At 41.8% G+C, this 144,179-nt stretch overlaps 1 protein-coding gene and 1 long non-coding RNA gene across 5 annotated transcripts; one reads left to right on the top strand and one right to left on the bottom strand.

Moving 5' to 3' along the window:
* Nucleotides 1-69,672: 69,672 nt before the first annotated feature.
* On the top strand, nucleotides 69,673-133,747 carry LOC129853989 (heparin cofactor 2-like). Of its 3 annotated transcripts, none has more exons than XM_055920575.1 (8): nucleotides 69,673-69,715; nucleotides 128,848-128,890; nucleotides 129,345-129,632; nucleotides 129,804-130,447; nucleotides 130,718-130,866; nucleotides 131,049-131,173; nucleotides 132,712-132,856; nucleotides 133,032-133,747. In XM_055920575.1, exons 1-8 carry the CDS (start codon nucleotides 69,688-69,690, stop codon nucleotides 133,221-133,223), a joined length of 1,614 nt encoding a protein of 537 aa, XP_055776550.1. In that variant the 5' UTR covers nucleotides 69,673-69,687; the 3' UTR covers nucleotides 133,224-133,747. The 3 variants fall into 3 exon arrangements, with proteins under 3 accessions (XP_055776550.1, XP_055776551.1, XP_055776549.1); XM_055920576.1 differs by lacking the exon at nucleotides 69,673-69,715 and adding an exon at nucleotides 128,234-128,251; XM_055920574.1 differs by lacking the exon at nucleotides 69,673-69,715 and adding an exon at nucleotides 128,258-128,382.
* On the bottom strand, nucleotides 120,380-126,393 carry LOC129853990 (uncharacterized). 2 transcript variants are annotated; one of them, XR_008759213.1, is made up of 5 exons: nucleotides 126,117-126,393; nucleotides 124,719-124,789; nucleotides 123,555-123,691; nucleotides 122,591-122,777; nucleotides 120,380-122,217 (listed from the first exon to the last, which is right to left on the bottom strand). It is a non-coding gene; the product is annotated as an uncharacterized LOC129853990 (long non-coding RNA). The 2 variants fall into 2 exon arrangements; XR_008759212.1 differs by having other exon boundaries at nucleotides 122,591-122,773.
* Nucleotides 133,748-144,179: the final 10,432 nt, after the last annotated feature.

The following is a 144,179-nucleotide window of genomic DNA, read 5'->3' as shown; positions in this document are numbered from 1 at the left end:
CAAAAATGAGACACAAAACATAGCCATCAACCACAGTCTGTGAAGTTGTAGACTTTTTTGGGGGTGAACAGATTCATTTTTATGTCAAAATGACGACGACGTTCTATGGCATTTTTGTATCTTCTCTCTCAGCTAAAACAAACAACATGTTTTGGGTGTCAAGAGGAGTTACTCACTGTTTGGCTGGACATAGGGGTTTAAACGATTAACTTTAACCCCCTGTGTACCGCTGTCGATGTCTGTCGGGCATCGTGGCTCATCTGTGGGCCATATATTGTATCTCTTCACAAACATCCTCTGCCTGGGTGTTGCCAAGCCACTGCCATTTAGAAAACCTATTCCTCCTCATCAACCTCACCCCTTTCTTTCTCCAAACGATAGAGTCGTCTCTATGATGTACATTTTTTTGTCTTAAACCACTCGCCGCTAATCATTTCTCTTGGACTTTTTTATTTGTTTGTGTCTCTGACAATTCTATAGCCTCTCGGAAGGTCCAGGCGCGCTCATATCGGTTCACATTAATTGCAGTTTACTCTTTCTCTTACCTCATCATTGTAGTGTTTCTGTGTGTTTCAAAAATATAGTATCATTATGCAGTGTTACAAAGCTTTAAGAAACGTTATACAAAGTTCTGGGAATTCAAACCATGATGTTTTCCCTACTCAAAGCTTGTCCGAGTTACCTCTCTTTGTATTACTGTAGTTACACCCATGCGATGGTCTAGTTTCACCTTTTTTCTCCCTGTTGTTGTTGTCCCCTGTCTATTCACCAGGTCTGGTCTGTGCTGTGTCTACGGAGTAGCTCCAATTTACCTAATCAAACTAAACCAAAGCTAGTTTTGAAATGGCGTCTGGCACACCACAGTGTGTTCTAAAGCCAAGGAATATCTTTAACCGCTAAGCTTTACTACCACTCGCTATACCCACAATGTAGCTCACCCTACACCAACCGCCCTTTGACCCCACCCTTAGCTTCCATGACTCTGCGGCTAACGAAGCTAGTGATCGTGATTTCTCCCCACATATCTGTGACTTCAGTGTGTTCCACATATTCGACATCAGTATTTACCTCCAGGGACAAAAAAAATGATTACCTCAACTCTGTGTTTACTTGCCATTTTACATCTCAGCATTTCTGCAGATGCAAATGTATTTTTTACTCGTTTTTTTTTTTTTTTACCGTCCAGTTGTAACCAAAATATCACTTATTTTTTAAATAGTGTTTGTTAGTCTTGTCAAATGACTCCATGTTGATGGAAAGACATTATTAGCTGCTAAACTAGTACTTGAAAACTTGATTAAAGAAGTTGTCCGTGAAGCAGGTATATCAAGCTTCTCTCGGATCCATGAACAGCCGCCGTTCAATAATGTATCAGGATCCAGGGGCTCAGAGGTTCTGGAATGGACATGTAGGGTCTTTGACTATGAATAATTGAGGGCTAACATTCCCTCCCCCCTTACACACACACATACACACACTCTTCTACACTTGTTTACACACACACACACACACACGGCCTAATGCCATGACCTCCTCTTGCTAGCGGCAGCACCCAGGCTGAGCCCTTCTCTCCACTCCTCTGAGAGCTCGTATTCAGGTCAGAGCTGTCGCTACGGCGATGGGGCTCGCTAACTCAGTGTCATAAAAGTGTAATACAGCTGACCTCAGCACTCACAACCTTGCAGTCTTAATATACAGTGGTGAGAAAAATAAACTGTTATTTTATGATCTTTTCATTAAAAGCTTGATCGAAAAGCCAACCCTGTTGTTGTCGTCTGTCTTTAATTGTTGTTGTCTGTGGGCTTGTCTATTTAAAAGTGTGTGTGTGTGTGTGTGTCTGTGTGTTTTTGTGCGCGTATATACACGCACATGTCTGTGAAGTATGTACTTATGTATGGACTAAACAAGTGATGGAAATGTCCTATAAGGTATATGTAAATCTTTCTGTCTACCTTGAAAATGATCGTTGCCTCAGGGTTTGAGGTTTGTGTGCAGTCGAAGAACCTGTGTGTATGTGTGTGTTCACTAGGAGCCATTTCTGAAAGCCCCATGATTGCTTTTGTCTATCTGACATGGAGAGAATGTTGAAATGGCCTACATCTATGACAGTTAAGAATAAGTGGCACATAAAGACTTAGTTTGCAATGGAAGCTCCTGCAGTATGTATACCTGGCCTATCTCCGTACACACACACACACACACACACATTATACTTCCCAGGCAGGGTGTGGCTGTCATAGCTGAGGGCTATTGGCTGGTCTATCAGATAAAGCCAGTGGTAGGTTGATGGAAAAGGTGTGGCACATGCCCTTGACTGCCTGCATGGTGAAAAAAAAAAGTGTATATATGTGTACACGTATGTATCTCAGGCCATTCACTGAAGTCAAATACTCTCTTCTCTTCTACTCTTTCTTCTATTCTTTCTTTCTGTCCCTTCCTGACTTTCATGCCTTCCTTTCTGGCTTTGGCTCTCACATCTTCTGTTTCACTCTCTATCCCACTTTCACTCTCTATCCCACTTCTTCCACCCCCTTGTTCTCCTACCTTAATTTTTTCAGCTCTTTCTTTTTTCATCTCTCCTTCATCCTCTTTCTTTTTGCTCTTCCCTCTTTTAATAAAAGAGGAGAAGAGGGAGCTGGCACTTTTATGACTGTTGTATATGTGCCATTTGTAATGTGGTGCCCCTGGAGGTGTCATATGCTAAATAACCCTGAATGGGGTCAGGGAGGAACAATGACTCTGTCGATACCCCTGCACTGTCCTCCCAGCCTCCAGCCCTCTATCTTGCCCCCACCTAGCACCAGCTCCAAGCTAACACAATGTGTGTGAAGTGGAATGGGTGTGGGGAGGGGGTGGTCGTGCACTCAAGGCTTATACACAAATTATCCTCTGCATGGCAAGTGTGCGCATGTTTGGATACCAGGCTTTTCATTTTGAGTCATGTTCCCAATTTTCAAGACGATTTCCTAAAACCGCGAAAAGTACCAAACTCTAAATGTTTTTCATTGAGTTTGGCTGAAGTGCAGGTCTAGGATCAGATTGCCCTACCTCCAATTCCAAACATGACCAATAGAGGCATCTAAAAATAACTAACTCAGTATCAGTGTTTGGGGGCAACAGGGGCAACCTAATCTTCAACGTGTCTCACCAGTGTTCCCATTAGGAGGAAGCTGTGGGAATTAGTGGAATTTCCATGCCCTGCCCAGGTGGGTCAGGGCTTGCCTGTGCTCGTCTGGGAAGGCCTATAGAGGAGCTGCCAGACTGGGGAATGTGAGAGAGATGGCTGCCCTGGGTGGGTAAGGAGATGGATGGCTGTCCAACACTACACTTATGCTGCGTTTCGACTATAACACCAGTGCTACACTAGTGTATACACCCTTGTGTTATACTAGGGTAATTGTGTTTCCATAGCTAAGGCTAATAGTGAGGACCTGTGAAGAGCAGAATCAACAACCTTTGCATAATCAAAACAGTTGCTTTGAGAAAAAGTGTTAACGTTCACTGTTATGTAAACTTCACTTTTTGGTAGCTGTTCAAAAGACAACTTCCCAAGTCAAATAAGCTCTCATTGGTCCTGCATACAGTTACACATGTTTTGTTGTTGATGCTGTTGTGGCTATTGTAATCGGCACTAAAACTTATTTTCTCCAGTGGATTTTATATGTTTAGCCCCCCTTGCAATTATGTTAGGCCCACCCTCAGGTTTGACTCCAAATCCAATATGGCATCCAATATGTCTGCCACATTACCATTAAATGGTGGTTTATTCACCTGTATATGTACATGTGTTAAATTATATTTTTTCAGATTTTTGGAATCCAATATGCCCACCATATACACTCAAACACCTTTGTATAGCCCATATAAAAACTCAGCAGACTGCTTGAGGATCAATGAGGCAACTGTGAGGCTCAAAAGAAAGGTAAGAGAATCCAATCCTGGGCTCTGACACCCTCTCCCTAGCTCTACAACTTGCCTCTCCAGGGTTGAGCTCTTAAGTAACCTCCTTATCATTTAGAAGTGAGCTTTGACTCATTGCAAGTACAATATGTCTACCTGAATCCAACATGACCTTCATTTGTGATGAACATTCTTATCCTGTTCGGGTTGAGCTGGCACATTGCTTCTTCCAGACAATAATGTCCACTATCCTGGCTGTCTGCCCTGAAGTTGCTGTATATGTTGACTTGATGACAGTTATGGTGTATGAGTAGGATGCAACCACACATGACAAGTGCATAAGGCGAGGTGTTCACTACAATGAACCAACACAACTTAACACTCATTGACAATAAATGCCCTCAACTTAGTGGGCCTTCACATATCAAAGGAATTGTACCTCTCCAATGTCAATGCCATCCTGAATCTCCCAGAACTTTCCTTGATAAGCCCACTAAGCCGTCAGTCCTCCCCTCAGGCAGTTACTAGAGACAGAGATACCATGGAACTGGACTGCCACATGTCAGGAGGCCAATTAACAGCCAAAATGCAGTCTGGAAGTTGCTGTTGTGCATTGTCCTCATATATATGACTCTCTGAGGTCATTAAAGATCCCATGGCACTTATCGTAAGAGTAGGGGTGTTAACCCCGGTGTCCTGGCTAAATTCCCAATCTGGCCCTCAAACCATCATGGTCACCTAATAATCCCCAGTTTACAATTGGCTCATTCATCCCCCTCCTCTCCCCTGTAACTATTCCCCAGGTCGTTGCTGCAAATGAGAACGTGTTCTCAGTCAACTTACCTGGTAAAATAACGGTAAAATAAAATACCTATTGACTGGCCAGCATATGTGACACCTAAAAAGGACTTGCATGTGAAGAATGAGCGTTCATGCTGGGGTGACTCATGCATTGGTCTAGGCAGTAATCCCAGCATCCATATATGGACATATGCCATTTATGGCAAACAAGAGGCACCTTAGGATGGTAGAACTTGCTGTATGCAATTATTTATGGTGGTTGGGGATTGATTGTAAGATAATGGACTTTGCAAGTGGTCTTTGATAGTGGTCTCTGCAACCCTTTTACTGTCCATCAAAGCCTAGGGATCATCTTCAAATGTATATGTGTGATGAGCTGTGCTATGTCCCTCACAACCAACACTTCTTAATCATAGTCTATGACCTAGCTACACTCTAAATAACCTCTACTGTAACCTGAGATCATTATCCACATCTCTTGCTGGGCGTGCCCCAGTCTGCAATCAATGCCAACCACCCACAGTTAATATTGGCCAAATTATCATCATACCTGATTTACAAAGGAAAATAAAGAAATATGTGGTGCGTGACCTGCATTACTTTTTGCCACATTCAACATTAAAAAAACTCTGCCCACAGGCCAATGAGGTATTGTAAAGATCTAAAGACAGGTCTGTTTGTGACAGCCCTTTCACAGACTCCTTCACGACCAGACAAACAACCATTCCACTACTGGAGCAACCCAAGCATAATTCAGGCTGCGATAACATTCCAGTTAGTCAATAGGTGTCTTTTGTATACAACCTGCATCTGCGGACTTCCTGAAGTAAAAGATCCCAGAAATGTTCCATATGCACAAAATGCATATTTCTAAATTTTTGGGGGCAAAAATTTGTTTACATCCCTGTTAGTGAGCATTTCTCCTTTGCCAAGATAATCCATCCACCTGACAGGTGTGAAATATCGATACGCTGATTAAACAACATGATCATTACACAGGTGTACCTTGTGCTGGGGTCAACAAAAGGCCACTCTAAAATTAGCTGTGTTGTCACACAACACAAAGCCACAGATGTCTGAAGTTTTGAGGGAGTGTGCAGTTGGCATGTTGACTGCAGGAATGACCAACAGAGTTGTTGCCAGATAATTGCATGTTAATTTCTCTACCATAAGCCACCTCCAACGTTGTTTTAGAGAATTTGGCAGTACATCCAACGGGCCTCACAACTGCAGACCACGTGTAGCCACGCCAGCCCAGTCCACATCCGGCTTCTTCACCTACGGGATCGTCTCAGGAGCAGGAAAGTGGCGTGCTGAGAAGTATTTCCGTCTGTAATAAAGCCCTTTGTGGGGAAAATCGCATTCTGATTGGCTGCACCCCTGGCCAGTCATGTGAAATCGATAGATTTAAAAAATATATATATTTAACCAGGTAGGCCAGTTGAGAACCATTTCTCATTTACAACTGCGACCTGGCCAAGATAAAGCAAAGCAGTGCGACACAAACAACACAGAGTTACACATGGGATAGACAAATGTACAGTAAATTACACATTGGAAAAGTCTATATACAGATTAGGGAGGTAAGGCAATAAATAGGCCATAGTGGCGAAATAATTACAAATTAGCAATTAAACACTGGAGTGATAGATGTGCAGAAGATGAATGTGCAAGTAAAGATATTGGGGTGCCAAGGAGCAAATAATAAATAACAATATGGGGAGGAGGTAGTTGGGTGGGCTATTTACAGATGGGTTGTGTACAGATGCATTGATCGGTAAGATGCTCTGACAGCCGATGCTTAAGGTTAATGAGGGAGATATAAGACTCCAGCTTCAGAAATTTTTAAATTCGTTCCAGTCACTGGCAGCAGAGAACTGGAAAGAAAGGCGGCCAAACGAGGAGTTGGCTTTGGGGATCACCAGTGAAATATACCTGCTGGAGCGGGTGCTATGGGTGGGTGCTGCTATGGTGACCAGTGAGCTGAGATTAGGCAGGGCTTTACCTAGCAAAACTTATAGATGATCTGGAGCCAGTGGGTTTGGCAACGAATATGAAGCAAGGGCCAGCCAACGAGAGCATACAGGTCGCAGTGGTGGGTAGTATATGGGACTTTGGTGACAAAACGGATGGCACTGTGATAGACTACATCCAATTTGCTGAGTAGAGTGTTGGAGGCTATTTTGTAAATGACATCGACGAAGTCAAGGATCCGTAGGATAGTCGTAAAACTGAGGGTATGTTTGGCAGCATGAGTGAAGGATGCTTTGTTGCGAAATAGGAAGCTGATTCTAGATTTAATTTTGGATTGGAGATGCTCAGTCTGAAAGTAAGGGTTTACAGTCTAACCAGACACCTAGGTATTTGTAGTTGTCCACATATTCTAAGTCAGAACCATCCAGAGTAGTGATGCTAGACGAGCGGGCGGGTGCGGGCAGTGATCGGTTGAAGAGCATTCATTTAGTTTTGCTTGCATTTAAGAGCGGTTGGAGGCCACAGAAGGAATGTTGTATGGCATTGAAGCTCGTCTGGAGGTTTGTTAACACAGTGTCCTTAGAAGGTCCAGAATTATACAGAATTGTATCGTCTAGTTAGAGGTGGATCAGAGAATCACCAGCAGCAAGAGCGACATCATTGGTGTATACAGAGAAAAGAGTCGGCCCGAGAAATGAACCCTGTGGCACCCCCATAGAGACTGCCTGAGGTCCGGACAACAGGCCCTCCGATTTGACACACTGAACTCTCTGAGAAGTAGTTGGTGAACCAGGCGAGGTAGTCATATGAGAAACCAAGGCTGTTGAGTCTGCCGATAAGAATGCGGTGATTGACAGAGTCAAAGCCTTGGCCAGGTCGATGAAGAAGGCTGCACAGTATTGTCTTTTATCGATGGTGGTTATGATATCATTTAGGACCGTGAGCGTGGCTGAGGTGCACCCATGACCAGCTCAGAAACCAGATTGCATAGCGGAGAAGGTACGGTGGGATTCGTAATGGTCGGTGATCTGTTTGTTAACTTGGCTTTCGAAGACTTTAGAAAGGCAGGGAAGGATAGATATAGGTCTGTAACAGTTTGGGTCTAGAGTGTCTCCCCCTTTGAAAAGGGGGATGACCGCGGCAGCTTTCCAATATTTAGGGATGTCAGACGATACGAACGAGAGGTTGAACAGGCTAGTAATAGGGGTTGCAACAATTGCGGCGGATAATTTTAGAAAGAGAGGGTCCAGATTGTCTAGCCCAGCTGATTTGTAGGGGTCCAGATTTTGCAGCTCTTTCAGAACATCAGCTATCTGGATTTGGGTGAAGGAGAAATGGGGGAGGCTTGGGCGAGTTGCTGTGGGGTTGCAGAGCTGTTGACCGAGGTAGGGGTAGCCAGGTGGAAAGCATGGCCAGCCATAGAAAAATGCTTATTGAAATTGTCGATTGTCGTAGATTAATCGGTGGTGACAGTGTTTCCTAGCCTCAGTGCAGTGGGCATCTGGGAGAAGGTGCTCTTATTCTCCATAGACTTTACAGTATCCCAGAACCTTTTGGAGTGCTACAGGATGCACATTTCTGTTTGAAAGAGCTAGCCTTTGCTTTCCTAAATGCCTGTGTATATTGGTTCCTAACTTCCTGAAAAGTTGCATATCGCGGGGGCTATTCGATGCTAATGCAGTACGCCACAGGATGTTTTTGTGCAGGTCAAGGGCAGTCAAGTCTGGTGTGAATCAAGGGCTATATCTGTTCTAGTTCTAAATTTTTTGAATGGGGCATGCTTATTTAAGATGGTGAGAAAAGCACTTTTAAAGAATAACCAGGCATCCTCTACTGACGGAATGAGGCCAATATCTTTCCAGGATACCAGGTCGATTAGAAAGGCCTAATCGCTGAGCGTTTGACAGTGATGAGGGGTGGTCGTTTGACCGTGGACCCCTTACGGCCGCAGGCAATGAAGCAGTGATCGCTGAGATCCTGGTTGAAGACAGCAGAGGTGTATTTAAAGGGCAGTTTGATCAGGATGATATCTATGAGGGTGCCCGTGTTTACGGAATTAGGGTTGTACCTGGTATGTTCCATGATAATTTGTGTGAGATTGAGAGCATCTAGCTTACAATGTAGGTTGGCCGGGGTGTTAATAAGCATATCCTAGTTTAGGTCACCTAACAGTCCAAACTCTGGAGATAAATGGGGGGAAATTCATTCACATATGGTGTCCAGGGCACAGCTGGAGGCTGAGGGGGGTCTATAACAAGCGACCCACTTTGAGAGACTTATTTCTGGAAAGGTGGATTTTTAAAAGTACTGTTTGGGCACATGACAGAACTCTGCAGGCTATCTCTGCAGTAGATTGCAACTCCACCCCTTTGGCAGTTCTATCTTGGCAGAAAATGTTGTAGTTGGGGATGGAAATGTACGAATTTTTGGTGGCCTTCCTAAGTCTGGATTCAGACACGGCTAGGACATCAGGGTTGGCGGAGTGTGCTAAAGCAGTGAATAAAACACACTTAGGGAGGAGGCTTCTGATGTTAACATGCATGAAACCAAGGCTTTTACGGTTACAGAAGTCAACAAATGAGAGCGCCTGGGGAATAGAAGTTTAATTGGGGGCTACAGGCCCTGGGTTAACCTCTACATCACCAGAGGAACAGAGGAGGAGTAGGATAAGGGTACGGCTAAAGGCTATAAAAACTGGTTGTCTAGTGCGTTGGGGACAGAGAATAAAAGGAGCATATTTCTGGGCGTGGTAGAATAGATTCAAGGCCTAATGTACAGACAAGGGTATGGTAGGATGTGAGTGCAGTGGAGGTAAACCTAGGCGTTGAGTGACGATGTGAGAGGTTTTGTCTCTGGAGGCCCCAGTTAAGCCAGGTGAGTTCGCCGCATGTGTGTGGGGTGGGACAAAAGAGCTATCTAAGGCATTTTGAGTGGGACTGAGGGCTCTACAGTGAAGTAAAAAAATAAGAACTAGTCAAGACAGCAGTACGTAGACAAGGCATATTGGCATTAGAGAGGGGCATAAAGCAATCACAGGTGTTGATCAGGTGAGCTAAGACAACAACTGGTAAATTGAGATGAATGGGCAGAGCGGGTCAGTTAGATACATACAGGACCTGAGTTCGAGTCTGGGGCCGACAGGTGAACAAAATGAGGTACCGTGTCATTGAAACTGTCCAGGGGTCATCAGCTGTGTAGCCGAGTGATCATAGGGTCAAAAAAGCAGTAATAGGTGAGTCATGGTGCCGTTCGGTAGTTACTGCTACGCTAGACGAGCAGGGGACAGAGCGTTCAGAAAAGCTAGCTGGCCGGGGCTAGTAGATGGTTCTTTGGTGACTTTGTAACAGAATAGCTTGTTGAGACCACATCGGGCGATCACGTCGGCAGTCCAGTTGTGATGGATCAGCGAGGCTCTGTGTCGACAATGAAGGGTCCAGGCCAATTGTCAAAGGAGGCATTGTAGCCCTAGAATTAGCTGGTATATGGGCCTAGCTCGAGGACAGCTCAAGGTTAGCTGGTGCTTGCTTCGGGACAGAGGCGTTAGCTAACAGCTAGCTGCGATGATCCGGTGTAATGATCCAGAGAGGCAGGAATCCGGTGATATGGTGGAGAGAAGCAGTCCGATATGCTCTGGGTTGATATCGCGCTGTGCAGACTGGCAGTTGTTGTCCGAGCCAAGACTGGCTGATGACCGGGAAAAGGCGAAGACCGCTAGCCGTGGCTAAAAAAGACTAGTAGCTAGTTAGCTGGCTAACTACTGATGGAAGTTCCAGTTTTAACCTGTTGGGGATGGGGGCGCTGTTTAGACTATTTATGCTAATGTGGCTAATTTTTTAAACGGCTTCCCACAAAATCCTTGATCGTACAATATGCATATTATTATTATTATTGGATAGAAAACAGTCTATTGTTTCTATAGGAGTTGAAATTTTGTCTCTAAGTGAAACAGAGCCCATTCTACAGCAATTTCCCTGACATGGAGTCAGATTTGAGAAATGTTGGCCACTTTTCTGAAGTCAGTTAAAAGGGCACTGTCGTTGCTATGACTATACGGACACTTCTTACGTCTTCCCCTGGATGCCTTTACGTGATGACGATTCCAACGGGGTCGATTGCTCGTTCACAGGCCCTACAAATGAAAAAAACCTTTAGCTAGCAAGTCTTTTCTTGCTGCGTAACGCGCGTGGAAGACACCGACCCTCTCCTGTTCCAAGCGTTAGTTTAGCCTGTTATATTTCTCCGGTCATCTTTTCACTCGTTATAGGAGTTACAAACATCATGAAGTAGTTAATTTAAAGCGTTTTATAGCAATTTATATCCGTTTAGTGCGATTTTGGGACATTTATTTTTGCAACGATGTGAAAAGTTGGGCACGCTTTTCAGTTCATCCCGAACGCAGTTGACATTTCCACATGGCAAGAGGACAGCTTTCCACCAAAAGACGATTTCTCCCAAGAAAGGATCCTTTGCCCAAGATACTGATGGAAGAACAGCTCAAGGTAGGACATTTTTATTATGATAAATCGTGTTTCTGTCGAAACATTTTAGTGGCTTAGGACGCCATGTTTTTTGACGTAGCTTCGCTTGGCGCAAACTGTATTGAAAAGTAAGGATAAATTAAAAAATGTAATAACGCAATTGTATTAAGAATTAAATTGTCTATCAATCCCTGTCCACCCTATATTTTTTAGTCACGTTTATGAGTATTTATGTATAAGAGTAGATCACTGTCTAAGTGGCGCAAGGACAAATTCTGACCAGCTGAGTTACATTTCACATTGTCTAACCATGATTTTGGTGGCTAAATATAAACATTTTCGATCAAACTGTATATGCATGTTGTAATGTGATGTTACAGGAGTGTCATCGGAAGAATTCTGAGAAGGTTAGTGAAAAAATTAATATCTTTTGGCGATGTTGACTTTTATCGCTCACTTTGGCTAGAATCAATGCTGGGCTGCTAATTGCTATGTGCTAAGCTAATATAACGATTTATTGTGTTTTCGCTGTAAGACACTTAGAAAATCTGAAATATTGTCTGTATTCACAGGATCTGTGTCTTTCGATTCGTGTATGCTGTGTATTTTTACGAAATGTTTGATGATTAGTAGTTAGGTAAACACGTTGCTCATTGTAATTATTCTAGTCCATTTGTGATGGTGGGTGCAATTGTAAACTATGAAGTCTACCTGAAATATGCACTTTTTTCTAACAAAACCTATCCCATACCATAAATATGTTATCAGACTGTCATCTAATGAGTTTTTTTGTTGGTTAGGGGCTATAAATATCTTAGTTTAGCCGAATTGGTGATGGCTACTGGTGTTGGTGGACAAATAAAAGATGGTGGATTATGCTAATGTGTTTTTAGGTAATAGATGTACATCTTTACATATTGTGTCTTCCCTGTAAAACATTTTAAAAATCGGAAATGTTGACTGGATTCACAAGATCTGTGTCTTTCATTAGCTGTATTGGACTTTAATGTGTGAAAGTTAAATATTTTAAAAATATATTTTTTTTGAATTTCGCGGCACTGGTTTTTCAGTGGGGGGGGGGGGGGGGTGCCGCTAGCGCCACGCTGATCCTAGACAGGTTAAGGCATAAAAATAGCAGATCCGTACCACATTGGGTGAGGCGAGTTGTAGGAAAGTATATTTAGTTCATAGAAAGAAAGTGAGATAAAGATATATACAAAAAAGACCGTCTATTTATACGGGATAAGACACAGGATAAGACAAAGACAAATACATAGGTCCTACTGCAACCCCAGCTTGGATAATGGGCCTAATGAAATTATTTCAATTGACTGATTTCCTTCTACAGTATGAACTGTAACTCAGTAAAATCTTTAAAATTGTTGCATGTTGCGTTTATATTTTTTTGTTCAGTACATGTATCCACTCTTTTCATTGGACTATGCTATTTGTGCATTTAAGACATGGGTCATTCGTTTTATTGATCTCAGTATGTCAATGTCGGAGCATCCTGACATTTTGGGAATTTGTGTGGTATTAAAAAATATTATTGTAATGTCTCCATGTAACGAACGTCGTTGGGAGAAGGAGAAGAGGACCAAGGTACAGCGTGGTAAGTATTCATAAATACCTTTAATAAATATGAACACTCGAACGAAAACAACAAAATGACAAACAAACAGTTCTGAAAGGTGCAACAAACACTAACCAGAAAATAACTACTCACAAATTCAGGTGGGAACAGGCTACCTAAGTATGGTTCTCAATCAGAGACAACGATAGACAGCTGCCTCTGATTGAGAACCACACACGGCCAAACACAAAGAAATAGACAACATAGCACACCAGACATAGAATGCCCACCCAAACTCACGCCCTGACCAACCAAAATAGAGACATAAAAAGGATTTCTAAGGTCAGGGCGTGACAGTACCCCCCCCCCCCCCCCCAACGGGGGCAAAACCTTAACCTATCGGGGAGGGTCTGGGTGGGCATTTCACCGCGGTAGCGGCTCTGGTGCGGGACTAGGACCCCGCTCCAACTTAGTCTTGGCCCACTTAGGTGGCGCCTCTGGAGCGGGGACCCTTACCGCCGACCCCGGACAGGAGGGCGACTCTGGCTGCTTCGGACAGGAGGGAGACTCTGACTGCTCCGGACAGGAGGGAGACTCTGACTGCTCCGGACAGGAGGGAGACTCTGACTGCTCCGGACAGGAGGGAGACTCTTACTGCTCCGGACAGGAGGGAGACTCTGACTGCTCCGGACAGGAGGGAGACTCTGACTGCTCCGGACAGGAGGGAGGCTCTGACTGCTCCGGACAGGAGGGAGGCTCTGACTGCTCCGGACAGGAGGGAGGCTCTGACTGCTCCGGACAGGAGGGAGACTCTGACTGCTCCGGACAGGAGGGAGACTCTGACTGCTCCGGACAGGAGGGAGACTCTGACTGCTCCGGACAGGAGGGAGACTCTGACTGCTCCGGACAGGAGGGAGACTCTGACTGCTCCGGACAGGAGGGAGACTCTGGCTGCTCCGGACAGGAGGGAGACTCTGGCTGCTCCAGACAGGAGGGAGACTCTGGCTGCTCCGGACTGAAGCCCGTCGCTGGAGGCTTCGGACTAGAGGGCGTCGCTGGAGGCTCCGGACTAGAGGGCGTCGCTGGAGGCTCCGGACTAGAGGGCGTCGCTGGAGGCTCCGGACTAGAGGGCGTCGCTTGAGGCTCCGGATTAGAGGGCGTCGCTGGAGGCTCCGGACTAGAGGGCATCCCTGGAGGCTCCGGACTAGAGGGCGTCGCTGGAGGCTACAGACTAGAGGGGATCACTGGAGGCTCCGGACAAGAGGGCAACGCTGGAGGCTCCGGACTAGAGGGCGTCGCTTGAGGCTCTGGATTAGAGGGCGTCGCTGGAGGCTCCGGACTAGAGGGCGTCCCTGGAGGCTCCGGACTAGAGGGCGTTGCTGGAGGCTCCGGACTAGAGGGCATCGCTGGAGGCTCCGGACTAGAGGGCGACGCTGGAGGCCCCGGACTAGAGGGCATTGCTGGAGGCTCCGGACTAGAGGGCGACACTGGAGGCTCCGGACTAGAGGGCGTTGCTGGAGGCTCCGGACTGACGTCCCTCGTTGGAGGCCTCGTGCCATAACTCCTCGCTGGAGGTTTCGTGCCATGGATACTCACTGGAGGCTTCGTGCCATGGATCCTTACTGGAGGCTTCGTGCTATGGATCATCACTGGAGGCTTCTTGCCATGGATCATCACTGGAGGCTTCGTGCCATGGATCATGACTGGAGGCTTCTTGCCATGGATCATCACTGGAGGTTTCTTGCCATGGATCATCACTGGTTGCTTCATGCCATGGATCCTCACTGGAGGCTTCGTGCCATGGATCCTCACTGGAGGCTTCGTGCCATGGATCATCACAGGAGGCTTTGTGCCATGGATCATCACTGGAGGCTTCTTGCCATGGATCATCACTGGAGGTTTCTTGCCATGGATCATCACTGGAGGCTTTGTGCCATGGATCACCACAGGAAGCTTTGTGCCATGGGAGAAGGCACAGGACTCAACAGGCTGGGTAGACATGCAGGAGGGTTAGGGCTTAGCACAGGCACAGAACTCACCAGGCTGGGGAGACATGCAGGAGGCCTTGTCCTTGGCCGAGGCACCGGATGCACTGGACCGTGGAGGCGTACTGGCGGTCTCGAGCGCAAAGCTAGCACAACTCCTCCTGGCTGGATCCCCCCTGTAGCCCGGTAAGTGCGGGGAGTTGGAACAGGCCGCACTGGGCTGTGCTGGCGAACCGGGGACACCGTGCATAGGACTGGTGCAGTATACCCCGAGCCGAGGAGACGCGCTGGAGACCAGATCCGCTGAGCCGGCATCATCCCTCCTGGCTCGATGCCCACTCTAGACCGGCCGATTCGAGGAGCTGCGATGTAGTGCACCGGGCTATGCGCATAACACGGTGCCTGCCCAGTCACTCTCTCGCCACGGTAAGCACGGGGAGTTGGCTCAGGTCTCCTACCTGAGTCCGCCAATCTCCCCGTGTGCCCCCGTCCCCCAAAAAAATTCTGGCGATGCCTCACGTGCCCGTTACCTCACGCCAATTCCTCGTAGTGTTGCCTCTCCGCTCTAGCTGCCTCCAGCTCCTCTTTTGGACGGCGATACTCCCCCGGCTGTGCCCAGGGTCCCTTGCCGTCCAAAAAGGAGGCCGAAGAAATTTGGCTTGGCCCCTAAGACCCTCACAAATCTTTACAGATGCAGAGCATCCTGTGGGGCGATATCACCTTCTTGGCATTCTCTTAACCAGCTTCATGGGGTAGCCACCTAGAATGCATTAAAAGTTAATTTCCTTCTTAATGTGTTTGAGCCAATCAGTTGTGTTGTGACAAGGTAGGGGTGGTATACAGAAGATAGCCCTATTTGGTACAAGACCAAGTCCATATTATGGCAAGAACAGCTCAAATAAGAAAAGAGAAATTACATTCCATCATTACTTTAAGACATGAAAGTCATGTCAAGAACTTTGATCGTTTTTTCAAGTGCAGTCGCAAAAACCACCAAATGCTATGATGAAACCGCAACAGGAAAGGAAGACCCAGAGTTACCTCTACTACTGTTCATTAGAGTTAGCAGTCTTAGAAATTGCAGCCTAAATATATTCTTCACAGAGTTCAAGTAACAGACACAGTCTCCTCAACTGTTCAGAGGAGACTGCATTAATAAGGCCTTCATGGTCAAATTGCTGCAAAGAAACTACTACTACAGGACACCAATAAGGCAAAGACACTTGCTTTGGCCAAGAAACACAAGCAATGGATATTAGACCGGTGAAAATCTGTCCTTTGGTCTGATGAGTACAAATTTGAGATGTCTTTGTGAGATGCAGAGTAGGTGAATGGATAATCTCCGCATGTGTTGTTCCCAGGAGGATGATTTGTGATGGTGTGCTTTGCTGGTGACACTGTCTGTGATTTATTTAGAATTCAAGGCACACTTAACCAGCATGGCTACCACAGCATTCTGCAGCGATACGCCATCCCATCTTGTGCCAAGAATGTGCAAAGCTGTCATCAAAGCAAAGGGTGGCTACTTTGAAAAATCTCAAATATAAAATATATTTTGATTTGTTAAGCACTTTTTTGGTTACTACATGATTCCTTAGGTGTTATTTTATAGTTTTGATGTCTTCACTATTATTCTACAATGTAGAAAATAGTAAAAATAAAGAAACACTCTTGAATGAGTAGGTGTGTCCAAACTTTTGACTGGTACTATATATACGTATGTAGGGTATTGGAACTGTAGGCTTTGTATAGAAGTGTCTGATAACATTTAAATCCCTTACATTTTCCCAAGTACAGTACTAAATTCGTTGGGGCATGGACTCTACAAGGTGCCGAAAGTGTTCCACAGGATGCTGGCCAATGTTGACTCAAGTTGGCTGGATGTCCTTTGAGTGGTGAACCCTTCTTGATACACACAGGAAACTATTGAGCGTGAAACAGCAGGGTTGACACAAACCGGTGCGCCTGGCACCTACTACCATACGCTGTTCAAAGGCACTTAAATCTTATGTCTTGCCCATTCACCCACTGAATGGCACACATACACAATCCATGTCTCAATTGTCTCAAGGCTTAAAAATCCTTCTTTAACCTGTCTCCTCCCATTCATCTTCACTGATTGAAGTGGATTTAACAAGTGGCATCAATAAGGGATCATGGCTTTCACCTGGATTAATCTAAGTCATGCAAAGAGCATATAATGTTTTGCACACTCAGTGTATAGAGATCGCAAGGTTTTATCTGTCCCATTATGGTGTCTGTGACCACACGGACAGCGCCATTGAGGACATTTCCATTTTGAAGTAGATCTTCTTCTACGAGTTGGTAAACAAACTGAAAGGGTGCATACTGCCACCTGTAGTATGTTGTTTGAACAGGTAAAAAGCCAAGTTTGTTTACTGCCACTTGCAGTTATGGAATGTTTGCTCACGAGTAGGCTATCATTCATTGGCTGATCCCTCCTGATGACCTGGATGGAATTATGTGATCATTCCTTAACCCATAGGAAGTCCCACTCGGATGACTACTAAGGTCCTCAATGGCGCTGCCCATGCTAAAACGGGCTTTCGAGCACTAGAGTCCTCTATACATCTCTATGGTCAACACAGGCTGAGTGGTCAGTAAGATGGTTCACTATTGGTTAACAGACTGAGCTGTCAGTAAGATGGTTCACTATTGGTCAACACAGGCTGAGTCAGTTTGAGCCAGTTGCCTTTATAACTGAAGGAAAACTGCTCGACAGCACCAATCATTCGCAAGTAGATGTTTGATATTCTGCTCTTGTGTATAGAGTACATCTTTTATGTTGTACTCTTCATCAATTCTTGATTGCGGTGTTTAATTAATGCATAAGACCTGAAGCAGCTATCTCTGTGATGGTGTGAGTCGGATCCCACCCCTGGTAGGGCAGACTGAAGTAGAAATGTAGACCCAGCTGTAGCTCATCTCTCCTCTCTTCATCCCTCCTTCCCCCCATCCCTCAGCTCTCCTGCATGGAGCTCTTGGGGCCATTCCTTCTGACACATGCTCTGCTCTATCTATGCAATCATCCCTCTACAACAGTGCTTCCCGACTCAACAGTATGTATTTTTGTTGTGGCCCCGAACAAGCACACATGATTCTATTTGACACGTCGAATCAGGTGTTTTTATCCAGGGCTACAACAAAAATGTGTGCTGTTGGGGGTACTCAAGGACCGCAGTTGGGAAACACAGCTCTACATCCATCCAACTATCTCTCTCGCCACTCTCTTGGTGCTCCTAGAGGGAGAGTGGAGCATGCCCCAGGGAGGCACTTTCCTGGGCACAAAGATGATGCACTGCATGTGGTGTGTTTCTCTCTAGCTGGATGATATTTAATTGATTGTGTGTGTGTGTCTGTTGTGGCATTGCACAGTGTTAATTATGTAGCAGTTGAGTCTCCTCATACAGGCCTGATCTTGTGAGATTATTATATAAAAGTTGAGTCCCTCATCAATAAAACAGAGGCATTGGTGGGCGGTCACAAAAATTCACTGGGTTCTCAGTCCGGAGCTGAGGGCGGATGATGGCTCAAGGTCTTTCTTCAGGCACACACATACACGTCTTGGCCAAGATCACTTTCTCTCTCCACACCCCAAACAAGGTCGAAACATACTCCCGCTACACAACACATATTTAAAAACACTTATTTTACAAAGCACAAAGTTAAATACACTTATTTTACACACACAAGCACACACATTAATTACCAACATGCCTCTCCTGGCTTTACACAACACACAAATAAGGCCTTGTGTTACACATAGAAGTTAGATGAAATGTGACACTTTACACAACACTTTCGACGGGGTATATGTTTACTGAACCCCCAAAGCACCCCCTCTAAGAAACAACCAGGTGCAGCTTACCCCCCCCCCGGTAGCCCCTTTCATTCAATGCAAAATAAAATACAGTACCTATGTCTCTCTCTCTCTCTCCCTCTCTCCTCTTTCTTCTTTTGTCATACACTTGTTTTCTGTTGTTGCCTGAGGACTCTGGCTGAATTGAACCCAGAGTCTGCTGACTCACGGCGCCTGACGGTGAAAGGGAGAGAAAGAGAGGAGGGAGAGAAAAGGCTCAGCAGGTGGTGGGCACCGCCACGAATCTTCAGCCTGCAGACTCCTTTCAGTGGGCACAAAACCGCTAGGCTGCCACAGAGAGGCCCTGCTTTCCATCAGAATATTACCCCTTCGTTTCCCCCTTCTTTAAACGCTAAACGGAGAGAACAGGCTTGGGCTGGAATAATGGGATCTTTTCTCTCTCTCTGCCGCCGGGGGTGAAAACGGCAACAATGGAGGCAAAATGATTCAAAGCGAGCTTTTTCACCTGCTCTCCTTCTTCTCCCCAGCTATCTGTGTCTTTCAGAGGATGCTAATGCCAGCTAATTTACCAAAAGGTACTGTATGACATGCACGCTCTCTCTCTCACTCTCCCTCTTTATCTCTCTCTCTCTCACGCACACACTAAATGAAATTGCACAGAAGACCTTCTGCTGTTAGTGAAAGACAGTGGAGGCTATAGTTCGTCATCCATCTCAGTAATTGTTGTGGTTATCATCATTAACCTATTTGGATGCTGGATACAGAAGTGTTTCAGCTGGTTGACTGTCCCAAATAGCACCCTATTCTCTATATAGTGCACTACTTTTGACCAGGACCTAATGCACTATATAGGCGATAGGGTGCCATTTGGGACACAGTGTTTCTTTCACTCAATTGAAAAGGCACCTTACTGTTTGCTTCAGGTCTCCAGGGCTCACTTGAGAAAGAGATGTTAATACCAATGTGACTTACCTGGGTAAATAAAGGATAAATACAAATAAAAAAAACTAGATGGTAATTGTCCATGAAATTGTGCGACTTGCTTTAATTCTTTAAAAGTGTTTTTGTGGCAGTGGAAGAAGATTAAAATGTTTCACTTGAAGGGCAACTCCACCACTTTTCAACCTCATATTCATTATCTCCAGCACCAAATCAGTGTCTACTTGTGGTTAGAGCATTGGGCCAGTAACCGGAAGTATGCTGGATCGAATCCCCGAGCTGACACGGTAAAAATATGTCGTTCTGCCCCTGAGCAAGGCAAGTAACTTCTTTCAGCTAGGGGGCAGAATATTTATGTTTGGAAAAATAACGTTCCCAAGGTAAACTGATTATTTCTCAGGTCCAGATGCTAGAATATGCATATAATTGACAGATTAGGATGGAAAACACACTTAAGTTTCCAAAACTGTCAAAATATTGTCTGTGAGTGTATTGCCTGCCACTCCTCCATTTAAAGGGGTATCAACCAGATTCCTTTTCCAATGGCTTCCTCAGGCTGTGACCAGGCTTTAGACATAGTTTCAAGCTTTTATTTTGAAAAATGAGCGAGATTTTTCAAAACGCGTCAGGTGTCCTTTGCTTAGTTCCTGCGCACAAGAGATGTAGCTCGACATTTTCTTTCTCTGTAGTATTGAATAGGTTACCGTCCGGTTGAAATATTATTGATTATGTATGTTAAAAACAACCTGACGATTGATTATAAAAAACGTTTGACATGTTTCTACGAACATTACAGATACTTTTTGGAATTTTCGTCTGCCTTTCAGGACCGGAACGAGCCTGTGGTTCTCTTAACATAACGCGCAAACCAAATGGCGGTTTTTGGTTATAAAACTAATCTTTATCGAACAAAAATAACATTTATTGTGTAACTGGGAGTGTCGTGAGTGCAAACATCTGAAGATTATCAAAGGTAAGCAATTAATTTTATTGCTTTTCTAACTTTCATGATCAAGCTAATTTGCGGCTAGCTATTCTTACTGTTTTGTCTAGTGATTGATAAACTCACAAACGCTTGGATTGCTTTCGCTGTTAAGCATATTTTCTAAATCTGACACGATAGGTGGATTAACAACAAGCTAAACTGTGTTTTGCTATATTGCACTTGTGATTTCATGAATATAAATATTTGTAGCAATTAGCAACAGCAGTAACAACCCAGCTACCGCCCAATGCCATTTCAAATAGGTCAGAAATGTCAGTGTCAGTTGGGTACCTCCAAAACACAAAACATCCAATCAATCCCAGTAGTTTACATCAGGAAACGGAGACTGTAACCCCAATTGGTGATTCAACCCCAGAACAATACAAGGACACATTTTTGAAGACAGTAGCAAGTAATGAAGGGTATGTATAACATTGACATAAATAATCGATAATATTTAAACCGGACTGTAAACTATTCAATACTTGAGAGAAAGAAAATGTCTAGCTAACAGTGTCGCGCGCATGAACTAATGGAAGGACATTCAGCTATCCACTGACGCGATTTGATAAATCTCGCTAATTTTTCAGAATAAAAGCTTGAAACTGTGTCTAAAGACTGTTCACACCCCAAATAAGCCATAGGAAAAGGAATCTGGTTGATATCCCTTTAAATGGACGAAAGGCAGGCAATGGAACAGTGATTTTTCAAAATAAGAGGCACTTCCGGGTTGGATTTCCTCAGGTTTTCGCCTGCAAAATCCGTTCTGTTATACGCACAGACAATATTTTGACAGTTTTGGAAACTTTAGCGTGTTTTCTATACTACTCTGTCAATTATATGCATATTCTAGCATCTGGACCTGAGAAATAGGCAGCTTACAACATAATTATGTTTGGAAAAATAAGCTAGGGGGCAGAATTTTTATATTTGGAAAAACAACGTACACATACACATATACATATACATATATATATATATATATATATATATATATATATATATATATACATATATATATATATATATATATATATATATATATATATATATATATATATATATATACATATACATATACATATACATATACATATATATATATACATATACATATACATATATATATATATATATATACATATATATATATATATATATATACACACACACTTATATATGCACACACACACATATATACACACACACACACACACACTTGAAGTCAGAAGTTAACATACACCTTAGCCAAATACATTTAAACTCAGTTTTTCACAATTCCTGACATTTAATCACTGTTTTGGGGCAGTGGCTTCTTCCTTGCTGAGCGACCTTTCAGGTTATGTCAACAAAGGACTTGTTTTACTGTGGATATAGATACTTTTGTACCTGTTTCCTCCAGCATCTTCACAAGATTATTTGCCTGTCCTTTTCTGGGATTGATTTAAAATTTCCTCACCAAAGTACGTTCATCTCTAGGAGACAGAACGCGTCTCCTTCCTGAGCGGCATGATGGCTGCGTGGTCCCATGGTTTTTATACTTGCGTACTATTGTTTGTACAGATGAACGTAATACCTTCAGGCGTTTGGAACTTGCTCCCAAGGATGAACAAGACTTGTGGAGGTCTATAATCTTGGCTGATTTCTTTAGATTTTTCCATGTCAAGCAAAGAGGCACGGAGTTTGAAGGTAGGCATTGAAATACATCCACAGGTACACCTCCAATTGACTCAAATGATGGAAATTAGGCTATCAGAGGCTTCTAAAGCCAAGACATGGAATTTTCCAAGATGTTTAAAGGCACAATCAACTTAGTGTATGTAAACTTCTGACCCACTGTATTTGTGAATACAGTGAATTATAAGTGACATAATCTGTCTGTAAATAACTGTTGGAAAAATGTCTTGTGTCATGCACAAAGTAGATGCCCTAACTGTCACGGCCATTTAAAGGAGTGGACCAAGGCGCAGCATTTTGAGCGTACATACTTTTTGTTTATTTAACAATGTCGCCAACAAAACGATAAACAACCAACCGACACGTGACGCCAACGTGGTGCTCACAGGCAACTAAACATGGACAACTACCCACAAAACCAACATGGAAAATGGCAACCTAAATAGGCTCCCCAATCAGAGACAATGATAAACAGCTGTCTCTGATTGGGAACCCATTCAGGCCACCATAAACCTACATACCCCTGGATAATACAAAATCCCCATAGATAACCAAAAAACCCTAGACAAGACAAAAACCCTAGACAATACAAAAACTAAACAAACCACCCTTGTCACACCCTGACCTAACCAAATAATAAAGAAAGCAAATATAACTAAAGTCAGGGCGTGACACTAACCAACTTGCCAAAACTTGTAGTTTGTTAACAAGAAATTTGTGGAGTGGTTGAAAAACAAATTTTAAAGACTAAGTGTATGTAAACTTCCAACTTCAACTGTAGGTCCTACAATCACAGTTCGCCACTGTGTAGAATAGTAAATAAAGCCTTGCTCACCAGAATAATGTAATATATCGATAAAATGATCAATGCATCATCAACAATCTAGTTGACATCAGTAAAGATCTCTTTCATTTCTGCGTCTCTCACAGAGAGTTGACGTTTAGGTACCAGGGAGATTTTCCATGCAGTTTCACCAGTTTTAAGGAAATTAAAAGCTGTGAAAAAGGTCCAACATGTTTCTGATAGTACTTTAGTTAGTCTTTGATGCATATTTTATGTGGCTGAAAATGAAATACTGTCAGCTTTCATGTCCCTGAAAGAAATTGCACATTTAGGCTACAATACAGTCCCTAAACATGCGCCCGCATTCTCTCAAGATGCTGAAAGAAATCATATTTTTCCACTCCTGTTCCAGAGACAAAAATAACATTTGGTCTATCATTTTACAGCAAGGAACACTTAGTTATGCAGTAGTTAATGTTATAATGGGCTACATGTGAGACCTACCAGTCAGTGTGCAGACTTCAGTTACTATTCCAACTATTAGGCTACTCCCCTTCAAAAAAATTCCAGCATCCATACCGTGCCATTTAATACATTTAAAGAGACATCACTTACAGAACACTGACAAGTGTTATGAATGACATTCAGTGATTGTCAGTCATTAGGCCTCACAAGTCTTGCATCCTGAATTGATGCGTACACTGCTGTCCACCTACTTTTCTGTTTTCAACACTCACCTCCGTGTTATCATTGAACCCCACCCCATTTTGGAGAGTATTCAACAAGTTTTCAAGTCTATTCACACATTTTTATGCGACTGACATGCATTAATGATAAATAGTTTAATGTTCTACAGTTTTCTTGCAATCTATGTTTTAATTCATGTAATACTGGTAAAGCGTACCCTCACTAATTATTTTGCAGTACTCTGTATTGGACCTTTCACTCCTGTGTATGTCTTGTGATTTCAGAAAATACAAGTAAAGGTATTATTCAAGTGTGTAACAACATTTGTTAGCTAGCCAGTAGCAGCTAAAAATATAACCAGATCTTGATTGACAGCGTTCGTGTGATCTCCGCAGGAAGAGGGGGAGCATGCACACAGAGAGTATGGAGCTGGAACAGTGCCAATATGGGGTGAATGAGAAATCACTGCACATGTGTCTGGAACAGCTTAAATAAGTGTTTGTTTGTTCATGTAAGGGAAGTGTTTTGTACAAGTTTATTTCATTTATGAGAATGTCCATATTTGTGAAATAGAGATTATTGACCGCCAGCAGAACGAGGACTATTGATGATAGACAGCATATCTGATGTCCCGTGTATGTCTTGTGATTTCAGACAAAAAAGTCAGCGTTCTAAACTTCTATATGCTTGATGGTTGTTGTCGTTTTTCAAGTGTGCATCACACACACACCGCCTAATTTCCTGGGGTAAATCCAGGGATAATTTATAAATGTTGGCACAGCTAACCTAGGCAGCCCCACTGCAATGATATACTGTCTTACTGAGTGCCACGGCTAGTGTTACCATGGTGATCATTTGCCATCCCCCCTGCCCCCATCTCACCAATTGAATCTAGTAATCTTGGCTGGAGAGCGAAGAGTGGGAGTAAATTATTTATAAATGGCTGATGGAATTACTACTGATCATCATTCACAAACATAAATGCATGATGTGGTCAAATGTGACATTGTACATGCATTAATTTGCTGTTTAAACACACAGGCATATTTCAAGTGCTGGGGTTCTCTCTTTCATCGAAGAACATGGAATGCCAACACCACAAGCCCATTGGAATTCCATTTAGAATCTTAGCAAGCCAATCAAATGTTATTGGTCACATACATGTGTTCATCAGATTTTATTGCAGGTGTAGCGAAATGCTTGTAGTGTATGTATCAAAATGTGTACAGTAGATTTCATTCTAAATCATATTCTTGTGTAATGTCATTGTTGCGGAATTTGCAACCAACCATGGAGGATATTTATATTTTTTATCTACTGTATGTACATTTACATTTAAGTCATTTAGCAGACGCTCTTATCCAGAGCGACTTACAAATTGGAAAGTTCATACATTTTCATTTTCATTTTGGTCCCCCCATGGGGAATGAACCCACAACCCTGGCGTTGCAAGCGCCATGCTCTACCAACTGAGCCACACGGGACCGTACAGTGTGGTTCTCCTCTATTCCCTCCCCGTCCTCTGCTGGCCCTCTGACATGCAGGTTTGGAAACATGGATGCTCCTCACAACACAGGGGTGAGCCCCCCCGGCCGCTATCATAACCGCTACCAACTGGGAGACCAGGGGAACTGAGTGAAACCTGACACACCTCCAGCCTCCATAATAAGCCCTCTCTCTTTACCTCCTTCATTCTCTCTCTCTCTCTCTCTCTCTCTCTCTCTCTCTCTCTCTCTCTCTCTCTCTCTCTCTCTCTCTCTCTCTCTCTCTCTCTCTCTCTCTCTCTCTCTCTCTCTCTCTCTCTCTCTCTCTCTCTCTCTCTCTCTCTCTCTCTCTCTCTCTCTCTCTCTCTCTCTCATCTCTTATCTCTTATTCTCTCTCTCTCATCTCTTATTCTCTCTGCCTTGCTCTCTCTTCGCCTCTTTCTCTCTACCTCTCTCGTGCTCTCACTCTCTGCCTCTCCCGTAACCCTCGCTCTCTCTTCTCTCTCTCGCTACCCCTCTGTCTTTCCTTTCTCTCCCCCCTCTCTCTCCTTCTTTCTCCCTTTCTCTTTCCTCCCAACTCTCATTCCCACTTTCTATCCCTTTCCTCTCTATCTGTCCCTGTCCATTAGTGTGACGTGTTAGTGGTAATCGCGATGACTGGAGGAGACCGAGGGAGCGGCATGGCTATAATGGGAAACAGCATGGTGCATATGCTGCATGAACACACTAGAACCGCAGCCAGAGCTACCCTGCGGATGTGAGTGTGTGTATGTGTGTGGTGGTGTTGGCTGAGAGCAAAAGATTACAGTTAAAACCTCCTATTTGACAAATTAGGAAAATTAAGGGGGAAAAAACTAAATAAACAAAAAATTATACTCTGTCAGAGATCCAAAACAGAGACTGATCCTGCCCAAATACAGGCTCTGTGACCACCAATTGGCTATAGAAAAAGGGAGACATAAAAAGACATTGCTACACAAGGAGGAGTATGTGTGTGGTCACTGCACGACAGAGATGCACTTCCTCCTCCTTTGCAAAACTATTCTTCAGCAAGAGTCTTTCTTCGAAGAAATTGCTATATTTCTTAAACATTTTTAATTATTAAACCCAGAGGTGAAGGAGAAACAATATGTATTTGTATACTGTATTTGCCTGTAATAGCCTGAGGGTCATTGACTAACTAATGAAATATCAATAAGCAGGAACACTTGCTATTATTATTATTATTATGATTATTATTATTATTGCCGTGATTAATATTTGAAATGGTTGTCATAAGGGTAGTAGGGGTAATAGTAACGGAAGTAGTTTAAGGGTAGTAGTGGTTGGGGTAAAACAAATACCTTATTTACATAAGTATTCAGACCTTTTGCTATGAGACTCGAAATTGAGCTCAGGTGCATCCTGTTTCCATTGATCAACCTTGAGATGTTTCAACAACTTGATTGGAGTCCACCTGTGGGAGATTCAATTGATTGGACATGATTTGGAAAAGGCGCACACCTGTTTATATAAGTTCTCACAGTTGACAGTGCATGTCAGAGCAAAAACCAAGCCATGAGGTTGAAGGAATTGTCCGTAGAGCTCCAAGACAGGATTGTGTCGAGGCACAGATCTGGGGAAGGGTACCAAAAAATGTCTGCAGCATTGAAGGTCCCCAAGAACACAGTGGCCTCCATCATTCTTAAATGGAAGAAGTTTGGAAGCACAATCACTCCTCCTAGAGTGGCCGCCCGGGCCAAACTGAGCAATCAGGGGAGAAGGGCCTTGGTCAGGGAGGAGGCCAAGAACCCGATGATCACTAACAGAGCTCTAGAGTTCTGCTGTGGAGATGGGAGAACCTTCCAGAAGGACAACCATCTCTGCAGGACTCCACCAATCAGGCCTTTTAAGGTAGAATGGCCAGACAGAAGCCACTTCTCGGTAAAAGGCACATGACAAACGCTTGAAGTTTGCCAAAAAGCACCTAAAGACTCTCAGACCATGAGAAACAAGATCCTCTGGTCTGATGAAGACCTGCAGGCTTTTTGGAGTGTGGTGTCAAAACAGCAGAGCATCTCTTTATTTTGGACAAATATTTTTTTTCCCAACAGTTTGCGAAGCACTGGCAACACGCTGAGATGTCTGCTGTTAGCACCAGTAAAGGCAGCTTTTCCACTCTTGGGTAGCGGAATTACCTACCCTCCAGGCCTGAGGACAAACGCATTCCTCAAGACTCCGATTAAAAATATGGCAGATACGATTGGCCTTATATTCACCTACCATCCTCAGTAGCTTTCCATCTAAGTTGTCAATGCCAGGTTTGTCATTATTGATCGATAACAATAATTTTCCCACCTCTCCCATACTAACTTTACAAACTTCTAATTTACAATGCTTTTCTTTCTTCTTTTTTCTTTTTTTGTATTTTTTTATCCATGAAAATGATGACTCACTGTTCATTGTTGGCATTTCCTGCCTATGTTTGCCAATGAAGTAATCATTAAAATAATTGACAACATCAAATGGTTTTATGATGAATAAGCCATCTGATTCGATGAACGATGGAGTTGAATTTGTTTTTCTGGCCATAGTTTAATTTAAAGTGTTCCCCCCCAAAAACAATGCCATCATTCTTTATGCCATTTATCTTGGCTTCATAATACAGTTTATTCTTCTTCTTGTTGAGTTTAGTCACATCATTTCTCAATTTGCAGTAAGTCAGCCAGACTTATTAGCCACTCCTTTTGCTCCATCACTTTCAACCGTACAGATTTTCCTTAGATTTTCCTTAGTAGTTCTAACGGTCAGTTTCTTAAACGGTGCACGTGAATCAATAATTGGAAAAAGCCATTTTATAAATTCATCAAGTGCAGCGTCAGAATCTCCTTTTTAATCACATCAGAGTCACAGCAAAATCTTTTGTATGATCTCTTACACTATTTTAGGCCTAGCTTTTGGAACTTTGGCTTTCCTGGATATAGCCACAATATTGTGATCACTGCATCCAATGGATATGGATACAGCTTTAGAACAAAGTTCTACAGTATTAGGAAAAATGTGATCGATACATCAATACATCTCTTGTGATGTATGTGTGCTCTTGTGACTGTTGTATTTGTAAACACCCTGGTAGGTTGATTAATAATAAAAAAAAGCTTACTCTTTAGTGGACAGCTTGATGATAACCAGTCAATATTCAGGTCCCCAAGAAAGTAGACCTCTCTGTTTACATCACATAGACTATAAAGCATTTCACTGAATTTATTTAGATTCTGACTACTAGCACTTGGTGGCATTTAGAAACAACCCAAAATTATAGGCTTTTAATCTGGAAGGTGAACCTGCAACCACAGCACTTCAATAACACTTGACATGAGATCTTCTCTATGCATTACAGGGATATGGCTCTAAATATATAACGCCTTCCCCATAAACTTCCCTGTCTCTTCTATAAATGCTATTGCATTGCTACTGCTGTATCATCAAAGGAATTACAGTAGCTTAGTGAGTCTCAGAGATGGCTAACATATGAGTGTTATCTGATATTAGCAAGTTATTGATTTCATGAATGTTATTTCTAAGGCTACATATATTAATATGGTCTATTTTCAACCCTTTCCTGGGTAGCTTCTCAGAGATAGACATAACATGGAAAAGAACAAACAAAGCAAGAAATATATTACAATAATTCAGCAGTCCATTAATCAGTTGGTGTGTGTGTGTGTGTGTGTGTGTGTGTGTGTGTGTGTGTGTGTGTGTGTGTGTGTGTGTGTGTGTGTGTGTGTGTGTGTGTGTGTGTGTGTGTGTGTGCTGTGGGGTTGACGCTACGAACCCATAGGCTTGGATCTCTCATCCCTTCCGGGCTTTTGGGAGGGAGGGTGGACAATGAGCCTGTCATAGCGGATGTAAGCAATGTCCCCACGCGCTCTGGCAGCTTTCAGTCATGAATAACCATGACGAACCCTCCAGATGAAACTTTCATTAGAACCTGTCACCAATGTTTGATTAATATTAATGGTACCTTCCCCCTTTCTCCATCCATCCCTCCTCTGGTTCCCTCGCTCCCAACTATCTCTCCCCCGCTCTCTCGATCCTCGCTCCCCCGTCTTCATAACCCTCCCCCTTTCTCTCACTTTCATATCTCTAACCCCTTTCTTTATCTATAATTTCCCCCAATACCACACTATTCTTCTCTCTCTTCCCCAGTGTGCATCCTTCCCATCTGTCCTCCATAGGCCCTGGTTCCTTCAGCTTGAACATTCATTGATTTATCCTAGTCTCTCTCCACCCTCTTCTTTCTACATCTCTCTCTCTCTCCTCTGTCCTCTCGCTCTCTTTCTCGCTCTGTCCTCTCTCTCTCTCCCTCTCTCTTCTCCCTCTCTCTTTTTCTCGCTCTATCCTCTCTCTCTTTCTCTCTCTGTCCTCTCTCTCTCTCTTTCTCCCTCTGTCCTCTCTCTTTCTCTCTCTCATCATCTCTCTCTCTCTCTCTCTCTCTCTCTCTCTCTCTCGTCCTCTCTCTCTCTCGTCCTCTCGTCCTCTCTCTCTCTCTCTCTCCTCCTCTCATTCTCTCTCTCTCTCTCTTTCTCTCTCTGTCCTCTCTCTTTCTCTCTCTCCCTCTGTCCTCTCTCTTTCTCTCTCTCTCGTCATCTCTCTCTCTCTCTCTCTTGTCATCTCTCTCTCTCTCTCGTCCTCTCTCTCTCTCGTCCTCTCATTCTCGTCCTCTCATTCTCTCTCTCTCTCTCTCGTTCTCCCTCTGTCCTCTCTCTTTCTCTCTCTCTCGTCATCTCTCTCTCTCGTCATCTCTCTCGTCCTCTCTCTCTCTCGTCCTCTCTCTCTCGTCCTCTCATTCTCTCTCTCTCTCTTTCTCCCTCTGTCCTCTCCCTCTGTCCTTCATAACCCTCCCCCTTTCTCTCACTTTCATATCTCTAACCCCTTTCTTTATCTATAATTTCCCCCAATACCACACTATTCTTCTCTCTCTTCCCCAGTGTGCATCCTTCCCATCTGTCCTCCATAGGCCCTGGTTCCTTCAGCTTGAACCTTCATTGATTTATCCTAGTCTCTCTCCACCCTCTTCTTTCACCATCTCTCTCTCTCTCCTCTGTCCTCTCGCTCTCTTTCTCGCTCTGTCCTCTCTCTCTCCCTCTCTCTTCTCCCTCTCTCTTTTTCTCCATCTGTCCTCTCTCTCTTTCTCTCTCTGTCCTCTCTCTCTCTCTCTCTCTCTTTCTCCCTCTGTCCTCTCTATTTCTCTCTCTCATCATCTCTCTCTCTCTCTCTCTCTCTCTCTCTCTCTCGTCCTCTCTCTCTCTCTCTCTCTCTCTCGTCCTCTCTCTCTCTCTCTCGTCCTCTCTCTCACTCTCGTCCTCTCTCTCTCTCGCTCTTTCTCCCTCTGTCCTCTCTCTCGCTCTTTCTCCCTCTGTCCTCTCTCTTTCTCTCTCTCTCTCTGTCCTCTCTCTTTCTCTCTTTCTCTCTCTCTCGTCATCTCTCTCTCTCTCTCTCTCTCTTGTCATCTCTCTCGTCCTCTCTTTCTCTCGTCCTCTCATTCTCTCTCTCTTTCTCTCTTTCTCTCTCTCTCTCTCCCTCTGTCCTCTCTCTCTCTCTCTCTCTCTCTCTCTCTCTCTCTCTCTCGTCCTCTCTCTCTCTCGTCATCTCTCTCTCTCTCTCTCTCTCTCGTCTTCTCTTTCTTGTCATCGCTCTCTCGCTCTCGTCCTCTCTCTCTCGTCATCTCTCTCTCTATCGTCCTCTCTCTCTCTCTCGTCATCTCTCTCTCGTCATCTCTCTCTCCCTCTCTCTCTCTCGCTCTCGTCCTCTCTATCGTCCTCTCTCTCTCTCTCGTCATCTCTCTCTCTCGCTCGTCATCTCTCTCTCGTCCTCTCTCTCTCTCTCTCTCGTCCTCTCTCTTTCTCTCTCTTCCTTTCTCTCTTTCTCCCTCTTTCTCCCTCTGTCCTTTCCCTCTCACTTTCTCCCTCTCTCTTTTTCCCTCTGTCCTCTCTCTTTTCCACCCCCCCCCTCTATATGGAGATGACCACCCTCCTCCTGTCTTTGCTCTGTGAGCCATGGTCTCTGTAGCCTAGCGGCCCACAACCATTAATCTTTGTCAGCCGGCATTACCACTGGTGCGCACACATGCACCAGTATGCACACACGCGCACACACACGTGCACATACACAGACACACTCACAGTGGTCCCCTGGTCTGGCCTGTCATGGTGGTGGGGAGGCCATGACAGCAGGCCCCCTCCAAATCTGACCAATGAATATAGATTACGTCCCTACCACCAGCACAGCACCATCGGGACCGTGAGACCACTACTGGCCCTCAGGGACCACAGGCCTTTGACTGAAAGTGGCCCCTGTATGTGTGCATGTGTGGGTATAGATAGAGGATCTTAATTTGATCACCCTGTTGAAGGAGAACTTTCCTATTATCTATTATCATTCTGAATTTATTTAAAAAACAGACTTTACTTGCTGTTTGAAGTGAAGAAAAAATACTTTGAGAAGCTCCACAGCTCATTAGTGGTTCTAGCTGTTCTTTTGTTCTTTGTCTAGTGATTGATAAACTCACAAACGCTTGGATTGCTTTCACTGTGAAGCATATTTTCAAAATCTGACACGATAGGTGGATTAACAACAAGCTAAGCTGTGTTTTGGTATATTTCACTTGTGATTTCATGATTATAAATATTTGTAGTATTATTTTTGAATTTGATACTTTTTGGAATTTTCGTCTGCCTTTCAGGACCGGAGCGAGCCTGTGGTTTTCTGAACATAACGCGCAAACCAAATGGCGGTTTTTGGTTATAAAACTAATCTTTATCGAACAAAAATAACATTTATTGTGTAACTGGGAGTCTCGTGAGTGCAAACATCCGAAGATTATCAAAGGTAAGCGATTCATTTTATTGCTTTTCTGACTTTCGTGACCAAGCTAATTTAAGAATCTTGAATTATTTTCTATTGGATTAACAGGTTGTTAAAACAACTAAATTGAGAATATATCAATATGTCGTGTTTTGGTGATTAAATCTATGTTCTTATGGTATTTCAAATCAAACTTGGATCAATGGTTATGTGGTGAAAGATGTCTCCAAACAAAATCAATGCACATTAAAATATTTTGAATATAAGACTTGCTGCTTTGCAAGTGTTGCAAGTTTAGAGTTTTGTACTACGTTTTGAAAATGCACCATGCACGTACCTGTGAAAATAGCAGAAAAGTGATTGTGTGCGTGTGTGTGTGTTGCGTGGCTGCATTGGGCCTTTAACTTCTTTGCGCACGGATCCCTTTTACAGGATCATTTTCCTAAACAACCGCTGAATTGCAGGGCGCAAAATATTACTAAAAATATTTATAATCATGGAATCACAAGTGAAATATACCAAAACACAGCTTAGCTTGTTGTTAATCCACCTATCGTGTCAGATTTGAAAATATGCTTTACAGCGAAAGCAATCCAAGCTTTTGTGAGTGTATCAATCACTGCTAGAACAGCTAATCCCAAATTAGTATGGTCATGAAAGTCAGAAAAGCAATACAATTTATCACTTACCTTTGATAATCTTCAGATATTTGCACTCACGAGACTCCCAGTTACACAATAAATGTTATTTTTGTTGGATAAATATTACTTTTATAACAACAAAAAAGCACCATTTGGGTTGCACGTTATGTTCAGAAAACTACAGCCTTGTTCCGGTGCTGAAAGGCAGAAGAAAATTCCCAGAAGTATCAGATTCAAAAATATTACTAAAAATATTTATAATCATGCAATCACAAGTGAAATATACCAAAACACAGCTTAGCTTGTTGTTAATCCACCTATCGTGTCAGATTTTGAAAATATGCTTTGCAACGAAAGCAATCTAAGCTTTGTGAGTGTTTTATAATAAAAAATGCAGTTTGGGTTGCTCGTTACGTTCAGAAAACTACAGCCTCGTTCCCGTTCGACGAACATTCCAAAAAGTATCCGTAATGGTCGTAGAAACATGTAAAATGTTTTTTATAATCAATCCTCGGGTTGTTTTTAACAAACAAAATCGATAATATTTCAACCGGACCGTAACCTATTCAATAAGAGAGAAAAAGAAAATGGAGAACTCCCCTCTCGCGCGCAGGAACTATTCAGAGGCCACCTAGCTCATTTTTCAAAATAAAAGCCTGAAACTATGTCTAAAGCCTGGTCACAGCCTGAGGAAGCCATTGGAAAATGAATCTGGTTGATACCCCTTTAAATGGAAGAAAGACAGGCCAGGAAACACAGATTAAAAAATATATATATCACTCCGGGTTAGATTTCTCAGGTTTTCGCCTGCAGAATCAGTTTTGTTATACTCACAGACAATATTTTGACAGTTTTGGAAACTTTGGAGTGTTTTCTATCCTGATCTGTAATTATATGCATATTCTACGATCTAGACCTGAGAAATAGTCCGTTTACCTTGGGAACGTTATTTTAAAAAATTAAAAAAATCTGACCCCTAGCGTCAAGAGGTTTTAATAAACGTTACATTCTAAACCCACTGGATTTATTCCTGTTTTTTTTTGTGTGTGTGTGTGTTTTTTTTGTGTGTGTGTGTGTGTGTGTGTGTGTGTGTTTGTGAAAAGCAGCTATTGTCATAACAAACCTCACCACTTTAGATGCACAGAATGCAACAGGACTTAAAGGCCCAGTGCAGTCCAAAACTTGATTTACCTGTGTTTTATATATGTTTCCACATATTGGTTAGAATAATACAGTGAAATTGTAAAAATTATGATAATGCTGTTTTAGTGTATGAGCTGTTTGAAAAGACTGACATTTCAGCCTGTTTTGGTGGGATGGAGTTTTGGCCTGCCTGGTAACATAAGGCCTAGATTCAATCAGAAGTGTTAACCGGCGAAGTGTTAACTCGCATAGCTGATGTTTTGGCGGTGTCGGAGTGGTAACTGGGTTGGGGCTGTCAAATCAGTGAGCAGCTGCTCTTGATCATTGTCACAAAGCCACACTCATGTTAGAAGTTCAGAATGAGAAAGTGGAGGCTATTTAGAAATAATGATGCTCAAATGTATGATCTATCAGTTTAATTGAGGTGCAGAGTACATCTCATATTCCAGTGTTCAAAATTGTAAACAAGGCTGCATGGGATTTCTCTTAATGTGACTCCGTACAGCCAATGGCAATGGCTACTTTAGGTATTTGTGGATTTGACAGCTCTAATGCAGTTCCACCTCCGACACCACCAAAACAACCACTATGCGGATGTCAAGCGAATCTGATTGAATAGAGCCCTAAGTTAACCTCTCTAGGGTACGTGAGACGTTAGCGTCCCACCTCTTCAACAGCCAGTGAAGGTGTAGGGCACCAAATTCAAAACAACAGAAATCCCATAATTAAAATTCCTCAACATACATGTATTTTACACCATTTTAAAGATACACTTGTTGTAAATCCAGCCACAGTGTCCGATTTCAAAAAAGCTTTACGACGAAAGCAACCAAAACGATTATGTTAGGTGAGTGCCTATTCACAGAATAACACAGCCATTTTTCCAGCCAAAGAGAGGATTCACAAAAAGCAGAAATATAGATAAAATGAATCACTAACCTTTGATGATCTTCATCAAATGACACTCATAGGACTTCATGTTACACAGTACACGTATGTTTTGTTCGGTAAATATTTTTTCCGGTAAATAAATATATTTATATCCAAAAATCTGAGTTTACATTGGCGCCTTACGTTCAGAAGTCACAAAACATCCTTTGATTTTGCAGAGAGCCACATCAATTTACAGGAATACTCATAATAAACATTGCTAAAAGATACAACAGTTATGCATGGAATTTTAGATGCACTTCTCCTTAATGCACTTCTCTAGGATATGTGGGACGCTACCGTCCCACTTGGCCAATAGCCAGGGAAAATGTACAGCACCAAATTCATAGAAATTATATAAATTCAAACTTTCATTAAATCACACATGTAACATACCAAATTAAAGCTACACTCGTTGTGAATCCAGCCACCATGTCAGATTTCAAAAGGGCTTTTTGGCGAAAGCATAAGATGCTATTGTCTGATGATAGCACAACAGTAAACAAGAGAGTGTAGCATATTTCAACACTGCAGGCACGACACAAAACGCAGAAATAAAATATAAATCATGCCTTACCTTTGACGAGATTCTTTTGTTGGCACTCCAATATGTCCCATAAACATCACAATTGGTCCTTTTGTTCGATTAATTCCGTCCATATATATCCAAATTGTCCATTTACTTGGCGCGGTTGATCCAGAAAAAAACAGCTTCCAATTTGCGCAAAGTCACTACAAAATATCTCAAACATTACCTCTAAACTTTGCCAAAACATTTCAAACTACTTTGTAATACAACTTAAGGTATTTGTAAACGTTAATAATCGATCAAATTGAAGACGGGTCTATCTGTTTTCAATACAGGAGATCAACAAACTAACGCTACTTTTCTAGTCTTGCGCAATTCTCAAACAGTACACATGACGTTACACTGTTTCCAGGTGGCCTTACTTCTTCATTGCACAAAGGAATAACCTCAACCTATTTCCAAAGAGTGGTGACATCCAGTGGAAGCAGTAGGAACTGAAAACAGGGTGATTAGAAATCCAGTATTCCAATGAAACCTCATTGAACAGACAGTGACTTAAAAAAATAAAAAAATAATAATGGTTAGTCTGCCTGCTACATAAGTTCTGTTATACTTACAGACATGGTTAAAACAGTTTTAGAAACTTCAGAGTGTTTTCTATCCAAATATACTAATAATATGCATATCTTATATTCTGGGGATGAGTAGAAGGAAGTTGAAATTGGGCACGCTATTTATCCAATAGTGAATTTGCTGCCCCCTATCCTAGAGAAGTTAATGCAACTTCTGTGTCAGATTTCAAAAAAGCTTTACGGAAAAAGCAAACCATGCAATAATAATCAAGACACAAATATAGCCGCCATATTATGCAGTCAACAGAAGTCAGAAGTAACAATATAAACATTCACTTACCTTTGATGATCTTCATCAGAATGCACTCCCAGGAATCCCAGTTCCACAATAAATGTTTGTTTTGTTCGATAATGTCCATCATTTATGTCCAAATTCCTCCTTGTTGTTCTAGCGTTCAGTACACTTTCCAAACTCACAATGCGCGGGCAGGTCCAGCGGAAAGTGTGGACGAAAAGTTAAAGTTATATTACAGTAAAAACATGACAAACGAAGTATTGAATCAATATTTAGGATGTTTTTAACATAATTCTTCAAAAATGTTCCAACCGGAGTATTCTGTGTCTTCAGAATTGCGATGGAACAGAGCTCGCTCTCACGTGAACGCGCATGGTCAGAGCATGTTCAGGTCATGGCAGACCTGACTCAATCCTCTCTCCTTCGGCCCCACTAAACAGTAGAGGCATCAGACAAGGTTCTAACGATTGTTGACATCTAGTGGAAGCCTTAGGAAGTGCAACATTACCAATATCCCACGATCTTCAATAGGAGCTGAGTTGAAAATTGACCAACCTCAGATTTCTCACTTCCTGGTTGGATTTTTTCTCAGGTTTTTGCCTGCCTGATGAGTTTTGTTATACTCACAGACATCATTCAAACAGTTTTAGAAACTTCAGAGTGATTTCTATCCAAATCTACTAATAATATGCATATTCTGGCTTTTATGGCTTTGTAGCAGGCCATTTACTCTGGGCATGCTTTTCATCCAGACGTGAAAATACTGCCCCCTACCCCAAAGAAGTTAATAGACCAATAACAAACAGAGTTTCAAATGTATCTGCCAATAACAGCTAGTTTTGAGGTTACATATTCCTCCCATTAGGTTCGTCCAATTAGGCCCCTGGATCAGACCACTCCCTGACAGATAAATTATTTTTGACCATTTTCATTGAAAACAATCCCAGTAAGGTGCATAATTGTTACCCAGAAATTGGGCCTTTAGCCGTTACATTCTAAACCCAACTAGATTTATTCATACCTGACACATTGCACTACTGGAAGGCAGAAATGGACTGGCCATAGGGGAGTTCTGGCTGGTCGATCTTTAGCTCAGTGGGCCTTTCTAAATTTCAGGTTCATTCCGGGTTTTGCGCAGAATTATGTTTATGATGATGATACAGATATTATGATAATGATACAAATGGGCCATTGCGGGGGCTTTGAGGAAATAATGGTCCGGTGGAAGTTTTTGACAATGATTCTCCTGTTAAATAACTTTTACCGACATCAGTAGATACATACATTCGTATGTAAACCTATAAATTACTATCTTACACCAACACGCAGTTTCTGAAGTGTTAACCTGTCTAGGATCAGCGTGGCGCTAGCGGCACACCCCCCCCCCCCCCACTGAAAAACCAGTGCCGCGAAATTCAAAAAAAATATTTTTTTTAAATATTTAACTTTCACACATTAAAGTCCAATACAGCTAATGAAAGACACAGATCTTATGAATCCAGTCAACATTTCCGATTTTTAAAATGTTTTACAGGGAAGACACAATATGTAAAGATGTACATCTATTACCTAAAAACACATTAGCATAATCCACCATCTTTTATTTGTCCACCAACACCAGTAGCCATCACCAATTCGGCTAAACTAAGATATTTATAGCCCCTAACCAACAAAAAAACTCATTAGATGACAGTCTGATAACATATTTATGGTATGGGATAGGTTTTGTTAGAAAAAAGTGCATATTTCAGGTATATGGCATAGTTTACAATTGCACCCACCATCACAAATGGACTAGAATAATTACAATGAGCAACGTGTTTACCTAACTACTAATCATCAAACATTTCGTAAAAATACACAGCATACACGAATCGAAAGACACAGATCCTGTGAATACAGACAATATTTCAGATTTTCTAAGTGTCTTACAGCGAAAACACAATAAATCGTTATATTAGCTTAGCACATAGCAATTAGCAGCCCAGCATTGATTCTAGCCAAAGTGAGCGATAAAAGTCAACATCGCCAAAAGATATTAATTTTTTCACTAACCTTCTCAGAATTCTTCCGATGACACTCCTGTAACATCACATTACAACATGCATATACAGTTTGATCGAAAATGTTTATATTTAGCCACCAAAATCATGGTTAGACAATGTGAAATGTAGACAAGCTGGTAAAGAAAACGTCCTTGCGCCACTTAGACAGTGATCTACTCTTATACATAAATACTCATAAACGTGACTAAAAAATATAGGGTGGACAGGGATTGATAGACAATTTAATTCTTAATACAATTGCGTTATTACATTTTTTAATTTATCCTTACTTTTCAATACAGTTTGCGCCAAGCGAAGCTACGTCAAAAAACATGGCGTCCTAAGCCACTAAAATGTTTCGACAGAAACACGATTTATCATAATAAAAATGTCCTACCTTGAGCTGTTCTTCCATCAGTATCTTGGGCAAAGGATCCTTTCTTGGGAGAAATCGTCTTTTGGTGGAAAGCTGTCCTCTTGCCATGTGGAAATGTCAACTGAGTTCGGGATGAACTGAAAAGCATGCCCAACTTTTCACATCGTTGCAAAAATAAATGTCCCAAAATCGCACTAAACGGATATAAATTGCTATAAAACGCTTTAAATTAACTACCTTATGATGTTTTTAACTCCTATAACGAGTGAAAAGATGACCGGAGAAATATAACAGGCTAAACTAACGCTTGGAACAGGAGAGGGTCGGTGTCTTCCACGCGCGTTACGCAGCAAGAAAAGACTTGCTAGCTAAAGGTTTTTTTCATTTGTAGGGCCTGTGAACGAGCAATCGAGCCCGTTGGAATCGTCATCACGTAAAGGCATCCAGGGGAAGACGTAAGAAGTGTCCGTATAGTCATAGCAACGACAGTGCCCTTTTAAATGACTTCAGAAAAGTGGCCAACATTTCTCAAATCTGACTCCATGTCAGGGAAATTGCTGTAGAATGGGCTCTGTTCCACTTAGAGACAAAATTTCAACTCCTATAGAAACTATAGACTGTTTTCTATCCAATAATAATAATAATATGCATATTGTACGATCAAGGATTTTGTGGGAAGCCGTTTAAAAAATTAGCCACATTAGCATAAATAGTCTAAACAGCGCCCCCATCCCCAACAGGTTAAATTGCACGCTAGAAATGTTAAGGTATTTTCCGATTGACACATGCAGCGTTTACCATGAATGCAGTCTTCGCTAACGCAGGAACATTGCATTTAAATTTCAATCACGCTGTAATGCTGAACTTACACGATACAGATTGAACAGAGCCCATAGTCTAGATGTTATAGTATGCATGGGGCTGTACATACAGTGCCTTCAGAAAGTATTCACACCCCTTTAAAACCTCTCTAGGGTACGTGGGACGGTAGCGTCCCACCTGACCAACATCCAGTGAAATTGCAGAGCGCCAAATTCAAAAACAGAAATAATGTGTTATACATAGGTTTAAAGATGAACTTCTTGTGAATCCAACCACGGTGTCAGATTTTAAAGGTATTTTTGTGGTAGTTGAAGAACTATGTAGAATAGGTTTGTATGTAGACCTACTGATAGCTAGCTGTAGTTATATCTAAGAAATTACCTCTTTTGGCTAACAATGATCACTGCAAAGTACAGTGTCTTAGACCGCAGCGCCACTCGGGACGCTCCATCTACAAGTTTGATAAGACAGAATTTTATGAAATAGGGCCTTGTAAACAAAAAGGAAGTAATGTAGAGATCTACAGGTCTTTAGTGAAGTCCAGCCAATGATGCAGTGATGAGTATCAAAACTGTCAGCTGTAACAAAATGAAGACAGACAGACAGACAGACAGACAGACACACACAAAACACTCTCTCAACAGTCTCTCTCTTTCCCTCTTTCTTTCTTTTACGCTAAGAGGGCTTGTCAAGACAAAGCATACCCACCCTCACTGCCCTCTCTTGCCTCTTCTCTCTCTCCCTGTCTTTCTCTCTCTTCCCTCCTCTATCTCTATGTGTGTAGGTGCCCACGTGTTGTGCGGATGGGGTCTGGGCTGGTGAATAGGCCCCTCTGTTCGACCTCTCCTTATCGTGTGACCTTTGCCTTGTTTGACTCTGTCAATCACCACATTCTTATCGGCAGACTCAACAGCCTTGGTTTCTCAAATGATTGCCATGCCTGGTTCACCAACTACTTCTCAGAGTTCAGTGTGTCAAATCGGAGGGCTTGTTGTCCAGACCTCTGGCAGTCTCTATGGGGGTGCCACAGGGCTCAATTCTCGGGCCGACTCTCTTTGTATACATCAATGATGTCACTCTTGCTGCTGGTAATTCTCTGGTCCACCTCTACGCAGCCAATACCATTCTGTATAATTCTGGCCCTTCTTTGGACACTGTGTTAACTAACCTCCAGACGAGCTTCAAAGCCAAACAACTCTCCTTCTGTGGCCTCCAACTGCTCTTAAATGCAAGTAAAACTAAATGCATGCTCTTCAACCGATCGCTACCAGCACCTGCCCACCCGTCCAGCATCACTACTCTGGACGGTTCTGACTCAAAATATGTGGACATCTACAAATACATAGGTGTCTGGTTAGACTGTAAACTCTCCTTCCAGACTCACATTAAGCATCTCCAATCCAAAATTAAATCTAGAATCGGCTTCCTATTTCGCAACAACGCATCCTTCACTCATGCTGCCAAACATACCCTCGTAAAACGGACTATCCTACCGATCGTTGACTTCGACGATGTCATTTACAAAATAGCCTCCAACACTCTACTCAGCAAATGGAATGCAGTCTACCACAGTGCCATCCGTTTTGTCACCAAAGCCCCATATACTACCCACCACTGCGACCTGTATGCTCTCGTTGGCTGGCCCTCGCTTCATATTCATCGCCAAACCCACTGGCTCCAGGTCATCTATAAGTCTTTGCTAGGTAAAGCCTCGCCTTATCTCAGTTCACTGGTCACCATAGCAGCACCCACCCGTAGCACGCGCTCCAGCAGGTATATTTCACTGGTCACCCCCAAAGCCAATTCCTTCTTTGGCCGCCTTTCCTTCCAGTTCTCTGCTGCCAATGACTGGAACGAATTGCAAAAATCAATGACGCTGGAGACTCATATCTCCCTCACTAACTTTAAGCACCAGCTGTCAGAGCAGCTCACAGCACCTGTACATAGCCCATCTGTAAATAGCCCATCCAACTACCTCACCCCATACTGTTATTTTTATTTGTTTTGCTCCTTTGTACCCCAGTATCTCTACTTGCACATTTATCTTCTGCACATCTATTACTCCAGTCTCTATCACTCCAGTGTTTAATTGCTAAATTGTAATTATTTCGCCACTATTGCTTATTTATTGCCTTACCTACCTTATCTTACCCCATTTGCACACACTGTATATATACTTTTTTGTACTGTATTATTGACTGTATGTTTGTTTATTCCATGTGTAGCTCTGTGTTGTTTGTGTCGGAATGCTTTGCTTTATCTTGGCCAGGTCGCAGTTGTAAATGAGAACTTGTTCTCAACTAGCCTACCTGGTTAAATAACGGTGAAAAAAAAGAGTTTGGACAGTGTGACCAATGGAGCTCCACAACACAACCAGCTATAGAGAGAGACTAGTTACACAGGGTAGCGACAGTCAAGATAGAGTAGCTACTGTAACTGCAGAGACCAACCAATAGATAGACATTGGCAAAATGGCCAGTTAAGAAAGACCAGTCAGGAGAATGCAGGGAGAATCTGGTCATCAGCTAATACGTTCTAAAGCCCAAAGATATTTAGCCTGTTGGCTGATATAAGGAAAGTGTAGTATCGACAGTTTTGAATTTATAATATGTTGTCTTAACTTTTATTAATTAAATCAGATTATTAATGTTATGTTTGATAAAAAAATATGTTTTACTATAAAGGATGATAGGATGACTCATCTATTTAACAGATAATCGCCAATGCAATGACAAAATCAAAACTCTACTTTCAACAGATTCCTTATATTAGCCAACAGGCAAAACATCTATTGTCTTTAGAATAGACACCTGTCTTAGCTGATGACAAGGTCGGGACTTTCTCCTCTCTGCTCCCTATAGAGCAGCTTCAGAGAGAAACCAGCCGCAGAGAGACTCAAACTTAACCAGACGCCGCCTACATTTGTTTATTTTTGTACATGTTATTTATTCACAAAACATGTTGTATCAGGTTATATTTAAGCAATAAGGCCCGAGGGGTTGCGGTATATGGCCACATATCACAAACCCTGTGCTACTTTATTGCTATTATAAACTGGTTGCCAAAATAATTAGAGCAATGAAAAGATATACATGGTATACAGTCTGATATACCACAACTTTAAGCCAATCAGCATTCAGGGCTCGAACCACACAGTTTATAATCTTACATAAAGTACAGTACACAAAGAGTTGGATGAGATAAAAATGAGACCAACCGTGCAGTTCTCTTCTTGTCCTGCAGAGGGCTTGGGCGCTATTAAAGTAGCTAAGAACTTGAGCGAAGTTCATCTGTGTCCTCATAGGGCTGAACAGGTTGACATACATCAATTTCTTGACAGTATAACGAAAAGTATTTTAGAGGCTGCTCTCTATACATCTTCTACTTTAAAAAAGTGTCTCAGGCCCACATCAAACTAATCGTACATATTTTCGTCACCAATGGAACAGTCCGGTCTTGCAATGTCCACAACAATTACAAGTACCCCTGCCATCATCAAAATCCTGCCATGGTTGCCGTTGTCACGTGATGCATTCAGCTGCCCAGTTGTGGTGACTTGTGACTTGAGGGTAGACTGGTGAACGTGGATGAAAGGGCCGGCTGTGCTGGGGCATTTGGGTTATCATCTGGAGTCTGAACAAAAGCCTTCGCTAGCTGGGGAGTAGGCCAGGAGATGAGAGAGAGAGAGAGAGGGAGGGAGAAGGGCATATAAGACAGAGCGGAGCGGAAGAGGGGTGAGAAAGAGAAAGAGTCCTTTTCTTCGTCCCTCTTCAGAAACGGAGGGCCATTGACACTGTGCATCTCATTAGGAGCTGTGAGTGTGTGTGTCTCTCTCTCCTTCGTAAGGCAGCTGCCAGACCCTCTCTGTCCATTCACAAGCTTAATAAGTGCAGTCCATTAGGGCTGGAGAGAGAGAGGAAAAGGAAAGGGTCACTGGACAAGTCTCACGAATATAAGGGATGTTGGATACTGTATGTTGGTCCAATATTTGAATAAAAAAAAAAAAATGAAAGAGTACTCACCTACAGTATTTGTTAGGCTAACTGCTATTAGGATGGCAGGTAGCCTAGCATTTAGAGCGTTGGGACAGTAACCGAAAGGTTTCTTATTTGAACCCCAAGGTGGATAAATCTGCCGTTCTGCCCTTGAACAAGGCAGTTAACCCCCACAACAACTGTTCCCTGGGCTCCGATGACTTGGACGTAGATTAGCTGTTTAGAAACCTCTAGGACATAGACTCGGCGCTCCGATACTGCTTGCTGTGTGGTAGCAGAGAGAACAGTCTATGACTAGGGTGGCTTGAGTCTTTGACAATTTTTAGGGCCTTCCTCTGACACCGCCTGGTATAGATGTCCTGGATGGCAGGAAGCTTGGCCACAGTGATGTACTGGGCCGTTCGCACTACCCTCTGTAGTGCCTTGCGGTCGGAGGCTGAGCAGTTGCCATACCAGGCAGTGATGCAACCAGTCAGGATGCTCTTGATGGTGCAGCTGTAGAACCTTTTGAGGATCTGAGAACCTATGCCAAATCTTTTCAGTCTCCTGAGGGGGAATAGGTTTTGTCGTGCCCGCTTCACGACTGTCATGGTGTGCTTGGAACATATTAGTTTGTTGGTGATGTGGACACCAAGGAACTTGAAGTTCTCAACCTGCTCCACTGCAGCACCGTCAATGAAAATGGGGGCGAGCTCGGTCCTCTTTTTCCTGTAGTCCACAATCATCTCCTTTGTCTTAATCACGTTGAGGGAGAGGTTGTTGTCCACACGGCCAGGTCTCTGACCTCCTCCCTATAGGCTGTCTCATTGTTGTCTGTGATCAGGCCTACCCCTGTTGTGTCATCAGCAATTTAATGGTGGTGTTGGAGTCATGCCTGGCCGTGCAGTCATGAGTGAACATGGAGTACAGGAGGGGGCTGAGCACCCCCCCTGGGGGGCCCCTGTGTTGAGGATCAGCGTGGCGGTGTGTTGTTACCTACCCTTATTTCTTTCGAATGCATTCAGTTGTTCAACAGACTATGTATGCCATTCCCTAAATGGTAGCTTGGTAAACTATCTTTTCAGAGAAGCTACCACAACACTGCTTAAAAGCTTCAATGGAAGTCATTTTATACTGCAAATTGGTGGTGATTGCAAAGACCATCAAGCAGTAACACTATGTTTTATTTAAAAGTAAATGGTTTAAATACCCCAAAATAAGCGTATATATATATTTTTTTTAATCACACATTTTTAGTCATATTTGATGTTTCAAAATATAAGTTTTGTATGTTTTTATATTGTTATCAATTACGTCCATAGCAACTTGTTATTGAACATTTGTCTGTTATTCATTCAAAGTGTTGTCTTCCTGTGTTACTCAGAGGCTGAGAAGTTGTCGATTGAGCTAATCTGACATACCGGTACGACATAAAATGACCACCGATATGTGCGAAATACAGTACCAGTCAAAAGTTTCGACACACCTACCCATTCAAGGTTTTTCTTTATTTTTACTATTTTCTACATTGTAGAATAATAGTGAAGACATCAAAACTAAGTTACCCTACTGCTAGCAACCCTCAGGAACAACCACACAACCGTGATATAGGAATGAAAGGTAAACTTATGATGTAATGAAAAAAATGCAAAATATAAGAAAACTAACACTAAAGTCAGTGACAGTTATAAATGATTGTGGGTATAACTGACGGCAGCTACCGATAGTGGCTAATATTTAACACGATACAAATTGTAAGAAATTCAGTGCAAAGGCCGGGCTTATAATTAAAACATTCTCGAAATCATAAATCTACTTGGTAGGTTTGGTGCTATACTGTGTTTTGTTGATATGCTTTGTTGATATGCTTCAGCCATTTGGGGCTGCAGGTAGCCCAGTGGTTAGAGCATTGGGCCAGGAACCAAAAGGTTGCTAGATTGAATCCCTGAGCTGACAAAGTAAAAATCTGTTGTTCTGCCCCTGATCAAGGCAGTTAACCCAGTTAGCCTAGGCCATCATTGTAAATAAGAATAGGTTCTTAAAATTGTCTTATGGCTGCAGGGGCAGTATTGAGTAGCTTGGATGAAAGGTGCACAGATGTGCCCATATTAAACGGCCTGCTCCTTAGTCCCAGTTGCTAATATATGCATATTATTATTCATATTGGATAGAAAACACTCTGAAGTTTCTAAAACTGTTTGAAATATGTCTGTGAGTAATACAGAACTCGTATGGCAGGCAAAAACCTGAGAAGTCCCACTTCCTGTTTGAATTGTTTCTGAGGTGTCAGATTTTCAACCATGCTCTCAATTGAAATGACAGCGAGATATAGATGAGTTTTCACTTCCTACGGCTTCCACTCGATGTCAACAGTCAACAGAACTTTGTCTGATGACTCTAATGTAAAGGGGAGCCGAAGGAGACAGGAATGAGTAATCACACGGGCTGATCACGCATTCACCATGCGCCTTCACATGAGTAGGACGTCCGTTCCATCGCTCTTCTGAAGTCAATTTAATTTTCCGGTTGGAACGTTATTCAAGATGTACTGTATGTTAACAACATTCTAAAGATTGATTCAGTACATCGTTTGACATGTTTCTACTGACTGTTACGGAACTTTTGGACATTTCGTCACGTTATAGTGGAGGCGCTTTCTGACTTTGGAATTGTTTACCGAAGGCGCGAACCAAAGTAGCTAATTGGACATAAATAACGGACATTATCGAACAAATCAATCATTTATTGTGGACCTGGGATTCCTAGGACTGCATTCTGATGAAGTTCATCAAGGGTAAGGAAACATTTATCATGTATTTTATGGTTTCGGTTGAGTCCAACATGGCGGCTAATTTGGCTATTGTTCTGAGCTCCGTCTCAGATTATTGCATGATTTGCTTTTTCCGTAAGGTTTTTTTGAAATCTGACACAGCGGTTGCATTAAGGAGAGGTATATCTATAATTCCATGTGTATAACTTGTATTATCATCTACATTTATGATGAGTATTTCTGTTGAAACGATGTGGCTATGCAAAGTCACTTGATGTTTTTGCAACTAGTGAATCTAACGCCTATGCACTATCACTGGATGTTTTTGGACTAGTGAATCTAACGCGCCAATGTAAACTCTGAATTTTTGAAACAAATATGAACTTTATCAAACAAAACATGCATGTATTGTGTAACATGAAGTACTATGAGTGTCATCTGATGAAGATAATCAAAGGTTAGTGATTAATTTTATCTCTATTTCTGTTTTTTCTGACTGCTATCTTTCGCTGGAAAAATGGCTGTGCTTATTGTGGTTTGATGGTGACCTAACATAATCGTTTGTAGTGCTTTCGCTGAAAAGCATATTTGAAATCGGACACTTTGGTGGGATTAACAACAAGAATACCTTTAAAATTATATAAGACACATGTATGTTTGAGGAATTTTAATTATGAGATTTCTGTTTTTTGAATTTGGCGCCCTGCACTTTATCTGGCTGTTGTCATATCGATCCCGGTAGCAGGATGCAGCCATAAGAAGTTAACTGACTTGCCTAGTTAAATAAAAAATAAATATGACTGGTTTCAACTTTGTGACTGACTGCCTCGATTCAGTCTTATGTCGCAACATTTTTAATTGTGTTTAACATTGGATAAAAGTAGAGACTCAGAGCTAGAAAAGTGTATGTCATACACTGCAATTGAAAGTAATTCTGATTTGAAAGTTGATAAACACCCTTTTGAGAAAATGGCTCTTGACGGTTTGGTACACGTACTGGAGAGCTCTTCTTTTTCTACACCCATTCTTGCATCGTTCACACCCTCTTCAGCCTTAGCCTCTTTAAGGATTCACATGTGAGGCCATGTGGTAAACATACGCTATATCAAATAATATGTATGTTTATTTGTCACATGCACAGAAGGTGCAAACAGTACACTGAAATGGTTACTTGCATAGTAGCTAGCTATATGTCAAAAAAATATATAATTACATGACCCATCAAATTAGCCAGGTGTGTCTGGGGGTGATTATGACCAAAAGTAAAAATGTCAAAAACAGAAAGTGTCCAGATAAAATTATTTTATATTAAAACTAAATATTTATCATTATTAGATGACGCTTACCTGACACACTTGTCTAAATTGATGGGTCTTGTGAAGGAAATGCCCTAACCCCCAGCCACATCTAGCTAAGTGGATGGGTCACTATTGTCTAGACATGTACACATCTTCATGAAATACAATAGATGGCCGTAATCACCCCCAGACACACCTAGCTAATTTGACGGGTCATGTAATAATTCGGCCGAAGTGGAATCTTTTGTTTAGACATGTAGCTAGCTCGCTAAACAATGAACCGGCATATTCCAAACTCATACTATCACCAATACAAACATTGTCATAGCTGTAGTACAAATCTGCAGGTAGCTAAAAGCTAACAAACTAAACAAAAGCTAGCTTACATTAGGCTATAACTAGCAATGCAAATTGTATTTCTGATTCAAATAATATTACTACACAGATCATACATGTAACGCTAGCTAGTGAGCCAGCACGTTAACGTTTGCTAGCCAACTAACAGTGCACTTTAGCTTGCAATAAAAACGACTTTCTGACTAAATTTGAAACTTATATCTGAAAATGTAGCTAGACTCTTACCTGTATACATGGAGGAACGTTTCACGGCAGACTGGACCCATTTAACTCCAGTTTGTTTGTAGCCAGAGTTGTGTCAAGTCACTCCGGTTAACACTGACCGTGGCGTGTGCAGAAAGTAGCCCATCACGTTGTTGAGAAAAGTGGCAAATCTTTTTACCCCCAATTTTCAATCTTGTCTCATTGCTGCAACTCCCAAACGGGCTCGGGAGAGGTGAAGGTGGAGTCAGGCGTCTTCCGAAACATCACCCGCCAAAAACCACACTCCTTAACACCCACCAGCTTAACCAATGTGTCAGAGGAAACACCGTTCAACTGGGATCAGCCTGCAGGCACCCGGCCCACCATAAGGAGTTGCTAGAGCGCGATAAGCCAAGTAATGCCCCACCGGCCAAACCCTCCCCTAAAACGACAACGCTGTGGCAATTGTGTGCAGTCCTATTGGAATCCCAGCCATGACTGGTTGTGGCACAGCCCGGGAATGAACCCGGGTTTGTTGTATCACCTCCAGTACCTTAGACCACTGGGCCACTTGGGAGCCCCACTTTTGTAGTTCTCGATGGCTAATGTTATATCTTTCAAAAACAGCACAGTAGAAATGGCTATCAACACATACTGAGCAGCTCAAGTTACAGATAGAAGCTTTCTACATGGCATACCAATCCAAACTCATCTCCCCGCATGTCCAGTCCATCCATTATCTCAGCCAATCATGGCTAGTGGGAAGGTTCCTTTTTTATTTTTCTGTGGCTAAACCAACTAGACTCATAATTTAACAATTTTATTCATATTTATGGATGGAATACAAGTTTGTTATTACGGCACATGAAAGTTCACGTTCCAGAAGGCATTTCTGCCAAAAAAGGCATTTTGATAAAAATACAAGTTTACGTTCAAAGGCTTCTCCTGTGACGTAGTGACGTGAGACATACAGCTAGTTTCCTGAAACAATATAAATTCAACATGTAACGTGTTGGCACCATGTTTCATGAACTGAAATAAAAGATCTCAGAAATGTTCCATACACACAAAAAGCTTATTTCTTTCAAATGATGTGCACAAATTTGTTTTCATCACTGTTAGTGAGCATGCTGGGTGCTGAGGAAAATTTCTGTCAGTAATAAAGCCCTTTTATGGGGAAAAACTCTTTCTGATTGGCTTGGCCTTGCTCCCCAGTGGGTGGGCCTGGCTCCCAAGTGGGTGGGCCTATGCCCTCCTATGGCTGCGCCCCCTGAATTTATTTCAATTGTCTGATTTCCCTATATGAACTGTAACTCAGCAAAATCTTTGAAATTGTTGCATGTTTAGTCAGAAATTCGTTTTTATTGCAAGCTGAAGTGCATTTTTGTTCAGTATAAAACAATTGTAATTTATATTTACAATCCCCTCATCCAAATGGCTTACTCATTTACCTAGCTCTTATCAATAGCTCTTATTAATTTGTAAATTACAGTGGAGAATGGTGATACTTCTATCAGAAACAATACAGTTTGTTCCACTTGGAACCAACAAGTTGCTTGACCTTATTAGACACACCTCCGCCATAGCTTGATTTTTTTTAAATCTCCACCCCAAACGGATAGCGTGCTATTCTCATGCTTAAATTCATGGTCAGAATACGCGTAGAGAGAAAAGTGCATAAAAAGGGAATTACGTTCCATTTACACACACTTAACTCGGGTCCGAATTCCCCCCTAAATGAATACATTTCTCTAACAAGGCTGATTTAGCATGATTCTATTTATTTAAAGGGTTGAAAGCTGGAATGTATTGGTCAAAATAGGTGGTTAAGCGCTGATCAATGTCACAGGAGGTTGGTGGCACCTTAATTAGGGAGGACGGACTCGTGGTAATGGCTGGAGTAGAATGAGTGGAATGGTATCAAATACATCATTCCATTCGCTCCGTTCTAGCCATTATTATGAGCTGTCCTCCCCTCAGCAGCCTCCACTGATCGATGTTTGCAGCGAACAAAGTTTCCTATATTTTCAATTCCACTTTTTTAATGCTTGCGCAAATAAAACAGTTGTGTAAATGGCGTTTACATGCGTTGACCCTTTCCTACACAACTGGTTGCAAGACAGAGCTGGAGATGGAGAGAAAGGTAGAGCTTTAGCCTATTTGAGTTGCAGACACAACTCAACTTCACCAAACCATATGATAAGCACATGGATAGTGTGTTTGCTTGTATGATTATTTATGCAGGTCTATGTGCGTGTGTCAGGGGTGTTGATCTCTATGATGTCACAGAGAAGCCAGACACTCACCCGTCCCTGTATATACAGACAACAGGATAAAACACGCTAACAGCTGCCGTGGTGGCAACACACAAGCACACACATCAAACAATACCACACCCCCACACTCCCTCCCTCAACACCCTTCTGTCCCCCTCAAATCATGCTGGTGCTGAGCACAGGGCTCTGTGGACGTGCGTGGACATGTGTGTGTGAAAATTAGAGTCGTTGTCGGGACACAGCAGGACTCCTGTCACAACATAGAAAATCTGCAATGGGGGAGAGGGGTTGGAGGGGAGGAGAGGAGTAACAGGAGGGAATGGAGGTTCAAGGCATTACCGGTGAGAAGGTGGGGCTGGAGGGGTAGGGAGGGGAGCGCATCCTAATCCAACTTGACATTGATTAATATCCACACACTCGTACACTCGTACACAAACATTCCCCCCATCCCCCCCCCAGACACACCAACCATAACTACATCCACTACTCTTTATTCCCAGAATCTAGCATACATAAACACTCATGAACAATACGAAGCCTGTTAGTCTATGGAAATTACAGTATTTTCATTTATTAAAATTATTGTAGTTTCACCTAATCATTATTACAATCATTTTCTGATTCCAAAACTCAAGGGTATAGACACAAACCCCCAGATTGGCCCCTTCCCCTCTCGCTCTGTCATCTCTGTTGATGAATGTGTCCTTGCGTGTAGATTTAATTACTGTTTGGTTGAGGGATCTGGTCAAAAATAGTGCACTACATAGGGAATTAGTGTGCCATTTGCGACGCAAATGCGTTCACCCTCTTGTCCTCTATGCTCTTCTCGCTATCTTTACCCCCCCTTCTCTCTACCTCTCTCTTTTCTCTCGCTCTCTCTCCTCCTTCATTCCATATTCCTGTGAATATGCTTTGTTTACCACACGCTGCACTATGAAATGATCTTAACAATCATACCTTTATTTTAATATCTAAAATGTGAATAATCACTCTAATCACTCTATACTGCCTCCCATCCCAGTACTCTCCCCCCCCCATCACTCTCTCTTTCCCTACTCCCCTCCTCTCTGTTGGTATTTTAATGGAGTGTTGGCAGGGGGCCAGGGCTAGCCTTGCTCTTGGTCTCCTTGGCAGAGCTCCCAGAGCTCACACACACACAGACATAAAAACAGAAGCATAGGCTACTGGACAATCCTCAAAAAAGGCTTTTGTTTTTGATGTACCCTTACCCGAGGTATAACAAAGCACAACAATGTTTTTCCGTATCTCTAAGGTCTCCCATATATGAAATGGATGGTTGTATACAAATATTTTACAGCAAAAGTGGTTAAATGGATAGATATTGTGACACACAAAATAACAAATGAGCTCATGCAACCCAAAATGTCAATTTAATATATATATATTTTTTTACAAGTAGTCAGTTGTCTGCCCTACGTACACAAACAAACAACATTAGGATATCTTAATGCATATTGGAAATACAGAACTGTAAATATACAGATACAATAGTTGGAAATATCAACTATGAATATTAATAATGCATCTTAACTTTGGTAGCTGTTCAATAGACAACTTTCCAAGTCAAATTTCCTCTCATTCAGTACTGTAAAAAAATTGTTTTAACCTTTATTTAACAAGGCAAGTCAGTTAAGAACAAATTCTTATTTACAATAACGGCCTACACCGGCCAAACCAGGACGACACTGGGCCAATTGTGCGCCACCCTATGGGACTCCTAATCACGGCTTGTTGTGATGCAGCCTGGATTCAAAACAGGGTGTCTGTAGTGACGTCTCTAGCACTGAGATGCAGTGCCTTAGAACGCTACGACACTCAGGAGCCCCATGGCCCCATGGTATGGTCCTGCCTGACAAAAGTGCATACAGTTACACAAGCTTTTTTAATGTTTATTTTAATCGGCTCTAAAGCAAGTGGGCTCAGACACTGAACTGGTTAGCAGTGGAGGCTCCTCAGAGGAGGAAGGGCAGGACCATCCTCCTCAGTGAATTCCATTTTTTTTAAATAGTGAAACATTAAAAGAGTTATCCTTTTTATATAAAACTGTACTAAAAATATTCACGTCACCAAATAATTTACCAAAACACAATGTTTTGCAATGAAGGTCGACAGTAGCCTCAGCAGCACTCTGTAGGGTAGCACCACAGTTTAGCCAGAGGACAGCTAGCTTCTATCCTACTCTGGGTACATCGACTTCAATACAAAACCTAGGAGACTCACCCCCTTCCATAGACGTTACACAGTAACTAAGACAACTTCTGGAAGACATCCTCCAACCTATCAGAGCTCTTGCAGCATGAACTGACATGTTGTCCACAAAATCAAAGGATCAGAGAATGAATCTAGCACTGAAAGCTTAAGCTACAGCTAGCTAGCACTGCAGTGCATAAAACATGGTGAGTAGTTGACTCAAAGAGAGAGAAAGACAATAGTTGAACAGTTTTGAACTGTCACATTCCTGACCTTATTTTCCATTGTTTAACTTTGTTTAGTTGGTCAGGACGTGAGCTGGGTGGGTAGTCTATGTTATGTGTTTCTATGTTGGGTTAAATGTGTTGCCTGATATGGTTCTCAATTAGGGGCAGGTGTTTGACGTTTCCTCTGATTGAGAACCATATTAAGGTAGGCTGTTCTCACTGTTTGTTTGTGGGTGATTGTTGCTGTGTCTGTGATTGTTACACCAAACGGTACTGTCTCGTTCATTCGTTCTTTCCTGTTCGTGCGTTCATTGTTTTTTATGTTCACAAGTTCAGGTCTGTTTAACGTTGTTTGTTGTTTTGTAGTTTATTCAAGTGTTCTTCGTGTTTCGTCTTCATTTAATAAATCATTATGTCTACATACCTCGCTGCGTGTTGGTCCGATCCATGCTCCTCCTCGTCTGAGGAGGAGAACGAATATGACAGCCGTTACATGAACAAATTAATTTCTTCCAAATGAAAAAGATGCAAGAGAGAGAGAGAGCAATATTTGCAAATAAAAATGAAATATTACATTTAGCAGCGATTACAGCATCAGGTCTTCCTGGGTATGACGATACAAGCTTGGCACACCTGTATTTGGGGAGTTTCTCCCATTCTTCTCTGCAGATCCTCTCAAGCTATGTCAGGTTTGATGGGGAGCGTCACTGCACAGTAATTTTCAGGTCTCTCCAGAGATGTTAGATTGGGTTCAAGTCCGGGCTCTGGCTGGGACACTCAAGGACATTCAGAGACATGTCCCAAAGCCACTCTTGCATTGTCTTGGCTGTGTGCTTAGAGTCATTGTCCTGTCGGAAAGTGAACCTGAGCGCTCTGGAGCAGGTTTTCATCAAGTATCTCTGGGTACTTTGCTTCATTCATCTTTCCCTTGGTCCTGACTAGCCTCCCAGTCCCTGCCACTGAAAAACATCCCCCCAGCATGATGCTACCATAAGCATGCTTCCCTGTAGGGATGGTATTGGCCAGGTGATGAGCGGGACTCCAAGCGGGATGTCATGTGCCATGTGTCCAATCTACCATAAAGGCCTGATTGGTGGACTGCTGCAAAGACAGTTATCCTTCTGGAAGGTTCTCCCATCTCCACAAAAAAAACTCTGTAGCTCTGTCAGAGTGACAATCGGGTTCTTGGTCACCTCCCTGACCAAGGCCCTTCTCCCCCGATTACTCAGTTTGGCCAGGCGGCCAGCTCTAGGAAGAGTCTTGGTGCATCCAAACTTCTTCCATTTAAGAATGATGGAGGCCACTGTGTTCTTGAGGACCTTCAATGCTGCAGATCTTTTTTAGTAACCTTCCCCAGATCTGTGACTTAAAACAATCCTGTCTCGGAGCTCTACGACAATTATTTTGACCTCATGGCTTGGTTTTTGCTCTGACATGCACTGTTAACTGTGAGAACTTATATAAACAGGTGTATGCCTTTCCAAATCATGTCAAATCAATTGAATTTACCACAGGTGGACTCCAATCAAGTTGTTGAAACATCTCAAGGTTGATCAATGGAAATGGGATGCAACTGAGCTCAATTTTGAGTTTCATAGCAAAGGTCTGAAAACGTATGTAAATAATGTATTTCTGTTTTTGCTTTATCATTACGGGGTATTGTGTGTACATTGATGTGGAAAACATTTTACTTAATCCATTTTAGAATATATGTGGAAAAAGTGAAGGTGTCTGTATTGCCACCTGGGCTCGCCGGTGTAACTGCTAAACTGCTTTCTGGCAGTACACTGTACTGCATCATTGTAGCGGGTTTGCTAATGTGTTAGTTGTAGTATGTTGACTATAACGTGACAATGATGTAGGCTGTGTCTAGTGGTTAGCGGTCATGATATTCGGTTCGGTTTGGCTTGGAAAGATTTGTTCACCTGGTCACAGACAGCTGATGTGTTGTGCACTGAAGTCCCACAAGTAAAGGGAAAAGGAGAAAGTAGGAAAGCTCGTAGATAGATAGTTGTGAGAAGGAATTATATATACAACGAGCAAAGTGATTATGGTGTTTTTATGTGGCTGCTATGAAAGTGAACTGTGTTTGTATTTATTCCCCCCCAAAAAAGGAACAAAAAGGTGATAAACATACCTGAATTTGTCAAATAAAAACTAGTTTGCAAATGTTGGACTAATGACTACACCCTAGACCAGCTAGACGCAGGCAAGAGTGTGCAAGGCGATATTGAATGTGTCACTGTCTGTCACCTTGATTAATCAAAATTCTCTCGACCTGTGCTCTTTTGTTGTAAACTTTCACTCATAGGCTAGGTTGTAGCAACGTCATGAGGGAAAATGTGATTATCATGAAGTAGCCTAAACCTATTGATGTTACATTGAAATATGGATGACAGTCATCCAATATACTGTAATAGAAACAAGGCCATGCTCATAAAAACAATGATCATCCTCCGTCATCTTAAACGGCACCGATCATCACTGTTGATTAGGAATCCAATATGCCAACCATATACACTCAAACAACTTTGTCTAGCCTCCTGAGTGGAACAGCGGTCTAAGGCACTGCATCTCAGTGCTTGTGGCGTCACTGCAGACCCGGGTTCGATCCCAGGCTATGTCACAGTAGGGTGTGTCCGGGAGACCCATGAGGCGCCGCACAATTGGCCCAGCCAGGGTTAGGGGAAAGTTTGGCCGGGGTGGTCTTTACTTGGCTCATTGCACTCTAGTGACTCCTTGTGGCAGACCGGGTGCCTGCAAACTGATTTCAGTCGCCAGGCCTACAGTGTTTCCTCTGAAATATTGGTGGGACTGGCTTCCAGGTAAAGTGAGCAGTGTGTCAAGAAGCAGTGTGGCAGGGTTGTGTTTCAGAGGACACATGGCTCTCAACCTTCGCCTCTACCGAGTCCGTACGGGAGTTGCAGCGATGGGACAAGACTAACTACCAATTTGCTCATGAAATTAGGGGTAAAAAACAAAAAAAACACTGATCTGGATATATAAAAAGGCAGCAGACTGCTTGGCATGGCAACCTTAAGTATTCCAAGTCACAAGCCTCTATGAAGATCGATGGAAGATAATCCAACCCTGGGCTCTGACACCCTGTCCCTAGCTCTACAACTTGCACCCACTGCTTTTTCTTTTGTTGATATTCTACACATATTTTACATACATGGCAATTATTTATATTATTTATTTTTTACAGTAGTTACATAGCAAAAAGAAAGTCATTTGATATTTTGATATACAGTGGGGAGAACAAGTATTTGATACACTGCCGATTTTGCAGGTTTTCCTACCAAACGTCAGGACTACCGGGCATGATGACTCCTTGCTGTCCCCAGTCCACCTGGAGTTGCTGCTGTTCCAGTTTCAACTGTTCTGCCTGCGGTTATGGAACCCCTACCTGTCCCAGACCTGCTGTTTTCAACTCTTAATGATCGGCTATGAAAAGCCAACTGACATTTATTCCTGATTATTATTTGACCATGCTTGTCATTTATGAACATTTTGAACATCTTGGCCATGTTCTGTTATAATCTCCACCCGGCACAGCCAGAAGAGGACTGGCCACCCCTCATAGCCTGGTTCCTCTCTAGGTTTCTTCCTAGGTTTTGGCCTTTCTAGGGAGTTTTTCCTAGCCACCGTGCTTCTACACCTGCATTGCTTGCTGTTTGGGGTTTTAGGCTAGGTTTCTGTACAGCACTTCGAGATATTAGCTGATGTACGAAGGGCTATATAAAATAAACTTGATTTGATTTGACTTACAAAGCATGTAGAGGTCTGTGATTTTTATCATAGGTACACGTCAACTGTGAGAGACGGAATCTAAAACAAAAATCCAGAAAATCACATTGTATGATTTTTAAGTAATTCATTTGCATTTTATTGCATGACATAAGTATTTGATACATCAGAAAAGCAGAACTTAATATTTGGTAGAGAAACCTTTGTTTGCAATTAAAGAGATCATACGTTTCCTGTAGTTCTTGACCAGGTTTGCACACACTGCAGCAGGGATTTTGGCCCACTCCTCCATACAGACCTTCTCCAGATCCTTCAGGTTTCGGGGCTGTTGCTGGGCAATACGGACTTTCACCTCACTCCAAATATTTTCTATTGGGTTCAGGTCTGGAGACAGGCTAGGCCACTCCAGGACCTTGAGATGCTTCTTAAGGAGCCACTCTTTAGTTGCCCTGGCTGTGTGTTTCGGGTCGTTGTTATGCTGGAAGACCCAGCCACGACCCATCTTCAATGCTCTTACTGAGGGAAGGAGGTTGTTGGCCAAGATCTCGCGATACATGGCGCCATCCATCCTCCCCTCAATACGGTGCAGTCGTCCTGTCCCCTTTGCAGAAAAGCATCCCCAAAGAATGATGTTTCCACCTCCATGCTTCACGGTTGGGATGGTGTTCTTGGGGTTGTACTCATCCTTCTTCTTCCTCCAAACTCGGCGAGTGCAGTTTAGACCAAAAAGCTCTATTTGTCTCATCAGACCACATGACCTTCTCCCATTCCTCCTCTGGATCATCCAGATGGTCATTGGCAAACTTCAGACGGGCCTGGACATGCGCTGGCTTGAGCAGGGGGACCTTGCGTGCGCTGCAGGATTTTAATCCATGGCGGCGTAGTGTGTTACTATGGTTTTCTTTGAGACTGTGGTCCCAGCTCTCTTCAGATCATTGACCAGGTCCTGCCGTGTAGTTCTGGGCTGATCCCTCACCTTCCTCATGATCATTGATGCCCCACAAGGTGAGATCTTGCATGGAGCCCCAGACCGAGGGTGATTGACCGTCATCTTCAACTTCTTCCATTTTCTAATAATTGCGCCAACAGTTGTTGCCTTCTCACCAAGCTGCTTGCTTATTGTCCTGTAGCCCATTCCAGCCTTGTGCAGGTCTACAATTTTATCCCTGATGTCCTTACACAGCTCTCTGGTCTTGGCCATTGTGGAGAGGTTGGAGTCTGTTTGATTGAGTGTGTGGACAGGTGTCTTTTATACAGGTAACGAGTTCAAACAGGTGCAGTTAATACAGGTAATGAGTGGAGAACAGGAGGGCTCCTTAAAGAAAAACTAACAGGTCTGTGAGAGCCGGAATTCTTACTGGGTGGTAGTTGATCACATACTTATGTCATGCAATAAAATGCTAATTAATTACTTAAAAATCATACAATGTGATTTTCTGGATTTTTGTTTTAGATTCCGTCTCTCACAGTTGAAGTGTACCTATGATAAAAATTACAGACCTCTACATGCTTTGTAACTAGGAAAACCTGCAAAATCGGCAGTGTATCAAATACTTGTTCTCCCCACTGTACATTACATTTAGATTATAAATCGTGTTTTCAGTCATAACTATTATAGAACATGAGCTTTTAACACACCCCTCAGCTACTCTCAGTCCATCCCATCTATCTCCATAAACCGCCCTCACATGGTTTATGATTTGAATCAAGCGTTGTTTTGCTACTCAGTTCATAAACCATGTGCCATGGAATCTGCAATTTTTTAAATTAGTATATTCGGATTTAGCCATATTATTTGTGGTGATATTTGTTCTGTCTTTTCTGGAGTATGAAACTGGAATTGCAGCCAGCTTTGTATGGCTTGTGAGAGACTTGTGAGAGATACATTTTTGCCCCCGGAACTCACATTCCTTATATAAATTAGCACATTTATATTGTCTGGCTTGCCATTCCAGAAAAGCGAAAGATTTTTTGCTCAAATATTTTTTTTAAACAAATCGTTCGGTGTAGGCAGGGCCATAAAGTGAATAGGTAAACTGATAAGACTAAATAATTAATCAGGGAGATTTTTCCACAGATAGACAGGTATTTACCTTTCCGTGGAAGCAAGATCTTTTCTATTTTTGCTAACCCTCTGTAAAAATGTGTTGTAATAAGTTCCTTTATTTCATTAGGGATATGAATAAAAAGTATGTCCACTGAATAAAGAGTACGTCCACCGTCAGACCATTTTATAGGTAAACTACACATGAATGTAAAAGTTTTTCAAAATTGCAATGCAGGCCTCACTCAAAGGCTAGACAAAATATGTAACAAAGACATTTTCTTATGCGTAATATGCAGTAAAATGTAGCTTAACGGTGACTTTTTAAAGCATAATACTGTTTTAATGATAAGTATTTGATGTGATTTTCAATTTCATTTGCATTGATGTGGTTAAAGGGACAATAGAGCACTGAGTCCCAGGCCATTAGCTCATCGTTAGCAAGTTGGGTATTACCAACGCATGTCCAGAGTGCATAAGAGGAGATTACCATGACTCAACGGTCAAGTGGAATTTGACTGCTGTCATGACTCATGACTGCCGGTGTGGCAGAAACAGTTACCGCAACAGCCCAAGCTATATTTCAGAAATGGTCCTGGCTGTTATCTGAGTTCAATGGTTCTTTTGCTTTTAAATGCTTCATGTTGATGCCATAGAAATATAATACCTTGTACTAGTTCTAGTTGAAACCAAAAGGGCTCTACCTGGAATCAAAAAGGGTTCTTCAAAGGGTTCTCCTATAGGGACAGCCTAAGAACAATTTTTTACACATTCTCTCATGAATCGGTGCAGTCTGCAGGACTCAATGCAGACTATCCTGTCCACTGGCATTCTTCTACAGCTGACCTGCTCCTCTCCCAATTGTGTGTATGTCTGTGTGCACATGCACATGACTGGGAGTGTATGTCTGCATGCTATGCATGTGACAGGGAGTGTGTAAGTCCATCTGAGTGTGTAAATGTGGATGACCATGTGAGTGCAGGGGAACTGATTGACTGTGTGTGTGTGTGTGTGTGTGTGTGTGTGTGTGTGTGTGTGTGTGTGTGTGTGTGTGTGTGTGTGTGTGTGTGTGTGTGTGTGTGTGTGTGTGTGTGTGTGTGTGTGTGTGTGTGTGTGCGCGCGCGTGTGTGTGCGCGCGCGTGTGTGTGTGTGTGTGTGTGTGTGTGTGTGTGTGTGCACGTGCACACATGAGTGTATAGAGTTGAAGTCAGAAGTTTACATACACTTAGGTTGGAGTCAATAAAACTCAATTTTCAACCACTCCACAAGTTTCTTGTTAACAAACTATAGTTTTGGCAAGTGGGTTAGGACATCTACTTTGTGCATGACACAAGTAATTTTTCCAACAATCGTTTACAGACAGATTATTTCACTTATAATTCACTGTATCACAATTCCAGTGGGTCGGAAGTTTACATACACTAAGCTCACTGTGTCTTTAAACAGCTTGGAAAATTCCAGAAAAATATGTCATGCCTTTAGAAGCTACTGGCTAATTGACATAATTTGAGTAAATTGAAGGTGTACCTGTGGATGTATTTCAAGGCCTACCTTCAAACGCAGTGCCCCTTTGCTTGACATCATGGGAAAATCAAAAGAAATCAGCCAAGACCTCAGCCAAAAAAATTGTAGACCTCCATAAGTCTGGTTCATCCTTGGGAACAATTTCCAAATGCCTGCAGGTACCACGTTCATCTGTACAAACAATAGTACGCAAGTATAAACACCATGGGACCACGCAGCCGTCCAACTGCTCAGGAAGGAGACGCGTTCTGTCTCCTTGAGATGAACGTACTTTGGTGCGAAAAGTGCAAATCAATGCCAGAATAAGAGCAAAGGACCTTCTGAAGATGCTGGAGGAAACAGGTACAAAAGTATCTTCATCCACAGTAAAATGAGTCCTATATTGACATAACCTGAAAGGCCGCTCAGCAAGGAAGAAGCCACTGCTCCAAAACTGCCATAAATAAGACAGACTACGGTTTGCAACTACACATGGGGACAAAGATCGTGCTTTTTGGAGAAATGTCCTCTGGTCTGATGAAGCAAAAATAGAACTGTTTGGACATAATGACCATTGTTTTGTTTGGAGGAAAAAAGGGGAGGCTTGCAAGCCGAAGAACACCATCCCAAGGTGGCAGCATCATGTCGTGGGGGTGCTTTGCTGCAGTAGGGACTGGTGCACTTCACAAAACAGATGGCATCATGAGGAGGAAAAGTATTTGCATATATTGAAGCAACATCTCAAGACATCAGCCAGGAACTTAAAGCTTGGTCGCAAATGGGTGTTCCAAATGGACACTGACCCCAAGCATACTTCCAAAGTTGTGGCAAAATGGCTTAAGGACAACGAAGTCAAGGTATTGGAGTGGCCATCACAAAGCCCTGACCTCAATCCTATATAATATATGTGAACTGAAAAAGCATGTGCGAGCAAGGAGTCCTGCAAACATGATTCAGTTACATCAGCTCTGTCAGGAGGAATGGGCCAAATTCACCCAACTTATTGTGGGAAGCTTGTAGAAAGATACCCAAAATTTTTGACCCAAGTTAAACAATTTAAAGGCAATGCTACCAAGTACTAACTGAGTGTATGTAAACTTCTGACCCACTGGGAATGTGATGAAAGAAATACACGCTGAAATAAGTAATTCTCTCTACTATTATTCTGACATTTCACATTCTTAAAATAAATTGGTGATCCTAACTGACCTAAGACAGGGAATTTTACTATGATTAAATGTCAGGAATTGTGAAAAACTGAGTTGAAATGTATTTGGCTAATATGTATGTAAACTTCCGACTTCAACTGTAGGTGTGTATTGTAGGATTGCTAAAAAGGCAGGATGGAACTGTAGCATGTTCATCATATCCTCTCTCTCACACACACACACTCACAAACACACACACACACAAAACCCTTACGATTCCTCTGCCCCATTTTCTCTCACCAGCATAAATACTACACTGGACTACTATGGCAACGGGCCAACCAGCTCTGCATGTTAAATAGAGCAGAGGGGGAGAGGGAAAGAGTGGAATTAAAGCAAAGGAAAGTGAGAGAAGGTTAGTGAGTAGCAGTTAGATGTCCCAGAGAGAGAACTTTGTTCTTAGCATATTCCACTCCCCCTGAGACACCCCCAGATTGTGGGGTCACGACCAGGGTTCCACCATTATTGACAGCGACCCTGGAGCAATTTGAGTTAAGTGCCTTTCTTAAGGGCACATCAATAGGTTTTTTTCACCTAGTTGGCTCAGAGATTCAAACCAGCAACCGGTTTTGGTTAGTGGCCCAAGGCTACCTACCGCCGCACTAGGCTACCTGTCACCGAAGTTCTAATTCAATCATCTACCTAAAAAGAGTCTACAACGGAAAGCCATTAGCCTTCGCAAGTAGGCAGAAGTTTCCATTTTAACCACTGATTCTGGTTCAGATAATTTTCAACTGCTTTACTCTACACAGAGTGGTCTGATAATAGATCTGTGTTTTTGTATTTAACCTTTATTGAACCAGATTAGTATCGTTGAAATAAATTTTTCAAGAGAGACATGGGCTTGCTAAGAGCGCACAGATCCCGATGAAGCGATCAAAATCGACAACATCCGGTGAAGCTGGAGCGTGCCAAATTCAAATGACAAAATCATAGTGTCTGACATCGTTTAAAAACTTAACTTCTTGTTAATCCAACCGCTTTGTCATATTTCAAAAAGGCTTTACGGCGAAAGCATATCATGCGATTATCTGAGGACAGCGCCCCGCATACACCAGCATTAAAAACATTTTCCAAACCAGCAGAGGCATCACAAAAATCAGATATAGCGATAAAATAAATCACTTACCTTTGAAGATCTTCCTCGGTTTGCAATCCAAAGGGTCCCAGCTACACAACAAATGGTCGTTTTGTTTGATAAAGTTCTTCTTTATATCCCAAAAAGTCAGTTTAGTTGGCGTGTTTGATGGCGTGCAGACAAAGCAATCCCAAAAGTTACCGGTATATTTTGTCCAAACAAGTCAAACAACGTTTCTAATCAATCCTCAGGTAGCCTAATATGTAAGTAAGCGATCAAATTTAAGACAGAATGTAGTGTGTTCAATACCGGAGATAAATAATGAAGTGCGCGCCCTCATCCACGCGTGCCACAAAACTACAGTCCAAATGAGAGCCACATTGAAAAACTACAACTACTAAAAAAAATAAAAAAAATAAGCCTGAAACCCTTTCTAAAGACTGACATCTAGTGGAAGCCATAGGAACTGCAATCTGTGAGCTATTTATTTGTATATCCCATAGACAAGCATTGAAATGGACTGTGACCTCAAAAAAAACTTTTTCGGATGGATTTTCCTCGGGTTTTTCGCCTGCCATATCAGTTCTGTTATAATCACAGACATTATTTTAACAGAAACTTCAGAGTGTTTTCTAACCAATGCTACCAATTATATGCATATCCTAGCTTCTGGGCCTGAGTAACAGACTTTGGGCACATCATTTATCTGAACTTCCAAACACTGCCCCCTAGCCCTAAGAGGTTTTAAAAGGGCAGCTTCTGCCTCCAGACAGTTTAGGCTCTGTCCACTGTTACACAGGAGCATTGACCCTTTACACACGTTACCTAACACCGTAAGGATGCATTGTATAGTCATCAAGTTCCACAGTCCTTGAGATGATTCTCATTGGCTGACGAGAGTGCACACACCTGGTTTCCCAAGTAATAATCTGTCCCCAGCTAAAAGACATCGATGAAAATCATCAGCACTGATCTATACACCCCTGCCTTAAATCCACACTCGAACTCACACATTATTCTTCACTAACTCAGCAGAAATAGGGTGAATTTGTCACAAGTCACTGATCTATGTTCAGTTTAGTGTTTTTCCCTGATTTGTTAAGCATAGACTTTAAGAAGGTTAAACTGATGCTAGATCTGTGTCTAAGTGCAGCATGTCATCCCAGCGCATTAAATGTGCAGTGCTAACTCTAGAAGGAGATAAAGAGGCTTAGACAGAGATAATGTCAATAAACGTGACCAGGAACTACACATGGCCCACTGGGCTCCCAGTACAATCCCAGACACACTTTCTCAAGAATCTGGAGATGTGTGATGAGGCTTGTTTGTGCTGGGTTGGAATAAAAGCCTGCCCTCCCTGTATCGCTCCAGGAGCAGGGCTGGCGACCACCCCTCTAATCACACACACTAGCCTACTGCTCCAATCATCTTATTCACTTCCATTTGATACTGTACACTTCCTCAATAGTCTGGAGATTCATGGAGAAACCCTGACGGTTTGTCCTAAATGCTGAACTGATCAGTCAGTTGATCACATCTGGTTACCTAGGTGATCAATTAATCATTATCTGATTAGAAAACAAGGAAAGTAAAACCAGCGAACACTGATTCCTTGAGAACCAGAGTTGGTCCACTGTGTTAGCACTGGGCTGGAGCAAAAACCTACCCACCCTGTACTGTACCTCTCGGGGACTAGTGTTGGTGACCACTGCTGTAATCCCTCTTCATCTTATCCCAGGTCTCACCCAGCTCATGATTCGTCCCTGTGGTGGCGTAACCCAATCAATAGCAATATGCTTAAACCAACTGGGACACTTGCAACTAACATGGAAACAAGATCATCTACAAGTGATCCTAGTCTTCAGGCTTAGGAGTGACAATCTGCCACACTTTTTCTTCTCTTGTCCTACTGTCTCCCTCTTTCTCATTCACCACAAGCATATTTCCTCTCTTCTTTCCACGTCCTCCATCTCCTTCTATAACATGTACATTATATACCTTTTCTCTTTTCCTTCTGCTCTCCCTATATCCCCAAAATCCCTACTCACCATTACAGTCTCTCCCCTATTAATTGAAATGAATATACTCCGCAAATTTGCTCTTTTCCTCTTTTGTTTTCTATGCAGGACAGTAAATTACTCTTCTCTGAATGTACTGGCCTTAGGGCTACCTGGGAAACCTGCAGCCCAGATTACCCTCACGCGCACGCACAATGTGAGCAGATACACTGAGTATACCAACAATTAGGAACCCCCCCCCCCCCCAAATCCATGCCCAGACGAACTGAGGTTGTTCTGAGCACACCACACAACCACACACACACTCACCCCAGTGCCCAAGCACTTGATCCTGATTATCAGTGATTATCCCCTTTGTATGTACAGAGGGCAACAGCACACGTACACATACTGTACAGTGCCTCAAGAAAGTATTCACACCCCTTAACTGTTTCCACATTGTATTTTTTTTGTCAATGATCTACACAAAATACTTTGTCATGTCAAAGTCTGATAAAAAATCTAACATTTGTATAAAAAAACATTTAAAAAACAATAATATATTTGATTATATAAGTATTCAACTACCTGAGTTAATACATGTTAGAATCATCTTTAGCCGCGTCTTTCTGGGTAAGTCTCTACGAGCTTTACACACATGGAGTGTACAATATTTACACATTATTCTTTTTAGAATTCTTCAAGCTCTGTCAAGTTGGTTGTTGATCATTTTCAAGTCTTGCCATAGATTATTAAGCCAATTTAAGTCTTAATTGTAACTAGGCCACGCAAGAACATTCAACCAACCAACATTCTTGGTAAGCAACTCCAGTGTATATTTGGCCTTGTGTTTTAGGTCATTGTTTCCTGCTGAAAGGTGAATCTGTCTCCCAGTGTCTGTTGGAAAGTAGACTGAAATAGGCTTTCTTATATAATTTTGCCTGTGCTCATTGGCCTCATGGTGAAATCCCTGAGCGGTTTCCTTCCTCTCTGACCTGTATCATTGTAGTGACTGGGTGTATTGAAACACCGTCCGAAGTGTAATTATGACTTCACCATGCTCAAAGGAATATTCAATGTCTGCTTTCTTTCTTTACCTATCTATCAATAGGTGCCCTTCTTTGCGAGGCATTGGATAGCCTCCCTGGTCTTTGTGGTTGAATCTGTGTTTGAATTTCACTGCTCGACTCAGGGACCTTACAGATAATTCTATATGTGGGGTACAGAGATGAGGTAGTCATTAAAAAATCATGTTAAACACTTGTATTGCACACAGTGTGTCCATGTAAATTATTATGTGACTTGTTTTAAGCACATTTTTACTCCTGAACGTATTTAGGCTTGCCATAACAAAGGGGTTCAATACTTATTGACTCAAGACATTTCAGCTTTAATTCATTTTTAAGAATGTCTAAAAACATAATTCCACTTTGACATTATGGGGTATTGTGTGTAGGCCAGTGACACAAAATCTCAATTTAATCAATTATAAATTCAGGCTGTAACAAAGCAAAATGTGGAAAAATGAACTTCTCTAGGGTAGGGGGCACTATTTTCACTTCCGGATAAAAAGCATGCCCAAAGTAAACTGCCTGGTACTCAGGCCCAGAAGCTAGGATATGCATATAATTGGTAGATTTGGTTAGAAAACTCTAAAGTGTCCAAAACTGTTAACCTGTCTAGGATGAGGGTGCCGCTAGCGGCACTCCCCCCCCACCCCCACTGAAAAACCAGTGCCGTGAAATTCAAAAAAAATATTTTTTTTAAATATTTAACTTTCACACATTAAAGTCCAATACAGCTAATGAAAGACACAGATCTTGTGAATCCAGCCAACATGTCCGATTTTTAAAATGTTTTACAGGGAAGACACAATATGTAAAGATGTACATCTATTACCTAAAAATACATTAGCATAATCCACCATCTTTTATTTGTCCACCAACACCAGTAGCTATCACCAATTCGGCTAAACTAAGATATTTATAGCCCCTAACCAAGAAAAAAACTCATCAGATGACAGTCTGATAACATATTTATGGTATGGGATAGGTTTTGTTAGAAAAAAGTGCATATTTAGGGTAGATGGCATAGGTTACAATTGCACCCACCGTCACAAATGGACTAGAATAACTACATAGAGCAACGTGTTTACCTACTTACTAATCATCAAACATTTCGTAAAAATACACAGCATACACTAATCGAAAGACACAGATCCTGTGAATACAGACAATATTTCAGATTTTCTAAGTGTCTTACAGCGAAAACACAATAAATCGTTATATTAGCATAGCACATAGCACATAGCAGCCCAGCATTGATTCTAGCCAAAGTGAGCGATAACGTCAACATCGCCAAAATATATTAATTTTTTCACTAACCTTCTCAGAATTCTTCAGATGACACTCCTGTAACATCATATTACACAATCCATATAGAGTTTGATCGAAAATGTTTATATTTAGCCACCAAAATCATGGTTAGACAATGAGAAATGTAGCCCAGCTGGTGAGAAAATGTCCGTGCGCCATATTAGACAGTGATCTACTCTTATACATAAATACTCATAAACGTGACTAAAAAATATAGGGTGGACAGGGATTGATAGACAATTTAATTCTTAATACAATCGCGGAATTACATTTTTTAAATTATCCTTACTTTTCAATACAGTTTGCGCCAAGCGAAGCTACGTCAAAAAACATGGCGTCCTAAGCCACTAACATTTTTCGACAGAAACACGATTTATCATAATAAAAATGTCCTACTTTGAGCTGTTCTTCCATCAGTATCTTGGGCAAAGGATCCTTTCTTGGGTCTAATCGTCTTTTGGTGGAAAGCTGTCCTCTTGCCATGTGGAAATGCCAACTGCGTTCGGGATGAACTGGAAGCATGCCCAGCAATTCACAGCGTTTCAGAAATAAATGTCCCAAAATCGCACTAAACGGATATAAATTGCTATAAAACGCTTTAAATTAACTACCTTATGATGTTTTTAACTCCCATAACGAGTAGAAACATGACCAGAGTAATATTACTCCCTCCACTAATGCTTGGAACAAGTGCGGGTCGATGTCCTCCAGGCGCATTACGCAGCAAGAAAAGAGTTCCTAGCTACAGGGTTTTTTAATTTATAGTGCCTGTGAACGCGCAATCGACCCCATTCAAATCGTCATCACGTAAAGGCATCCAGGGGAAGACGTAAGCAGTGTCCGTATACTCATAGCAATAACTGTGACCTTTTAACTGACTCCAGATCAGGGGCCGAAATTTCTGAAATCTGACTCCATGTCAGGGAAATTGCTGTAGAATGGGTTCTGTTCCACTTAGAGACAAAATTTCAACTCCTATAGAAACTATAGACTGTTTTCTATCCAATAATAATAATAATATGCATATTGTACGATCAAGAATTTTGTGGGAAGCCGTTTCAAAAATTACACGATTAGCATAAATAGTGACAACAGCGCCCCCATCCTCAACAGGTTAAAATAATGTCTGAGTATAACAGAACTGATTTGCCAGGCAAAAACCTGAGAAAAATCCATCCAGGAAGAATGATTTTTTTTATGTTTGTAGTTTTCTATTCAATGCCATTACAGTATCCATTGACTTAGGACTCAAATTGCAGTTCATATGCCTTCCACTAGATGTCAACAGTCTTTAGAAATTGTTTCAGTCTTGTATTCTGAAAAATGAGGGAGTAAGACCAGTCTGAATGACTGGACCCTAAAGTATCACAGAGCTTTTTCATGCGCAATCCTGAGAGCGTGCCTTTCTTGTTTACCTTTTATATTGACAACGTTATTGTCCGGTTGAAATATTAGTGATTATTTAGGCTAAAAACAACCTGAAGATTGAATATAAACATCATTTGACATGTTTCTATGAACCTTACGGATACAATTTGGATTTGTCTGCCTTTTGTGGCTACGTTTGAGCCTGTGGATTACTGAAGAAAAAGCACAAACAAAACTGAGGTTTTTGGATATAAAGAGAGACTTATCGAACAAAACAAACATTTATTGAGTAAATGAATGTCTTCTGAGTGCAACCATATGAAGATCATCAAAGATAAGGGATTCATTTTATCTCTATTTCTGACTTGTGTAACTCTTCTACTTGGCTGGTTACTGTTTGTAATGATTTGTCTGCTGGGCGATGTTCTCAAATAATTGCATGGTATGCTTTCGCCGTAAAGCCTTTTTAAAACCTCTTGGCGCACCGATCCCTTTAGCGGGATAATTTTCGTCAACATCTGCTGAATTGCAGAGGGCCAAATTCAAATTAAATTACTAAAAATATTTAATTTATGAAATCACAAGTGCAATATACCAAAACACAGCTTAGCTTGTTGTTAATCCACCTGGCGTGTCAGATTTCAAAAGAGCTTTACAGCGAAAGCAAACCATGCGATTATGTGAGGACAGCTCTCAGTAGACAAAACATTACAAACAGCTAGCAGCAAAGTAGATTGGTCACGAAAGTCAGAAAAGCAATAAAATTAATTGCTTACCTTTGAAGATCTTTGTATGTTTGCACTCACGAGACTCCCAGTTACACAATAAATGTTTGTTTTGTTCGAAAAATATAATTTTTATATCCAAAAACCTCCATTTGGTTGCCGCATTTTGTTGAGTAATCCACAGGCTCGTGCAGGTCATGACGGGCAGACGAAAATTCCAAATAGTATCCGTAAAGTTCGTAGAAACATGTCAAACGTTTTTTATAATCAATCCTCAGGTTGTTTTTACAATAAATAATAAATAATATTTCAACCGGACGGTAGCCTTTTCAATACAAGAGAGAAAGAAAAGGTCTCGCTATCAGTGGCGCACGCATGAATAAATCTAAGGACATCTGGCTATCCACTGATGTGATCATTCTCGCTCAGCTTGAAACTATGTCTAAAGACTGTTCACACCCTGTGGAAGCCATAGGGAAAGGAATCTGGTTGATATCCCTTTAAATGGAGGATAGGCTTGCAATGGAACAGAGTAGTTTCAGAAAAACAGCACTTCCTGGTTGGATTTTCCTCAGGTTTCACCTGCAATGTCGGTTCTGTTATACTCACAGACAATATTTTGACTGTTTTGGAAACTTTAGAGTGTTTTCCATCCTAATCTGCCAATTATATGTATATTCTAGCTTCTGGGCCTGAGAAATAGGCAGTTTACTTTGGGAACGTTTTCTATCCAACCATCAATACTGCCCCCTAGCTTCAAGAGGTTATTAAAGAGCTGTCATTACTAGATGCACCATCATAATTCTCTCCCAAAATAATAGCCTAAAATGTTATAATCATTACATCATCATTCAACTAAAATCAAAATTAATTTACATTAAACATTTTAGTAAATCGTGCATCTAATTATCTGAAACCCACAGCATGAATGATTGAGTTGTTTCCTAAAGTGTTGTTCACATGATCCTGTCTTTTATTCTCATCTTCCTACAGAAGAACGCTTTGTCCTATGTCTTTCTGTAACGGTCATCGTTGCATGAAGAAGTGGACCAAAGTGCAGCATGGTAAGTGTTCACGATTTATTCATAAAACTGAACACTGAATAACAAAAACAACAAAGAGAACGAACGAAACCGAAACAGTTTTGTCTGGTGCAAACAGAAAACAACTACCCACAAACACATGTGGGAAAAGGCTACCTAAGTATGGTTCTCAATCAGAGACAACAATAGACAGCTGCCTCTGATTGAGAACCACACCCGGCCAAACACACAGAAATAGAAAACGTAGAACACAAAACATAGAATGCCCACCTCAACTCACGCCCTGACCAAACCAAAATAGAGACATAAAAAGGATCTCTAAGGTCAGGGCGGGACACTTTCTTCCTTCAGTTTTCATACGCAACAACAATAGTTTAGACAATTTTGTGATCTAACTGGCCCACAATCAAAATAAATGATATTGATAGTAGTCTATCAAAGTAATCAGACCAATTATTTTACTTTGACTATAATTAACTGCTTTGCTTTAAATAGTAAAGTAAAACTTTTTCAACTTCTTTCATTACCACAAAAATACTTTTAAATAGCTAAAGAAAATCCCACAACTTTACTTGTAAAGTTACCATCTAGTTACACCACACTAACATGTTCTCATCAGTCATAGTACCAGAATCAAAACCAACATGAGTGATTATCTATACAGACCGATGTGTTGTTTTATGTTTGTGGAAGGTATTATTTTACGCTTTAGTGTATGGTTTAATGTTATCATCCAACTTAATCTATTACAGTAACGTAAAGCTAATGGGCAAGCTTCAACACTGAAGATCCCTCAATACCACATGTCCTTCAGTCAGGATGCCATAAAACACACACACACACACACACACACACACACACACACACACACACACACACACACACACACACACACACACACACACACACACACACACACACACACACACACACACACACACACACACACACACACACACACACACACATACACGCTGAAGTCAACATGGGTCTTGTGACACACTCACTGTCCTTGAACTGGTGGATGAAGTCATGTATGCCAACCATGTGCTACACAATAATTAACTCTTCTCCAAGGCGTTACAGCCATTAAAACAGTGTGTATAGAGCGAGGGCATGGAGAAAGGGCTGCTTGTCCAGAGGCCCCAGCAGACAGTCAGGCCTATTGATGAGTCCTGGGCTTAATCAGGGAATAGCTAGAGCACAGCTCTGAATAGTAATGTTTATGCTTTTGCGGACAGAGTGGAAAGGAAACCGATGCCACACAAAAGCCTGCCATGTCACCTCTGCCACTGCTGTTTTCAAAAATCTATATTTTTACCTCAAAAACTTACAATTTTCACACTGAGATTGAGGTGACTCTGTTGACTGTTTTTTGTAACAGTAGGATGATGATTTATTTATACACTCCCCTAGATATGTATTTGGACAGTGAAGCTAAAAAAATATATTGGGCTCCATAATCCAGCATTTTAGATTTGAGATCAAGAGTTTCATATGAGGGGACATTACAAAATGCCAGCCTTTATTTGAGGTTATTTCCGTACATATCGGTTTTACCGTTTATAAATAAAACACTTTATAGTGTATTCAATTATTCAGTAGTGAATGGTGAATAATGCATTATGTCATTTTGGAGGCACTTTATGTTTAAAAAAAATAAAATAATAATAATTAAAAAGTATCCCCTTTTTCTCCCCAATTTGGATCTTGTCTCATCACTGCAACTCCCTAACGGGCTCGGGAGGCGAAGGTCGAGTCATGCATCCTCCGAAACATGACCCGCCAAACCGCACTTCTTAGCACCCGCCCACTTAACCCGGAAGCCATCCACACCAATGTGTCGGAGGAAACACAGTTCAACTGATGACCGATGTCAGCCTGCAGGCACCAGGCCTACCACAAGGAGTCACTAGAGCGCGATGAGCCAAGGAAAGCCCCCGCCCAAACCCTCCCCTAACCCGGACGACGCTGGGCCAATTGTGGCCCGCCCTATGGGACTCCCGATCACGGCCGGTTGTGATACAGCCCGGGATTGAACCCAGGTCTGTAGTGATGCCTCTAGCACTACGATGCAGCGCCTTAGACCGCAGCTCCACTCGGGAGGCCCTTGGAGTCACTTTTATTGTAAATAAGGATAGCGGATGTTTCTGAACACTACATTCATGTGGATGCTACCATGATTATAGATGATCATGAATGAATTGTGAATAATTATGAGTGAGAAAGTTAACCTCTCCAGTTGGTAATGGTGAGTGGTTAGCATGTTTTGTTAGTCTCTGTAACCTTCTCACTCATCATTATTCATTCATGATTTCTCTTCATCATGGCATTATCAGAAATATCTTACCTACTCACTTAGAAAGAGTATTACTCCAGTCATCATTCACCATTCAGTTCCTACTGGGCCAAACATAACCCAAAACTCAACCGCAAATCACAAGCTGTGTAGTCATTGCGTACTAGGCAGGGGTGCCACTTCACTGGGGACGGGGGAGACATAACCACCCCAAATTCTAAAATTGCATTTTTGTCCCCCCCAGTTTATCATTGCACTGTGATACAAAAAAGCAGCATCGGCGTGTTTTAGGACACCTCAGAGCGGTCATGTAGGCTGTTTGGTGGTTTCAGCAGGCTGGATTTAGGACCATGCGGACACCACAGAGTCTGCGGACAGGCTGTATGAAGGCAAAGGTTGTGACCAGCACGGAGCTGCTGTCTCTGTGTGTTGCGCTTTTTCCCAGAGTGGTAAAAGCAAGCAGAGCATAAACTGTCTACTCTTTATTTGACTGATGTTGCTGGCAAGGTAACTGCTGTCTAACTTAACATTAAAAAAAAGTTAATGCCCAGTGCTGAGCTAGCAGTGTAACTGACATATAACACAACACAATATTGATGATTATAAATGGACAGTTATATTTGAATGCCCAGTCATCTTCATATAATCTCAGTTATAAAGTACTGCAGTTTAATACCATCCATAGAACATCCTATATGCCAGTGAAAATGAATATCATGCACTCAGACATGTAATGCCTCTGCTGGAAGTGTAAAACAAAAAAGGGGACATATTTGCATATGTTATCTGGCAAAGAGTTTGTTATTTTATTTCAGAATGTCTACAGATTCTCCCTGTTTTTAGTTAAATAAAGGTTAAATAAAAATGTTGTTTGCTTGGAAATGTTGATTCTGGGGACAGGTATCAGAAGAAACTGTGTAACCTAGCATTTTCAGCTGCTAATTTTTTTAATTGCAATTAATTAGAAGGTTGGTTATCTTCCCACAATGTCACAATGGATGGCGGAAATGTCAAGTTATGCATCACTAGATTTCATTTATTACAAGATTAAGGGTACACTGTGCAACTTTCATAAGCTCTGGGTAGCTTACTATATATGGAATATTGTATGACAAAAGGGGTCTGTATGTCCCCAGTCACCCTCATTTGTTGACTTCTGTGATCGAAAAAGCCTTGGCCTCATGCATGTCAACATCAGAAGCCTCCTCCCTAAGTTTGCCTTACTCACCGCTTTAGCACACTCTGCCAACCCTGATGTCCTTGCCGTGTCTGAATCCTGGCTTAGGAAGGCAACCAAAAACTCTGATATTTCCATACCCAACTATAACACTTTCCGTCAAGATAGAACTGCCAAAGGGGGAGGAGTTGCAATCTACTGCAGAGATAGCCTGCAAAGTTCTGTCATACTTTCCAAGTCTATGCCCAAACAGTTCGAACTTCTAATTTTAAAAATTAATCTCTCCAGAAATAAGTCTCTCACTGTTGCCGCCTGCTACCGACCCCCCTCAGCTCCCAGCTGTGCCCTGGACACCATCTGTGAATTGATCGCTCCCCATCTAGCTTCAGAGTTTGTTCTGTTAGGTGACCTAAACTGGGATATGCTTAACACCCCGGCAGTCCTACAATCTAAGCTTGATGCCCTCAATCTCACACAAATCATCAAGGAACCCACCAGGTACAACCCTAAATCCGTAAACATGGGCACCCTAATAGACATTATCCTGACCAACTTGCCCTCCAAATACACCTCTGCTGTCTTCAATCAAGATCTCAGCGATCACTGCCTCATTGCCTGTATCCGCCACGGGTCCACGGTCAAACGACCACCCCTCATCACTGTCAAACGCTCCCTAAAACACTTCTGCGAGCAGGCCTTTCTAATCGACCTGGCCCGGGTACCCTGGAAGGATATTGACCTCATCCCGTCAGTTGAGGATGCCTGGTCATTCTTTAAAAGTTACTTCCTCACCATATTAGACAAGCATGCTCCGTTCAAAAAATGCAGAACCAAGAACAGATATAGCCCTTGGTTCACTCCAGACCTGACTGCCCTCGACCAGCACAAAAACATCCTGTGGCGAACTGCAATAGCATCGAAGAGCCCCCGCGATATGCAACTGTTCAGGGAAGTCAGGAACCAATATACGCAGTCAGTCAGGAAAGCTAAGGCCAGCTTTTTCAAGCAGAAATTTGCATCCTGTAGCTCTAACTCCAAAAAGTTCTGGGATACTGTAAAGTCCATGGAAAACAAGAGCACCTCCTCCCAGCTGCCCACTGCACTGAGGCTAGATAACACGGTCACCACTGATAAGTCCGTGATAATCGAAAACTTCAACAAACATTTCTCAATGGCTGGCCATGCCTTCCACCTGGCGACTCCAACCTTGGCCAACAGCCCCGCCACCCCCCCCCCCCCCCCCGCTGCTACTCGCCCAAGCCTCCCCAGCTTCTCCTTTTCCCATATCCAGATAGCAGATGTTCTGAAAGAGCTGGAAAACCTGGACACATACAAATCAGCTGGGCTTGACAATCTGGACCCCCTATTTCTGAAACTGTCCGCCGCCATTGTCGCACCCCCTATTACCAGCCTGTTCAACCTCTCCTTCGTATCATCTGAGATCCCCAAGGATTGGAAAGCTGCCACTGTCATCCCCCTCTTCAAAGGGGGAGACACCCTGGACCCAAACTGTTACAGACCTATATCCATCCTGCCCTGCCTAGCTAAGGTCTTCGAAAGCCAAGTCAACAAACAGATCACTGACCATCTCGAATCCCACCGTACCTTCTCCGCTGTGCAATCCGGTTTCCGAGCCGGTCACGGGTGCACCTCAGCCACGCTCAAGGTACTAAACGATATCATAACCGCCATCGATAAAAGACATTACTGTGCAGCCGTCTTCATCGACCTGGCCAAGGCTTTCGACTCTGTCAATCACCATATTCTTATCGGCAGACTCAATAGCCTCGGTTTTTCTAATGACTGCCTTGCCTGGTTCACCAACTACTTTGCAGACAGAGTTCAGTGTGTCAAATCGGAGGGCATGTTGTCCGGTCCTCTGGCAGTCTCTATGGGGGTACCACAGGGTTCAATTCTCGGGCCGACTCTTTTCTCTGTATACATCAATGATGTTGCTCTTGCTGCGGGCGATTCCCTGATCCACCTCTACGCAGACGACACCATTCTGTATACTTCCGACCCTTCCCTGGCCACTGTGCTATCTAACCTCCAAACGAGCTTCAATGCCATACAACACTCTTTCCGTGGCCTCCAACTGCTCTTAATCGCTAGTAAAACCAAATGCATGCTTTTCAACCGTTCGCTGCCTGCACCCGCACGCCCGACTAGCATCACCACCCTGGACGGTTCCGACCTAGAATATGTGGACATCTATAAGTACCTAGGTGTCTGGCTAGACTGCAAACTCTCCTTCCAGACTCATATCGAACATCTCCAATCCAAAATCAAATCTAGAGTCGGCTTTCTATTCCGGAACAAAGCCTCCTTCACTCACGCCGCCAAACTTACCCTAGTAAAACTGACTATCCTACCGATCCTCGACTTCGGCGATGTCATCTACAAAATAGCTTCCAATACTCTACTCAGCAAACTGGATGCAGTTTATCACAGTGCCATCCGTTTTGTTACTAAAGCACCTTATACGACCCACCACTGCGACCTGTATGCCCTAGTCGGCTGGCCCTCGCTACATGTTCGTCGTCAGACCCACTGGCTCCAGGTCATCTACAAGGCTATGCTAGGTAAAGTGCCGCCTTATCTCAGTTCACTGGTCACGATGGCTACACCCACCCGTAGCACGTGCTCCAGCAGGTGTATCTCACTGATCATCCCTAAAGCCAAAACCTCATTTGGACGCCTTTCCTTCCAGTTCTCTGCTGCCTGCGACTGGAACGAATTGCAAAAATCTCTGAAGTTGGAGACTTTTATCTCCCTCAACAACTTTAAAAATCTGGTTTCCGAGCTGCAGCTGTACATAGTCCATCTGTAAACTACCCACCCAATTTACCTACCTCACCCCCATACTGCTTTTATTTACTTACCTTTCTGCTCTTTTGCACACCAGTATCTCTTCTTGCACATGATCATCTGATGATTTACCACTCCAGTGTTAATCTGCTAAATTGTAATTATTCGATTTATTGCCTACCTCATGCCTTTTGCACACATTGTATATAGATTCTCTTTTTTCTACCATGTTATTGACTTGTTTATTGTTTACTCCATGTGTAACTCTGTGTTGTTGTCTGTTCACACTGCTATGCTTTATCTTGGCCAGGTCGCAGTTGCAAATGAGAACTTGTTCTCAACTAGCCTACCTGGTTAAATAAAGGTGAAATAAAAATAAAACAAATAAAAAATTGAAAACATTTTTAGTCGAGAAGTCGCAAATAGATTATGATTTTTCATGGCACACAAGACACCTGTGTGATTTGCGCCTGTCTCAGTGAACTAATCCATTGAAGAGGCCGTGGTGATGCCACAGTCCAAGAATATGGCATTCATTGTTTCATAACTTAATTATGTGGTTATTGGTACCCTTCGTGCCAGTTATGATTTTGATATGGGCATTTTCGTGGAACAGTTTCATTTAGTTTATAATAGTCTATGTATCTCAAAATCATTGTCTGTGGTTATTCTAAATGAAAATTATAAAAATCTAAGAGTAACTTGTATTGCCATTGCCAACAATGTGATAATACTCTACAGTACATAAAGCCAAAACATAAAAACATTGCAGCCTGCAGGTAGAAAATATCCTGATGAAAATAAATAGCCTATACAAAAAAATGATGATGGTCTGTGTCCCACCTTTTGTCAGGTAAAGTGACCAATTTATGGTAATCACATAATGCAACATTGACAACTCGCTCTGCAGTGGTAAAGCGTAAGCCTAGTACCCTCTAAAACCACTATAGCTCATAGTGAAAAACCACAACACACATAGTCTAGTGTACCCTCTTAAACCTTGAGACCTGGATAGGGTATTGTGAGACGAATGAATGGAGTCTGAAACCTTACATATTTAAAATAGTTAATTTATCTGGTGCTTCACTCTTCAATACAGTTTTCAGTTGTCTCTCTCGCATTCTTCAATACAGTTTACAGTTGTCTCTCTCTCATTCAACTGACTTGGCTAATCTTACACAATTCTAAATAGTCAACATACTAAAAAAGTATTTGTTAAAAGGTATTAGTTATCATCTTATCTCATAGACACATTTTCATCATGTAATTCTCAACAGATCTCTGAAAACAGCAAGTTACAATGTTTCTCTTTGATTATACTCTGTGTTAACGTTCGTTGGTCCTGTCGCCATGACTACGACTGGCTCTCATCAAGCTGCCCACTCAAGAAAAGACTTCAAACTGTAACCAGTGCCTGCAACCTGGCTCAGGTTATCAGTCAACCTACCGGGGTAGTTACAAACAGCACAGGAATTAAATCATCAACATGTATTGATCACATCTTTACTAATGCTGCAGACATTTGCTTTAAAGCCATCTGATGTATCGATCACAATATATTAGCCATATCTAGGAAAAACAAAGTTCCAAAGGCTAGGCCTAATATAGTGTATAAGAGGTCATATAATAAGTTTCGTTGTGATTTATATGTTGATGATGTATAAGAATATTTGTTGGTCTGTGGTGTGTAATGAGAAGCAACCAGACGCTGCACTTGACACATTTATGATATTGCTTATTCTAGTTACAAATAAGCATGCACACATTAAGAAAATTATTGTAAAAACTGTTAAATCCCCTTGGATTGATGAGGAATTGAAAAAATGTATGGTTGAGAGGGATTAGGCAAAAGCAGTGGTGGAAAAAGTACTCAATTGTCATACAGAGGACAAAGAGCCGGATGCCTGGTACCCGGCAAAGGCGACTGGGAAAGCTGCCATTAACGTCAATACTACTTTATTGTCCAATCAATGGACAATAAATTAAACGAGGTACGATCACGAATTTCCTACTAACGGGACATCAAAACTGTAATATCCTATGTTTCACGGAATCGTGGCTGAATGACGACATTCAGCTAGCGGGATATACGCTGCACCGTTAAGATAGAACAGCACACTCCGGTAAGACAAGGGGGGGGGGGGGGGGGTCTGTGCATATTTGTAAACAACAGCTGGTGCACGAAATCTAAGGAAGTCTCTAGATTTTGCTCACCTGAAGTAGAGTATATTGTGATAAATTGCAGGCCACACTACTTTCCTTGAGAGATTTCAGCTATACTTTTCGTGGCTGTTTATTTACCATCACAGACAGATGCTGGCACTAAAACCACACTCAGTCAGCTGTATAAGGAAATAAGCAAACAGGAAACCACTCACCCAGAGGCGGCGCTCCTAGTGGCCGGAGACTTTTATGCAGGGAAACTTAAATCAGTTCTACAAAATTTCTATCAACATGTTAAATGTGCAACCAGAGGAAGAAAAATCTAGATCACCTGTACTCCACACACAGAGACGCATGCAAACCTCTCCCTCGCCCTCCATTTGGTAAATCCGACCACAACTCTATCCTCCTGATTCCTGCTTACAAGCAAAAATTAAAGCAGGATGCACCAGTGACTCGGTCTATAAAAAAGTGATCAGATGAAGCAGATGCTAAACTACAGGACTGTTTTGCTAGCACAGACTGGAATATGTTCCGGTGTTCTTCCGATTGCATTGAGGAGTACACCACATCAGTCACTGTCTTTATCAATTAGTGCATCGAGGATGTCGTTCCCACAGTGACTGTACATACATACCCCAACCAGAAGCCATGGATTACAGGCAACATTCGCACTGAGCTAAAGGCTAGAGCTGCCACTTTCAAGGTGCGGGACCATTACCCCAGAAATAGACCCACTAGACCCACTCCAATTTGCATATCGCCCAAACAGATCCACAGATGATGCAATCTCTATTGCACTCCACACTGCCCTTTCCCATGTGGACATAAGGAACACTTATGTGAGTATGCTATTCATTGCCTACAGCTCAGCGTTCAACACCATAGTACCCTCAAAGCTCATCACTAAGCTAAGGATCCTGGGACTAAACACCTCCCTCTGCAACTGGATCCTGGACTTTCTGAAAGGCCGCCCCCAGATGGTGAGCGTAGGTAGCAACACATCTGCCACACTGATCCTCAACACTGGAGCTCCACAGGGGTGCGTGATCAGTCCCCTCCTGTACTCCCTGTTCACCCACGACTGCATGACCAGGCACAACTCCAACACCATCATTAAGTTTGCAGACGACACAACCGTAGGCCTGATCACAGACAACGACGAGACAGCCTATAGGGAAGAGGTCAGAGACCTGGCCGTGTTGTGCCAGAATAACAACCTATCCCTCAACATAGCCAAGACTAAGGAGATGATTGTGGACTACAGGAAAAAGAGGACCGAGCACGCCCCCATTCTCATCGACGGTGCTGTAGTGGAGCAGGTTGAGAGCTTCAAGTTCCTCGGTGTCCACATCAACAACAAACTAGAATGGTCCAAACACACCAAGACAGTCGTGAAGAGGGCAGGACAAAGCCTATTCCCCCTCAGGAAATTAAAAAGATTTGTCATGGGTCCTGAGAACCTCAAAAGGTTCTACAGCTGCAACATCGAGAGCATCCTGACTGGTTGCATCACTGCCTGGTACGGCAATTGCTCGGCCTCTGACCGCAAGGCACTACAGAGGGTAGTGCGTACGGCCCAGAGGAAGGCCCTAAAAATTGTCAAAGACCCCAGCCACCCCACTCATAGACTGTTCTCTCTACTACCGCATGGCAAGCGTTACCGGAGTGCCAAGTCTAGGACAAAAGGCTTCTCAACAGTTTTTACCCCCAAGCCATAAGACTCCTGAACAGATAATCAAATGGCTTCCCGGGCTATCGGCATTGTGTCCCGCCACCCACCACCCGCCAACCCCTCTTTTATGCTACTGCTACTCTCTGTTCATCATATATGCATATATGACTAACCGGTGTCTGTATGTAGCCTTGCTACATTTATAGCTTCTGTATATACCTTTATAGCTACTGTATATAGCCTGTCTCTTTACTGTTGTTTAATTTCTTTACTTACCTATTGTTCACCTAACACCTTTTATGCACTATTGTGCAAGTAAGCTTTTCTCTGTAAGGTCTTCACCTGTTGTATTGATGAACTTTGATAAAATTAACTTTGATTTGATTTGAAGTAAAGATACCTTAATAGGAAATTACTCAAGTAAAAGTGAAAGTCACCCAATTAAAATACTACTTGAGTAAAAGACTAAAAGTATTTGGTTTTAAATATACTTAAGTATCAAAGTAAATGGAATTCCTAAAATGTACTTAAGTATCAAAAGTAAAAGTATAAATCATTTAAAAGTCCTTATATTAAACAAACCAGATGCCCCCATTATTATTTTTTATTAACGATAGCCAGGAACACTCCAACACTGAGACATCATTTACAAACAAAGCATTTGCGTTCAATGAGTCTGCTAGATCAGAGGCAGTAGGGATGACCAGGGATGTCCTCTTGATAAGTGTGTGATTTGGACCATTTTCCTGTCACAATGTAATGAGTACTTTTGGTGTCAGGGAAAATGTATGGAGTAAAAAGTACATTATTTTCTTCAGGAATGTAGTGAACTTGTCACGTTCGTTGAAATGAGCGGACCAAGATGCAGCGTGGTATGTTCCCATCCTTTTATTCGGAAGAGAAACTTAACTTCTCTAGGATAGGGGGCAGCATTTTCACTTTTGGATAAATAGCGTGCCCAATTTCAACTTCCTTCTACTCATCCCCAGAATATAAGATATGCATATTATAAGTTGATTTGGATAGAAAACACTCTGAAGTTTCTAAAACTGTTTGAATCATGTCTATGAGTATAACAGAACTTATGTAGCAGGCAAAACCCCGAGGACAAACCATTCAGAATTTCGTTTTTGAAGTCACTGTCTGTTCAATGAGATTTCATTGGGATACTAGATTTCTAATTGACTTGTTTGCAGTTCCTACCGCTTCCACTGGATGTCACCAGTCTTTCGAAATTGTTTGAGGTTATTCCTTTGTGTAATGAAGAAGTACGGCCATCTTGATCGAGTGTCACTTGAAGTGTACTTTTTGAGAGAGGCGCATGACTCTAAAAGTAGCGTCAGTTTGTTTTCTTCCTGTATTGAAGACAGATAGTCCCGTCTTAAATTTGATCGATTATTAACGTTTAAAAATACCTACAGTTGTGTTACAAAAGTAGTTTGAAATGTTTTGGCAAAGTTTACACGTAACTATTGAGATATTTTGTAGTGACGTTGCGCAAATTGGAAGCTGTGTTTTTCTGGATTAAACACGCCAAATAAATTGACATTTTGGATATATATGGACGGAATTAATCGAAAAAAAGGACCATTTGTGATGTTTATGGGACATATTGGAGTGCCAACAAAAGAAGCTCGTCAAAGGTAAGGCATGATTTATATTTTATTTCTGCATTTTGTTTTGCGCCTGCAGGGTTGAAATATGCTACTCTCTTTGTTTACTGTTGTGCTATCATCAGACAATAGCATCTTATGCTTTCGCCGAAAAGCCTTTTTGAAATCTGACATGTTGGCTGGATTCACAACGAGTGTAGCTTTAATTATATGTAAAACATGTATCTTTCATCAAAGTTTATGATGAGTACTTCTGTTATTTGACATGGCTCTACTCCGGATATTTTGAAGGCATTTCTGAACATGGCGCCAACGTAAACCTAGATTTGTGGATATAAGTATGCACATTATCGAACAAAACATAAATGTATTGTGTAACATGATGTCATATGAGTGTCATCTGATGAAGATGTTCAAAGGTTAGTGATTAATTTTATCTCTATTTCTGCTTTTTGTTTCTACTATATTTTGCTGGGAAAATGGCTGTGTTTTTCTGTGGCTATGTACTGAGCTAACATAATTGTTTGGTGTGCTTTCCCCGTAAATCCTTTTTGAAATCAGACATGTTGGCTGGATTCACAACACGTGTAGCTTTAATTTGGTGTCTTTCATGTGTGATTTCATGAAAGAATGATTTTTATAGTAATATATTTTTTCTGGCTTTTGGCCAAGTGGGACGCTACCGTCCCACTTGGCCAAAAAAAGACTGCTCTTGGTGGACATGCACAGCCCTAGTAGAAATGCAGGAAATTAGCTTTAGATGCCCCAACAAAATCCTGAGGGAGGACCCCTAGCAGCTTATGTCTGTCCCCCCCACTTCTAAAACTGAAGTTTTGCCCCTGGTGCTAGGAATACGGGACCAAAATACGAAACTTTTAAATACTTTAATGCAATATAAGGGAATTTGTCAAAATACTTAGTGCTTTCCTTTCTAAATGGTGAAACAGATATAAAATAGAAAATACATAAAAGGTACCATTTTGTACTGTACGATTTGATCTCAAATACAAAATGCTGGCGTAAAGAGCCAAATTAAAATGTTTAGATTCACTGTCCAAATACAGTGCATTCGGGAAAGTATTCAGACCCCTTTTTACACAGTTTGTCACGTTACAGACTTATTCTAAAATTGATTAAATAACGTTTTTTCCTAATCAATCTACACACATTACCCCATAATCACAAAGCGAAAACTGGTTTTTATATTAATATATAAAACAAAAATAAATACATAATTTACAGAAGTATTCAGACCCTTTGCTAAAGACTCGAAATTGAGCTCAGGTGCATCCTGTTTCCATTGATCATCCTTGAGATGTTTTTACAAATTGAGTTGAGTCCACATGTGGTAAATTCAATTGATTGGACATGATTTGGCACACACCTACTCTATATTAGGTCCCACAGTTGACAGAGCACATCAGAGCAAAAACCAAGCAATCAGGTTGAAGGAATTGTCCGTAGAGCTCTGAGACAGGATTGTGTCGAAGCACAGATCTGGGGAAGGGTAACAAAAAATTTCTGCAGCATTGAATGTCCCCAAGAGCACAATGGCCTCCATCATTCTTAACTGGAAGACGTTTGGAACCACCAATACTCTTTCTAGAGCTGTCCTCCTGGCCAAACTGAGCAATCTGGGGAGAAGGGAGTTGGTAAGGGAGGTGACCAAGAACCCGATGGTCACTCTGACAGAGTACCAAAGTTCCTCTGTGGAGATGGGAGAACCTTCCAGAAGGACCACCATCTCTGCAGCACTCCACCAATCAGGCCTTTATGGTAGAGTGACGGAATCCACTACTCTGTAAAAAGCACATGACAGCCCGCTTGGAGTTTGCCAAAAGGCACCTAAAGGACTCTCAGAACATGAAAAACAAGATTCTATGGTCTGATGAAACAGAGATTGAACTCTTTAGCCTGAATGCCAAGCGTCACGTCTGGAGGAAACCTGGCACCATCTCTACGGTGAAGCATGGTGGTGCTAGCATCATGCTGTGGGTATGGAATGATGAACGGAACAAAGTACAGAGAGATCCTTGATGAGTACCTTCTCCAGAGCGCTCAGGACCTCAGACTGGGGAGAAGGTTCCCCTTCCAACAGGACAACGACCCTAAGCACACAGCCAAGTCGATGCAGGAGTGGCTTCTCTGAATGTCCTTGAGGTCCCAGCCAGAGCCCGGACTTGAGCCCGATCGAACAAGAAGACTCAAGGCTGTAATCGCTGCCAAATGTGCTTCAACAAATTCCTGAGTAAAGGGTCTGAATACTTATGTAAATGTGATATTTACGTTTCCTAATTTTTTTTACATTTGCAAAAAATTCTAAAAACCTGTTTTTGCTTGGTCATTATGGGCTATTGTGTGTAGATTGATGAGGGGAAAAAACTATGTAATACATTTTAGAATAAGGCTATAACAACAAAATGTGGAAAAAGTCAAGGGGTCTGAATACTTTCCGAATGCACTGTGTGTGTATATATATACATATATATGTACAGTACCAGTCAAAAGTTTGGACACACCTACTCATTCAAGGATTTTTATTTTATTGATGCTATTTTCTACATTGTAGAAGAGTGAAGACATCAAAACTGTGAAATAACACATATGGAATCATGTAGTAACCAAAAAAGTGTTAAACAAATCAAAATATATTTTAGATTCTTCAAAGCCACCATTTGCCTTGATGACAGCGTTGCACACTCGTGGCATTCTCTCAACCAGCTTCACCTGGAATGCTTTTCACAAATGCTAAGGACTTGTTGGCTGCTTTTCCATCGCTCTGTTTTCCAACTCATCCCAAACCATCTCAATTGGGTTGAGGTTGGGTGATTGTGGAGGCCAGGTCATCTGATGCAGCACTCCATCACTCTCCTTCTTGGTCAAATAGCCCTTACATAGTCTGGAGGTGTGTTGGGTCATTGTCCTGTTGAAAACAGATGAAAGTCCCACTAAGCGCAAACCAGATGGGATGGCGTATCACTGCAGAATGCTGTGGTAGCAATGCTGGTTGAGTGTGCGTTGAATTCAAAATAAATCACAGACAGTGTCACCAGCAAAGCAACCCCACACCATCACACCTCCTCCTCAATGCTACACCGTGGGAACCACACATACGGAGATCATCCGTTCACCTGCTCTGTGTCTCACAAAGACACGGCGGTTGGAACCAAAAATCTGAAATATCCACCGGTCTAATGTCCATTGCTCGTGTTTCTTGGCCCAAGCAAGTCTCTTCTTATTGTTGTCCTTTAGTAGTGGATTCTCTGCAGCAATTCGACCATGAAGGCCTGATTCATGCAGTCTAATCTGAACAAATCAAATCAAACTTTATTTGTCACATGCGCCGAATATAACAAGTGTAGACCTTACCGTGAAATGCTTACATACATGCAAGCCCTTAACCAACAGTGCAGTTCAAGAAGAGTTAAGAAAATATTTACCAAATAAACTAAAGCATATTTTCTTTAATAAAACATACATATACTAATAAGTAACACAATAACATAACAATAACGAGGCTACATACGTACTGGTACCGAGTCAGTGTGCGGGGGTAAAAGTTAGTTGAGGTAATTTGTACATGTACATAGAGGTAGGGGTGAAGTGACTATGCATAGATAATAAACAGGGAGTAGCACCAGTGTACAAACAAATGGAGGGGGGGGGGGGTCAATGTAATAGTCCGGTGGCCATTTGATTAATTGTTAAGCAGTCTTATGGCTTGGTGGTAGAAGCTGTTAAGGAGCCTTTTGGTCCTAGACTTGGCCCTCCGGTACCGCTTGCCGTGCAGTAGCAGTGAAAACAGTCTCTGACTTGGGTGACTGGAGTCTCTGACAATTTTTTTAATTACTTTTTTATTTCACCTTTATTTAACCAGGTATGCTACTTGAGAACAAGTTCTCATTTACAACTGCGACCTGGCCAAGATAAATCAAAAAGCAGTGTGACACAAACAACAACACAGAGTTACACATGGAATAAACAAACTTACAGTCAATAATACAATAGAGAAAGTCTATATACAGTGTGTGCAAATGAGGTGAGGCAATAAATAGGCCATGGTGGCGAAGTAATTACGATATACCAATTAAACACTGGAGTGATTGATGTGCCTTAGATGAGTGTGCAAGTCGAGATACTGCGGTGCAAAGGAGTAAGATAAATAAAACAAATAACGATATGGTGATGAGGTAGTTGGATGGGCTATTTACAGATGGGCTACGTACAGGTGCAGTGATCTGTGAGCTGCTCTGACAGCTGGTGCTTAAAGCTAGTGAGGGAGATATGAGTCTCCAGCTTCAGTGATTTTTGCAGTTCGTTCCAGTCATTGGTAGCAGAGAACTGGAAGGAAAGGCGGCCAACCGAGGAGTTGGCTTTGGGGGTGACCAGTGAAATATACCTCCTGGAGCGGGTGCTACGGGTGGGTGCTGCTATGGTGACCAGTGAGCTGAAATAAGGCAGGGCTTTACCTAGAAAATACTTATAGATGACCTGGAGCCAGTGGGTTTGACGATGAATATGAATATGAACGAGAGTATACAGGTCACAGTGGTGGGTGGTATATGGGGCTTTGGTGACAAAACGAATGGCAGTGTGATAGACTGCATTCCATTTGCTGAGTAGAGTGTTGGAGGCTATTTTGTAAATTACATCGCCAAAGTCAAGGATCAGTAGGATAGTCCGTTTTACGAGGAAACGTTTGACAGCATGAGTGAAGGATGCTTTGTTGCGAAATAGGGAGACGATTCTAGATTTAATTTTAGATTGGAGATGCTTAATGTGAGTCTGGAAGGAGAGTTTACAGTCTAACCAGACACCTAGGTATTTGTAGTTGTCCACATATTCTAAGTCAGAACCGTCCAGAGTAGTGATGCTGGACGCGTGGGTAGGTGTGGGCAGCTATCGGTTGAAGAGCATGCATTTAGTTTTGATTGCATTTAAGAGCAGTTGGAGGCCACGGAAAGAGAGTTGTATGGCATTGAAGCTCATCTAGAGGTTAGTTAACATTTCTAGCGCAGGCGTTCCGCTAGCAGAACCCCTCGACAACATTCTGCTGAAAAGGCAGCGCGGGAAATTCAAAAATCTTTTTTCGAAATATGTAATTTTCACACATTAACAAGTCCAATACAGCAAATGAAAGATAAACATCTTGTTAATCTACATATCATGTCCGATTTCAAAAAAGCTTTACAGCAAAAGCACAACATATGATTATGTTAGTTCAGAGCCAAGTCAAAAAAACACAAAGCCATTTTTCCATCCAAAGATAGGAGTCACAAAAAGCAGAAATATAGATAAAATTAATCACTAACCTTTGATGATCTTCCTCAGATGACACTCATAGGACACCATGTTACACAATACATGTATGTTTTGTTCGATAATGTGCATATTTATATCCAAATATCTCAGATTACATTGGCACGTTACGTGAAGTAATGTTTTGATTCCAAAACATCCGGTGATCTTGCAGATAACCACAGAAATCCCAGAAATACTCATAATAAACATTGATAAAAGATACAAGTGTTATTCACAGAATTAAATATAGACTTCTCCTTAATGCAACCGCTGTGTCAGATTTCAAAAAAACTTAACGGAAAAGGCATAATCTGAGTACGGCGCTCAGAGCCCAATCCAGCCAAAGAAATATCCGCCATGTTGGAGTCAACAGAAGTTAGAAATAACATGATAAATATTCACTTACCTTTGATGATCTTCATTAGAATGCACTCCCAGGAATCCCAGTTCGACAATAAATGACTGATTTGTTCCATAAAGTTCCATAAAGTCCATAATTTATGTCCAAATAGCCACTAGTTGTTAGCATGTTCAGCCCAGTAATCCATCTTCATGAGCACTACGTCCAGACAAAAACTCAAAAAGTTCCGTTACAGGTCGTAGAAACATATCAAAAGATGTATGGAATCAATCTTTAGGATGTTTTTAACATAAATCATCAATAATGTTCCAACCGGAGAATTCCATTGTCTGTAGCAAAGCACTGGAACGAGAGCTAACTCTGTCGGGAGCACGCATCACGAGCATGAGACACTCTGCCAGACCCATGACTCATTCAGCTCCCATTCCCCCTTCCTTTATAGCAGAAGCCTGAAACAAGTTTCTAAAGACGGTTGACATCTAGTGGAAGCCTTAGGAAGTGCAACTTAACCCCATAGACGCTGTCTATTTGGTAGGCCAAGCGTTTGAAAAACTACAAACCTCAGATTTCCCACTTCCTGGTTGGATTTTTCCCACTTCCTGAGTGTTTTTTTATCAAATACTACTAATAATATGCATATATTAGCATCTGGGACAGAGTAGTTGGCAGTTTACTCTTGGCACGCATTTCATGCAAATGTGAAAATGCTGCCCCCTATCCCAAACAGGTTATTAACACAGTGTCCTAAGAAGGGCCAGACATATACAGAATGGTGTCGTCTGCGTAGAGGTGGATCAGAGAATCACCAGCAGCAAGAGCGACATCATTGATGCATACAGAGAAAAGAGTCGGCCCGAGGAATGAACCCTGTGGCACCCCCATAGAGACTGCCAGAGGTCTGGACAACAGCCCCTCCGATTTGACACACTGAACTCTGTCAGATAGGTAGTTGGTGAACCAGGCTAGGCAGTCATTTGAGAAAACAAGGCTGTTGAGTCTGCTGATAAGAATATGGTGATTGACAGAGTCGAATGCCTTGGCCAGGTCGATGAATACAGCTGCACAGTATTGTCTCTTATCGATAGTGGTTATGATATCGTTTAGGACCTTGAGTGTGGCTGAGGTGCACTCGGGACCAGCTCGGAAACCAGATTGCATAACGGAGAAGGTACGGTGGGATTCGAAATGGTCGGTGATCTGTTTGTTAACTTGGCTTTCGAAGACCTTAGAAAGACAGGGTAGGATAGATATAGGTCTGTAGCAGTTTGGGTCTAGAGTGTCTCCACCTTTGAAGAGGGGGATGACCGTGGCAGCTTTCCAATCTTTGGGGATCTCAAACGATATGAAAGAGAGGTTGAACAGGCTAGTAATAGGGGTTGCACCAATTTCGGCGGATCATTTTTGTTGGGGTCCAGATTTTGCAGCTCTTTCAGAACATCAGCTATCTAGATTTGGGTGAAGGATAAATGGGGGAGGATTGTGCAAGTTGCAGTGGGGGGTGCAGGGCTGTTGACCGGGGTCGGGGTAGCCAGGTGGAAAGCATGGCCAGCCGTAGATAAATGCTTATTGAAATTCTCAATTATCGCAGATTTATCAGTGGTGACAGTATTTCCTAGCCTCAGTGCAGTGGGCAGCTGGGAGGAGGTGCTCTTATTCTCCATGTACTTTACAGTGTCCGAGAACTTTTTAGAGTTTGTGCTACAGGATCCACATTTCTGTATGAAAAGGCTAGCCTTTGCTTTCCTAACTGTCTGTGTATTCCTAACTTCCCTGAAAAGTTGCATATCGCGGGGGCTATTTGATGCTAATGCAGTACGCCACAGGATGTTTGTGCTGGTCAAGGGCAGTCAGGTCTGGAGTGAACCAAGGGCTATATCTGTTCCTGGTTCAACATTTTTTGAATGGGGCATGCTTATATAAGATGGTGAGGAAAGCACTTTTAAAGAACAACCAAGCGTCCTCTACTGACAGAATGAGGTAAATATCCTTCCAGGATACCCGGGCCAGGCCGATTAGAAAGGCCTGCTCACAGAAGTGTTTTAGGGAGCTTTTGACAGTGATGAGTGGTTGTCGCTTGACCGCAGACCCATTACGGACATAGGCAAAGAGGCCGTGATCGCTGAGATCCTGGTTGAAGACAGCATAGGTGTATTTGAAGGACAGGTTGGTTAGAATGATATCTATGAGGGTGCCCGTGTTTACGGGTTTGGTGTTGTATCTGGTGGGTTCATTGATAATTTGTGTGAGATTGAGAGCATCAAGCTTAGATTGTAGGATGGACGGGGTGTTTAAGCGTGTCCCAGTTTAGGTTACCTAGCAGCACGCGCTCTGAAGATAGATGGGGGGGCAATCAATTCGCATATGGTGTCCAGGGCACAGCTGGGGGCAGAAGGTGGTCTATAGCAAGCGGCAACGGTAAGAGACTTGTTTCTGGAGAGGTGGATTTTTAAAAGTAGAAGCTCAAAATGTTTGGGCACAGACCTGGATAGTAAGACAGAACTCTGCAGACTCTCTGCAGTAGATTGTAACTCCGCACCCTTTGGCAGTTCTATCTTGTCGGAAAAAGTTATAGTTAGGGATGGAAATTTCAGTTTTTTTTGGTGGTCTTCCTAAGCCAGGATTCAGACTCGGCTAGGACATCCTGGTTGGCAGAGTGTGCTAGGGCAGTGAATACAACAAACTTAGGGAGGAGGCTTCTAATGTTGACATGCATGAAACCAAGGCTTTTACGGTTACAGAAGTCATCAAAAGAGAGCGCCTGGGGAATGGGAGTGGAGCTAGGCACTGCAGGGCCTGGATGAACCTCTACATCACCAGAGGAACAGAGGAGGAGTAGGATAAGAGTACGGCTAAAGGCTAAAATAACTGGTTGTCTAGTGCGTTCGGAACAGAGAGTAAAAGGAGCAGGTTTCTGGGCACGGTGGAAAAGATTCAAGGCATAATATACTCACAAAGGTATGGTAGGATGTGGGGGTAAACCTGTGCATAGAGTGACGATGAAAGAGATATTGTCTCAAGAAATATAATTTAAACCAAGTGATGTCACCACCTGTGTGGGAGGTGGAACTAAAGTGTTAACCTGTTGGGGATGGGGGCGCTGTTTAGACTATTTATGCTAATTTGGCTAATTTTTTAAACGGCTTCCCACAAAATCCTTGATCGTACAATATGCATATTATTATTATTATTGGATAGAAAACAGTCTATAGTTTCTATAGGAGTTGAAATTTTGTCTCTAAGTGGAACAGAGCCCATTCTACAGCAATTTCCCTGACATGGAGTCAGATTTGAGAAATGTTGGCCACTCTTCTGAAGTCAGTTAAAAGGGCACTGTCATTGCTATGACTATACGGACACTTCTTACGTCTTCCCCTGGATGCCTTTACGTGATGACGATTCCAATGGGGTCGATTGCGCGTTCACAGGCCCTACAAATGAAAAAACCCTGAAGCTAGTCATTCTTTTGGAGCTGCGTCATGAGCCTAGAGGACACCGGCGCGCACCTGTTCCAAGCGTTAGTTTAGCCTGTTATATTTCTCCGGTCATCTTTTCACTCGTTATAGGAGTTAAAAACATCATAAGGTAGTTAATTTAAAGCGTTTTATAGCAATTTATATCCGTTTAGTGCGATTTTGGGACATTTATTTTTGCAACGATGTGAAAAGTTGGGCACGCTTTTCAGTTCATCCCGAACGCAGTTGACATTTCCACATGGCAAGAGGACAGCTTTCCACCAAAAGACGATTTCTCCCAAGAAAGGATCCTTTGCCCAAGATACTGATGGAAGAACAGCTCAAGGTAGGACATTTTTATTATGATAAATCGTGTTTCTGTCGAAACATTTTAGTGGCTTAGGACGCCATGTTTTTTGACGTAGCTTCGCTTGGCGCAAACTGTATTGAAAAGTAAGGATAAATTAAAAAATGTAATAACGCAATTGTATTAAGAATTAAATTGTCTATCAATCCCTGTCCACCCTATATTTTTTAGTCACGTTTATGAGTATTTATGTATAAGAGTAGATCACTGTCTAAGTGGCGCAAGGACTTTTTCTTTACCAGCTTGTCTACATTTCACATTGTCTAACCATGATTTTGGTGGCTAAATATAAACATTTTCGATCAAACTGTATATGCATGTTGTAATGTGATGTTACAGGAGTGTCATCGGAAGAATTCTGAGAAGGTTAGTGAAAAAATTAATATCTTTTGGCGATGTTGACTTTTATCGCTCACTTTGGCTAGAATCAATGCTGGGCTGCTAATTGCTATGTGCTAAGCTAATATAACGATTTATTGTGTTTTCGCTGTAAGACACTTAGAAAATCTGAAATATTGTCTGTATTCACAGGATCTGTGTCTTTCGATTCGTGTATGCTGTGTATTTTTACGAAATGTTTGATGATTAGTAGTTAGGTAAACACGTTGCTCATTGTAATTATTCTAGTCCATTTGTGACGGTGGGTGCAATTGTAAACTATGCCATCTACCTGAAATATGCACTTTTTTCTAACAAAACCTATCCCATACCATAAATATGTTATCAGACTGTCATCTAATGAGTTTTTTTGTTGGTTAGGGGCTATAAATATCTTAGTTTAGCCGAATTGGTGATGGCTACTGGTGTTGGTGGACAAATAAAAGATGGTGGATTATGCTAATGTGTTTTTAGGTAATAGATGTACATCTTTACATATTGTGTCTTCCCTGTAAAACATTTTAAAAATCGGAAATGTTGACTGGATTCACAAGATCTGTGTCTTTCATTAGCTGTATTGGACTTTAATGTGTGAAAGTTAAATATTTTAAAAAAATATTTTTTTTGAATTTCGCGGCACTGGTTTTTCAGTGGGGGGGGGGGGGTGTGCCGCTAGCGCCACGCTGATCCTAGACAGGTTAACTAAGGCGTATTGAGCAGGGCTAAAGGCTCTACAGTGAAATAAGGCAATAATTACTAACCAAAACAGCATTGGACAATGCATATTGACGTTAGGGAAAGGCATGCGTAGCCGAGTGATCATAGGAGTCCAGTGAGTGGCTTCATGCAGCTAGCGGGCCGCGGCTAGCAAGCTAGCAGAAGAGCTCTTGAGGGACGTCGTGACGGAAGAAAGTTTGTTGTGGCCCGTGCAATTACGTCGGCAGACGGATCAGCAGGTCACCGTGTGGTAAACCAGGCCAATTGGCAAAATAGGTATAGTGGCCAAAGAATTTGTCCGATGGGCCTCTTAAGCTAACAGTCCGATGTGTTCTAGACAGCTAGCGGGCCGCGGCTAGCGGATGGGCATTCATATATAAACGATATAAAAACGGTGACGTGAGTGATCTCATCTTCCTCACTGACCAGCCAAATGCATGGCACTCAGCAGTGTGCTCTCACTACCCATCCATAAAGAAAGAGGGAATATGTAATGGGTGGAAGCTGAAAATCAAAGAGACAGACGACCCTGAGAGCACCATGATAACAATCAACCTCAACAAGACTGGGACTGTCATGGTGCAAGGTAACATTAGGCTGTTTGAAACAGACTTTCAGACCATTAAGGAGAGAGCGGAGAGAGAGAAGGACACCACGAGTGACATGCCCTCCCACAAGACAAACTCCACCAGCACCACCCTCACCCCTACTCTCCCCCCCAGAAAGGCATATCCAGCACCTCTCTTCCCACCATAGTGGAGGACACGCCCCAGGAGGAGAGCGACCCCCTCAGTGCAGAGCAAGCTCAGGCCCTCCTCACCACCATGGCTACCATGAGGGATGAGTTCACCAAACTGGAGGGGGAGGTGGTCCTGCTCAGGGAGAGCGTGAGCAAACAGCAACCAGACAACCACACCTTAGAGGAGCTCCTAACCAAGGTGAGGACTGAGCAGGACAGCAGCCTTGCAAGACAGCTGAAAGAGGTTCAGCAAGAGAGACAGGCAGAACAGTAATAATGATCTGACCACACTAAGAGAGGAGCTGCAGGAGAGAAAGAGAACAGAGGACAGGCTGCAGGAGCAACTAGATCACCACCCTATGACCTGCCCTAACACAGCAGAGGAGCCCAGCTCAACCAGCCAGGCTTCCCCAGCCCTGCCTGCTGCACCCCTCCTCCCCAACCCACAGAACAGCCTTCCATTGACAGTGGCACCGACACAGACCAGCCACACCCCAGCTACAACAATTATTAGGAAATGGAAGACATACAAGACCACTGATAATCTCCCTAGATCTGGGGCACCTACAGCTCAACCCTTGGCAGCAGCACTGTAGACTACTTCCTCACTGACCTAAACCCAGAGTCTCTCAGAGCCTTCACAGTCAGCCCACTAACACCTCTCTCAGACCACAGTAAAATCACAGTGTATCTGAGAAGAGCAGAACCCAACAATGAAGCATCACGGCCAAATAAATTACATGGTACTAAACAGGCCTATAGATGGAGTGCAAACAGTACAGACATCTACCAAAAAGCAATTAGTAGCCAAAAAATACAATCTCTCCTGGACAACTTTTTAGCATTAACATTCTCCTTCAGCAATGAAGGTGTAAATTTGGCCGTTTGGAACATAAACTTTATATTTGACAAATTAGCCCCTTGGCTAATTTAAATAAGCATAAGAGCAAACCAAAAATAACAGATAATGAAAAATGGTTTGATAATGATTGCAAAAATCTAAGAAAGTCATTGAGAATTATATCTAATCAAAAACACAGAGAACCAGACAACAAAAATATACGCCATCAATATGGGGAAACACTGAAGCAATACAAACACACCCTAAGAACAAAAAAAGAACAGCACATTAGAAATCAGCTGGATGTAATTGAGGAATCCATAGAATCAAACCTCTTCTGAGAGAATTGGAATAAATTTAACAAACCTCATCATGAGGAATTGGCTATCCAAAATGGGGATATGTGGAGAAATCACTTTGCAACCCTCTATAGCAATATAACAAAGAGCCCAGAACAAAAATATATACAAGAAAAAGTACAAATCCTTGAATCAGCAGTCAAAGACTATCAGAATCCTGTGGATACACCAATTACAGAAGAAGAATTATTGGAAAAGCTGTGCACTCTCCAACCCAAAAAGGCCTGTGGTGCTGATGGTATTTTAAATTAAATGATCAAATATACAGACCACAAATTAAAATTGGCTATACTCAAACTCTTCAACATTACCCTCACTGCAGGTATTTTCCCCGATATTTGGAACCAGGGATTGATCACACCAATCTATAAAAATGGAGACAAATTTGACCCAAATAATTACAGATGAATTTGCATTAACAGCAACTTGGGGAAAATTCTCTGCAGTATTATAAATAGCAGACTACATCATTTCCTTGACAAACACCAACGTCCTAAGCAGAAGCCAGATTGGATTTCTAAAAAAATATTGTACAACAGACCACATTTACACCCTCCACACTCTAATTGATAAACAAGTTAACCAAAACAAAGGCAAAATCTACTCCTGTTTTGTAGATTTCAAGAAAGCATTTGTTTCAATTTCGCACAAAGGTCTTTTTTATAACTAATAGAAAGTGGTTTTGTGAGGAAAACATATGATTTTATTAAATCAATGTACACTAAAAACAAATGTGCGGTTAAAATTGGCAACAAGCAAACAGACTTCTTCTCTCAGGGACGGGGAGTGAAACAGGGCTGCCCAATAAGTCCAACATTATTTAACATCTACATTAATGAATTGGCAAAAACATTAGAAGAATCGGCAGCACCTGGTATCACCCTACACAACACTGAAATCAAGTGTCTGCTGTACGCAGATGACCTGGTGCTGCTGTCTCCCACTAAAGAGGGGTTACAGCAGCACCTAGATCGTCTTCACAGGTTCTGTCAGACCTGGGCTCTGACCGTTAACCTAAAAAAAACAAATATAATGATATTCCAAAAAAGGTCGGGAAATAAGGATGACAAATATAAATTCTATTTGGACACAGTTCTATTAGAACACACCAAAAACTACACATATCTAGGACTAAATATGAGCAACACAGGTAGCTTTCACATGGCTGTGAATGAGCTGAGAGACAAAGCAAGAAGAGCATTCTATGCCATTAAAAGGAACATCAAAATTGAAATTCCAATTAGAATCTGGCTCAAAATTTTTCAATCAGTTATAGAACCAATTGCTCTATATGGCAGTGAAGTGTGGGGTCCACTCTCTAATAATAAATTTACTAAATGGGACAAACATCCAACTGAAATATTGCATGCAGAGTTTTGCAAGACTGTATTGCAAGTACAAAGAAAACTCCAAATAACGCATGTAGGGCAGAATTGGGCCAATACCCCCTCCTCATTCGAATAGAAAAAAGAGCCATCAAATTTTACAACCATCTAAAAACAAGTGACCCTAAAACATTCCATCACACAGCTCTACAATGTCAAGAGATGAAACCAGAGAAGAGTCCCCTCAGCCAGCTGGTTCTGAGGCTCAGTTCACCAACCCAAACCAACCCCATAGAGCCTCGGGACAGCCCTCAGAAAATCTGGCCCAACCAAATCATCACAAAACAAAAAGAAAAATATATAACCTATTGGAAAGACACCACAAAAAATCAAAGTAAACTTCAATGCTATTTGGCTCTAAACAGACAGTACATGGTGGCAGACTATCTGACCACTGTGACTGATAGAAAACTGAGGAAAACATTGACTAGGTACAGACTCAGTGAGCACCGTCTGGCTATAGAGACCGGTCGTCACAGACAAACCTGGCTGCCCAGAGAGGACAGGCTGTGCTCACTCTGCTCCAGAGGAGAGGTAGAGACAGAGGTGCATTTCCTACTACACTGTGACAAATACTCAGACCTAAGAGCATATTTCTTTCCCAAAATTATAACTCAATACAAAGAATTTGAAACTATAAAAGATGAAGAAAAAATCAAATATTTATTGGGTGAAAAGCCAAAATGTGCAGTTTTGGCAGCCAAATATGTGTCCTCCTGCCACAACCTGAGGGACAGCCAGTGAAAAATGCAAAGTAATGTTGATAATATTTCCCATTTAGCTTAGTTTTGTTTTGTCTTTCATACCAGGTCATATGTCTTCTCAAGTCATATTGACACTGGTCTACTAGTGTTGCTTTAATTTATTGTTGTTCTGATTAATATTGTTGTTGTAGTTGTTGTTAATGGTAATCCCATGTCCACTACTACTGTTATTATTGCTGTTGGTCCCACCATTTATTTATATATAAATATATATATATTTTGTATATATATACATATATATTTGATTTTTCGATATGTATACTTTGACAATGTAAGTAATAACGAACTTGCCATGTCAATAAAGTCAATTGAGTTGAATTGAGAGCTAGAGAGAGGGAGAGCGCGAGAGACAGAGACAGAGAGAGACAGAGGAGACAGAGCTAGAGAGAGAGAGTGAGAGAGAGAGAGAGAGAGAGAGACAGAGAGAGAGAGAGACAGAGAGAGAGCTAGAGAGAGAGAGACAGAGGAGAGAGAGAGACAGAGAGAGACAGAGAGAGACAGAGAGAGACAGAGGAGACAAGAGCTAGAGAGAGAGAGACAGAGAAAGACAGAGAGAGACAGAGAGAGAGGAGAGAGAGAGAGATATATATATATACTGTACTGTATATATATATATAATATAACATTTGTAATGTCTTTATTGTTTTGAAACTTCTGTATGTGTAATGTTTACTGTTAATATGTATTGTTTATTTCACTTTTGTATAATATCTACCTCACTTGCTTTGGCAATGTTAACACATGTTTCCCATGCCAATAAAGCCTTTGAATTGAATTTAATTGATAGAGAGAGAGAGAGAGACACACAGAGTCACAGAGAGAGAGAGCGAGAGATAGACACTGAGAGAGAGAGAGAGAGAGAGAGAGAGAGAGAGAGAGAGAGAGAGAGAGACACAGAGAGCGAGAGAGACACAAAGAAAGACACAGACAGAGAAAGAGAGAGAGACACAGAGAGAGACACAGACACAGAGAGACAGAGAGACACAGAATGAAAGAGAGACACAGAGAGACACAGAGAGAGAGAGACACACAGAGAGACACACATTGAGAGAGAGACATACACAGAGAAAGAGACACAGAGAGAGAGAGACACACACAGAGAGAGATAGAGAGAGAGAGAGACAGACAGAGAGAGAGAGACACACACACAGAGAGAGAGAGACAGACACAGAGAGAGATACACAGACACAGAGGGAGACACAGACACAGAGAGAAAGACACAGAGAGACAAAGAGACACAGAAAGAAAGAGAGACACAGAGAGACACACAGAGAGACACACAGAGAGAGAGAGACATACACAGAGAAAGAGACACACACAGAGAGAGACACACAGAGAGAGAGAGAGAGACACACACACAGAGAGAGACACACAGAGAGAGAGACACACACAGATAGAGATACACAGACACATAGAGAGAGACATACACAGAGAGAGAGAGAAACACAGAGAGAGAGAGACACACAGAGAGAGACACAGAGAGAGAGAGACACACACACACAGATATATATATATATATAGAGAGAGAGAGAGAAAGACACAGAGAGAGAGAGAGACACAGAGAGAGAGAGAGAGAGAGAGAGAGAGAGAGAGAGAGAGAGAGAGAGAAAGAGACAGAAAGAGGACACAGAGACACAGAGAGAGAGACACAGAGAGAGAGAGACACAGAGACACGGAGAGAGAGACACAAAGACACAGAGAGAGAGACACAGAGACACAGAGAGAGAGACACAGAGACACACAGAGAGAGAGACACAGAGAGAGAGAGAGACAGAAAGAGGACACAGAGACACAGAGAGAGACACAGAGACACAGATAGAGAGACACAGAGAGACACAGAGAGAGAGACACAGAGACACAGAGAGAGACACAGAGACACAGAGAAAGACAGAGAGAGAGAGAGAGAGAGAGAGAGAGAGAGAGAGAGAGAGAGAGAGACACACACAGAGAGACACACAGAGAGAGAGAGACCCGAGAGAGACACAGACACAGAAAGAGAGAGAGAGAGGGACACATAGAGAGACACACACATAGAGAGAGACACAGACACAGAGACACAGACACCGAGAGAGAGACACAGAGAGATTGAGAGACACAGAAAGAAAGAGAGACACAGAGAGACACACAGAGAGAGACACAGAGAGAGAGAGACACAGACATTTGACTCAAGATGCAGCTGTCATTCTACTTTCCAATCCACCCATCGTATAGGAATGATTCAAGCAGATCTTTTTCCAACCGGTAATAATTTCCAAGTATTTTAATGACCATTTCCCTAAATTGCAAGTTAGGTTATGCCGGGTAGCTTTATAATCATCGTCAGAAATAATGATATTGGCAATTGCAAAGGAATGATTGCTTTAACCTGTTGGGGATGGGGGCGCTGTTTAGACTATTTATGCTAATGTGGCTAATTTTTTAAACGGCTTCCCACAAAATCCTTGATCGTACAATATGCATATTATTATTATTATTGGATAGAAAACAGTCTATAGTTTCTATAGGAGTTGAAATTTTGTCTCTAAGTGGAACAGAGCCCATTCTACAGCAATTTCCCTGACATGGAGTCAGATTTGAGAAACGTTGGCCACTTTTCTGAAGTCATTTAAAAGGGCTCTGTCGTTGCTATGACTATACGGACACTTCTTACGTCTTCCCCTGGATGCCTTTACGTGATGACGATTCCAACGGGCTCGATTGCTCGTTCACAGGCCCTACAAATGAAAAAAACCTTTAGCTAGCAAGTCTTTTCTTGCTGCGTAACGCGCGTGGAAGACACCGACCCTCTCCTGTTCCAAGCGTTAGTTTAGCCTGTTATATTTCTCCGGTCATCTTTTCACTCGTTATAGGAGTTACAAACATCACAAAGTAGTTAATTTAAAGCGTTTTATAGCAATTTATATCCGTTTAGTGCGATTTTGGGACTATTATTTTTGCAACGATGTGAAAAGTTGGACACGCTTTTCAGTTCATCCCGAACGTAGTTGACATTTCCACATGGCAAGAGGACAGCTTTCCACCAAAAGACGATTTCTCCCAAGAAAGGATCCTTTGCCCAAGATACTGATGGAAGAACAGCTCAAGGTAGGACATTTTTATTATGATAAATCGTGTTTCTGTCGAAACATTTTAGTGGCTTAGGACGCCATGTTTTTTGACGTAGCTTCGCTTGGCGCAAACTGTATTGAAAAGTAAGGATAAATTAAAAAATGTAATAACGCAATTGTATTAAGAATTAAATTGTCTATCAATCCCTGTCCACCCTATATTTTTTAGTCACGTTTATGAGTATTTATGTATAAGAGTAGATCACTGTCTAAGTGGCGCAAGGACGTTTTCTTTACCAGCTTGTCTACATTTCACATTGTCTAACCATGATTTTGGTGGCTAAATATAAACATTTTCGATCAAACTGTATATGCATGTTGTAATGTGATGTTACAGGAGTGTCATCGGAAGAATTCTGAGAAGGTTAGTGAAAAAATTAATATCTTTTGGCGATGTTGACTTTTATCGCTCACTTTGGCTAGAATCAATGCTGGGCTGCTAATTGCTATGTGCTAAGCTAATATAACGATTTATTGTGTTTTCGCTGTAAGACACTTAGAAAATCTGAAATATTGTCTGTATTCACAGGATCTGTGTCTTTCGATTCGTGTATGCTGTGTATTTTTACGAAATGTTTGATGATTAGTAGTTAGGTAAACACGTTGCTCATTGTAATTATTCTAGTCCATTTGTGATGGTGGGTGCAATTGTAAACTATGCCATATACCTGAAATATGCACTTTTTTCTAACAAAACCTATCCCATACCATAAATATGTTATCAGACTGTCATCTAATGAGTTTTTTTGTTGGTTAGGGGCTATAAATATCTTAGTTTAGCCGAATTGGTGATGGCTACTGGTGTTGGTGGACAAATAAAAGATGGTGGATTATGCTAATGTGTTTTTAGGTAATAGATGTACATCTTTACATATTGTGTCTTCCCTGTAAAACATTTTAAAAATCGGAAATGTTGACTGGATTCATAAGATCTGTGTCTTTCATTAGCTGTATTGGACTTTAATGTGTGAAAGTTAAATATTTTAAAAAAATATTTTTTTTGAATTTCGCGGCACTGGTTTTTCAGTGGGGGGGGGGGGGGTGTGCCGCTAGCGCCACGCTGATCCTAGACAGGTTAACCTAATTATGAAACAAATTACAGTGCATTCGGAAGGTATTCAGAACACTTTTCTACATTTTGTTACATTACATCCTTTTTCAAACATTGATTAAATTGTTTTTTTTCTCATCAATCTACACACAACACATACTGTACAATGACAATGCAAAAACTGGTCTTTAGAAGAAAAAAAAAAGAAAAAAAAACTGAAATAATTTACATAGGTATTTAGACAGTTTACTCAGTACTTTGTTGAAGCACCTTTGACAGTGATTACAGCCTCGAGTCTTCTTAAGTATGACGTTACAAGCTTGGCACACCTGTATTTGGGGAGTTTCTAACATTCTTCTCTACAGATCCTGTCAAGAACTGTCAGGTTGGATGGCGAACGTCGCTGCACAGCTATTTTCAGGTCTCTCCAGAGATGTCCGATCGGGTTCAAGTCTGGGCTCTGGCTGGGCCACTCAAGGACATTCAGAGACCTGTCCTGAAGCCACTCCTGCGTTGAATTGGCTGTGTGCTTATGGTCGTTGTCCTGTTGGAAGGTGAACCGTCGCCCTAGTCTGAAGTCCTGAGTGCTCTGGAGAAGGTTTTCATCAAGGATCTCTCTGTACTTTTCTCCGTTCATCTTTCCCTCAATCCTGACTAGTCCCCCAGTCCCTGCCTCTGAAAAACATCCCTACAGCCTGATGCTGCCACCACCATGCTTCACCATAGGGATGGTGACAGGTGTCCTCCAGACGTGACACTTGACATTCCATTAAGGTCAAAGAATTCAATCTTGGCTTCATCAGACCAGATAATCTTGTTTCTCATGGTCTGAGTTTTTAGGTGCCTTTTGGCAAACTTCAAGTGGGCTGTCATGTGCTTTTACTCAGGAGTTGCTTCTGTCTGGCCATTCTATCATAGAGGCCTGATTGGCGGAGTACTGCAGAGATAGTTGTCCTTCTGGAAGGTTCTCCCATCTCCACAGAGGAACTGTAGAGCTCTGTCAGAGCGACCATCGTCGTTTGTCAGGCCGGCCAGCTCTAGGTAGAGTCTTGGTAGTTCCTTCTTCCATTTGAAAATGATGGAGGCCACTTTGTTCTTGGGAAACTTCAATGCTGCAGAAATGTGTTGGTACCCTTCCCCAGATCTGTGACAATCCTGTCTCAGATCTCTATGGACAATTCCTTCGACCTCATGACTTGTTTTTTTCTCTGACACAGGTGTGTACCTTTCAACCCAAAAAAGAATAATACATTTTCGGATAAGACTGTAACGTAACAAAATGTGGGAAAAGTCAAGGGGTCTGAATACTTTCCGAATGCACTGTATATATTTAAATAACATAAAAATAAAACTGCTTTGTTTAGGCATTAAAATTACGTAAATAAAACTTTCCTCACAGTTTAATTGTGGGAGGCCAGGCTCAAGTTCAGAGAAAAACATGAGTGCTCTCTTTTAAACCATCCGTGTGCCAAAAAACATGTTTTCCCATTTTGTTGCATTACAAGGTGGTATTGAAATAGATTTAATTGTAATTTTTTCTCAAGTTCTTTTGGTCATAATGTCAAAGTGAAAATAAATTTATACACATTTTTACTAATTAATAAAAATTTTATAAATGAAATATACGTAGTTGTTGCATAACTATACGGCCCCTTTGTCTAGGCAAGCCTAAATTAGTTCAAGAGTACAATTGGGGGTAACAAATCACATAATAAGTTACATGGACTTACTCTGTGAAATAACATACATGCGACATCTGTTCCTCAGTCAAGTATTGAATTTCAAGCACAGATTCAACTACAAAGACCAGGGAGCTTTGCAAAAGTCTAATAAAGAAGGGTGGTGATTGGTAGATGGGTAACAATAACGAATCAATCATTGAATATGGCAAAACTTGAAAATTGCTGTCTAGCCATTATCTCCAACACCTTGAAGCAGCTTGAAGAATTTTGAAAAGAATATTGGTCCATTATTGCCCAATCCAGGTGTGCAAAGCTCTTAGAGACTTACCAAAGAAGACTCACAGCTGCAATCGCTGCCGAAGGGGTTTTAAACATGTATTGACTCAAGGGGTTGAATACTAATTAAAGTATATTAGTGTGTTATTTGTAATTAATCCAAAAAATAACATGGAATTAAATCCATTTTAATCCCACGTTGTAATGCAATAAAATGTGACAAAATCCAAGGGGGGTGAACACTTACAATAAAAAATTGGTATCATCCCAATCTCTGATAGCACACGGAGATATAAACACACACACATACACAGTGAGTAGGTGTTTGTATTTGGTCTGTCCAGATTGTGTTTACCCATGTTGAAAGAAAGCTGTCAAGAATTTTTTATGGCTGAATATGAATATGTAACTGTACATGATTCATTAGACTACTAACAGGAAGTTAACCAAATGTGTTTTCAAAAGGAACCAAGAGTATGCAGCCATAACTCTGAGGAAGTAAGCTCCATTTCTGAATGGAGAATAACAGGACAGGTAGTTGGTATTCAGACTAGGGAGTTTGAAGGATAAAATGTTTCTTCGCTCTCAAACTCATTAAGACCCATCTTCGCACAACTATGGAAGATGACTGAGTAAACTGGGTGTTCTCAGCATTGAGGCTAGAAGAGCCGAGGCATCTGACATTAACAAGTTCATCAAACTTTTTGCTACCCAGCACAAAAACAGGCAGATTCAGCTGATTTAAAGATGCAGTTTGTAATCCAATGATGGCCTAAACTTTATGAAAGAATTTGGGCCATAGACTATAAGTACGCTAACATGCAGCACTGCTCACAGGAAGAGCTACTGCTACCCTGCACAGGCAGTAAAGTTCATTATAGACCACTTTGTAAGGTACACTGTAAGTTCCAACACACTTGACAGCTACAATCCACTCTAGACTTCCCTCTCCAGTATTCTTCTTGTCTGATGCAGCTCATGACTGAGGTTTTCAATATCACAGTCATAGATCTCAGAAAAGCGAAAGAACAATAACGTCTTGCTTTTTGGGGAAAGTAATTAAATCCCCTTCACAATTTCACAATTTGGTCTGGAAACACCTCCACAAATCATCCACTATTGTGTCTAGGATATGGTTCAAGATCTTGGTCCTGAAGGTATCGTTGTCCCCATCGTTACACATACACTGGCCCACTGTGGATTTTACAATTTCCCCACTGAGTTTTCGTGACCAATTCTCAGCTTTTTCAACAGCAACATTGCACTGACTGTGTCTAGAATCTCTTCCCACAGCTCATCAACAAATGCAGAACTTATGTAGTACTGCAATGTGCCCTAAATATACTGCCATAGCTAAGTCAAGATGACTGGAGCAGATCAGAGAGCAGCTTTGCATCTCCAAAGGTGTTTCTATAGGTAGTTAGAAGACTAGTAAGTGAGGTCCATTTGAGAAAGTATACCTCAAACGTTTACAGATCTGTCCCCAATGTTTTTTTTGTCTATCTCATGTATGACACGCAATACAGCAGGTAATCTATCCATTAGATTCCTACAAGCAATGCGCCTACATGTCCATCTGGTATCGCTGAGTACTGAATCTCCCTGGACTTTCCTCTGTACATATCTTTTTGAGCATCTAGACACTTTTGGTGTAAACAAGATTGGATCTGGAATTTAGGCCATATTTTTCCAGGCAGAGGATGTAAATGGGTGGCTTGTTGGAAGTCTAGGAAGCCTTCATGCATGGCCCCATCCTTGTTAAAACCTCTTAGCGCTAGGGGCCAGAATTTTTTCTCTGGCCCAGATCGTAGAATATGCATATAATTTACAGACTAGGATAGGAACACTCCAAAGTTTCCAAAACTGTCAAAATATTGTCTGTGAGTATAACAATACTTATTCTACAAGCAAAACCCTGAGAAGATGTAACCCGGAAGTGATTTTTAAAAAGAAAAACTGTGTTTCCTGGCCCGTCTAATCTGTGGTATCAACCAGATTCCTTTTCCAATGGCTTCCTCAGGCTGTGATTAGGCTTTAGACATAGTTTCAGGCTTTTATTTTGAAAAATGAACACGTTTTTTCAAAACTAGTCAAGTGTCCTCCGAATAGTTCCTGCGAGCGCGAGAGGAGCACCCCATTTTCCGTTTGTCTCTTATTGAATAGGTAATGGTCCGGTTGAAATATTATCGATTATGTTTGTTAAAAACAACCTGAGGATTGATTATAAAAAACACTTGACATGTTTCTACGACCGTTACGGATACTTTTTGGAGTTCGTCGAACGGAACACAGCTTTGATTTTCTGAGCATAATGCGCAACACAAATGGCGCTTTTGGTGCTAAAAGTAATATTTATCGAAGAAAAATAACATTTGTTGTGTAACTGGGAGTCTCAAGATTGTGTAACTGGGAAACATCTCAAGATTATCAAAGGTAAGCGATTAATTTCAATGCTTTTCTGACTTTCGTGACCAAGCTAACCAAGCTAATATAAGGCTAGCTTGTTGTAGCATTGAAAGCTACACTCACAAAATCTTGGATTTCTTTCGCTGTAAAGTATATTTTCAAAATCTGACACGATAGGTGGATTAACAACAAGCTAAGCTGTGTTTTGGTATATTTCACTTGTGATTGCATGATAATAAATATTTTTAGTAATATTTTTTAATCTGATACGTTTGGAAATTTCCATCTTCCTTTCAGGACTGGAACGAGGCTGTAGTTTTCTCAGCATAACGCACAACCCAAATGGCCTTTTTTTGTGATAAAAGTAATATTTATCAAACAAAAATAACATTTGTTGTGCAACTGGGAATCTCGTGAGTGGAAACATCCAAAGATTATCAAATATAAGCGATTAATTTCATTGCTTTTCTGACTTTCGTGACCAAGCTAACCAAGCTAATATAAGGCTAGCTTGTTGTAGCTACACTCACAAAAGCTTGGATTTCTTTCGCTGTAAAGTATATTTTCAAAATCTGACACGATATGTGGATTAACAACAAGCTAAGCTATGTTTTGGTATATTTCACTTCTGATTGCATGATTATAAATATTTTTAGTAATATTTTTGCATTTGGCGCCCTGCAATTCTAGCGGTTGTGTAGGAAAGTGATCCCGTAAAAGGGATCCATAGCTGAGAGAAGTTAAACTGACTCTGTCTCATTGTGACTCCTTTGTGCAATATTTTGTGTTGAAGTCAAGAGAAGTACTTAGGCGACTGGGGAGCCGTGTCACATCTTCTGCTTTGTCTTTTAGTAATGTGTTTTGCATTGTTGAATGATACACGACAGTGTGGCATTTGCTCTGTATAATAGCAAATCAGTTGCCCATTCCAATTAGATAATATCAAATGGGAGAGTAAATGGAAACTGGCAGAACTTGACAAATGGAAATTAAGACATCTACAGGTTAGTCATTTGAAGCAAGTCACATGAATGGGAAAATAATGGCAATTGATTGGAAATGTTGAGGTGGAAACAACAGAAATGAGAAAAGGCATGAAGTAGTTGACATACCCTGATGTGCAGATGGGACTTAATAGCTGGACTTATAGGTTAAAATCAGTGTCATCTTTTGCTATACTAACTTAATATTGTATGCTGAAACTAAAAACTGAAGGACAGGTTGTGTGTGGAGTGTGGTGTTTAATTGTTAAAGAAATTCAGATATGCCAATGTAGTGGCGAGAATTAGGTTGAATGATTGAATATTTTTTTTCTGTAATGTTTTCTGGGCTCTATAAGTCCATGTGAAACAGTGCATTTGTCTGACAGGCTTCACTTTCACTGCTGGTTGTGGTTGGCTCTGCCTGCCTCTGTACCTTTTCTTTTCTTCCGTATGAAGAAATATTGTACATCCTGGCTTCATTTCATGCCTGGCTGGCTATTCTTCCTTACATGTCCCGGGGGAAATCATAGTAATTCATTCAATATTGTTAAATTGGTTGGTTTATTGTACGAGTCAGGACAGGCTAGCTAAATTAGCTAGCTAGTCGCAAGCTAATGTTGATTCACCCACCATCAGACTCAAAGCAGGCATGCTAGCCGGCTAGCTTAATAACAGTAGTTTGCCTACCACCAGATGCACCAAGTTAGATTTCAGCAGCAGCATCATGCAAATCAAGAAATACTGAGGTAAAAGCAGAGAGCTAAGAAAAATGACCTCCAAGATACACAATTAAGACTACCCCAAAGAGAAGCACTTCTGAGAAATTGATTCAAATAATGCTTCTGTTTGAAGAAATCTGAGTGTGAATTATATTGATATTTACCACGTGGTTCCTGTTTCAGTAATAATGAAATCAGACCTTCTTGTTGAGTATCTGATAATCTAATATTTTAAAGGTGTGGTTAAAACATGCAAAAAAACGGTCCTCTGAGTACATCAAAAAGGTTTGGTATACCTCAACTGGTATACCATCCAGCCCAGCTCCTCCTATGTAATTTGGCCTTCACATGAGTCTTTCTGTACAGCTGTTAATTTTACAATAATAATACAAAAAAAATATTACAATGAACTTCTGTTAGTGGAGATGGAGGAGACTGAAACAGAATTATATGCTTAAAGTACTTTGCTTCCTCTTTCAAAATACTTTTTGTTGAATCATGATTGTCTCCGTCATTTGTGAAAATGTTCCGAAAAATATGTGTTTTTATAATATGTTACACTTAATCTTTCTTGAATAAATTCCTCCATTTCTTTTTGTTTTTCCTCTAACATACTCTGTGCCCTTATGGCACAGTTTCTATTGGCAGGATTTAGATGGTAAAACTGTGGAAGGTAGGCCTAGTCCTATTGGTAGGCTACTGTGAAGATGGAGGTATAGAGAGGGATGGGGTGATATGGAAGAAGGATGTGATGAGCATGACAGGAGTACAGTGGTTCTTCCTGTAAAAGTTGTGTCATACTGCAACACACCTTGCGGGCTGCCGCAGAATTCTATGGCACTTTATTTAATTGTCAGCCACTGTTGCCATTAATGCTAGTTATTGCTAGTTTGACAACCAGAGGGTATCGTTGAGAAGCATTTGATAGTCTTCAATATTGGCTGTACTAAAAAAAATGTTTTAAATTGTAAGAACATATGGGATTGATTTTAAGAAATGTTACTTAATTAATTTGATTAATATTATGGTGTTTCTATTCCAAGAAAAAACTAAAACGAAACCCTCAGGGGAAGATATGACGCTGTACAGCGTGACGTCGGGATTAGGCTACAGTACTAAGAGCATAACATTTCAACACCGTAATTGTAGTCTAACCAACACTCAAACAGAGATTCGGTGAAAAACAAAAATCTCATTGATTTATCAAGACCAGTCCCCATGCTTGTCTGTGAGCGGTGTGAAATGATGCTGAAATAGTTGACCATACGTGGGTAGGCTATGCCTTCAAATCCTATTGCTTCTAACTTCAAAATGCTTTTTAAATGAATAAGACCTACACCACTTTAACAGCACACTACTCAACAGAAGTGAGACTCATGTCGCCTACGGTAGGCCTACAGTGTATCAAAAAATATGTTTTTCAATGAAGTGGCTCTCTGCCAATAATTACATTTAGAGTATTAGAGTATTCTAAATCAATATCTAAAGGGAATTTTTTGTTAGGGCAAATCTGATCTGTGAGAATATCTAAGGGGCTTTTATATACAGTTGAAGTCGGAAGTTTACATATCCCTTAGCCAAATACATTTAAACTCAATTTTTCACAGTTTCTGAAATGTATTCCTAGTAAAAATTCCCTGTCTTAGGTCAGTTAGGATCACCACTTTATTTTAAGAATGTGAAATGTCAGAATAATAGTAGAGAGAATGATTTACTTCAGCTTGCATTTCTTTCATCACATTCCCAGTGGGTCAGAAGTTTACATACACTCAATTAGTATTTGGTAGCATTGCCTATAAATTGTTTAACTTGGGTCAAACGTTTCGAGTAGCCTTCCACAAACTTCCCACAATAAGTTGGGTGAATTTTGGCCCATTCCTCCTGACAGAGCTGGTGTAACTGAGTCAGGTTTGTAGGCCTCGCACACACTTTTTCAGTTCTGCCCACACATTTTCTTTGGGATTGAGGTCAGGACTTTGTGATGGCCACTCTAATACCTTGACTTTGTTGTCCTTAAGCCATTTTTCCACAATTTTGGAAATATGCTTGCTGTCATTGTCCATTTGGAAGACTCATTTGCAACCCAGCTTTAACTTCCTGACTGATGTCTTGAGACGTTGCATCAATATATCCACACATTTTTCTTTCCTCGTGATGCCATCTAGTTTGTGATGTGCACCAGTCCCTCCTGCAGCAAAGCACCCCCACAACATGATGCTGACACCCCCGTGTTTCATGGTTGGGATGGTGTTCTTCGGCTTGCAAGCCCCCCCTTTTTCCTCCAAACATAATGATGGTCATTATGGCAAAACAGTTCTATTTCTGTTTCATCAGACCAGAGGACATTTATCCAAAAAGTACGATCTTTGTCCCCATGTGCAGTTGCAAACTGTACTCTGGCTTTTTAATGGCGGTTTTGGAGCAGTGGCTTCTTCCTTGCTGAGCGGCCTTTCAGGCTATGTCGATTTAGGACTCGTTTTACTGTGGATATAGATACTTTTGTACCTGTTTCCTCCAGCATCTTCACAAGGTCCTTTGCTCTTATTCTGGCATTGATTTGCTCTTTTCGCACCAAAGTACATTCATCTCTAGGATGGGCGCTGTACAATGTGACAGGTCGGGAGTAGGCTACAGTACTCCAGTAAGAGCAAAATTATCCTAACATTTCCACACTCTAATTGAAGTGTAAGTTTCTCTTAGAATAAAAACCTTAGTGTAACAACAGTTTTTTAACCTTTCTGAACCACCCATCCCGGATCCGGGATAATTGTCATCAGCAACGCTGAATAGCATTGCGCCACAGTCAAATAATATTACTAGAAAATATTCATATTCATGAAATCACAAGTGCAATATTGCAAAACACAGCTTAGCCTTTTGTTATTCCACCTGTCGTCTCAGATTTAGAAATTATGCTTTCCAACGAAAGCAATACAAGCGTTTGTGTAGGTTTATCGATCGCTCGACAAAACATTAAGTACACTTAGCATCAGGTAACTTGGTCACAAAAATCAGACAAGCAATCAAATTAATCGTTTACCTTTGATGATCTTCGGATGTTTTCACTCACGAGACTCCCAGTTAGACAACAAATGTTCCTTTTGTTCCATAAAGATATTTTTATATTCAAATACCTCCGTTCGTTTGGCGCATTATGCTTAGAAATCCACAGGAACAAGCGGTCACGACAACGCAGACAAAAATTCCAGATAATATCCACAATGTCCACAGAGACATGTCAAACGTTTTTTATAATCAATCCTCAGGTTGTTTTTCAAATATCTATTCGATAATATATCAACCGGGAGTGTTGGTTTTTCAATAGGACCGGGAGTAACAATGGCCACCTTTCTCTGTTGCGCACAACTCACTCTGAGAGCCCCCACCTATCCACTTACGCAATGTGATCGTTCTCGCACATTTTTCAAAATAAAACCCTGAAACTATGTCTAAAGGCTGTTGACACCTTAGGGAAGCCATAGAAAAGGAATCTGGTTGATATCCCTTTAAATGGGTGATAGGATTGCATAAGAACAGAGAGGTTTCAAAAACAGAGGCACTTCCTGATTGGATTTTCCTCAGGTTTTAGCCTGCAATATCAGTTCTGTTAAACTCACAGACAAAATTTTGACCGTTTTGGGAACTTTAGAGTGTTTTCTATTCTAATCCGACAATTATATACATATTCTAGTTTTGGGGGCTGAGAAATAGGCAGTTTCAAATGGGTACGTTTTTTAGCCAAAAACGAAAATACTGCCCCCTACACTTAAGAGGTTTTAAGTAATACTAACGAGAAGTAACAGAAAAATAAGTGTATTTTTCTGGGTGCGTGTGCAGGAAAGAGGAATAGCAATTCTTAGACTATTGTTCTAAATTCAGTCACCTTCTTCATCCTCATCTTTCAGTTAATTAAAATTCAATTAGAATTTCATAATGAAATCATATCACTGTGGAGAAAGCTACTTTTACCAAACCTGTTTTGCAAGACCTAGGCCTTCACCAGTGCAACTCAGATACAGTGCCTGCTCATTTTTTTTTTACATAGACCAGCAGAAACATGTAAGCACAGGTAAGCCGCCATTCACATCCACCAGACATTTGTAGGCTACTTGAAAAACACAGAGAGAGAGAGAGAGAGAGTGCGAGAGTGAGAGAGCATTGTTTTCTGTCTGGTTTCTTGTTAGGTTTAACAGGTGTAACTTCATGGCTTTCCCCCCTCCTTTTAACTCTCTAAGTCATGACCTACTAAATCCAGCTAATGTTTGAAGAATCATTCTGATATTATTTTGCAGCACCACTATAGTCTCACATATCAACAGACCATTTTTATTTTAAAAAGCGTTTATTAATTTATTTTATTGCTGCTTCAGCATGCTTTCTTTTAGTGTTTGTGTGCCTGAGACCACAGGGTCTCTCTCTGAGAATGGTGATACAGTATGTTGTGATGTGTGCTGCTCCCTGCTGGTGAAAACGTGAATTCATCTCATGTTTCATCTTGGCAGTTTTTAAATTCTGTTTTGACCCACCAAATTAACAAAACCATACTGCAAGCAAAATTAATTACACAATATAAAAAATTATGACAAACAGTTATTTAATTGAATAGATCTTTATTTGATTTCATATCCTAGACATTCACATACAAAAGGAATGAACATCGAAAAGGGGACAGAAAATGCATCATAGATATAAATACAATGCCTTCAGAAGAATTCACACCCCTTGACCTTTTTCACATTTTGTTTGTCTTACAGTTGTCTTAAAAATGGATTACATTTCGATTTTGTGTCACTGGCCTACACACAATGCCCCATAATGGCAAAGTGAAATTATGTTTTTTGAAATCTTTAAAATTGAATTTAATATTCAAATCTGAAATGTCTTGAGTCTATAAGTAATCAACCCCCTTGTCATGGCAAGCCTAAATATGTTCAGGTGTAAAAATGTGCTTGACAAGTCACGTAATAAGTTTTATGGACTCATGTTTGTGCAATAATAGTGTTTAACATAATTGTTGAATGACTACCTCATCTCTGTACCCCACACATACAATTAACTGTATGTCCCCTCAGTCGAACAGTGAATTTCAAACAGATTCAACCACAAAGACCAGGGAGGTTTTCCAATGCCCCGCAAAGAAGATTCAGACGACGTCGAAGTAACAACAGTTAATTAATCAAACAGGGGCAGGCAGAGATCAGTAATCCAGATAGGTGGGGCAACAGTACAGGACGTGAGGCAGGCTCAGGGTCAGGTCAGGCAAAGGTCAGTAATCCAGAAAGGTGGGGCAAAGGTACAGGACGGCAGGCAGGGTCAGGGCAGACAAAATGGTCAACACCGGGAAAACTAGGAAACAGGAGCAATTGAGAGACAGGTGCAGAGGGATAACCGCTGGTAGGCCTGACGAAATAAAACGAACTGGCAACAGACGAACAGAGAACACAGGCATAAATACACAGGGGATAATGGGGAAGATGGGCGACACATGGAGGGGGTAGAGACAATCACAAAGACAGGTGAAACAGATTAGGGTGCGACAAATACAGAATACAAATACAAATACTGTTTGCAATAAAGCATTAACTTCTCTGGGATATGTGGGACGCTTGCGGCACCAAAGTCCACTAGTCCACTAGAGACAACACTTGAGGGACAACCAGCCGGTGAAATGGGAACCAGAAAGGGTTTGGCGGAAAACGATGACAATGGAATACCATGCCTACCCTGTTACTCTGTTCTAGTGGACCCCAGGGTAGGACACTGAAGGGTAGGACAACTGAAGCTGGTGTCCAGCCTCAATAAGGATAGAGCCCAAGCTGTCTCCGGCGACACCGCTCTGCCACGGAGAGATGTGTGACCCCTACCTCCATGGGTTCAGGCTCTGCCTCAGGCTCTGCCTCGGTGCCAGAAGAATGGAGCGTTAGTAGGTGTCACACCCAGTGTCTTTTTCCTCTAGGATTTTGCCTGTGCTTAGCTCAATTCCATTTCGTCTTATCCTAAAAAACTCACTAGTCCTTTCCGATGACAAGCATACCCATTACATGATACAGCCACCACAACGTTTGAAAATATGATGTGGTACTCTGTGATGTGTTGTGTTGGAAATTGCCTTAAACATACCGCTTTATATTCAGGACATAAAGCTAATTTCTATGCTAAATTCTTTGCAGTTTTACTTTAACTTCTTCGGGATAGGGGGCAGCATTTTCACTTTTGGATAAATAGCGTGCCCAATTTCAACTTCCTTCTACTCATCCCCAGAAGATAAGATATGCATGGTATTACTAGATTTGGATAGAAAACACTCTGAAGTTTCTAAAACTGTTTCAATCATGTCTGTGAGTATAACAGAACTTATTTAGCAGGCGAAACCCCGAGGACACTCTCTTTTCATTGAAATTTCATTAGGAATCCAGATTTCTAATTGACCTTCTTGCAGTTCCTACCGCTTCCACTGGATGTCAACAGTCTTTAGAAATTGGTTGAGGTTTTTTCCTTTGTGTAATGAAAAAGTACGGCCATCTTGAACGAGGGTCACTTGAAGTGTACTGTTTAATAGAGACGTGTGACCAGAGAGCTAGCTACAGTTTGTTTTAATCCTGTATTGAACACAGATCACCCCGTCTTCAATTTTATCGATTATTTACGTAAAACAATACCTAAAGTTGTATTACAAAAGTAGTTTGAAATGTTTTGGCAAAGTTTAGAGGTAATGTTTGAGATATTTTGTAGTCACGTTGCACAAGTTAGAACCTGTGTTTTTCTTGATCAAACGCGCCAAATAAATTGACATTTTGGATATATATCGACGGAATTAATCGAACAAAAGGACCATTTGTGATGTTTATGGGACATATTGGAGTGCCAACCACAGAAGCTCGTCAAACGTAAGGCATGAATTATATTTGTATTTCTGCGTTTTGTGTCGCGCCTGCAGGGTTGAAAAATGCTTCTCTCTCCTCTCTCTCCTCTCCTTACTCTGTTGCTATCCTCAGATAATAGCATTGTTTGCTTTCGCCGAAAAGCCTATTTGAATTCTGACATGTTGGCTGGTGTAGCTACAAGTGTAGCTTTAATTTGGTATCTTTCATGTGTGATTTGATGAAAGTTAGATTTTTATAGTGATTTATTTGAATTTGGCGCTCTGCATTTTCTCTGGCTTTTTGCCAAGTGAGACAGTAGCGTCATGCCTAAACTCAGATTTTGGGATATAAATATGAACTTTACCGAACAAAACATACGTGTATTGTGTAACATGAAGTCCTATGAGTGTCATCTGATGAAGATCAACAAAGGTTACTGATTAATTTTATCTCTATTTCTGCTTTTTGTTACTCCTCTCATTGGCTGGAAAAATGGCTGTGTTTTTCTGTGACTTGGCTCTGACCTAACATAATTGTTTGGTGTGTTTTCGTCGTAAAGCCTATTTGAATTCTGATGGCTGGATTCACAACAAGTGTAGCTTTAATTTGGTATCTTTCATGTGGGTTTTGATGAAAGTTTGATTTTTATAGTGATTTATTTAAATTTGGCTCTGCATTTTTACTGGCTTTTGGCCAAGTGAGACGTTAGCGTCCCACATATCCCAGAGAAGGTAATTGAATTTTACATCTATTTTGCATGACGCAACAACCTGTCATTGTCACGCCCTGACCGTAGAGAGCCTTTTTATATCTCTATTTGGTTTGGTCAGGTTTGGGATTTGGGGTGGGCATTCTATGTTTTTGTTTTCTATGATTTTGTATTTCTATGTTTTGGCCGGGTATGGTTCTCAATCAGGGACAGCTGTCTATCATTGTCTCTGATTGGGAACCATACTTAGGTAGTCCTTTTCCCTCCTTTCAAAGTGGGAGGTTGTCTTTGTTTCTTGGCACTATAGCCTTAGCTTCACGGTTGTTTTTTTATTATTTATTGTTTTTGTCGGCGTCATTCTAAATAAAAAGGAATATGTACGCTCACAACGCTGCGCTTTCATCTACTTCCTTTGACGGCCGTGACAGTCATTCATCACAAACTTTGTGAATATCTGGGTTTTTCCTCTTCACAATGCAGAAAGACTGCATTTAATCAGTGGACACCACTTGTTTTTATTACAACACACCTCTCATAATTGTTTTCTTTACTAAAGTAGAGGTTTATTATTATTATTATTACTAAAGGTACTGCACAGGTGTGAACATATTTTTTTTTAGCAAGAGATAGTACTTGTGTAGCCTAAGAAAATAGCAGAAACTTTTCAGAAAGTAATTTTGAATGCACTTTATTCAAGGGAAACATTAACAGTCTTGAACATTTTTCGCCACATAGTGATATGTTCTGTCATTACGTTGGCAGTGGGGGTAGGTTTATGACAGTCATAAATACCTCTTGCCCCCTTTTTCTCTCTCCCTACTATAACTGGTGTGACATTAGGAAACCCATGGATTAACATAGAGTGTCTGGGTAACATCAGAAGTGGGGGAAATTAACTATATTCTGGTAATCCGACCAACTGAACATATGCGGTGGTACTTAAGGTATATTATGTCAGTTTGGTTGCCCTCTGACACATTCTCATCAATGTGTCAGAGATAGAATGACATAAACTGACATAAACTCTACTGTGGAAAGTCTAAACGTCAGAGTTATCGGATTCACATGGAATTGTTGTTTAATTCAAATGTTTGAATATGACATTATTTGTGAAGAGGTGAAATGTAATTTTAGCTTCCAAATGAGAGATCTGGACTTTCATAAGTGTTCCTCTAATCACAGTGGCCCGCCCCTGTGAAGAGGCATGGGTTATAAACTTTTCAGACACACCCCTCTCCCTCCACTATAAAAGCCATTGACAAGAATATAACTTCCTGTTCCGGGTACACTAGGATGACGGTCCGGTGTCAGATTGGTTCAGATAATAACTACAGAACTAAGCCAACATCAGCATGGACTCTGATTGTGAATGGTATGAACTTTGAACTCGTATTCACTAAAGAAGTGATATCTCCTAGCCGTTGAGTTAGCAACAGCTAAATGCAGGTTAGGAAGGAATTTTGAGTATCCCGTCTACTACACACAACGTTACTCCAACGTATCCAGTAAGGCACCAGAGACATTCTTCAAAGGACAGAGGACTCGGGTTGGCGACACGGTCCATCTACCACCAACCTACTGAAGCGCAGCTCAGAGTAAATATTTATTGCATTTTCCTTTTCGAATGGGCGGTAATTTAGAATGCATAAGATACTGTATTTACGATAGCACAGCGCGCCTATGTTCCAGTCTCCCGCTCTTTCACTAAAATCCCGCCCCTTTTCTTTGTGTAACAAGCTGTCATATCTATTCCGCCCCCTAGGGACGTTTTTCTGTATGACGTAACTTGTGATCAAGTTATGATTTAATTGTATATGTGTGATTCTGTGTGATTAGTTAGGTATTTAGTAAATAAATAATTAAACCCAATTTTGTATTGCTGATTCAACTTGTTAGCCAGGATTCTTGCAGATAATCAAGGATTTACAACTTTCAGATGAGACTGAATAAACAGACGATTACTGTGACTGCTATGGATATAAAATATTACTAAATCTTTAAGAGTTTATTCAGAAGATAACAGCTCTATAAATATTCTTTCGTGGTGTCCCTCTCTAGTTAATTAATATTTACATGATTAGTTCAATCAGGTAATATTAATTACGGAGAAATTATTTTATAGAATAGCATGTCATAGCATTTAATCTGGCATAGTCAAAGACACGACAGTTCTTATATACTGTACAATGAGAAATTCAACTCCAACATTGTAACGATCGTTGTTGGAAGGATGGTCGGACCAAAATGCAGCGTGTGGTAGGTTAATAATTTGTATTATTGATAACCGGCACAAAACAAGAAAGAGTAACAAACTAAACGTACAGCTTTGTAGGGCTAAAAAGCAACAATACAAAATCAAGATCCCACACACAACAAGTGGAAAAATGCTGCCTAAATATGATCCCCCAATCAGAGACAATGATAGACAGCTGCCTCTGATTGGGAACCATACCAGACCAACATAGAAATACAAAAAACTAGAGTACCCACCATAGTCACACCCTGACCTAACCAAAATAGAGAATAAAAAAGCTCTCTAAGGCCAGGGCGTGACAAATATACTGGTCTTCTCCCATTTTTTGAACCAGTGCCCCCACCCACAAGGTGTTTAACCTGTCTAGGATCAGCGTGCCGCTAGCGGCACACCCCCCCCCCCCCCACTGAAAAACCAGTGCCGCGAAATTCAAAAAAAATATTTTTTTAAAATATTTAACTTTCACACATTAAAGTCCAATACAGCTAATGAAAGACACAGATCTTGTGAATCCAGTCAACATGTCCGATTTTTTAAATGTTTTACAGGGAAGACACAATATGTAAAGATGTACATCTATTACCTAAAAACACATTAGCATAATCCACCATCTTTTCTTTGTCCACCAACACCAGTAGCCATCACCAATTCGGCTAAACTAAGATATTTATAGCCCCTAACCAACAAAAAAACTCATCAGATGACAGTCTGATAACATATTTATGGTATGGGATAGGTTTTGTTAGAAAAAAGTGCATATTTCAGGTAGATGGCATAGGTTACAATTGCACCCACCGTCACAAATGGACTAGAATAATTACAATGAGCAACGTGTTTACCTAACTACTAATCATCAAACATTTCGTAAAAATACACAGCATACACGAATCGAAAGACACAGATCCTGTGAATACAGACAATATTTCAGATTTTCTAAGTGTCTTACAGCGAAAACACAATAAATCGTTATATTAGCATAGCACATAGCACATAGCAGCCCAGCATTGATTCTAGCCAAAGTGGGCGATAACGTCAACATCGCCAAAAATATATTAATTTTTTCACTAACCTTCTCAGAATTCTTCAGATGACACTCCTGTAACATCATATTACACAATCCATATAGAGTTTGATCGAAAATGTTTATATTTAGCCACCAAAATCATGGTTAGACAATGTGAAATGTAGCTCAGCTGGTCAGAAAATGTCCTTGCGCCACTTAGACAGTGATCTACTCTTATACATAAATACTCATAAACGTGACTAAAAAATATAGGGTGGACAGGGATTGATAGACAATTTAATTCTTAATACAATTGCGGAATTACATTTTTTAATTTATCCTTACTTTTCAATACAGTTTGCGCCAAGCGAAGCTACGTCAAAAAACATGGCGTCCTAAGCCACTAAAATGTTTCGACAGAAACACGATTTATCATAATAAAAATGTCCTACTTTGAGCTGTTCTTCCATCAGTATCTTGGGCAAAGGATCCTTTCTTGGGAGTAATCGTCTTTTGGTGGAAAGCTGTCCTCTTGCCATGTGGAAATGCCAACTGCGTTAGGGATGAACTGAAAAGCGTGCCCAGCTATTCACATCGTTTCAAAAATAAATGTCCCAAAATCGCACTAAACGGATATAAATTGCTATAAAACGCTTTAAATTAACTACCTTATGATGTTTTTAACTCCTATAACGAGTGAAAAGATGACCGGAGAAATATAACAGGCTAAACTAACGCTTGGAACAGGAGCGGGTCGGTGTCCTCCACGCGCGTTACGCACCAAGAAAAGACTTGCTAGCTACAGGGTTTTTTAATTTATAGGGCCTGTGAACGCGCAATCGACCCCATTGGAATCGTCATCACGTAAAGGCATCCAGGGGAAGACGTAAGAAGTGTCCGTATAGTCATAGCAATAACAGTGCCCTTTTAACTGACTTCAGAACAGTGGCCAACATTTCTGAAATCTGACTCCATGTCAGGGAAATTGCTGTAGAATGGGCTCTGTTCCACTTAGAGACAAAATTTCAACTCCTATAGAAACTATAGACTGTTTTCTATCCAATAATAATAATAATATGCATATTGTACGATCAAGGATTTTGTGGGAAGCCGTTTCAAAAATTACCCAATTAGCATAAATAGTCTCAACAGCGCCCCCATCCTCAACAGGATAAACAACAACAATAAATAAGAATAAAATAATATAATAGATACAAAACAAAAATGTGAAGAACATAAATCAAGCAACTTTAATTAGCACATGTAGGACAGTATTCAAGCTGTTTATGGACTTTGCAGATATATTTCTCACATGTGCAGCACATAGTATTTGTTTTACAGTCCTTCTTTGGGGGGCAGAATTGGAATCTCCTCCTCTTGCCTGCCTCAGCTACAGCCTCAGTTGGATCAGGACAAGATTCAGCCCCCTGAACAGCTTTCACAAGCGCTGCAGAGGCTGCTGTGCGGGGGAGGCGCTCACTTCTTTGAATGTGTGTTGTTACAAGTGCCTTTCCCAGCTGCTCCAGGAACACCCTCCTCTTTTTCCGCTTATCAGGCATCCAGGTAGGGCTCCATATCACAAAGGCATTGTATTAGGACACATCAATGATGTTATGGAAGATGATCAGGGGCCAGCGGGCAGTCATCCTCCTGCAGCTGTAAGTTCCAATCACCGTGTCCAGGTTGTCCACACCTCCTTTGTTGTGGTTGTAGTCCAGGATGATGGCTGTCTTCCTGTCCTCATGATCACTGATCTCAGCCGTTTTGTGCAGTGTTCTCAGTAGGACCACATTCTTGTTCCTCTTTGGGAGGTAAGAAACTAGAGTGGTGGTCGGGGTGAAGGCAAAATTGGATGAGAAAGCCTTTCTCCCCCTTGTTGCGAGGAGTGCAGGAGGTAGCTCAGGCTTGTTCTTTCAAACTGTGCCAACCATGGTGACCTTCCTCTTCAGGAGCTGCTGGCTGAGGTCATGAGAGGTGAAGAAATTGTCACACGTGACATTGTGCCCCCTCAGTCCATCTGTCACATCAAGCACAACCCGCATCCCCTGGTTCTTCTCCGGGCCTCCACTGGTCGGCTTCCCTGTGTAGACTTACATCTTACAAGCGTAGCTGGATTGTGCGTCACAGGTCACCCATATCTTGATGCCATACTTTGCTCGCTTGCTGGGCATATACTGCCGTGAAGAACAGCAACCTTTTGACAAAAGAGATTACTATCAGTAATTAGTATCAGTGTCACAGAAAACAATCTCATAAATTAATGATATTACAGCAATACATAATAAAATTAACAATGAAAATCACTTACATTAAGTTAGCCATATAGCACAATTTTTTTGTTTTATTTATTTACAGATAGCCAGGGGCACACTCCAACACTCAGACGTCATTTACATATGAAGCTTTTATGTTTAGTGAATCTGTCAGATCAGAGGCTATAGGGATTACCAGGGATGTTCTCTTGATAAGTTAGTGAATAGGACCATTTTCCTGTACTGCTAAGTATTCAAAATGTAACGAGAATGTATGTAGTACAAAGTACATTATTTTCTTTAGGAATGTAGTGAAATAAAAGTATAAGTTGTAAGACTCTCTTCTTTCAGAGATTTTTTTTCTTTCACATCAATTGTTTCACTTTCAATAATCCACGTTTGCATACACAACAATGTTCATCTGAGATGAAAACACTTTGCAACATTTGGACTTCACAAATGGCACCCGGTCACATGTATAATGTGACGTCAGTTTCGGTTCACAGATGCGGGCTTCGTCCATGTAAGAATGTGTTCTTAACGGACTTGCCTAGTTAAATAAAGGTTAAATAAAAAAAAATATATATTTAATAGAGTGGAACGCGGCAGAGCGCTTGCAATGCAATGGGAAGGCCACGGTACGAGCAAGCACAGTGCCACAAAGCCAGTGACACAATGACAATCTTCTCCACATTGTGTACGTCCACAATCATCAATTCACATCAAATCCACAGTAAGTAATACTTTCGACACTCCACCTGAATCACAATGAATGCACAACTCCACCACAATTCACCACTTCCGCAATCAACCAATTCCACAGTCCTCATTCCTTCACGGCAATACAAGCAAAGCAATTAATTTCACTTTCAATGACACCATTACCGTATCAGATAGTTTTCAACTTTTGTTATGACTTCGGTTCCACAGGTTTGAATTAACCAATTATATTAAACATCAAAATACAGGTAGGTTCCAACCCATATATTCCAATAAACATCTTGAGATTTATTGATTGCAGTCCAGTTTGTCACACATTTCCAAGGTTAGATAATTAAAGCATTGATTGTTTACCAGGTTATTTGAACAGATTCCAAATGATAATGATGGTAAAAGCTAACTTTAAAAAGTATAAAAAGATCAACAAAAAAACGGTAAATGAAAGGAAATGAAATAAAAGGACACTGTTGAAAACTGTAGCTCTTTGTGACATCTATAACAGCTAGTTTGCCTGCTGTAAATTACTAGCTGGTGCCATCTTGCCAGGTAACCCCTTACGCGGTTCTAGAGTGTGAAACATTAATTGGCCAGCAGGTGGCAAAATAACCTAAATAAAATGGGGTTTCTATAAACAAACATATCCTTTTCCTAAACAAAACTCAACACACTACATTTTGATACACAATTCTTAAACAATTTATTTTATGTCAAAAATGACTACAGTTAACACATATTTTCCCGGGCTGTAAAATAATTAAAAACCAAAGCAACATTTGGTATTAACCTTTTCACACAGAGCAACAAACAGGTGTGATCATTCTACAACGTACACTCAAACCGGTGTGATTAGAGGGCTTATTTAGAACGTCCAGTTTCGATTGACGCAACAGTCGGCATTTAACACTGTTTAGGGATGTGCCGGCAGTCAATCACATAACCTCTGACTCCCACTCTGAGCCATTCAGTGTTGTTGTTTATGTAGTTAGTAGGCTAAGCTGTAGCATTAGCAATCTCCTTCACAAATGGGGAAATTATGGAGATTTTTATAAATTCTGACAGTGAGTCTGAGCATGAAAGTCAGGAATCAGATTCTGACAGTGACAGTGAGGAGCTGCCCCCCAACCCTTGTAGCCATTGAGAACCCTGAATCTGATGACCCCTTGTCCACTGACGAAGTCCCAGGTCCCTTTGAAGATGCTGGTGGTGATGGAGGCATACCGACAGTGGATGAAGTACAGGAGTTCTGTGGTAGCTGGAAGGCTGCCAGCCATTTCATCCCTCCTGGCCCTGCTGTTTGCTTTGATGAGTCCAAGTCTGGAGAGTCCAAGTCTGGAGTCCCTTGCCATTTCCATCTGTTCTTTCTGACAGAGGAGCTGGTGGGAGACATAGCAGAGATCAATCGCAAATGCCTTGGAGCTACAGGAGAAGAGAGAGCCAAGAGTGGGGGGGACAACCACAATTTGTGAAATGTATACCTTCTTGGTGACAGTCTTTCTCATGGGGATAGTAAAGAACTCCCTAAGAGAATACTGGATCACAGATCCTATGTTTGCAACACCCTTCTTTGCCACCATCTTTTCTGCTGCGATGCCTGCATTTCGTCAACAATGCTACTGCCTACCTAAATGACCCGTCACACAAAATAAGAAAAGTCCCTGATGTTATGGAAGGGTAGGCTGGCGTTCCGTCAATATATTTTCTCCAAAAGGCACAGGTTTGGGGTCAAGTTCTTTGATATGTGTGACTTGAAGACAGGATTTGCCCAGGACATTATAGTCTATACAGGGTCCACCACTGACATTCAACATTATGAGGGGCTTGGGGTGTCCGGGTCCACGGTGATGACCATGCTGGCTCCTCATCTCAGCAAGGGACACACTTTGTATGTAGACAGTTTGTACAGCAGTCTCACACTCTTCCAGAATCTGCTCTCCAACAGCACAGAAAGGGGATGCCGGCATTCGGATGCAGCAGAGGGGTGGCTGGAGTTCAAGGAGAACGGTCAACCACTGGCAGTAAAGTGGCATGACAAACGAGACGTCCGTGTCCTCTCCACTGTCCATACAGCAACCAAGTCGGCCACAGGAAAGGTGGATTACCTGACGGGAGAGAGAAAGATCAAACCAGACTGTGTGCTTGACTATAACCTCAAAATGGGGGCAGTGGATAAAGCAGACATGATAAACAGCTTTGTGGAAAATGACTCAGAAAACGGCCAAGTGGCATAAGACGATATTTTTCCATCTGATCAACACAGCCCTAGATGGCCGCATAAGTTCATCGCCAACTAACAGGTGAGATGATTACAGAAAAGGTTTTTATTTTATTTTATTGAACGTACAGTTCACACACATCACATACAGTTCCATTATGCAATTATAGTGACAATATCTCACCCACCTATCCACTGCCTCATCATCCTCTCCCTTCCCTCATCCTCCCCACTCCCTCATAGGTAAAGTAATTACCTACCAAAAGTATAGAGAGAACCTCATGAGAGAGCTGCTGGAGGAGCACCACACCCCTCGGTGCCCATCCATTGGGGGTCGCCCTGCTGCGGACAATCCCCTACGCCTCACTGCACGGTATTATCCCATCGAAGTCCCTCAAACTGCTGCTCAAGGTAGTCGCACACGGAGGCACTGCAAAGTCTGCCTGTCTGGCACCAGGAGAAGTAAGCAGAGGAGGTTGACAAACTACATGTGTTTAGCTTGTGACACACCTCTATGTGTTTCACCATGCTTTGAGGAGTACCATATGCTCAAGCTGTCACGCCCTGATCTGTTTCACCTGTCCTTGTGGTTGTCTCCAAACCACTCCAGGTGTCGCTTATTATCCCGCTGTATTCATCCCTGTGTTTTCTGTCTCTCTGTGCCAGTTCGTCTTGTTTTGCAAAGTCAACAAGTGTTTTTCCTAGCTCCTAATTTTCCCAGTCTCTGCTTTTTCCTAGCCCTCCTGGTTTTGACCCTTGCCTGTCCTGATGCCGAACCCGCCTGCCTGACCACTCTGCCTGTTCTGACCTCGAGCCTGCCTATCGCCTGGTACTGTTTGGACTCTAACCTGGTTATGAACTCTCGACTGTCCCCGACCTGCCTTTTGCCTACCCCTTTTGTTATAATAAATATCGGAGCTCAACCATCTGGCTCCTGTGTATGTGTTTGGGTCTCGCCTTGTACCCTTATAAAGCATTATTGAGCACATCTGCAGCAATTAATGACTGACTTGACAGGTGACTTGAACGGTATTCTGTCATGATACTATGCTGAGATGTAGGGGGTGGAAATGCAGTTGTTGTTCAATCACTGCATGAATATGAATTATCGGTTATGCATATTCATAAGTTGTCAGTCTTTTCTTGCAGTTTTTTTCCTCTAGTCAAACAAGTTTTTGTTTCTGTTCAACCACCACCAATAATTCAATAAAATAGACGACTTACATCTGTTTTTTCTTGCTGTGTTTTCATCCAGTAAAACTGTTAAGGAGTGTACGCTAGCATACAAAATCTGGCCTCAATCTTCAGCTTGAAAGATGTCCAGCTCCAGTTATGATTTTGGCAAATACTGTTTGTGGTTTCTGAAAGTACAGAATAAAGAGGAATTATTAATTAGAATACAATATAAGGATATAGCAATAAAACAATACTACAAAGACGTGACATAACTCTGCTATCAAAATAATAAATTGCATTGACAAAATCACAAATATGAGTTATATAACAGTAAAAAACAGTAACTGTTGAGCTCCACAAGGGGGTCAATGGCAGAACAGAGCTATGCTAAACAGGCCAAATGAAAACAAACCATGGTCATAAGGCCAGGGTAGGTTCAAAAGACAACACAACTGATATTTCTCTGCCGCAATTAGCATTGTTTTACAGAGCTAATAGAAGAATGTAGCACGACTGAGTATAACAGTCGTTATACTGAGTATCTACATAAGCACGACTGAGTATAACACCATAAAGGTTATGAAGATAGTAATGTTACCTTGCGTGTCCACGGTTATAAGGAGTACACACAAATATATTATGCTCAATACATACAGTGAGCAACAGTAGAAATGACATACAGAAACTATTAGAATGTAATAAGGCATTTACGTTGGTAGAAACGCACACATCTCCAAAGTTATTATCATGTAGTAATGAAAACAACAATGAAGGTGATGCGGGCACCAGCCGGAAAATGTGAAAAGGTTTATGCAGGTTCTATTCTGACTGGAGATACGCAAATGTCTGCATACTTGATCTGCGTAAACAATGGCGAAGTGCTTGGGGAAGTTTTTCCGGCTCAGTAATGCCCCCAAAAAATTATTGTCCACAAATGTGAAATGGCCTATGTGAATTAATGAGGAGGCGGAACACACCTCAATTCAAACTGTTGTTAGAAAATACAACTTGAAATTGACAATATGAAACAGCCTATAAATAAAAGCAGTCAGAGTGCCTTAGTTTGAGGGCAGCGCGGATTAACTGTCCTGTTGAGTAACAATCACGTTGGAATAGTGAGTGCATTTTGACATCACGTATAAAAAACTCACGCTGGGACGACCCTTAGAGATATTTGGAACTCACATGTGAAAAGGTTAAGAGCACACCTACCTTTTCAGACATAATTTTGAGGAAGACATTGAAGATTTTATCAGCAACACAGATCACACACTGCATCAAACCTAATGATACATTGAATCAGAAACAGAAAAACCCCTGGTCATCTACTTCACGAGGAGCAAAAACGTATATACAATCAATATAAAACATTATAACACAGATAACAGTGTAGCCGTTTAAGCCCCTTGCTTTTTTCAATTTTTACTAACAACATGCCACTCACTTTGAGTAAAAGGTAAAGAGTTTCTATGTACGCGGATGACTAAACACTATACACGTCAGCTACTACAGCGACTGAAATGACTGCAACAATTAACAAAGCGCTGCAGTTAGTTTCAGAGTGGGTGGCAAGGAATACGTTAGCCCTAAATATTTCTAATACTAAAAGCATTATATTTGGAACAAAACACTCACTAAATCTTAAATGTCAACTAAATCTTGTAATAAATAATATGAAAATTTAGCAAATTGAGATGACTAAACTGCTTGGAGTAACACTAGATTGTAAACTGTCATGGTCAAAACATATTGATACAGTAGTAGCTAAGATGTCTATATAATAAAGTGATTCTCTGCCTTCTTAAGAATACTATCAACAAGGCAGGTCCTACTGGCCCTAGTTTTGTCGCACCTTGACTACTGCTCAGTCCCAAGGTCAGGTGCAACAAAAAAAGGACTTAGGAAAATTGCAATTGACTCAGAACAGGGTAGCACGGCTGGCCCTTGGATGTACACAGAGAGCTAATATTAATAATATGCATGTCAGTCTCTCCTGGCTGAAAGTGGGGGAGAGTTTGACTTCATCACTACTTTTATTTATGAGAGGTATTAATATCTTGAATGCACCGAGCTGTCTGTCTAAACTACTGGCACACAGCTCGGACACCCATGCATACCCCACAACACATGCCACAAGAAGTCTTTTCACAGTCCCCAAATCCAGAACAGACTATGGGAGACACACAGTACTACATAGAGCCATGACTACATGGAACTCTATTCCACATCAAGTAACTGACGCAAGCAGTAAAATTAGATTGAAAAAACAGATAAAAAACACCTTATGGAACAGAGGGGACTGTGAAGCAACACAAACATTGGCACAGACACACACACACACACACACACACACACACACACACACACACACACACACACACACACACACACACACACACACACACACTATACATTCACATGGATTTAATACTGTAGATATGTGGTAGTTGTGGAGTAGGGGCCCGAGGGCACATAGTGTGTTGTGAAATCTGTGAATGTATTGTAATGTTTTAAAATAGTATAAACTGCCTTAATTTTGCTGGACCCCAGGAAGAGTAGCTGCTGCTTTGGCAGAAGCTAATGGGATCCATAATAGAAAATTACACCCACCCGATTTGTCCTTCTGGATGTCTTTGTCCTCAAAGTACTGGAACATCACCTCATGTACTCTAGCCTGTAAACAGACAGTAGGTACGTTGACATGGCGAAGTTTGTTGATCAGAGCAGATCCATCAGGGGAGGGGTCTAACAAGTTGATGATGGTGGATTGTAGGTCACTAAGCTCGGCCTTGATGATAGACAGGTAGTTATACTTACAGAAACGAGACAGGTAAGGTTAGACTTCGAAAGGGACAAGTAGAGTTCCAATAAAGATACAGGTGCCATCTTTAGGGTAGGTGACTTGACCACCTGACTGTGCTGGTCTTTGTGTGTGTCTGTGTGTGTGTGTCTGGCAGAGTTGTACTCTCGGAGTGGAGCGGTTCACCGCTGGGGAAAATGAGGAGAGGAGACTTGGTGGCAATCTCACACAATCCCTCATACCACTCCTCTGGCCACAGACCCAAGCCCTCCACAGCAAAGGCCTGACAACAACGGAGATGCAAACTAGTAACCTTTCAGCGAAATTAGCCGTTTTGAATCCAAAATAGGTGACCTATATGATTCATATAGATCCAATGAGAGGTTTGGAGCAATACTGGCTGTATCCAAGGGTCAGCCAATCATTCTCATAACAGAATGCATCACGCGACTGAAGAGAGAAGAGACAACCAATTTGCTTGTTACAGCATCAGCTTGCGCTCTGGAAAGACAGCAGAGAGTGGAAAAGCAGTTTGCCAGTTACAGCAAGGCATCTCCTGAACGATAACGAAGGTGATGAAGGTGATGAAGTGTACTTCATGAGCTGTAATCGAAAAACAACTAGCATTTGGAAAGTTTGAGGTGAGGGAGAAAGTGTGGTGGAACAAGTATTGTTAGCATTGTTAAGGATCTTGCTAGCTGGATCGAATTCCCCGTTAGCTAGCCAGAGAAATGTTGAGCAACATTAGCCAACTTAACTGATCAAATAATTCAGTTTATGGTGTGAAAATTTGCTGGCTAATAAATTCAGACATCTAACGTTAGCTAGCTAGTTAGTTACTAACGTTAGTAACCTAACCAATTCGCTATAATATTAACTGGTATATGACCCCTTGCCGTTCCTCAAGTTATAACGTGTTAGTTGCTTACTGGACCCTGGCAATCTGTGTGAAATGTTAACTAGTTAAGTAGCTAATGAACTAACTACTATCTGTGAACTACTACACTATGTGGTTAATTTTCAGAATGAGAGAATTAGGTGAAAATTAGACTTTGCTTGTTAAACAAGGGAATTCAGGGATCAAGTGTAGCTGGAGCTGGGCCTGGCTTAAGCTGGATGCCACTATGGTGAAAGGAACACCACACACTTTCCCTCTTTCTCACTTTTTCAATACAGTGGATAAAAAGGGGTATGCCAGGTATACTCGCTGCCTGAACGAGATCAATTATGCCAACAAAGGGTATCATGCTCTGCTGGCACATTGTAGAACAGATGTCCACAGGCAGAAAGTGTACAATGTAATCATGTGCAGTGTAGCCAGAAGATATTGCTTTTGTTGTATTGAACTTGACACTTGTGTGTTAGTGAGGGGGGATTATTTAATGTTTAACTCGGTGAACGTTATTTTTGCACACATGTAGCCTTGTGCACTTGATCGATGTCTACTATATTGGGCCACTATAATAGAGCAAAAATAGAATGCCTGTTTGTTTCATTCTACTTCTACTTGAAGATGTTTTTTTCCCAAGTGCAATATTTAGATGTGTCTGGTCACAAGCATTCTATTATAAAGGCTGTATTGGCTAACTGCAATATTAGTGTATAGCTTTTTCTCAATACTTGAGTATCATTTGCAGAAAAGTCGAAGCAACAAATAACATTGGATTGCTTTCTTTACATTTTTTAGCTGTGAGTTAGTTTCACATGAACGGCTTTTTATTTTAAACACAGAGACTGATCATGTAGATCATTTTCTTTGTTGTTTAATTAGTTAAAACCTGCATTTCCCCCTAGCAGGGATGTTTTTTTTGCATGTTTCAGTCCCCTTTTTGGGGCCTCAACAGTTTGCATCCCTGCAACAGAGTACAGCCAGAAGTCCCTCAAGAGCTTCTGAAGGAGTGGCTTAGCCTCAATGATTGGCAGCAGCCGTCTGGTCAGCAGTAAAGTAAGAGAAAATGGAAATGGATAGAGAGGTTTTTGTGAAACATTTTTTTAATTTCACACTTTATTCAGAAAGCCGGAAACAAAGGGGAGACGGGCTGGGAGCATTATCGCTAGCCCACAGGCTTTGCACAGGTATAGGGAGAGGGAGAGACAGAGATTGAATGTCACTGAGGAAAACTCAGTGGTCCACGGTGCCATGAGAAATAATAACTTATTTTCCAACGAAGGCCAGTGAATCTGGATTGCAATGGCATTGTAAAATCTAGAGTAACAATGTATGGGCATATCATTAACTTAATGTAAAACTTTTTTTCACAAAATAGCACATTTTTACTGTATTAATGATTAAATGTGTAAAACTGTGTAATCTCCAATAATCTGATACGTCAATTAAAGTATCAATTAAAGTTACCAGTTAAATGGACAAAATTCGGACAAAAAATACAGATACAGTATTAAGTGATCAAGTGACTGGGGCAGAGTTAAAGATTTCAGACGGATGCAGCACTTTGTACACTTTGTTGTTTGATCTGAGCTATTTGTTCAGGGTAAGAGGACATCAAAGTTCAGTTTGGGCTTTCTGCTCTTTCTTCACAGTGTTGCAAACAGACCAGTTCCCGCCATCACAGAGAACGCACAGGTAAGCCATTTTAGAGTCCTTGACTGACTGCCGTCAAATACATGAATCCTAACAAGATAAAGACTATCACTGTCGTGTTCGTACATAACTCCTATTTATTAACTGAAAAGTTCCTCTGAAATTAAGCAGAAATGTTTGCGAGTTTTGAACAACTGCTGAATACCTTTTTGAATAAGTTTGGATGTTCTTTAGTGTGTATGCCTTCAACCAAAAGAAGGTTAAGCATGTTGCTATTGATATTGATCATTGTTCTTGATAAATACCTTAGGTCAGTGTTTCTCAAATGGTGGGTTGTCACTGATTCCTTTTCTGAAGACTTAGACTAGAAACACTGAATTTAGGTTATTTTGAGTCACAATAGAAAAGTTTGATCAATCTCCTCGAGCTCTGTCTGTCGTGATGAGCTCGAGCTCTGTCTGTCGCCTTCTATATCTGTCTGCTGTGTCCGTGTCAGGATGTGGGTTGTCACGGTCATCGCTGTGTCCTGTGTCCTTGTCGGTCCCTCTCTCGCCGGGGTCAAGGACCTGGGCTCTCACTTCAGCTTCTATGACCAGAGTCCGACCCCAAACACTGAGCCGGACCCACGAGGCCTCGGCCAGGGTGGAGCTCTGGACATGGAGAACATTCCTCTGGAGTTCCACAAAGAGAATACTGTGACCAATGATCTTCCCCTGGAAGGCTTTGAGGACGAAGACTACATCGACTTTGACAAAATCCTGGCTGAGGGAGGGGACGACTACAGGTGGGTGATGAAAGGGATTTAAGCACTGGGACGCTCCATAGACACAAAATCCATTGATTGCAGTGGTTGGAGCATGGTGCATGCTTGTGGGTTTGATTGACTGTGTAAATCATTTTGGATTAAACACTTCTGCTAAATGACCATATTTTCATAATATTTATATTATTACAGTGAGGGGGATGAGATTGATGAGATCGCAACTCCCGCTCCGTATATCGACATCTTCGCTGAACCCTCAGATCCAAAGACGCGGCGCGCCCGACTCCTGAGCCTATTTCACGACCGCTCACGCCTCCAACGAATCAACGTGGTCAACGCCCACTTTGGCTTCAACCTCTACCGCAGCCTTCGGAACAAGGTCAACCAGACCCACAACATTCTGCTGGCGCCCGCCGGAATCTCCATCGCCATGGGCATGATGTCACTGGGAGCGGGGCCTGGAACACATTCTCAGCTCTACCGGGTGCTGGGATTCGCCAATTTCGTCAACGCCAGCAATCACTACGACAACGCCACGGTGCACAAGCTGTTCCGGAAGCTCACACACAGACTCTTCCGACGCAATTTCGGGTACACGCTGCGATCCGTTAATGACCTGTACGTGAAAAAGGAGGTGGCGGTGGAACCAAGTTTCCGGGCAGACACCAAGGCATACTATTTTGCAGAGCCCCAATCGGTGGACTTCAGGGACAAGGCGTTTCTGGACAAGGCTAACCGGCGCATCTCAAAGCTGACCAAAGGACTGATCAGAGAACCACTAAAAAATGTGGACCCCAATATGGTGCTGATGCTGCTCAACTACCTCTACTTTAAAGGTAAAGACAACATCAGAGCAATAAGCCTCAACTATGCCATGTCTATGGACCAAGCACCAAGTATCTGTCTGTCTCTGATTATATTTTGTCAACATTAAGTAAAATCTTTTAAAGTGATACAATATGGTCTATATTACATTTCCATTAGGCCTAGGATTTAACAACGAAATTAAAATCCTCTCTTTGTAAGAAAATTGAGAAACATCTTATTGACACAAGCCAAACAAAATCTCACCCACACAAACAACAAATCCCCACCCACACAAACAGGTACGTGGGAGCAGAAATTCCCAAAGGAGATGACTCACTACCGGAACTTCCGTGTGAATGAGAAAATAAATGTTCGAGTGCCAATGATGCAGAAGAAAGGGAACTACCTGGCGGCTGCAGACCACGAACTGCAGTGTGACATCCTACAGGTGGGTGGTAGACATTTAGTTCAGGGAAGTTAGCTATATATAAAAAAGAAGATTCAGTGCAGTGCAATATAGGCCTACAGTATAGGGCTGGCACAATTACAGTTTAATTGTGTAACCAACAGTGATGGATGAAGACCGTCATAAAAAAGATGATCATATCTTTATCGTCATGATTCTTCTAGCTCCCCTATGTGGGGAACATCAGCATGCTCATCGCCCTGCCCAGGAAGATCTCCGGCATGAGGAACCTGGAGCAAGAGATCTCCCCCACAGTGGTCAACAAATGGCTCAGCAACATGACCAACAGGTGAGAACATATGACCACACCTGGTCACATCTGACCAATAGGTAAGAACCTGACTGACTGACAGGCATACATGATAAAAGAGAACAGTACACATGACCATACAAGACAACAGGTGGCCATTCCAGACAAAACTTGACCAACATGTGAGCAGACCTGGCCCAAGGTGAACAGGAATAAACACTGTAAAGTTATGAACAAAAGATAGGGCCAAAACTACCACAGTATAGGGCCAAAACTACCACATTATGGAAGCTATGGGATAAGAGACACAGTGCCTTCAGAAAATATTCACACCCCTTCACTTTTTCCAGATTTTGTTGTGTTACAGCGTGAATTTAACATTTATTAAATAGAGATGTTTTCTGTCAATGGCCTACACAAAATACCCCATAATGTCAAAGTAGAATTATGTTTTTTGATTTTTTTACAAATTTATAAAAAGTGAAAAGCTCAAATGTCAATAAGTATTCAACCCCTTTATGGCAGACCTAAATAAGGTAATGAGTGAAAATGTGCTTAACAAGTAACATAATACATTTTTTGGACCCACTCTGTATGCAATAATAGTGTTTCACATGATTTTTGAATGACTACCTCATCTCTGTACCCCACACATAAAATGATCTCTAAGGTCCCTCAGTCGAGCAGTGAATTTCAAACACAGATTAGTAGATAAAAAAACAATTTAAAAAACAGACATTGAATATCCCTTTGAGAATGGTGAAGTTATAATTTACACTTTGGATCATGTATCAATACGAACAGTCACAACTAAGATATTGGCGTTCTTCCTAACTCAGTTGCCAGAGAGGAAGGTGACAGCTCAGGGATTTTCACCATGAGGCCAATGTTGACTTTAAAACAGTTACAGAGTTTAATGGCTGTGATAGGAGAAAACCAAGGATGGCTCAATAACATTATAGTTACTCCACAATACTAACCTAGTTGACAGAGTAAAAAGAATGAAGCCTGTACAGAATACAAATATTCCAAAACATGCAACTTCATTGCAATAAGGTACTAAAGTAATACTGCAAAAAATGTCGCAAAGCAATTACGTTTTTGCCCTGAATACAAAGTGTTATGGGCAAATCCACTTACTGAGTAACACTCTCCATTTTTTCAAGCTTAGACATAATGGAGCTAAGCACAGGCAAAATCCTAGAGGAAAACCTAGTTCTGCTTGAAGATTTTTTTAAATAATAAATGGGTAAATGTTGCACATTTCAGGAGTGGAAAGGTCGTAGAGACTTACCCAGAAACAGCTGTAATCACTGCCAAAAGTGCATCTACAAAATATTGACTCAAGGGTGGGAATACTTGTGTAAATTCGATATTTCTGTATTTCATTTTCAATACATTTCTAAAAGAAAATATCACTTTGTCATAATGGGGTATTGTGTGTAGATGGGTGAGGTCATTATGGGGTATTGTGTGTAGATGGGTGAGATAATGTAGAATAAGTCAAGGGATATGAATACTTTCTGAAACCACTCTAAGGGTCTAAAGAGTATATTCTGTATTGGTCTCTACCCAAGGACGCGTGAGGTGGTGTTCCCCAGGTTTAAGCTGGAGCAGAGTTATGACCTGATAGACAACCTTAAGGAGATGGGCCTCACAGACCTCTTTGAGGAGAGGGGTGACTTCACTGGGATGACTTCAGAGAAGATCGCAATTAACTGGGTAAACAAACCTCCAAGAGAGCAAACACCACAATCTTAACTTTCACTGCTCGATGCTAACACCAGCAATACGCTGTCAAGGCCAAACATTGTTTTGCTATCTAATAATGTTAGATAAGATTGGGTCATAACTCGATTGGGTCATAACTCGATTCTCTCTCTTCTCTCCCCACCAGTTGAAGCACCAGGGGACGATCACGGTGAACGAGGAGGGGACGGAGGCTGCGGCCCTGACCCAGGTGGGCTTCATGCCCCTCTCCTCACAGATACGATTCGTTATAGACCGGCCATTCCTCTTCCTCATCTATGAGCACCGCACAGACTGCCTTGTCTTCATGGGCCGCGTGGTCGACCCCTCACAGAGCTAAACGCTTGGTAACTCTGTAGTTCATTCTATCTAGAAAAATGTACCTACTAACATTAATACTTTTTTGGGGGTTGTATTAACAGTGGACTAATTAACAAAATACTATTTTTTTTTATGAACTATCTTTTAAAATGTCCTTTTCAGCTAGCATTCACCCAAAGTAGGAAGCCGTTTCAAAAATATTGGCCTGGTAACCAATTCTGCTGATCCTACAATGGGACTACTAGCTGTCATGGCGAACTGTATGAACCTGTGTCTGAGAGAGGTTAGTCAGGAGTGTTGATATTTGCTGTCTGTTAATGTTCCATCTCTCTATACATCTACAGTGGAAGTTGTTCGACTTGAAACACTAAGCTTTGGCTATTCAATAAATGTTTTAGGGGAAAACAATATAGTCAATTTGACCATGACTTTCTTGTTTAGTTTTTTTTTATGTTGGATGTTTGGATTTTCTGAAAAGTGTTTAGCAAACCTGTGTATGTAAAGTTCTGTCTAGAATGTTAGATAAAATGATATACAAAAGCATTTGAGACTGTTGAAAATGCTTTTGTGTTGTATGACAAACATTTAAACGCTTTACAAGTTAAAATGCAGGTGCAACATTTCTTTCTCTAGTACATTTTCAGCAATACAAAAAAATGACCTAATTCAAAATTGTCCGGTCTGGCTCAGTCGGTAGCGCTTGCAATGCCAGGATTGTTGGTTCGATTCCAGTAGCCACCCATATGTAAAATGTATCGTCGCTTTGGATAAAATCATCTGCTAAAATGACATATCGTATGTTAAAATAAAGAAAACTTACAAATACAGTAAGCTTTCCAATAAAGGGTGAAAACAAAAGCACCAAGATAAAAACCCAGTTACATATTTTGCAAAGAGTAAATATTTGTCGGCTGAGTTAAACTCTAATTAGATGGAGCTCAGATCTTTTTGGGTTGGTATGTAATGGCACCATCAGATCCATCTCACACACACAAAATATTCTATATTTTAGATTCTTCAAAGTAGCCACCCTTTGCCTTGATGACAGCGTTACACAATCTTGGCATTCTCTCAACCAGCTTCACCTGGAATGCTTTTCCAATAGTCTTGAAGGAGTTCCCACATATGATGTGCACTTGTAGGCTGCTTTTCCTTCCCTCCACCATCAGGTAGCCACAGGTAGCCTAGTGGTTAGAGCGTTGGGCCAGTAAATGAAAGGTTGCTAGATTGAATCCCGAGCTGACAAGGTAAAAATCTGTCATCTGCCCCTGAACAAGGCAGTTAACCCACTGTTCCTAGGCCGTCATTGTAAATAAGAATTTGTTCTTAACTGATTTGCCTAGTTAAAGAAAGGTAAAAAAAAATTGGGTTGAGGATAGGTGATTGTGGAGACCAGGTCATCAGATTTTTTTTAACCTTTAATTAACTAGGCAAGCCAGTTAAGAACAAATTCTTATTTACAATGACAGCCTACCCCGGCCAACCCCTAACCCGGACAGCGCTGGGCCAATTATGCGGCGCCCTATGGGACGCCCAATCACGTTTACGGTAGGTTGTGATACAGCCTGGAATCGAACCAGGGTCTGTAGTGACGTCTCTAGCACTGACATGCTGTGCCTTAGACCACTGCGCCACTCGGGAGCCAAAAATCTGAGGCTGCACTCAATCACTCTCTTTCTTGGTCAAATAGTCCTTACACAGCCTGGCACCTGTTGGGTCATTGTCCTGTTGAAAAACAAATGATAGTCCCACTAAGTGCAAACTAGATGGGATGGTATTTTGCTGCAGAATGCTATGGTAGCCACGCTGGTTAAGTGTGCCTTGAATTCTAAATAAATCACTGACAGTGTCAATAGCAAAGCACCCCCACACCATCACACCTCCTCCTCCATGCTTCACATTGGGAATCATTTACATTACATTTACATTTAAGTCATTTAGCAGACGCTCTTATCCAGAGCGACTTACAAATTGGTGCATTCACCTTATGATATCCAGTGGAAGAACCACTTTACAATAGTGCATCTAACTATTTTAAGGGGGGGGGGGGGTTAGAAAGGATTACTTTATCCTATCCTAGGTATTCCTTAAAGAGGTGGTGTTTCAGGTGTCTCCGGAAGGTGGTGATTGACTCCGCTGACCTGGCGTCGTAAGGGAGTTTGTTCCACCATTGGGGTGCCAGAGCAGCGAACAGTTTTGACTGGGCTGAGCGGGAACTGTACTTCCTCAGAGGTAGGGAGGCGAGCAGGCCAGAGGTGGATGAACGCAGTGCCCTTGTTTGGGTGTAGGGCCTGATCAGAGCCTGAAGGTACGGAGGTGCCGTTCCCCTCACAGCTCCGTAGGCAAGCACCATGGTCTTGTAGCGGATGCGAGCTTCAACTGGAAGCCAGTGGAGAGAGCGGAGGAGCGGGGTGACGTGAGAGAACTTGGGAAAGTTGAACACCAGACGGGCTGCGGCGTTCTGGATGAGTTGTAAGGGTTTAATGGCACAGGCAGGGAGCCCAGCCAACAGCGAGTTGCAGTAATCCAGACGGGAGATGACAAGTGCCTGGATTAGGACCTGCGCCGCTTCCTGCGTGAGGCAGGGTCGTACTCTGCGAATGTTGTAGAGCATGAACCTACAGGAACGGGTCACCGCCTTGATGTTAGTTGAGAACGACAGGGTGTTGTCCAGGATCACGCCAAGGTTCTTAGCACTCTGGGAGGAGGACACAATGGAGTTGTCAACCGTGATGGCGAGATCATGGAACGGGCAGTCCTTCCCCAGGAGGAAGAGCAGCTCCGTCTTGCCGAGGTTCAGCTTGAGGTGGTGATCCGTCATCCACACTGATATGTCTGCCAGACATGCAGAGATGCGATTCACCACCTGGTTATCAGAGGGGGGAAAGGAGAAGATTAATTGTGTGTCGTCTGCATAGCAATGATAGGAGAGACCATGTGCGGATATGACAGAGCCAAGTGACTTGGTGTATAGCGAGAATAGGAGAGGGCCTAGAACAGAGCCCTGGGGGACACCAGTGGTGAGAGCACGTGGTGCGGAGACAGATTCTCGCCACGCCACCTGGTAGGAGCGACCTGTCAGGTAGGACGCAATCCAAGCGTGGGCCGCGCCGGAGATGCCCAGCTCGGAGAGGGTGGAGAGGAGGATCTGATGGTTCACAGTATCAAAGGCAGCCGATAGGTCTAGAAGGATGAGAGCAGAGGAGAGAGAGTTAGCTTTAGCAGTGCGGAGCGCCTCCGTGACACAGAGAAGAGCAGTCTCAGTTGAATGACTAGTCTTGAAACCTGACTGATTTGGATCAAGAAGGTCATTCTGAGAGAGATAGCAGGAGAGCTGTCCAAGGACGGCACGTTCAAGAGTTTTGGAGAGAAAAGAAAGAAGGGATACTGGTCTGTAGTTGTTGACATCGGAGGGATCGAGTGTAGGTTTTTTCAGAAGGGGTGCAACTCTCGCTCTCTTGAAGACGGAAGGGACGTAGCCAGCGGTCAAGGATGAGTTGATGAGCGAGGTGAGGTAAGGGAGAAGGTCTCCGGAAATGGTCTGGAGAAGAGAGGAGGGGATAGGGTCAAGCGGGCAGGTTGTTGGGCGGCCGGCCGTCACAAAACGCGAGATTTCATCTGGAGAGAGAGGCGAGAAAGAGGTCAAAGCACAGGGTAGGGCAGTGTGAGCAGAACCAGCGGTGTCGTTTGACTTAGCAAACGAGGATCGGATGTCGTCGACCTTCTTTTCAAAATGGTTGACGAAGTCATCAGCAGAGAGGGAGGAGGGGGGAGGAGGGGGAGGAGGATTCAGGAGGGAGGAGAAGGTGGCAAAGAGCTTCCTAGGGTTAGAGGCAGATGCTTGGAATTTAGAGTGGTAGAAATTGGCTTTAGCAGCAGAGACAGAAGAGGAGAATGTAGAGAGGAGGGAGTGAAAGGATGCCAGGTCCGCAGGGAGGCGAGTTTTCCTCCATTTCCGCTCGGCTGCCCGGAGCCCTGTTCTGTGAGCTCGCAATGAGTCGTCCAGCCACGGAGCAGGAGGGGAGGACCGAGCCGGCCTGGAGGATAGGGGACATAGAGAGTCAAAGGATGCAGAAAGGGAGGAGAGGAGGGTTGAGGAGGCAGAATCAGGAGATAGGTTGGAGAAGGTTTGAGCAGAGGGAAGAGATGATAGGATGGAAGAGGAGAGAGTAGCGGGGGAGAGAGAGCGAAGGTTGGGACGGCGCGATACCATCCGAGTAGGGGCAGTGTGGGAAGTGTTGGATGAGAGCGAGAGGGAAAAGGATACAAGGTAGTGGTCGGAGACTTGGAGGGGAGTTGCAATGAGATTAGTGGAAGAACAGCATCTAGTAAAGATGAGGTCAAGCGTATTGCCTGCCTTGTGAGTAGGGGGGGAAGGTGAGAGGGTGAGGTCAAAAGAGGAGAGGAGTGGAAAGAAGGAGGCAGAGAGGAATGAGTCAAAGGTAGACGTGGGGAGGTTAAAGTCACCCAGAACTGTGAGAGGTGAGCCATCCTCAGGAAAGGAACTTATCAGGGCGTCAAGCTCATTGATGAACTCTCCAAGGGATCCTGGAGGGCGATAAATGATAAGGATGTTAAGCTTGAAAGGGCTGGTAACTGTGACAGCATGGAATTCAAAGGAGGCGATAGACAGATGGGTCAGGGGAGAAAGAGAGAATGTCCACTTGGGAGAGATGAGGATCCCAGTGCCACCACCCCGCTGACCAGAAGCTCTCGGGGTGTGCGAGAACACGTGGGCAGACGAGGAGAGAGCAGTAGGAGTAGCAGTGTTATCAGTGGTAATCCATGTTTCCGTCAGTGCCAAGAAGTCGAGGGACTGGAGGGAAGCATAGGCTGAGATGAACTCTGCCTTGTTGGCCGCAGATCGGCAGTTCCAGAGGCTGCCTGAGACCTGGAACTCCACGTGGGTCGTGCGCGCTGGGACCACCAGGTTAGAGTAGCAGCGGCCACGCGGTGTGAAGCGTTTGTATGGTCTGTGCAGAGAGGAGAGAACAGGGATAGACAGACACATAGTTGACAGGCTACAGAAGAGGCTACGCTAATGAAAAGGAGATTGGAATGACAAGTGGACTACACGTCTCGAATGTTCAGAAAGTTAAGCTTACGTTGCAAAAAATCTTATTGACTAAAATGATATAGTACTGCTGGCTGGTGAAATAGGCTAGCTAGCAGTGGCTGCGTTGTTGACTTTGTTTGAAAGTGTAGCTGGCTAGGTAACCTCTAACTGGCTAGGTAACCTCGACAATTACTCTAGACTACACAATTATCTTGGATACAAAGACGGCTATGTAGCCAGCTAAGATCAAACAAATCAAACTGTTGTACTGTAATGAAATGAAATGTAATACTACCTGTGGAGCAAAGCGGAATGCAACTACTCGCTCCAACCCGGAAGTGCGTATCGTAGAGGGAGAGGCAATAGAAGTGTTGTTTCTTGTATTATTGTCTTTTGTGTCTTTAGAGGACTGCTTCACCTTAATGTCCCCTTTCCCCCCTTTCCCTTTTCTTCTGTCCTTATTTTGTCCCACTTTGTCCCTTCTTTGTCCCTTCTTCTCTTCTGCCAACTAGACACTCCTTGTTAGCTAGCTAGCTTTTTCCAGGAATGTCCCTAGCAACTGCCTAGCAACAGGTAAACAACTTAGCTAGCTAAGAAAACGGTATAATTTTATGAAAAAATTGTTACTTTTTCAAAAGCCTTTCTTCTTTGTTTGCTGCTTGTTTGGTCTCCTATTCAGTTTTGCAATCACACCTGCAGAGATCATCCGTTCACCTACTGTGCGTCTCACACGGTGTTTGGAAACAAAAACCTCAAATTTGGACTCAACAAACCAAAGGACAGATTTCCACCGGTCTAATGTCCATTGCTCTTGTGGTTTCTTTGCAGCAATTCGACCATGTAAGCCTGATTCACACAGTTTCCTCTAGACAATTGATGTTGAGAGGTGTCTGTGACTTGAAGTCGGTGAAGCATTTGTTTGGGCTGCAATTTCTGAGGCTGGTAACTCCAATGAACTTATCCTCTGCAGCAGAGGTAACTCTGGGTCTTCCTTTCCTGTGGTGGTCCTCATGAGAGCCAGTATCATCATAGTGCTTGATGGTTTTTGCGACTGTTCTTGAAGAAACTTTTTCAAAGTTATTAACATTTTCCGCATTGACTGACCTTCATGTCTTAAAGCACAGGTGTCAAACTCATTCCATGGAGGGCCGAGTGTCTGCGGGTTTTCGCTCCACCCTTGTACTTGATTGATGAATTAACATCACTAATTAGTTAGGAACTCCCCACACCTGGTTGTCTAGGGCTTTATTGAAAGGAAAGACCAAAAACCTGCAGACACAAGGCCCTCCGTGGAATGAGTTTGACACCCCTGTCTTAAAGTAATGATGGACTGTCGTTTCTCTGTGCTTATTTGAGCTGTTCTTGCCATAATATGGACTTGGTCTTTTACCAAATAGGGCTATCTTCTGTATACCACCCCTACCTTGTCACAACACAACTGATTGGCTCAAACGCATTAAGCAGGAAAGAAATTCCACAAATTAACTTTTAACAAGGCACACCTGTTAATTGAAATGCATTCCAAGTGACTACCTAATGAAGTTGGTTGAGAGAATGCCAAGAGTGTGGAAAGCTGTCATCAAGGCAAAGGGCTATTTGAAGAATCTCAAATAAAAACTAAAAACTTTAACACTTTTTTGGTTACTACATGATTCCATATTTGTGATTTCATAGTGTTGATGTCTTCACTATTATTCTACAATGTAGAAAATTGTAAAAATAAAGAAAAACCCTTGAATGAGTAGGTGCCCAAACTTTATATATACAGTACCAGTCAAAAGTTTGGGGTCACTTAGAAATGTCCTTGTTTTTGAAAGAAAAGCACATTTTTTGTCCATTAAAATAACATAAATTTGATCAAAAACACAGTGTAGACATTGTTAATGTTGAAAATGACTATTGTAGCTGGAAATGGCTGATTGTTTATCGAATATCTACATAGGCATACAGAGGCACTGTCGTCTTCTTGAGAAAGAGAGGACCAAGGCGCAGTGCGTGAAAAATACATCTTCTTTAATGAAGGAAAAAACAAACACTTACAAAATAAACGATTGTGACGCTAAACAGAACTAAGTGCACACATGCAACATAGAACATAGACAATTACCCACAACCACCTAAAGCCTATGGCTGCCTTAAATATGGCTCCCAATCAGAGACAACAATAAACAGCTGTCTCGGATTGAGAACCAAATCAGGCAACCATAGACTTTCCTAAACACCTACACTGAACACAACCCCATACATACTAAAAACCCCTTAAACAATACGCACACCCTAAACTAGACAAAACACACAAAGACAACCCACCCCAACTCACGCCCTGACCAACTAAATAAATAAAAGAAAAAGGAACAATAGGTCAGGAACGTGACAGGCACATTATCAGCAAGCATCACTCCTGTTTTCCAATGGCACGTTGTGTTAGCTAATCCAAGTTGATCATTTTAAAAGGCTAATTGATCATTAGAAACCATTTTGCAATTATGTTAGCACAGCTGAAAATGTTGTTCTGATTAAAGAAGCGATAAAATTGTCCTTCTTTAGACTAGTTGAGTATCTGGAGCATCAGTATTTGTGGGTTCGATGACAGGCTCAAAATGGCCAGAAACAAAGACCTTTTTTCTGAAACTCGTCAGTCTATTCTTGTTCTGAGAAATGAAGGCTATTCCATGGGAGAAATTGCCAAGAAACTGAAGATCTGGTACAACGCTGTGTACTACTCCCTTCACATAACAGCGCAAACTGTCTCTAACCAGAATAGAAAAAGGAGTGGGATGCCCCGGTGCACAACTGAGCAAGAGGACAAGTACATTAGACTGTCTAGTTTGAGAAACAGACGCCTCACAAGTCCCCAACTGGCAGCTTCATTAAAAATTGTACCTGCAAAACACCAGTCTCAACATCAACAGTGAAGAGGCGACTCCGGGATGCTGGCCTTCTAGGCAGAGTTCCTCTCTCCAGTGTCTGTGTTCTTTTGCCCATCTTAATATTTTATTTTTATTGGCCAGTCTGAGATATGGCTTTTTCTTTGCAACTCTGCCTAGAAGGCCAGCATCCCAGAGTCGCCTCTTTACTGTTGACATTAAGACAGGTGTTTTAAGGGGACTATTTAATGAAGCTGCCCGTATATACACTATACACAAAACATTAGGATCACCTGCTCTTTCCATGACATAGACTAGCCAGGTGAATCCAGGAGAAAGCTATGATCCTTTATTGATTCAATCAGTGTAGATGAAGTGGAGGAGACCGGTTAAGGATCAGACCCTTTTAAATTTTCGGCGAAAATGACATACCCAAATCTAACTGCCTGGAGCTCAGGACCTGAAGCAAGGAAATGCATATTCTTGATACCATTTGAAAGGATATCACGCCCTGGCCATAGAGAGGCTTTTATTCTCTATTTTGGTTAGGCCAGGGTGTGACTAGGGTGGGCATTCTAGTTTCTTTATTTCTATGTTTTCTGTTTCTATGTTTTGGCCAGGTATGGTTCTCAATCAGGGACAGCTGTCTATCATTGTCTCTGATTGGGAATCATACTGAGGCAGCCTGTTTTTCCACCTTAGTCTTCGTTAATGCATGTATAGCCTTACGGAGCTTCACGTTCATTTTGTTGTTTATTGTTTTGTTGGCGACATTTAAAAATAAAGGGAAAATGTACGCTGACCACGCTGCACCTTGGTCCTGTTATTTCCACCCTGACGACGATCGTGACAAAGGAAACAATTTGAACTTTGTGGAAATGTGAAATTCAGGTAGGGGAATATAATATCATTAGATCTGGTAAAAGATAACAAAGAAAAAAAACATGATTTTTTTTGTACTATCATCTTTGAAATGTAAGAGAACAGAAATCAGTTTATAGAGCTCATTTCCTGCAATTCTACACATTTTGCAATTGGGCTGAAAGAAAATTAGCAGTTTTAAAATTGTACACATTTTACCATGTTCTCATGCAATTTGAGTGAGGAAACATTATAACAAAATCAATTAGATTTTCAGACAGTCTATTTTCATTGGTGATTGTTAGTTTTCAACGATGATCTTATTTAAAGATACAGTATACAGCTCCTTTATCTTTTCTACATAGTTTATATCTGGTGTTAGTCATATACGTTTAGACTGACAATGTTTTACCACTCTGAAAATGTTTTTCTAATAAAATAAATAAAATATTATATTTCTAAGGAGTGGCAACGATTTAGCAGTGTCGGCGGCCCGCTACTGCTAAATGAATAAAGGGGGAACACTGCTGGGCTTATAGACTTTCATTCTTGTTCTTTTTGAAAGCGGCAACTTTAGGACAACACCTTTTTAATGTAGAATATTTGGTAAATAGGCTAATGTTCATAACTTGAACTTGTCTTGAAGCTTTTAGAATAAGCTTAGTAGGAGGATAGTTTATTGGCTATTTGGTTTTCAACTTCGCATGGAGGGATTTTCCTAGCCTCGCATGCATGATTTCCTTCTTAATATGCTTGATTAAACTTTTCATTCGATATGGTTTGTTCTCTCTTATTGTTAGTCCCCTGACTACTTTACATTTTTAGTCTATTAAAACAACTTTTTGAGCAGGAACTCTGTTAGATTTATTCATGGTTTAAAATAATAAAACAATGAAAGTGGAGGCTATAGCCCAAAGTCATATTCATAGCCTATCGACTGGAAATAGATGGGAATATAAGTAAAAAAATGTAAACAGACACAATACAGTTAAGGAGTGTCCGTTATAAAGAAATAGGTTTAGTCTATAGGCTAAGGCCCATGCATTCGACAGAGAGAGAGAAAACAAATACTTTCTGACGAGACATTTTGTGCTGCTTTGGTGGAATTCTCTGCTCTGCCTGGCCCACATACCTCTTTTGTGTTCTGTACATAACATATTTATTGAAATAGCCTAAGCAAATAGGATTATGGCTGTCAATCATCGTCGATAGACGATACCCCTAAGACACACTCGTTCCTTCTAAGTGCTTTACTTTAGCTACCCACACAATCGTGATGTCTATCTAAGTGCGAATGAGTGATTTGAGCGCCAATGGTTCAAGTCAGGAAATCAGGCAAAATGGGAAGACACTTTGCACAGATAGCATACAGTACTTAACACAGCAATGACTGGAATAAGAACCCCAAGGTTGCCTGCACTGCTGGATGCCTGAAGGAGGAGGGGAAAGCACTATAAGACACTTGTTATTACAGTATTACCTCATTTATTCAAGTCAACATTTATTTGCCAAAACATGTTTCTAAAGTGGTCTCCAGTCACCTGTTATCGCCCTCAGTGTGTGTGTGTGTGTGTGTGTGTGTGTGTGTGTGTGTGTGTGTGTGTGTGTGTGTGTGTGTGTGTGTGTGTGTGTGTGTGTGTGTGTGTGTGTGTGTGTGTGTGTGTGTACCTTCAATGAAGGGCCCTTGTCCAAGTCCCTCTTGGTGGCTCTCTTGCCCTCCACCTCCAGCTGGACAAACAGCTCCAGCACATGGATCATCAGCTCATAAACCAGTAGGTACACCTGCTGGAGATTGACTTAGATATTGGCCAGAGCATTGATCACAGCCAGGGAGCAGTGTCTGCAGTATACACAAATACCGCACACAACTTTGTCATTTCAACACTTCATGAAAGCCCATGAAGCCCTTTTGACACCCATGATGGTATTTGTACTCCTTTGAGGAAAAGCCCACCTGTATCCATGGTCTCTGTAGTCCTTAGTGGAGTAGTTCACCACTGATCTGGCGTTCACACTGATTTTCTGAAACAGGTTCCACATTTTCTGGTAGATATACTGCTAAGGAGAATATATATAGTATTTGCCATTTAGCAGATGTTTTTATCCAAAGCGACGTACAGTCATCCATGCATACATTTTACATATGGGTGGCCCCAGTGGAAATCGAACCCAAGTGCCATGCTCTAATGCT

This window comes from Salvelinus fontinalis, chromosome 4 (genome assembly GCF_029448725.1).
Source record: "Salvelinus fontinalis isolate EN_2023a chromosome 4, ASM2944872v1, whole genome shotgun sequence".
Taxonomy (NCBI): Eukaryota; Metazoa; Chordata; class Actinopteri; order Salmoniformes; family Salmonidae; genus Salvelinus; species Salvelinus fontinalis.
This window is presented reverse-complemented; position numbering and strand designations above follow the sequence as displayed.

Coding starts and splice junctions, on each gene's coding strand:
- LOC129853989 (XM_055920574.1), top strand. CDS start 128,262: ATGGAAATGGATAGAGAGGTTTTTGTGAAACATTTTTTTAATTTCACA. Junction 130,448..130,717: donor CAACTACCTCTACTTTAAAG/GTAAAGACAACA, acceptor CCACACAAACAG/GTACGTGGGAGCAGAAATTC. Junction 131,174..132,711: donor CTCAGCAACATGACCAACAG/GTGAGAACATAT, acceptor TCTCTACCCAAG/GACGCGTGAGGTGGTGTTCC.